The following is a 124605-nucleotide window of genomic DNA, read 5'->3' as shown; positions in this document are numbered from 1 at the left end:
TCTCTAGGAGTTAAGGGAAGACTGTTGACATGGCTCAGGGGTTACCTGAACCGCACCGTTAACAGAACCGCCTCAGTCCTTTTCAAGGGGGGTCAAAAGTAAACTTTGTGCACCCTTTGAGTTGGGTACACCCCAGGGTGGAGTGCTAAGTCCTACACTGTTCAACGTTCTGATGCACAAATTAACAATTGATATTTCCACACTACCTGACGAAGCCGTCATCTGTTATGCCGATGACATATGCATTGTTGCAAATTCCCAAACTAGACTGCAAGCTCTGTTGGATTCACTCGCTGCAAAAAGCATTGAATGTGGTCTTGTTATCTCTATAACTAAATCCAGAGTTCTCCATCCCCAAGAGAAAACTCATGTCCCTATAACTTTCAAGGTCAACAACCAGAACATTGAAACGTGTAGGCGGCACAAATACCTTAGAGTTGGTATTAACAGTGACATTGTAAACGATCTACACCGTAGGTTAAAAGAAAGACTAAAACCATTGAAAACACTTACTGGTAAGAATATTGGTATCAATATTAAATATGCTAGACTATTCTATATGATGTTTGTTAGATCTCTCGTTGATTATCATGCTTTGCATTTAATTAATTTCCCCTCCTCTGGGTTGGACAAACTTGAAGTAGTACAGAATGAAGCCATGAGGATAATTCTTGGTGCCCCAAGATGCACAAGAATCATCAACATGAGGGAAGAACTGAAGCTTCCAACCATACTAGAGAGAATCATGCAAGTCAACACAACCTTTTGCCTTAAAGTTATGAGAGATCCTACATCTCCTGCATTGCTCAGAGACAAATTATTTAGTGCCGTTAACACCCTTTTGACTGGTGCCGACATACCAACTCACTCCTTTTATGATAAATGGCTGAGAAACAATGCTTACAATCTCATTAAACTCAACATTCCTTTTAAGTGCAATCTACCTGTCTCTGATATTCCTCTTTATCTGTACCCCACCATTCAAGTACCATACACACCTGTCACCAAGAAAGATAATGAGAAGCTTGCTCTTCTCAAAGCTGTCACACTCGAAATAATTACCTCCTCCATCGAGAGTCTAAGATCTCACGAGCACTGGACGGACTGCAGAAGCATGTAGGTGTTATAGAAACATTATTTGCACAAAGACTGTCAGTGTCAGGTTAAACAACTGACTTACCTCTACACAAACATAACTAGCAGCGTTACAACTAGCTACCAGTATATTAAAAAACATTGGAGGAGGAATAATATTTTGTGATTCAAAGTCTGCTCTTCAAGCAATCGAAAACTTCTGGAAGATCGACAGTAAGAACCTCATACTACCAATTATAAATGACTTATTGCTGCACAGAGTAAAGGGTCTCAAATCTCCTTTGTATGGATACCTTCACACATAAATATAAACCATCATAATGAGACACATTTCAGCCAAATTAGCGTGTAACAAAGATGAAGTTGAATTAGATCTAGGTATCCCCATCTCTGCTGTCAAAATTGTATTGGTTCAAACACTCAGATCTGATAGGAAAGAAATTACTGACTCCCAATGACCTGAAAGTACTAGTATAAAAAGCTATGATTTGTTCAGATCAGAAACCTATATCTATGTACAGCACAAAACGTCCACCAGACTGTGCGACACAGTGGTTGTAAGGATCAGGTTGGGTTACCGTTACCTGTGGCAGGTGGCTGCAGGTGACGGATCTTCCAGTCCTGAGCACTCCAGGTGCAAACTCTGTGAGCAAGATCTGCGGCACAATCTCTCACATCACCATCACCGAATCACCGAATTATTAGACCTTTCAGACCAGTTGGCATGAGGTACCTGGAGCTTTGCAATTATTTTATTCACTCTCGTATTCTTGAAGATATCCACACAGTGTACCCATAATTTGCCAGTGCAGGGCTAAATATATGGCCCTGTATGACTAACCATCCTGCGAGATGGGGACTTTTATTACCACTGCTACCGTACTCACTCTTGTGTTGGTGATATCCACAAAATGCATCTGGAGTTTGCCAGTGTAGACTGCCTATCACATGCCTCTGTGTGACTAACCATCCTGTGTGATGGGGATTTTTTAGCATCATGTAGTTAGCTTTTTTGACACACTGTACTCGACTTCATATAGTCTAGGGTAGCTGTACATATGCAGATGTACCTCATGTATTTATAAAAAAAAAAAAATTATATAAAAAGTTTTTTATGTAGAATCAATGACGATGACGTTGATTCACGTTCATGTAACGTCGATTACTCTGATTCAACGTTCATGTAACGTCGATGACGTTGATTCATTGTTCATGTAACGCCGATAACCTTGATTCAACGTCAATCAATTTTATTCAATGTTGACTCAACATCAATAATGTTGATGCAGTGCAGATTTAATATTACTTGATCTTGTATTGCTCATTGTGAGAGAGAACCAAAGAGACCAACGGGGAGAGAACACCATGGAAAATGAGGGGGAGAAGTGTGAGGTAGGGAGTAAGGGAGAATCTGAGAGAGAGAATGGTAGGGAGACTGTGAGGTTAAGAAAGAAAGAGAATAGGAGAGAAGAATGAGATGTAGGGAGGGGGGAGGAGAATAGGAGAGAAGGAGAATGAGAGAGGGGAAGTGAGACTGTGAAGAGGTTATCTTGAGATCTTGAGGTTATCTTGAGATGATTTCGGGGCTTTAGTGTCCCCGCGGCCCGGTCATCGACCAGGCCTCCACCACCAGGAAGCAGCCCGTGACAGCTGACTAACACCCAGGTACCTATTTACTGCTAGGTAACAGGGGCATTCAGGGTGAAAGAAACTTTGCCCATTTGTTTCTGCCTCGTGTGGGAATCGAACCCGCGCCACAGAATTACGATTCCTGTGCGCTATCCACCAGGCTACGAGGCCCCTCAAGGAAGAATTCAAGAGGGGAGGAATAATTGGATGGAGGGAGAATGAGAGAGAGGGAGAGAGAGAGAAACCCGGACACTGCCGGCAACCTCCTTCAGTAAGAAATATTTAATAACATAACTAAATTTTTTATAGAATTTTTCCCGATCTTTTCATTGATACCAAAAAAGTGACTTTTGAATAGTATTTCTTTGGAAATATGACGCATCAAATCAGGTAAAAAAAACAATTCAATAAATAGTAAAATGAGAACTAGGTAATTTTCCTGTTTCCTTTGGTTTAAATAGTTCCTATAGTATGAACACTTCAGCTTAAACAGGTAAATCTAAACAAAGTATAAATCTGCAAAACAGATTCTGGGTAGCGCTTTTAGGACCTGTACTTTAACCTCCCTCCAGTGTACCTGGAGGTACATTGAAGCTCCCTTCAATGTACCTGGAGGTACACTGAAGCTCCCTTCATTGTACCTGGAGGTACATTGAAGCTCCCTCCAGTGTACCTGGAGGTACATTGAAGCTCCCACCAGTGTACCTGGAGGTACATTGAAGCTCCCTCCAGTGTACCTGGAGGTACATTGAAGCTCCCTCCAGTGTACCTGGAGGTACATTGAAGCTCCCTCCAGTGTACCTGGAGGTACAGTGAAGCTCCCTCTAGAGTACCTGGAGGTATATGAAAGTTCTCTCCACATTACTTGCCAATCAGTGACTACGGGGAAGTGAGGACTAGCTCTTCATGCCCCGTCTAGGAGCCTTGTTGTACCCGTTGCGATAAAGATTCACTATTCTAACAATCACTGTCTTTGTCGACTCTTTCCATAAAGTTGAGGATGAAGGTGGCTTCTAAAACTTCTTCTCTGAGTGCATTCCACTTCTTGACCACCCGTACAGGGTACCAGTATTTCCTTACATTTCTTAGACTTACTTGCGATTCCAGCTTCCACTTGTGTCCTCTTGTCCTCTCAGTAGGATATTCTCTTGAGTGTACCTATAATTGTAGGAACTTTTTCTCTCTCCAATCATAGGTATACTGGAGTTACAATGTACCTATAACTCTCAACTCTAGTGATTCAATTGTGAAGAGAGTTGTACAATCTGCGGAAATGACAATTGTGGTCCCAATATACGAGAAAAGAAATATGGTGGAGGCACTTAGCTATATGAGTGTCACTTACAAATATCTTCCAGCAAATTACTCAGAAAATAATAAGAACAAGATTAATTAAAGACGTAGAGAGTATTAGGCATATAAACTAGCACTAACGTGACTTTAAATAAGGAAAAATCATGCCTTACGACCTAACTTGAGCTCGATAATAAAGTAACGAAATTAAGATAAAGCTAAAAAAGGTTAAGCAGCGGGGAATACATATTTTTAGGCTGCCAAAACACCTTTGACTCAGTACTTCACAACAGACATACTAGAAAGTACTTGAAGGTTCTGACAGGGTAGAAAAGAAGATGTTCACAGTGAATAACAACAGCACAAGTTGGAAGCTTGAGAAACAGATGAAGCAGAGAGATATTGGTGTTAGCATTAGAGTAGAAGGGAAATGGAAAGAACTAAATGAGCAGATTATAGAAACAAAGTCCATTGATAATTTTGAATGTAGACATGATAGGAATTAGGTTGTTAGGTCACTTCATTGAACAACCAACTGCTGGAAAAGGGGAGTTCAAAAGCAAAAGCTTTGTACTTTAAAAGAAATAGGTCAGTATACACACTAACACACCTGGGAGACCCCACGAAGAACCCGTCCACCCGCTGCGTGGGCCAGGGAACACTTCCTGGGAAACTTGTGCAGGTGTAACTGTCGTGGGCCAGCACCCGACCCTTCATCACCGGCCACAGTCTTCTCTGAGGGGTAAGCAACGGACATAATTATGGGCAGGTGTAACTGTCGTGGGCCAGCACCCGACCCTTCATCACCGGCCACAGTCTTCTCTAAGAGTGTCAAGAATGTACATAATTAAGGTAGATAATTCCCACCAAAGATATAGTATAATATGTCTGAGTTATAGTACGTGGTCTATACGAGAGTACATGCACCAGGTATTGCTACTTTTAGACCCAAGCCAAGCCCTCCCAGAACAGAGAGTTTAGTCAGCAAATGACTACCATTTTGTGATGTGTTAAACCAGGAAGACTTACTAGGACAAGTAATACGAAGAGTCATTTAATTATTATGTTAATACTCTAAAATAATACATATAAACCATAAATAACTGTTTAACCAGACACGTTTGTTAAGCAGGAGTATAAAATCAATGTTTAAAACAAACTGGGCACTATAAATTTGCATCAGCGATGCCATCTAGGGTGGGTGTGGGGCAGACTGCATCTTTAAACTCTCCAACCCTACATCACTACAACGAAGACACTGTGGTCATACTCACTGACATATATACACACAAACAGTTACACTATTAACTACACTACATCGGGGCCTGGTAGCCTGGTGGATAGCGTGCAGGATTCGTAATTGTGTGGCGCGGGTTCGAGTCCCGCACTAGGCAGAAACAAATGGGTAAAGTTTCTTTCACCCTGAATGACCCTGTTACCTAGCAGTAATTAGGTACCTGGGAGTTAGTCAGCTGTCATGGGCTGCTTCCTGGGGTGTCTGTGTGTGTGGTGTGGGGAAAAAAAGTAGTTAGTAAACAGTTGATTGACAGTTGAGAGGCGGGCCAAAAGAGCAAAGCTCAAACCCCCGCAGACACAACTAGGTGAATACAACTAGGTGAATACTAAGCCTTAGGGTAAGTATTTTTTGGGTCCATGAGCATAGCCAGCTAGTCATCATCCATGATTACTATAAAAACACATAACAGAAAGTTAGCAGATCTGAAAGGTTATTTAACCAGACAGATCAAGAAATGTAAAGGATTTGTCTATACAAACACCAGTTGACTATATACAACTGGACACATATTGCCAAGTGTCCACAGCCAAATTTGAGCAAGTCAATAGACAAGTAAAGATTTACTTCACTGCATTATTAGATGGTAAAACAGCAGGTGCAGATATGATTATTCTTACGGACAACATGAGCCAGTATGAAGATGATACTCAGGCCAAATTAGATTTAATCACAGCCATGCTTGCACAATATAAAAATACTAACGCAACTACAGCTGCTGCGCAAAATTTAATGCCATCACAACCCCAGCTTCCCAAGCAGTCTACCCACCATTATTGGGTTAGATGAGGGAAACTGGGACGATTTCTGGCAGCTTTTTGATACATAAATTCAAAGGCATCTATAACCAAGGTAAATAAGTTCTCATATTTAAAATGCCAGCTTAAAGGGGAAATGAGAGCCGTAATTGCGAATTTAGACTCGACAGACGACATTATTGCCAAAGAAATATTGGCAATAATGTGTTCACAATACAGAAAGAACTTATTATCTCTACAAGAGATATTTGATGGCTTAAAGACAGTTGTCACCCGTCTGAGGACACAACAACAGAGTGCAGAAAAAGGGCACACAAATCTCCTCTGACAAAACATAAATGTACAAAATACTGGAAAAAGCCAGTAGTGTCTTCCTCCCCTTCACTTTCACCTGTCAAACTGTCACATAGTAATAAACAATAACCAATATATGACAGCTATATCAGAAGCAAGATATAATGGAGAATTCATTGAGTTAATTTAAGCTTACCCGTTCCAGGTGGCTTGCCATGTATTCTAACCACTTGATATAATATACTAAATATGGCCATAAATGTACATTAATAATAGTCAAACAGATATAAAACACTTCCCTATTACTAATAAAGGTGTGCTGATTATAAGAGATTTGGCATCCTGCTTTACTTTGATTAGTGGGAAATTTTTGTGTATCTTATGCGAGTGTGCTCACAGGCAAGACTTGATGTTGATAATTAATGTGTCTCCTCCTCCCTCCCCGATCAAGCAACACGTCGAGAGATTGGATCAATTTTCTGTCTTTTATCGACAATGGGAGGGAGACCTTGGTTTTATTTATGATATAATTAGATCCAGTCATGGAATATACTTTTAATCTATTTTGTTCTCCAGACTTGTGTTTTAAGATGAATTCACAAAATAATTTGCTGGTGAATTTAAATTTGGTGATGTGGTAATTACATCCTCGTTTTTCAGGGGAAAAATTCCACAATTCTATTTTTTTAATGAGTAACTAAGATAATTTGATTAATTCATGTAATACAAAATCAGCAGAAATATTTCCTGCATATTGTATTGAAAGTTAGTAAATAGTGTCGAAATTTCCGACATAGACTGAACATGCAGATATAAACCAAGAAACAGCGCATCCTTACCCAAAAAAATTGGATCAGAAGGTTGATTGTGCTGGATATGCATCAATACTTCAATAATTGTGGAGGAGTGTTAGATTCCACGAAACAACTGAGACAACAATACTGGAATCCTTAGGGATGACAGTCTTTAACAAGCATCCTGAAGAACTCTATGATAAGTCGAATGTACGATACGAGAGTTTGCCCTTACCTTGGTCCACCTCCGCTCCATAAATAGAAAGTTGCACACATACACATCCCTTCGAAACAAGTGGAGTACATTACACAGGGGCAATTTCTCTTACAGATACACAATATGGACATCCGATAGAGGCGCATATTTGTTTATTTACCTATGCAACTGCTAGGGCATTTCATTAGAAGTGACACCTGATGTGACTGCTCATTTATACAGGTTTTCCATAGATTCGACGCACTCCGATCATTCCCTAAACTGTTGATCTCAGATAACGGAGTTAACTTGGTTTGCTAACATTCTACATTGGTTGCTACAATCCATAAATCTTTATGGAAAATCTGTTTACATCCTGTAGCCTGTAATGCACTACAAAGACAATGCAAATGGAAATTCATCCAACTTAAAACGAGAATAAGTAGTTGGCCGTTGACATACATGTAAGGTAACACTATTCAACCTGTACCAATAGGTCCAGCCCACTTAAAATACAGTGGACCACTGACTCCAGTATCTTCCTTACCAGATGAGAATGTCAGAGCTCTCATACAGGGGTTGATAGTGAGTTGAGACAAGAAGTTAAACTTTCTTCCCAACATAATACATAGATGGAACAGCACCATAATAGGGCTATAGTTCCCCATATAACAAAGTAAACATACAACGTGGTGATATTGTCCTGATGGACAGTGATGGATCAAAGTCAGATTGGCTGTTAAGTAAAGTCATATTTGTCCACCCAGACAGTCAGGGTATTTTGAGGATAGTTAAAGTTCGGTCTAAAGGAAATTCGTCCTAAAAAATACTAGAGAAACTAATACACTTGGAGTCCATGGGTCGAACAGATCCTGGGCAACCACCAATATCAACACATGTCGATCCACAGACCCAAGTACGGGACATCTATCCCCTATGGACAGTAGTTCAAACATGCAAACAAAATTTGCGTTTGTACGTTCGAAACGATGGGGAGTAAACTTTGCAAAAGTTTGTCTAGTGTCTCTCCTAAATAATGGACTCCGAGCCGTCAATTACCGCCACCGATGTGGAAAATTTCTATCATAAACATAGTATAACATGTGTGTGTTATAGTACATCGTTTATGAGAGAGCACATAAACTATGCATAGCTATTTGTTGACCCAAGTCAATCCCTCCCAGAACAGAGAGTGCAAATGACCACCATTTTGTGATGTACTCACCTAGTTGTGCATGTGAGGGTTGAGCTTCGGCTCTTTGGTCCTGCCTCTCAACTGTCAACCAACCGGTAAATAGATTCCCGACCGGTCTTAAACAAGGGAGGCATCTTAAGGGTTCCTTACCAAAACATTTATAGTGATACCAGGTGCCATTTGATTATCATGATCATGGTAATACTCTAAAATAAATACCAATAAACCATAAATAACTCTTTAACCAGATACGTTTGTTAAAAAGGAGAATGAAATCAATGTTTAAATCAAACTAGGCGCCATACATCCACATCAGGGACGCCATCTGGATGGGCATGGGGTGGACCGAGTCAGTAAACTCTCCCTCACCACAACGAAGGCACACAGCAGTCTTACAAGCTGAATTTCAGCTGTTTTATATATCCGTGGACCTTTGTATGGTGACTTAGACTAAATATAGAACTATATGAATTACACACTGTTTAGGAACGATAGGTGTGTGAAATATAGAGAATAATAGTGAAACAGAAATGAGCCACACCGGACGCAACAGGACGGAGCCAACAGACGCCATTACACCACTTCAACAACAAATGAGAACCTCCTACAAAGCTCATGCCCATCAGGAGGGGCTAAGTCTTGAGCAAATAGACTGAAAGCTCCGCACCTGTAATATAACATTTTAAAAATAAGGGAGGTTGGCGATGTTATTAAAGATGTGGATAAAATTTATTTGTACCACTAATCCAATTATATTGCAGCTGTGGTTACTACCATGGCCTTACAAGCCCACCTCAGTAAGTAAATTACTTACCAGCCGATTAATTTTTTTTAAGTAGGTTAATAAATAAGTGAAATACAGTCAGAGCATTTTGAGAATAGTTAAAGTTCAGTCTAAAGGAAATTCGTCCTTGAAAATATTAGATGAACTAGTACACTTGGAGTCCGTGGGTCGGACAGATCCTGGGCAACCCCGAGTTACCTAACCTATAACCTACAAACAGTCTGTTTTATCTTGAAGTTATCTTGAAATGATTTCGGGGCTTTTTATTGTCCCCCGCGGCCCGGTCCTTGACCAGGCCTCCAATCCCAGGAAGCAGCCCGTGACAGCTGACTAACACCCAGGTACCTATTTAAGGTACGTGGGTGTTTAGGTAACAGGGGGCATAGGGTGAAAGAAACTCTGCCCATTGTTTCTCACCGGCTCCTGGGATCGAACCCAGGACCACAGGATCACAAGTCCAGTGTGCTGTCCGCTCGGCCGACCGTCTCCCCCCAAATAAATAAGGTTAATAAATAAGTGAAATATATTGCTGTTTTTTAAAGATATTAAAGTACACATTTTTCAATAGATTAATTCACATTAATAAAGAATTAAATAACCAATCTTGTCATTGTTTATAATATAATTCATATGTGACAAAATACCAGAATTAAAAGAATAGACTAAAATAACAATATTACTGATATTAGTCCATGTGTGTTATAATTCAATTAATTTTACCATTAGTAATAAAATATAATTCAATCAACAGATAAATTAAGGCAGCACACTTAATGTTGAGACTCCTTCCTTGTCTAGTCTCTCAAGGAACACTGAGTCAACTAAGGAACCAAAGACACCGTCCACACCATGGCACAAACAATAATATCAACATAGTCTTCCCAGGAGCCACTGCATGTTACTACTATTACAACTGACCGTTCAATTTGCTGTTATCATTCTTTTTGTTGAATAATAGTTAATTCTTTTAATGTAAAAACAATTATTGAAGTAAAATAAAGTCCTCAATTAGTTCGATAAATATTTTCTCGTCTGTGATTCAATTCTTGGTATTATAAAGTTGCAACATATTTAGGTAGATCTAACGGAATTATAGCAAGGTATATGTTGAACTTTTTCAAGAAGAGGATCGAGCCATGAATGACTCTCCAGATAAACTGAGATCAACTGGCGAAAGAAATTCTGTTTAAACTAAATTCAATATCATGTTTTGGGAAACTTGACGATTCTGTGTCAAAATGACATTTTGTGAGAGATGAAGAAGGCATCTCGTGGGTATGGGTGGCAGGTTTAGCTATTTCAGTATTAGGGGTATTTCTTCAACGTTAACAGACATCATTGTATTTGTGTTCCTTCAGCAGACGCCGTCAGGACATTTATACACCTCATGTACGCACTTGAATTAATGTGTCAACCTTTAGCAAAATTTAACATGGCACTCCAGAGTCTTTTGTAAACTTAATAATCTTGCTAACAGACACATTACAAAATAATAATTGTAATTGTACAAATTTCTTTGCTGCTAATTAGAATTGCATAGTATGCATTTGCTTAATGTGTTACACTTAAGAATCCACACTACATTATAAGTGAATGTATAATGTACTGACTTCTAAAATGGTTTGATCTTCTCCATAACGGGAGGTGCCAACAGCTTCCCTGAGCATGAGGTCCCTGATGGTAATGAGTTCGCGGGCGTTTATTATGTCTTGGTCCCAGCGAGCTGCCCAAGTCCCACCCAAGATAGGCACACCATGTTTTGGGTGATCCCGCATCACGTGGAAAGGCTTCCCTGACGCCAGCCAGGCGTCCACCGCCGCCTGCTCTCGCTCACTCACCTGAAGAAGCCACCTAACGTTACACACATAAGAAAATGGAATATAGGATTTGTCAGAAGACCTCTTGAGTCATGGGAATTAGTTAGATGAGGGGAAAACCACATCTAGCTGAGTGCTTGAGTGGCTGCAGATGGTGTTAACACACATTAAGGAATTACGGTATCCATATGAAATAATTTAAAGTAAATAAATAGATACTAAAACTACATATTAAGCAAGAGATTATTCTAATAATGTGGGCCGAACATTTTCAATGGTTTTATCATGATAATGAACGTGCATACGAGAGTACTTCTTGTTTAAAATGTGTCAAATGTGGTTCCCGGCCATATAATGTCATCGGTCTATGCTGATGCCCTTGTATATCCTCAATCAAACAGAGGAGTCTCTCTGGTTTCGAAAATTATATTATAAAATATGAGAAAATCAGTATGATCCATGAAGAGGATTAGAACTAATGCTCTGGGTACTCATAGGCAAGTAAGTAATTATCAAAAGAAGGCACCAAACCAAGAAGGCTATGTAGCACCATCAAATGTGCAGAATAATCAGAGGGCTCTAAATATCACCAAGGATGCCAATACGAGAACAGAAACACATAAGGAGAACAATATCAAAAGTATCCGATTCACCAAGAATTCTATCGAGGGACAAGCGACCGCGGGGGACACTCGGAAAACAAGACACATGCTCGTCCTGGAAGTCAGGACATTCAACAAGAATATGCACGACCGTAAGAGGGACAATGCAATTTGGACAATAAGGAGCAGGGACGGCACTCCATTAAGTGACCATGAGAAAAGCATGTATGGCCAATTCGCATCCTCGCCAGAGCTGTTTCCCATCGCCGGTTACAGTGGCAGGAGGATGGCCATGAGGACACACTACTCTTAAGAGTACGCAGTTTGTTCCAGTAACAGAAGACCAAAAACCCTGCCAACGGGTAAGGACGAAGGAATGAATAACTGGGTAAAAGTCGGAATAAGAAATACCTTTACAGGAGATGGGACAAGAGCGGACAGCTTCCCTAGTGGCAGCATCTGCACGTTCATTTAATGAGACACCAATATGGCTGGGAACCCAGCAAAACTCAACTGACTTAAATTTACTGGAAATAAGAAACAGCCATTGCTGAATCTCGACAACCACTCTGGAACAAACGGACTGGATTAAAAGACCCGAGAGCCACGAGAGCACTATGAGAGTCAATGACAACTACAAAGGAAGATTGACAACGAGAAATCATAAAGCATAAAGCATAAAGTTCCGCTTTGAAGATACTAGTTTCTTGAGGTTATCTTGAAATGATTTCGGGGCTTTTTAGTGTCCCCGCGGCCCGGTCCTCGACCAGACCTCCACCCCCAGGAAGCAGCCCGTGACAGCTGACTAACTCCCAGGTACCTATTTACTGCTAGGTAACAGGGGCATTCAGGGTGAAAGAAACTTTGCCCATTTGTTTCTGCCTCGTGCGGGAATCGAACCCGCGCCACAGAATTACGAGTCCTGCGCGCTAAACAGTTTCCGGAGGTAGACAGTTTCCGGAGGTAGATGACACGTATAAGTGCTGTCATGAAAAACAATAGAGTAGCCTACACCGTCCGCAGGCTTAGACCCATCGGTGAAGATGGAAACGGAGAGGGAGTGCGAAGAAAAGTGTTCAAGGAAAAGGCATTTCAGAACCGTAGAAGGAGTAAAAACTTTAGTGATGCGGGTTAAGGATGTACAAACTTTCGGAAGGGGGACTCTCCACGGGAGCAAGGAAGGAACAACACGAGGAGAAATATTAGAAATACGAACGGAAAGAGAATCCTGTAAGCGTGATAACCGGACAGAAAGAGGGAGGGGGTAAAGAGGAACAGGAACCACAGAAGGGGTAAAAGTTAAAGCATGACAGAGGCGAGGGGAAGGATATTTCACGGACTGCTCAAGATAGCGAAGACAGTAGTGATCACGACGTTCCTGGAGATATAGGAAGCCAGTGTCAACATACAAGCTGAGGACGGGAATCGAATGAAAGGCACCAGAGCTGAGGCGCAACCCAGTACGGTTTAAAGCATCAAGACTGCGAAGAGTAGAAGGAGAAGCAGACAAGTAAGCAGGGCAACAATAATCGAGTTTACACAGGACGAGAGAGGAATGTAAAGCGAGGAGAGTGCGCCTATCTGCTCTCCAAGAAGTATGTGACAAAACCTTAAGGAGGTTAAGGACCTTAGAGCATGCAACTTGCAGGTAAGAGATATGGGGCGACCAAGACAATCGAGTGTCAAAGTTTAACCCCAAATGCTTAGCGGAATCCTTGTACACAAGGGGTTAACCATAAAGCGACCAAAAGAGACGAAGAACGACACGTTTCCGAGCAAAAGATATAGCACAAGTCTGAGACGTAGAGAACCGGAAACCGTGATCGGTGGCCCAAGATGACACGGCATCAATTGCAAGTTGAAGCCGCCGTTGAAAGAAAGGCGAATCATCACCCTGACAGCAAAGGTACAGATCGTCGAAATAGAGAGCGGAGAAGACCCCAGAAGGAAGAGAGGAAAGGAGACCATCGAGGGCATCCAGAAAATGAGTAGTGCTCAGAACACTACCTTGAGGCACACCCTCGTATTGCTGAAAAGAGGCAGAGAGAATGGTACCAAGTCTCACTCGAAAGGAACGACGAGAAAGGAAGCTTTGGAAAAAGAGAGGGAGATTACCACAAAAGCCAAAAGAATGAAGTTGAGACAGAAAATGATATCGCCATGTGGTGTCGTAAGCCTTTTCCAGACCAAAAAAGGAAGGCAACAAAGGAGGTCTTCGCAGCAAAAGCAGTACGAATGTGAGGGAATGTAGATTCCCTCAGCTAGTTTTCCTAGTTTTCTAGATTAGGCTAGTCGCTCTAGGGACTCTAGTCAAGAAGTTTTCAAACTAACATACACTTGTGGGGTGTTGGATGAAAGCTCTTGTTATGGACTATCATTTAAGACTAGTCACAAGTCTGTGATTGCTCTGTAGAGAGAATTACAGAAATTTTCCTGTTTCTGTGAAATAGGATGGGAGTTGAGAGTGAAGTGGTGTGGGTAGGTACTTGACTCTCCCAACCATTAGAGGTGGTGGGGACAGTGGGGTTCACGTTGCCCCCCCCCCCCCACCATGTGAGACATTGCTCCACTGTCTTTAGGCCTCCCCCTCCTTGTGATGTCACGGGACGCCTGAGGGTGAGGGAGGCCTGTGATTGGTTTAGGCATCTCTGCTCCTAGCTGAGTTTTGCTGCGAGCAGCTGTTATTGGAAGCGGCACCATGGAGTTGTGCCGGCTTTGTGCTGATTGGTCAAGACAAGGAAGTGGGGGGGGAGGGAGATATGGGCATTTTGAGTTCCCTTAGCCCGCCAAATCGTCAGTTTGAGCTGGGCAGCTAGCTGGAGAAGACGTAGCTGGGTGGAGGTGGCAGCCTGCCACCTTGTCGGAAAATCCGACACCATTTAATAATCATACAGATAATAGCTGTATTACCAACAAGTTACCCATAGAAAACGTAACTTGTAGTGGAATTTCCGTCTAAAGAAAACGGGATATCATCACCACATACTATTATAATTCACCACCTATTATGGTGGGAATTATTCTTAAATACATTAGTCTTTGGACTTTACCATCATAAAAACATCTTATATAAATTAACTTAATTATCAATATTAAAGTAGAGTAAATGTGACCCTTCTATCACGTTCTGAAATCTGGACAAAGTAGGCCAGGCGTCAGAGGGAGGAAGGAGGGAGCCATTGTTGTGTCACCTCCGAGACGTGTGGAGCAAATTCGGCTCCTATCATTCTGGACAATGTCGGCCAGTAACGTCAATAGTATGGAGTGTTAAACAGCCATGGTTTATACGAGACCAGAGGCTCACACAGGAGCAAATTCGGCTCCTGTTAATTTTACTTGGACGTAGTGTTATGGAACCCAAAGGTGTACCATTGTCAACACGCTGTCTACAAATTCAAGTTAAGTGTCTATCCGAAACCCGTTTATCATTCATTTATGGCCATTAATGTCAGGATATAGGGTGACCCGGTTAGAGCACGTGGAAGCCTCAAACTAAAGGTAATTAAGCCAGGTCTTCAATGTTCCATGTACAGTTTCTCTGAAATACTTGTCATATATAGGATTCTGGCTTCACAGCTAGCGCACTTTTGACAGGTCAAGACGAGGAAGCAAGATTTGTGCACCAGTTACTGGGTGATATGGAAGCTACCTCAAAGAGGATAATTTGGTGTCTACACCCTAGTTATACCTGGTGGACTAGTCTGCTGTACTATAAGATAAGGAACCTCATCAATGTATGTAGCTATTACTGTAGTTTGATTGGCTGCATACATATATATTAATTTAATAAACCCCCCTAATGTGTAGAGGATCGATTTGTGAGATTGAGATTATTGCAGAAATACAGTCCACTTAACATTATACAAATTGCTATCGAAGTATATAAATTAACGTAAATATAAATTCATATAAATTAAATAAATATAAATCTCACAGGTCGGTTCCCACATTATTTGGTCATCTTCGAACCGGATGACGGATTATTTGGTCCTATGAACCCACATTTGGTCATCTTAGTACCGGATGAACCAGTTAACCAGTGGATTCATTAAATATACTAGTGCAGTGTGATTTAAACAAAGCCAGCAGTCAAGACGGCAGCGTAGCCTCGAGGGAGCTCAGGAGCCTCCCTCAGCGGAGTTCAGCTTCGTCAGCGGTTTCATGCACACCCACAGATATTTGGTGGTGTGTTATTTCGTGAAATGACAGCGCTAATATTGAAGCTAGCCAAAGTAGTGGCTGTGGTGTCGCGTGATTGTTCACGGATTTCGTGGTGTTACATTTCGCGAGAGATTATCTACGAATTTTGTGGAGTTTATTTCGCGAGGTCAATAATAATATTTAATACTTCTAGATAATATTAGAAGTTTCATAGAGGCTAATTAAGAGGCTATTAACAATAATTGTGTATATTATTTCTCCAAAATAGAGAATCATTTAATATATATTGCACTAGTGATCACAGTATAATATTTACTAATTGCCAACCCACAACAGGGTAGGATATGACTAGTTGAACTATTATCGTTCATCCTAGTCCCATTATTACCATAGTCAGTTGTACTATATTGAATAACCTAACACCATTAATGAATGGTGCAGACCCTATTTTGGGTGTAATTTTTATCAACTCGAATTGAGTTGTATATATAATAATTTACTTATGATCATTACACCTTTGAGTGATTAATTAGTGTCTCTACCATCCTAGGGTGATATAGAAGAGCTAACCTAAAGGTACTTCCAGTGACACTGGTTTATCACTCAAATCATTAGTGTGTATGATTGTATATATATAATGTGTATTAATTTTAAGTGCTAACCTCTAGAAGAGGTAGGATTATTGCCTAGTGAGTTCAGAATTTACCCTAGGCTACCATTAGTGTTTGTTCAGTATTATGAGCAGCCCAAGTACAAGCCCCACAAGGCTTCACCAACTAGCCAGGATGGATAATGCAGGGAGAATGAAAAGAACCCTTGCAGGTCTTAAAGGCCACTTAACAAGACAGATCAAGAAATGTGAAGATTTGTCACAACAATCAATAGTTGATTATGCTGACCTGGAAAGCTATTATCAAGCAGCTGCAGGTAAATTTGAGCAAATCAAATGTCAAATAGCAACATATGTGGCTGAACTTGCCAACACTAATTTATCAGAAACAGAAATAGACGACATTATGGTTGATCTTGCGAATTATGAAGATCACACTCAGGCCACGTTACAGCCTTATGTCAAATTAATTGCACAGAACAAGGCAACAGCAACAACAACAACAGTTGCATCTAATACGAGTCAAGCAGAAGCTCGACTCCCTCCAATTAATTTACCCACTTTCTCAGGAAAAGATGAGGAAGATTGGGACGAATTTTGGAACAAATTCGTTGACCTTGTAGACTCAAAACAATCTTTACCAAAGAGTAGTAAATTCTCATATTTGCAAGGTCAATTATCAGGTGAGGCTAAAACAGTAGTATCCCATCTGAGATTAACTAATGACGGCTATGATCTGGCAGTAAAACTCCTCAAGGATAATTATGCTGATCCAGAAGTAAGAACATCACATTTAGTTCATGAGCTGTTGCATTTACCCCCACCGGAGGCTTCAGCTGATTCACTCCAAGTCTTCAAGCTGGAGGTAGAATCATTGATCAATGCCCTCAGCCTGACAGCAGATACAAACGGGGCTGAGTGGGTCTTGAAAATAATTGTCCAGGAGAAAATACCTAGGGACATACTGAGACAAATAAGTGCTCATTACAATAAAAGCATCTTATCCATGAATGAAATATCTGAAGGTTTAAAGTCAGTAGTTCATCAATTACGAACACATGACAAATTAAGACCACCAAGTAAACCCTCAGAAACCAATAATAGTAAACCACAGAGTACCAAAGGTACTCCAAATCAATCTAGACAATGTAATTCAACACCAAAGTGGAACAGTGGCAGTGTGGGCGTATATGCAGTGGGACCCTCCAAGCCTATAGTTACTGTGTCACCCAAGAACGTGACACCAAAGGGTACTGGAAGCTATGGAACATGTTTGTTCTGCAATGAGACACATTCAATATACCACTGCTCTAATTTTCCTGATAGTGACGCCCGTGTTGAGCGACTCAAAGATTTGCAACATTGCACGAGGTGCCTCAGGAAACATAACATCAAGGATTGTGATACCCAATTACACACCTGTAATAGGTGTAACAAAGGTCAGCACCATGCAGCATTGTGCAGAGACACCAAAACAACGTCTCCAAACCCCAAGGTGGAAGATAGCATTCCCACCACAGTACAGTACTGCAAGGTGCAACAAACAAACAGTGTCCAATCGGCAAAGTTTAAAGGTAATACGACTTTGCCTACTGCCCAAATTACCATCCTGAATAAGAGGGCCAAGGTCCATACCCGTGGGTTGTTTGACCAAGGATCCCAAAGAACATATATCACTAAAAAGTTGGCAGATGAATTACAATTAAGGCCTGTAGCCCAGATGTCATTCAACATCTCAGGGTTTGTAACAGATGCAGGACCTCAAGTCTACCAGGTGGTACAACCATCAGTACGTTTAGGCAGGTACGTCTGTCGAGTACAAGCCATTGTGGTGGACAAAATACCAGTAGACCTACAAGTTCAAGGTCTGAGAGCAACAGCCAAATTCCTGAGAAATAGAGGAATAAAATTGGCAGATAATATTAAGTCTGATCACCTTACCGACTTCGGTCTCCTTGTAGGGACAGACTATTGCCATCGATTCATTGGTAGCCCTACTAAATATCAGGGTATAACCATGTTAAACTCTGCAGGAGGTAAATTACTCTCAGGCCCAGTATCAAGCCTGAGGAGACCTATGCCTGCAGATAAACAATACCAGTAGAAATCTAAATTTGTCAGCTGATTATATTTCTCCAGTAGCATTATACTAAGGAGATTACAGCTGACTATACTAACAGAGGTTGATGTTAGTATCATCATATAAAGCTGGAGATGAGTTCATGAGGCCTCAGTGGCAAATCAGTGAACAGTAGCCTAAAACAGCTACAAGTCACTGCGACCAATGTCACTGAACCCACTGCAGTCTCAGAACCATACTTTACTTTAATGATGAGCTATTCAATCCTCTGAATCAATTAATTAAATTAAACCCCAGTAAATCTGATGACTGATTTGATACATTTATTATTTAATCAAGATGTATTCCATGGGCCTCAGTGTTTATATATCAGTGACCAGTTACCTGAAGAAACTTCAAGTTATATCTAATGTCACTGATCTCACTGCAGTCCCTGAATCATACTTGACTGTAGTACTTGATCACATTCAGTCTTCTGGGTTAAATAATATGTAATTAGGCTTGAATATTAGCCTTTCAAGAGTTGACAGAGAAATGAAATCGCATTAGACTTCTAACCCCTGCAACTCTAGTACGGGACATCCGTCCTGTACGAACAGACACACAAATGTGTGATTACTAACTACTAACATCAAATTAATCTAATAATACGAAGGAGGAGTATCGGTGTTTGTCTGTTCTAAATAGGACTTCGACCCGTGAGCAGCCCCCTGGGGAATTATGTCGGAAAATCCGACACCATTTAATAATCATACAGATAATAGCTGTATTACCAACAAGTTACCCATAGAAAACGTAACTTGTAGTGGAATTTCCGTCTAAAGAAAACGGGATATCATCACCACATACTATTATAATTCACCACCTATTATGGTGGGAATTATTCTTAAATACATTAGTCTTTGGACTTTACCATCATAAAAACATCTTATATAAATTAACTAATTATCAATATTAAAGTAGAGTAAATGTGACCCTTCTATCACGTTCTGAAATCTGGACAAAGTAGGCCAGGCGTCAGAGGGAGGAAGGAGGGAGCCATTGTTGTGTCACCTCCGAGACGTGTGGAGCAAATTCGGTTCCTATCATTCTGGACAATGTCGGCCAGTAACGTCAATAGTATGGAGTGTTAAACAGCCATGGTTTATACGAGACCAGAGGCTCACACAGGAGCAAATTCGGCTCCTGTTAATTTTACTTGGACGTAGTGTTATGGAACCCAAAGGTGTACCATTGTCAACACGCTGTCTACAAATTCAAGTTAAGTGTCTATCCGAAACCCGTTTATCATTCATTTATGGCCATTAATGTCAGGATATAGGGTGACCCGGTTAGAGCACGTGGAAGCCTCAAACTAAAGGTAATTAAGCCAGGTCTTCAATGTTCCATGTACAGTTTCTCTGAAATACTTGTCATATATAGGATTCTGGCTTCACAGCTAGCGCACTTTTGACAGGTCAAGACGAGGAAGCAAGATTTGTGCACCAGTTACTGGGTGATATGGAAGCTACCTCAAAGAGGATAATTTGGTGTCTACACCCTAGTTATACCTGGTGGACTAGTCTGCTGTACTATAAGATAAGGAACCTCTTCAATGTTTAATAATGTGTAGTTAATACTGTAGTTTGATTGGCTGCATATATATTAATTTAATAACCCCCCCTAATGTGTAGAGGATCGATTTGTGAGATTGAGATTATTGCAGAAATACAGTCCACTTAACATTATACAAATTGCTATCGAAGTATATAAATTAACGTAAATATAAATTCATATAAATTAAATAAATATAAATCTCACAGGTCGGTTCCCACACACCTCCACCCCCGTTAATCGCTGTGTCATTCCCTTGTTATTCAGCGTGGATGGCACTCCTGCCATCCTGGGTTGTGTCAAGGCCCAATTTGCGTGAAATTGGGGCCGATGTGACAAACTAAGAGACAGTTAGAGTGTTAACCCATGAGGCAGCTGGCCTCATGGTGTATCAGATTGATCCCTCGTCCCTCGGGTTTGAGTATTCTGTCTAGAGTAAATGGACAATGGACAATTGGTGGAATAATGGGCAGGGCCTCCTAATGTAATTGTGGTGATATTACAGGCCCCTGTTATACTTTGAACTCCACCTGGCGGTGTCCGTGTGGTGACGCCGCCGGCCATTGTTACCCGAGTGTATGAGCGAGCATGCTGGTTTAATGGGAGTGTGGTGATCTCCCATCCACGTGTGTATGCGGGTGGGCGTCAGCCAGTCAGTTGGGGGCCACCCGCGCCACCCACCTTGGCCAGCCGCCAGGGGGGGGGGAGGGCCCCCTCCAGGTCACCCGCGTGGCCAAACCCCACCCCACCCCCACACCAGCTCAGCCCGGGTGGGGTGCTATGACGTCATGCGCTACCCGTGGCCACCCCCTAGGGCCACGAGGTGGCCACATGTTTGGCCACCTTCCCTGGACATTCGAGGGCCACACCTCGCACGAGGAGCGAGCTAGGTGTTTACAGCCAGAGAGGTAGTGACCAGGGAAAGGATTGTTGAAGATTTAAGGATGCCGTGAGTACAATAAATGTGGTTACAGTGAGGAAGCAGCTGTGAGACAGCTGTCTGTACTGTCGTCCAGGTGACTGGTTGGGATGTACCTGGAGATGGATGTTGTACACGGTACCACACTGTAGATGTAAATAGTTATATATAAGTGTGTAGACTGACTCGGGTATGTAACCAGTCAGTGTAGAGATTTACCATATAAATGATCCAGTTGTAGATTCTATATAATCGGTCAGACTGGATTAGTGCTATGGAGTACCAGCATGTGAAATTATAATCATTGTAGAGGTAGGCAGGCCAGTGGTGCAGGGATGTCAGTGGATACCCTGAGGTGTGTGTAGTTAGAGATACATTTACCTGGTGATATAATTTTCATTGATTATGTGAATGCCATTTCTATGTGTTCATTTGCATGTTTTATGTACTATGTTGTGTGGTGAGTCAGTAAATGTGATTGCTGACTGATTGCCTAATGATGTCATTAGCATGTGGGGTATGCTGACGGCATCATTATGTTGCAGGTTTGTGCAGTATTGTTATCAGGTATACAATATTATTGCCCTAGGAGCTGTGTTGATGGTTTAAGGGATCTCTAGGATTATTCAGGGGAATTCACAGTACTTAATGAGAGCAGGTAATTGATTTGTTAATTGCCTTGCTGAGTTAAGTGTGTGCTCACAGTAGTCCTTTGCAACGGTTGCAAGATAACGTGGGGCAGTAATATTGGTATACTCTTGTTGTTGCACAACCGTGTGTCATTATTGTGTGGGCACAGTAATTAACGAGTTGCAGTAGCCGCAACCGTATGTGGGCAGTGCATTTGTGTTGTTGCATGCCATTGTTGTGTGACCTATGTAACACTGGGGTTACTTTATTTCTTTAAGTTGTGTCAAGGACTTAATGATTCAGTGAGTTAATTAAAGGGTAATTAACGGGATAAAAGGTGCACACTTATTGTTGAGTGAGTGAGAGCTGTTATGGGAGAACAGTGTTGAGCTTGAGTGAGATACATCTCGGGAGCAATTAATTGTCCATGTGACAACTAATTGACCACTCTAGCTAATTATGTAATTAGCCTTCTCATCATGAATTCACGTAGTGGGAGAGGAACTGTCAGAGTCTGTCAGTATTTGTGTTAACGTAATTTGCTCGGGACTAATTGCCTTTTGGGGGTATAGCAATTAGTGGCTCATGATAATTAGTGGAGTAATTAACATCTGGAGTCTTGAGGACTCAGATGACTCGGTAAAGCGAGGGCATGGAGCTAGCATAAATCGTTATATTAATCATATCCTGTCTGAGGACAGTGGATTAATTGCACTCATGTTAATTAGGGTAATTAACTCCTCTCCCGTGAATTCACAGTGTTTGATGAGACCTGCTTAGGCAGTGCGGAGTGAGACGTATTTATGTATGATTAATTATCGGTCCTGGTGACAGTTAATTAATTGCTCGGAGTTAATTAGGGTAATTAACGCTCAGTAAAGTAAATTTTGACAGACTGTGGAGAAGCTACCAAGTTAGGGTAGGCTTAGTTAACGTAACTCAATGGGAATGTAATTAGTGGTCTATTTGACCTTAATTAAGAATTACTCACTGAATACTTGCAAGGAGTGAAGTGTGATGTAATATAAGAGAGTTTTGAGTTATTGTTAACAAGATGACTTGTGTTAAGAGAGACACGAGTTAATGATTAACGTAGAGTACCATCATGTTGTTGTCTACGAGAGACAATTGGTTGTAATTAACGTAATTAATCACATAATCAGTTTGGTAATTGATTAAGGCAATTTTTTTTGGTTATCGTCTGGTGACGAGAGTAGAGTAACTTAGGGATTACTGGAGCTGTGTCCTAGGATCCCACCTTGTCTGACTTTGTTTACTGTTTACAGTGCAACTTGTAGGGAGTTGCAAAGAGTGTTCACACTGGGTTGTGATAGGGGGAGTCACTGTTGCACTACCCGCCTAGTTACGGGGGTCACTCCTGTTTGGAAGGAGGACCCTTAAGCTTGTGATTAGAGTAGCTGTCAGGAAAGCCGTGACACTATTGATTGCATGCTTGTGTCTTCAGTGGGCATCATTGTTCACTTAGTTCACTTGTCAGCCCGAAGTGTCAGCAGGATGGAGCCTGCTGTCATTTCTCGAGGGGCTGTTGAATAGCTGTGTTGCAATTGCCACTGGATGGACAATAACGTAACCACTCGCTGTGGTGTAACTTAGTCTGTGATATTGTTTTGATTTGCAATATTGCGTCATCAGTGGGCACACCTGTGTTCAGGTTAGTTCAGTATGCAGCCGCACAGCAAGGGTTGCTATTTAGCTGTTTGTTATCGTGCCACTGGATGGACATTAACGTAACGTAAACTCGGTAATGTAGTAGTTAGTCTCTTGTTATTAATAAATTGTTATGTTATAGAAAACGGTATTTGATCTCAACCCTTCAACCATTCTTTTCCACCCATGTTCTGCTTTATACGATTAAATGTTGATGTGATCTTGATATGACGGCTATTCTTGGGAATTCGAATTCCAATTCATAGCACCACATCAAATATAAATATTTGATTGTGAGAACCCGTCTGTTACCCTTTATTAGTTTTAACGTCCTGTTTAACTAGGAGGAGCCAGCGGCCTATTGTGGACAGGTCTGGTTTGGCGGTTTGCTCCCGCTTTTCCTTTTTCTATTGGACTCATGCTTAACTGCCTTGCGCAGCCTTTAAACTTGTAGTCCACCTCCTAAAAGAGGTAGGCGTAGAAAAAAATCTCACAACGAATATAGACCTCCAAGTTCACCAGGACATCTGATGTGCTGCAGCACTTGCAAAAACTATATTAAGAAATGGAGAGGTGATGGTGTTCTAAGAACCACATCAGTAGAAACGTTATCCCTACAGACAAAAATCAGAAGATACAACTGACGATTTACTATAAAACCAGAAAAACGGCCAGCCTACTCATGAGAAACTCTCCAGACACAAAGCAGATCACTTTAAAAGAGACCAACGTCGTCTATGCATTAAAATGCCCTCTTGGGGACTGTAAGCCTCAAAAAACCCAGTATATAGGCAAGACAACAACATCTCTTTCCAGGCGTTTAACGATGCATAAGCAACAGGGCTCCATTAAGGAACATATAATCTCTTCCCACAAACAAACCATCACCAGAGAAATCTTAGCAAACAACACAGAAATCATCGATAGATACAGCGATAGCAGGCGGCTTGACGTCTGCGAGGCACTACACATCAAGAAGTCAACACCAGCAATCAACAGCCAATTAATGCACAACTATATTCTACCCACTTCAAGACTCCGCTCCAATATAGAAGCATCAAGAAATATGGACCAATAGGCTTTCTACAATTACTTCCATTCAATACCCATTGTTTCGTGTTCTGTATATATATATATATATATATATATATATATATATATATATATATATATATATATATATATATATATATATATATATATATATATATATATATATATATATATATATTAGTATATTTTGGTAGCAGTCTTTCCTGTAGACATATATTATTAAATATGACCGAAAAAAGTAAGACTAATAATTCTAACACGAATTTTCTCAATCTTTCGTACATTACGCTTCACTGTTGGAGGTAAATCAAAAATCACTTCTCCAAAATTCATTTTTATTTCTAGTCTGACGCGACACGGGCGCGTTTCGTAAAACTTATTACATTTTCAAAGACTTCACAAATACACAACTGATTAGAACTTGCGTTTCTCTGATTTTATATCTACATTTGAGTGAGGTGGGAAGGGTGATGTGGCATTAACACAAGACAGAACAATAGGGGATATTAATAGGGTATTAAAAGTATCAACACAAGACAGAACAGAAACAATGGGTATTGAATAGAAGTGTTTGTAGAAAGCCTATTGGTCCATATTTCTTGATGCTTCTATATTGGAGCGGAGTCTTGAGGTGGGTAGAATATAGTTGTGCAATAATTGGCTGTTGATTGCTGGTGTTGACTTCTTGATGTGTAGTGCCTCGCAAACGTCAAGCCGCCTTCTATCGCTGTATCTATCGATGATTTCTGTGTTGTTTACTAGGATTTCTCTGGCGATGGTTTGGTTATGGGAAGAGATTATATGTTCCTTAATGGAGCCCTGTTGCTTATGCATCGTTAAACGCCTAGAAAGAGATGTTGTTGTCTTGCCTATATACTGGGTTTTTTGGAGCTTACAGTCCCCAAGTGGGCATTTGAAGGCATAGACGACGTTAGTCTCTTTTAAAGCGTTCTGTTTTGTGTCTGGAGAGTTTCTCATGAGTAGGCTGGCCGTTTTTCTGATTTTATAGTAAATCGTCAGTTGTATCCTCTGATTTTTGTCTGTAGGGATAACGTTTCTATTAACAATATCTTTCAGGACCCTTTCCTCCGTTTTATGAGCTGTGGAAAAGAAGTTCCTGTAAAATAGTCTAATAGGGGGTATAGGTGTTGTGTTAGTTGTCTCTTCGGAGGTTGCATGGCTTTTCACTTTCCTTCTTATGATGTCTTCGATGAAACCATTGGAGAAGCCGTTATTGACTAGGACCTGCCTTACCCTACAGAGTTCTTCGTCGACTTGCTTCCATTCTGAGCTGTGGCTGAGAGCACGGTCGACGTATGCGTTAACAACACTCCTCTTGTACCTGTCAGGGCAGTCGCTGTTGGCATTTAGGCACATTCCTATGTTTGTTTCCTTAGTGTAGACAGCAGTGTGGAAACCTCCGCCCTTTTCCATGACTGTTACATCTAGAAAAGGCAGCTTCCCATCCTTTTCCGTCTCGTAAGTGAAACGCAGCACGGAACTCTGCTCAAATGCCTCCTTCAGCTCCTGCAGATGTCTGACATCAGGTACCTGTGTAAAAATGTCGTCAACATACCTGCAGTATATGGCCGGTTTCAAGTTCATGTCGACTAAGACTTTTTGCTCGATGGTACCCATGTAGAAGTTTGCAAACAGGACACCTAGGGGAGAACCCATGGCGACCCCATCTACTTGCTTATACATGTGCCCATCCGGGCTCAAGAAGGGTGCCTCTTTAGTACAAGCTTGGAGTAGTTTCCTCAGAATACTTTCTGGCATGTCAAGAGGAGTACAGGCTGGATCACGATACACTCTGTCGGCTATCATTCCGATTGTCTCGTCCACAGGTACGTTGGTAAACAGCGATTCTACGTCCAACGAGGCTCTTATCCCTGTGGCCCGTGCGCCCCGCAGTAAGTCCACAAATTCCTTTGGAGACTTCAGGCTGAAGGCGCAAGGAACATAAGGAGTCAGCAGGCCGTTGAGTCGCTTCGCCAGTCTGTACGTGGGTGTGGGTATCTGGCTAATGATTGGCCGAAGTGGGTTTCCAGGCTTGTGCGTCTTGACATTTCCATACGCATATCCAGGTTTATATTCCCCAATGATCTTTGGCAGGTGGAGTCCGGATTTCTTGGCGTTCACAGTTTCGATCAGTTTGTTGACCTTTGCTTTTAATTCGGCTGTTGTGTCCTTCGTTACCCTTTGGAACTTAGTTTGGTCAGAGAGTATGATGTTCATTTTCGCCAGATATTCGTCTTTTTTAAGAATGACATATATTGGCGACTTGTCACCTCTCCTGACAACTATCTCCTTGTTCTCACGAAGGCTTTTAGTTGCCGCTTTAAGCTCGGGGGACAGTATGGTGCTTCTGTAGTTGCCTCGATTCTTTCCTCCTACTGCAATAAGTTCTGCTTGTAAGGTATCTTTGGTAGTGACCTTCTTTTGTGTCTCGAGGTCGAATATGTCGTCCAACAGAATTTCCAACTCTACTTTCCGGGCCATTTCACTCGGTCTGGACATAACATGACAGTTTATGCCAAGATTTAGGAGAGTGACTTGGTCCTCAGTGAGGTTAATTCCTGCAAGGTTCAGGAAGCCATCTCTTGGTCGTGGAATTGCCATAGGTCCTCCATATAATGTTAGTTTCTTGATAATCCTTGTTTCAGTGCTGAGGTGATGTTGGTCTGTGAGGATGTCGAGGTGTTGTTCAATGCGGGTACGGATACTATGGTCGATGTTGCTATTTCTCCACTCGTTTGTAGCATGAAGTAGTTGCGTTTTGTTGTCTTTGATTTCATTCTCTGCCTTGTATATCTGATCACGAATCAGATCCTGGCGATATTTTATCGTGAAGGCTTGATTCCTTGCTGCTGGGTCGTGCACTTTAACATTAGTATATTTTGGTAGCAGTCTTTCCTGTAGACATATATTATTAAATATGACCGAAAAAGTAAGATTAATAATTCTAACACGAATTTTCTCAATCTTTCGTACATTACGCTTCACTGTTGGAGGTAAATCAAAAATCACTTCTCCAAAATTCATTTTTATTTCTAGTCTGACACGCGACATGGGCGCGTTTCGTAAAACTTATTACATTTTCAAAGACTTCACAAATACACAACTGATTAGAACTTGCGTTTCTCTGATTTTATATCTACATTTGAGTGAGGTGGGAAGGGTGATGTGGCATTAACACAAGACAGAACAATAGGGGATATTAATAGGGTATTAAAAGTATCAACACAAGACAGAACAGAAACAATGGGTATTGAATAGAAGTGTTTGTAGAAAGCCTATTGGTCCATATTTCTTGATGCTTGATGCTTCACAACTATATTCTACCCACCTCAAGACTCCGCTCCAATATAGAAGCATCAAGAAATATGGACCAATAGGCTTTCTACAAACACTTCTATTCAATACCCATTGTTTCTGTTCTGTCTTGTGTTGATACTTTTAATACCCTATTAATATCCCCTATTGTTCTGTCTTGTGTTAATGCCACATCACCCTTCCCACCTCACTCAAATGTAGATATAAAATCAGAGAAACGCAAGTTCTAATCAGTTGTGTATTTGTGAAGTCTTTGAAAATGTAATAAGTTTTACGAAACGCGCCCGTGTCGCGTCAGACTAGAAATAAAAATGAATTTTGGAGAAGTGATTTTTGATTTACCTCCAACAGTGAAGCGTAATGTACGAAAGATTGAGAAAATTCGTGTTAGAATTATTAATCTTACTTTTTCGGTCATATTTAATAATATATGTCTACAGGAAAGACTGCTACCAAAATATACTAATGTTAAAGTGCACGACCCAGCAGCAAGGAATCAAGCCTTCACGATAAAATATCGCCAGGATCTGATTCGTGATCAGATATACAAGGCAGAGAATGAAATCAAAGACAACAAAACGCAACTACTTCATGCTACAAACGAGTGGAGAAATAGCAACATCGACCATAGTATCCGTACCCGCATTGAACAACACCTCGACGTCCTCACAGACCAACATCACCTCAGCACTGAAACAAGGATTATCAAGAAACTAACAACATTATATGGAGGACCTATGGCAATTCCACGACCAAGAGATGGCTTCCTGAACCTTGCAGGAATTAACCTCACTGAGGACCAAGTCACTCTCCTAAATCTTGGCATAAACTGTCATGTTATGTCCAGACCGAGTGAAATGGCCCGGAAAGTAGAGTTGGAAATTCTGTTGGACGACATATTCGACCTCGAGACACAAAAGAAGGTCACTACCAAAGATACCTTACAAGCAGAACTTATTGCAGAAGGAGGAAAGAATCGAGGCAACTACAGAAGCACCATACTGTCCCCCGAGCTTAAAGCGGCAGCTAAAAGCCTTCGTGAGAACAAGGAGATAGTTGTCAGGAGAGGTGACAAGTCGCCAATATATGTCATTCTTAAAAAAGACGAATATCTGGCGAAAATGAACATCATACTCTCTGACCAAACTAAGTTCCAAAGGGTAACGAAGGACACTACAGCCGAATTAAAAGCAAAGGTCAACAAACTGATCGAAACTGTGAACGCCAAGAAATCCGGACTCCACCTGCCAAAGATCATTGGGGAATATAAACCTGGATATGCGTATGGAAATGTCAAGACGCACAAGCCTGGAAACCCACTTCGGCCAATCATTAGCCAGATACCCACACCCACGTACAGACTGGCGAAGCGACTCAACGGCCTGCTGACTCCTTATGTTCCTTGCGCCTTCAGCCTGAAGTCTCCAAAGGAATTTGTGGACTTACTGCGGGGCGCACGGGCCACAGGGATAAGAGCCTCGTTGGACGTAGAATCGCTGTTTACCAACGTACCTGTGGACGAGACAATCGGAATGATAGCCGACAGAGTGTATCGTGATCCAGCCTGTACTCCTCTTGACATGCCAGAAAGTATTCTGAGGAAACTACTCCAAGCTTGTACTAAAGAGGCACCCTTCTTGAGCCCGGATGGGCACATGTATAAGCAAGTAGATGGGGTCGCCATGGGTTCTCCCCTAGGTGTCCTGTTTGCAAACTTCTACATGGGTACCATCGAGCAAAAAGTCTTAGTCGACATGAACTTGAAACCGGCCATATACTGCAGGTATGTTGACGACATTTTTACACAGGTACCTGATGTCAGACATCTGCAGGAGCTGAAGGAGGCATTTGAGCAGAGTTCCGTGCTGCGTTTCACTTACGAGACGGAAAAGGATGGGAAGCTGCCTTTTCTAGATGTAACAGTCATGGAAAAGGGCGGAGGTTTCCACACTGCAGTCTACACTAAGGAAACAAACATAGGAATGTGCCTAAATGCCAACAGCGACTGCCCTGACAGGTACAAGAGGAGTGTTGTTAACGCATACGTCGACCGTGCTCTCAGCCACAGCTCAGAATGGAAGCAAGTCGACGAAGAACTCTGTAGGGTAAGGCAGGTCCTAGTCAATAACGGCTTCTCCAATGGTTTCATCGAAGACATCATAAGAAGGAAAGTGAAAAGCCATGCAACCTCCGAAGAGACAACTAACACAACACCTATACCCCCTATTAGACTATTTTACAGGAACTTCTTTTCCACAGCTCATAAAACGGAGGAAAGGGTCCTGAAAGATATTGTTAATAGAAACGTTATCCCTACAGACAAAAATCAGAGGATACAACTGACGATTTACTATAAAACCAGAAAAACGGCCAGCCTACTCATGAGAAACTCTCCAGACACAAAACAGAACGCTTTAAAAGAGACTAACGTCGTCTATGCCTTCAAATGCCCACTTGGGGACTGTAAGCTCCAAGAAACCCAGTATATAGGCAAGACAACAACATCTCTTTCTAGGCGTTTAACGATGCATAAGCAACAGGGCTCCATTAAGGAACATATAATCTCTTCCCATAACCAAACCATCGCCAGAGAAATCCTAGTAAACAACACAGAAATCATCGATAGATACAGCGATAGCAGGCGGCTTGACGTTTGCGAGGCACTACACATCAAGAAGTCAACACCAGCAATCAACAGCCAATTATTGCACAACTATATTCTACCCACCTCAAGACTCCGCTCCAATATAGAAGCATCAAGAAATATGGACCAATAGGCTTTCTACAAACACTTCTATTCAATACCCATTGTTTCTGTTCTGTCTTGTGTTGATACTTTTAATACCCTATTAATATCCCCTATTGTTCTGTGTTGTGTTAATGCCACATCACCCTTCCCACCTCACTCAAATGTAGATATAAAATCAGAGAAACGCAAGTTCTAATCAGTTGTGTATTTGTGAAGTCTTTGAAAATGTAATAAGTTTTACGAAACGCGCCCGTGTCGCGTCAGACTAGAAATAAAAATGAATTTTGGAGAAGTGATTTTTGATTTACCTCCAACAGTGAAGCGTAATGTACGAAAGATTGAGAAAATTCGTGTTAGAATTATTAATCTTACTTTTTCGGTCATATTTAATAATATATATATATATATATATATATATATATATATATATATATATATATATATATATATATATATATATATATATATATATATATATATATGTCGTACCTAGTAGCCAGAACGCACTTCTCAGCCTACTATGCAAGGCCCGATTTGCCTAATAAGCCAAGTTTTCATGAATTAATTGTTTTTCGACTACCTAACCTACCTAACCTAACCTAACCTAACGTTTTCGGCTACCTAACCTAACCTAACCTATAAAGATAGGTTAGGTAGAGTTGGTTAGGTTCGGTCATATATCTACGTTAATTTTAACTCCAATAAAAAAATTGACCTCAAACATTATGAAATGGGTAGCTTTATCATTTCATAAGAAAAAAATTGGAGAAAATATATTAATTCAGGAAAACTTGGCTTATTAGGCAAATCGGGCCTTGCATAGTAGGCTGAGAAGTGCATTCTGGCTACTAGGTACGACATATATATATATATATATATATGTCGTACCTAGTAGCCAGAACTCACTTTTTGGCCTACTATTCAAGGCCCGATTTGCCTAATAAGCCAAGTTTTCCTGAATTAATATATTTTTTCTAATTTTTTTCTTATGAAATGATAAAGCTACCCATTTCATTATGTATGAGGTCAATTTTTTTTTATTGGAGTTAAAATTAACGTAGATATATGACCGAACCTAACCAACCCTTCCTAACCTAACCTAACCTATCTCTATAGGATAGGTTTGGTTAGGTAGCCGAAAAAGTTAGGTTAGGTTAGGTTAGGTAGGTTAGGTAGTCAAAAAAACATTAATTCATGAAAACTTGGCTTATTAGGCAAATCGGGCCTTGCATAGTAGGCTGAGAAGTGTGTTCTGGCTACTAGGTACGACATATATATATATATATATATGTCGTACCTAGTAGCCAGAACGCACTTCTCAGCCTACTATGCAAGGCCAAATTTGCCTAATAAGCCAAGTTTTCCTGATATAATATATTTTCTCTAATTTTTTTCTTATGAAATGATAAAGATACCCATTTCATTATGTATGAGGTCAATTTTTTTTATTGAAGTTAAAATTAACGTAGATATATGACCGAACCTAACCAACCCTACCTAACCTAACCTAACCTATCTTCATAGGTTAGGTTAGGTTAGGTAGCCGAAAAAGTTAGGTTAGGTTAGGTTAGGTAGGTTAGGTACTCGAAAAACAATTAATTCATGAAAACTTAGCTTATTAGGCAAATCGGGCCTTGAATAGTAGGCTGAGAAGTGCGTTCTGGCTACTAGGTACGACATATATATATATATATATATATATATATATATATATATATATATATATATATATATATATATATATATATATATATATATAATATATATATATATATATAATATATATATATATATATATATATATATATATATATAATATATATATAATATATATAATATATATATATATAGGGTTAATCCCTGATGAAATCAAACCATTCTTCTTTGGTGCATCCCTATGTGCCCTCAAAAAGAAGGGGGGAGGAATCAGACCCATTGCCGTTGGTAATACCCTTCGCCGCCTAGTTGCAAGGGCTGCTGTCAGAAGTATCCGAACGGAAGCAGCCACCATGCTGCAACCCAACCAGCTGGGGTTTGGAGTCCCCCAAGGCTGTGAAGCAGCGGCTCATGCTGCACGAGCCTACATTAGCTCTCTTACTGAAGACCAGGCAGTAGTAAAATTAGATTTTAAAAACGCTTTCAACTCGGTCAAAAGGGAAGCAATCCTCACTGCAGTCCAGGAACATTGCCCAAGCATTCTCCCGTTTGTGTCAGCAGGCTACAGCAAAGACTCAACCCTCCTGTTTGGCAAACATGAAGTCACCTCAGCAGAGGGAATTCAACAGGGTGACCCACTTGCACCGTTCCTCTTTTGCATAGCGGTTCGAGAAATTACAACCAGACTGTCCAGCGAGCTCAACATCTGGTTCCTGGATGATGGCACTCTGGCAGGCACACAAGATTCCCTGCTAGAAGACTTACAGCTGGTGAAGACACGGGGGGAGTCCATGGGTCTCGTTCTTAGCCCCTCCAAGTGCGAAATTATTGCATCTAGTGAAGTAATCATTAGAGCAGTGAAATCAGTTCTACCAGGAGCCTCAGTCGTTAAACCTACCGACAGCACACTACTCGGAGCACCTCTGGGCCACAATGCCATTGCTGCAGTCCTTGACGAAAAGTTTGGAGACCTAAAGAGGATGGAAGAGAGAATTGGGGACTTGGACTCCCACGATGCCCTCTACCTTCTCACAAAGTGCCTTACCTTGCCCAGGCTAACATACTTCTTAAGGTGTGCACCAACTTTTGGCAACCCACTTCTAAATCAATATGATGAGCTCCTCAGGTCAATATTCAGGAAGGCGCTCAACCTAGATTTAGATGACAGTCAGTGGGACCAAGCAACACTACCAGTGAGATTTGGAGGGATAGGCATAAGAAAGGCAACTGAGGTAGCACTTCCAGCATTCTTATCCTCATGTACAGCAGCCAACGAATTGGTAGGGCAGATCCTACCAGAGCGTATGAGAGAGACAGCGGGAACTCATGATCAAACGTTCATCGAAGCAGCCAGACAATGGGACACCATTGCACACCCTCAACCCCGACCACAAGTCCCAAAAGACCACAAGCAGGCCCACTGGGATAGCCCCATAATGGAAAAGACTGTCACAGCAATGATTGACAACGCTGATGCTGAAAACAAAGCCCGCCTCCTAGCGGTAACAGCACCCCACGCCGGGGATTTTTTATTTGCTGTGCCCAATGCAGCCCTGGGAACTCCTCTCAGTCATGACGCTCTCCACATTGGAGTTGCCCTTCGCCTTGCCGCCCCCATCCTCACCGAACATAGGTGCATCTGCAGAACTGCGATGGCAGACCAATATGGTCGTCATGGTCTGGTATGTCGTAAATCACAGGGTAAAATTGCAAGACATGAAGAAGTCAACGACATCATCAAGAGGAGCCTCGCCACAGCCCGCTGCCCGGCACAAAGAGAACCACACTTATCTAGACCTAACGACCCTCAGAAGCGCCCTGATGGGGTCACCTTGCTACCTTGGAAGGATGGTAAGCAAGTGGTATGGGACTACACGTGCGCTGCCACACTGGCCAGTACCTACCTTCACTACAGCACACGTGAAAGCGGTGGTGCTGCTTCTTTCAGGGAATCGCAGAAAATTATTAAATACAGAGGTCTAGCACACTGCTACAGCTTTGTTCCGATCGGCTCGGAGACCCTCGGTTCGTGGGGAAAATGTGCATTGAAGTTCCTGAAGGAATTGGGGGACAAATTGATCAGCGCTACAAAAGACCAGAGAGCAAAAAGTTTCTTGTTCCAGCGCCTCAGTGTTGCGATTCAGAGGGGAAATGCCTGTTGCGTCTTGGGCACTAGTCCAACTTCAGAGGAATTCGAAGAAGTGTTTGACTTGCAACAATGATCGAACCCGTCTGTGACATTCATCAATGTTTCCCATTGTTGTGTTTTTCAAGAGATCCATAACCTTTAAGCACCTTTTTGCATTATTATTTTTGTATCAACCCATGTATATCTTGTAACCATCAAATTATATATATATATATATATATATATATATATATATATATATATATATATATATATATATATATATATATATATTTATGGAAGGGAGTACCACCTCTAGCTGGAAGAAGGGGGACCCATAGCCTCGGAGGAAACCACGCATAACGCATTAGAGGGAATGTTTAGATCCCCTCCAATACAGTTTCTGTGTGCTTTTCTCCTACCACCCCCTTCCTTTTTTATTTTTTGTGCTTTATTATGCATTTGATGGTTACAAGATATACATGGGTTGATAAAAAAATAATAATGCAAAAAGGTGCTTAAAGGTTATGGATCTCTTGAAAAACACAACAATGGGAAACATTGATGAATGTCACAGACAGGTGACATAGACATGCTATACGGGTTTTATATATTTTATATAGACGGGTTTTATAGACATGCTATATTTATATATATATATATATATATATATATATATATATATATATATATATATATATATATATATATATATATATATATATATATAGCATGTCTATAAAAACCCGCTCGGATAGGAATGGAGCGTTGTGTGAAATTTTCAAAGCAAATGGTAAAAAACTTTCGGAGATTAGCGATATTGAGCAAACTAACATTTATATTTTTATTTGTATAGATGACAGTGTCAGACCTCGAAAGATAAATTGAAACAGGAATGTCCTTACGTTCTTTCGTATTTAATAATACATCTTCAGAAGGTATTCACCATAGATTATACTGATTCAACCTTTATAATATTGATTCAATGCTATTTGAGCATGTTTTACCCACTGTCTTAGGCCTTAGATAATGCACATTTTTCTCTAACTGCAAATACAAAATATTCACATTTATAAACATCCTCAAAAATAAATTTCATGGAGTCATTGTGAAATATTTGGTGTAATTTCCCCGAGGGTTTTTTGTGATCATAATATTATATTTTCTGAGGACCCCATAAAGTTGTTTCAGATCTTCCTAACAATCCATTTTTTGTTAGGATGGGAAGAGGTGGTGAAACAGAGGAGGAAGGAAAAAGGAGAGGGAAAAGAGGGGAGGAAGAGAGGGGAAGGAACCAAGTGGGGAGACCAAGGGGATGTGGACAAGGCGGCTAAGTCTGAGTCTTGTAAATGAGTGGAACGGACAAAATGAGTAAATTTTTGAAACAGTTCAATACACGGAAAATCCACAAGAGCTGTGTTGAGGATTCAAACCTATGCGCTGGGTATTCCTAGACTCACATTTTAGATGACTAGGCCACGACATGGTAAACAAAATTGCCACCTGGGGTTCTGATTAACCTAAGAGGATTCCCGAGGATTCCACTGAAGCCGAATCAGGAGTTTTCACAATTCCAAAGAGCCATGCACTCTGGCTCTGTCGTCTAGTAATTCTGCCTCTGACGTCTCTCCTCCAGTACAAAGAGAAATCACAGTAACGTCATTTATCATTGAATGTGTAGTTCAATACTTTCATAAAAATTAGTAAAAAGTGTTACAAAACTGAACTACTGATTGTCGAAAGTTGGGATATAGCAGCAGATATTGGATCCAGTAAGCACATCTAGGTGTATATAACTAGATGAGTATAACCACATGAAAATAACTAATGAGAAAAACTAGATGAATATACTAGATGAGTAAAACTAGGCAAATATAACTAGATAAGTATAGCTAGATTAGTACACTGAAATACACAAATACATAAAACATAGAAAACCTCACGAATAAAGATAATAAATGTTGTGAGAACGAATGTATACAAAGAGGCAGAGATTCATGAGAGATGATCAGGCACCTGTGAGTCAGTGTCCCGGACCATGAGGTGTGTCAGCTGGGGGTCCCCCAGGGGTGACGTGCGCCACATCATGGGGTGGAGGCCGGATATGTTGCCCAAGGGTTGTGGCAGGTTGGTGACGTCACAGATGTACAGGTGGGGGTGACGTCTCAGGAGAGGGCAGAAGTCAGCAGCAAGGGTGGGCTGTGGGATGGTGTAGACTCTCACTACCCACTCGGGATACAAACGGGCGATCTGTAGAGGACAAATCTGATCTGTAAACCCACTAAATATGTGGTAGAGACTATAAGTACTTGTATGTTGATCAGACCTTCCTCACAAGGGAGAGCATGTAACATTGTCATTCAGCTCGCCCTGACAGGCAGCTGACGCGTTGATGCCTTATATTAACCTTCTAAACCTTATGTCCGTAGTTAAGGCAGCCAGTGTGGAGACTATGGCGTCAAAGTTATGCTTGTTTTTGACTACAGGTATAAGATCAATTGTTGACTATGTCTTCTACAATTGCCAAAGGTCAGCTTTGAATATGAAAATTAGTTTAGCAAGAGTCGTTAACATACAACTGGCATTATGGTGTCTACAGACACGAAGGGTTGTCAACATACAACTGGCAATATGTTGTCTGCTGCATGAAGAGTCGTTATCATTCAACTGACAGTCTGCTGGTACAAAGAGTCATTAACATACAACAGGCAATATGGAGTCTGATGGCACGAAGAGTCGTTAACATACATCTGACAATATGGTGTCTGCTGGCACAAAGAGTCGTTAATATACACCTGACAATATGGTGTCTGCTAGCACAGAGTCGTTTACATACACCTAGCAATATGGTGTCTGCTGGCAGGAAGAGTCTTTAATATACAGTTGACAATATGGTGTCTGCTGGCACAATTCCCCGCCCCCTCCTCCTTCCCTCAGCCCTTTACAACTCAGACAGTTCATGGACATCACAAGAGGAGGAACTGCTGGACGAAGACTGCTAATTTCAATTAAGTAGTCTTTGATTGTCCACATTAGGCCAAGTTTAATGTGTCAGTCCTAACACATTATGTTAGGCAGTGAAACACATTTGTAGTGGAATAGGTTGTGACACCTTAAGGGAACAAACATTAGTTGTTGCATTCGATATTGGGATATTAAATTGTTATTTCTAGGTTTAAAGGGACGCTTGTTACCAGTGGGTATTACTAGTGATTGTCTCCTTCCAAGTCATTGTTGGATATTAATTGTAATGGTGTCCATTGTTTTGTTCCTCTAGGCTGGAACATGTAAGATTTAAGGGGCACATTGTAATTCAATTGTCTAGCTCATTTTATAGTTATTCTCTGCAACTGTTCTCTGAATACACCTGTTGATAGTTACCTTTGTTTTTCAATTATCCCCAGTTTTTTATTACGTCTTATATTAAAGAAGTTTCATACGCCTGGGGTGATATGGGGGGACAACAGGCCATTATAGTGGAAGATTTTGTTTAATATTATTTTTTACCAAAGACTTGGCCATACATTTACATTGCTAACCCCTATACACACATTTTCCTCTCTCCTCCATGGACAGAGTTAGAGATCTGATAAACCAACCCGCTCTCGCACAAGACAGTACATATATGACTTATTGCTTATAGTCACTATTTGGCTGATTAATAAGTACATATGTGGTATATGCCAAGTTATATTTTGTTTTTAAGGTAAAAACTCTTCCTATAATTTTGCTAAACTCCAGTTTTAATATTAGGAATTTCTTTTTCAGTTTTATTAAACAATTGAGATTTTATACAATATTTGACAATATCCTGAGTTACTTTACAATTTATTTAAATATTTTGGTTTTGTTTTATTATCTTTAAAAAACTGTAATATCAATATAGGTATAGGTTAAGTACTAATTGTAATTAGGAAGCAATAAGTTGCTTATCTTAACATACTAAGAAGGTTAGGCTAGGTCGGTGCTGCTCAGCTTTTCAAGGTAAGCTCAAATATTCACAATAAATTATTATGTCACATATGCACTTATTAATAAGCCATTATTGACTATAAGCAAGTGCGAGAACGGGTTGGATAAACATATAGTGCAGAGAGTTATTGAACAATCGTTCACAGATGTTTATTATCGTGCTTTTATAAAGTTATTCTAACCAAGAAACAGGCATTGTACAGTTGCGGTCTAAAGTCTCTATCATGGGTAGGGGGTTGTTAAACATTGCAACACTGCTTTTCGAGGTACCAAGTTGTTTCAAGAATTATCACATTTTGTTTATAAATTATCGACAAAGTAATATTTGAATTATATTGTCGAGAAAAACTTTTCTTTAACGATAATAGTCTCAATGAATGCTATTTGATATTAGAATTATTTTTCACGAAGAATTGCAGAATATGATCAAATATAAGCAAGGAAATGTGTAGTAGTCCATTTATAATAGTAAACACCCAGACATATAGTGAAGGAAAGCTTAATTTGCTTGAATCATAGATTATGATTGAATCTTCAAACAGATTGCAATATGTTGTTATTATATTATTTAAATATCATCACCAATTATATAAGTGCAGTTTATTTAATTATGCGCATCATAGTAGTTACATAAAAATACGATTTTGTACTGTGAATGTCATTATTAGTGTTCAACATTAAGTTGTTTTTTGGCTAATAAAAGTGCAAATGGTATCTGAATCTTTGCTGGCTATACAGTGTGGGAGTGAGCATGAGAGAGGGAGAGCAGTAGAAGCAAACAGTTATATGATTTGACATTAATGGAAAAATGAATTTCAAAATGTGTGATACTCTTTTTAATAGCTGCATATATGTCATTTATTATTGGGCAAATTACTGTTTTATTTCTTAAATAACATTTCTAAACCAAATCTAGTAATTACCTAACCGTATTTATAGAAGTGTTGTTGCAGGATGAGAGCTACGCTTGTGGTGTCCCGTTTTCCCAGTACACTGTCATATAACATTTTGAAACAAATGATGGTGTAGGCCTCAACCACCTTCTGACTTTATGGACACGGTGACAGAAGAGATTTTTCCTTACATGAAAAATACTGAATTTTTTTTAAACAAATCTCGAGTTATTTGGCCTGAGCGTCGTGAAAATTTCATCCCAATATGTTAAGAAATGGATTTTATAAGATTTTTTTTAATAAATGTGTGTGCGACGGGCGGCAACTGGTGCTGATAATAACGATAACACCTACTGTTTACTAGCACTCAGGAATAAAGAGATGCAAGCACCTGTCTGATACAGAAAGAAGAAAAGTAGTAGTAAGGAGGATATAAAAATTGGATATGCAGCTGGTGCCACCTGGAGGGCCAGATTTCACTAGTAATAATAGTATGTTATTATGACGTATTTTATTATATCTCATATAAATATATTCCCCAATGTCAATTTTTCTTACGTCCCTTTGTACGAAAAGCGGACAACTCTTTTTTTTCTTTGTTTCTATGCGAATTTTGTTGTGACTTCTACGTCTTAGAAAATATATATCCTCCACTAAGCATCAGAAGTTGGAGCGAAATGTTTCAACACGTTAATCAGCCTCAGGTGGCAGAATTTGTGACTTATTTTTTTGTTCCGATTTATTTACAGATTTCAAATTCTATTCCCTTTGTCTATTTAGATTGAATTGATGAATGAGGACCAGATGAGGGCCTTATCACTTATATATGGGCAACAAAGTAAATGTAATTTATATGTTTGTTAAAGAACATAAGAATGAAGGTAACTGCAGCAGGCCTATTGGCCTATACGAGGCAGCTCCTATTTATATCCACCCAATCTTATTCATATATATGTCTAGCCTACTGTTAGACAGTTAAGGGGCCGAGTGTCTGTTTTACAGTTATCCCTAACGTATCCCTATATTTAGTTTTTTTGGGGGGGTTATATTTTGTTGACTTCATATCTACACATATTGACCTACAACTCTCACCAGTGGTATATATTGAGCAATGGTCGAGAAGGGGTGCGTTGGAGCGCTGCAGAATGTTGTGAGCTTGCGAACCAGTGACAGTGATGGAGGACGAAGAAGTAGATTCCAGACTCTTCAGGTATCAATGGCCAGGAGGAACAAACGGAAAACTGTGCGCAGAGAGTTAAGTGATACTGACTGTGATGAACGACCAAAGATGTGTAGTGATCATCGGCGGACAGAACCTCTACAAATAAGCACTCCAACTACACAGACCAAATCCGCACTTCCAGTCTTCAAGGTGCAGTATGCTGAAGGTATGTCCTCGTATGCCGCAGTACTGGACCTTGGAAAAGAGTACCACCAGCTCCAGATCACTGCAAAGCCAAACCTCAGAGGCAAATATATTCTGAGGCCCAAAGACGAGACAGCTCTAACGATTCTTAAAAATTACAGGAAATACGACGAACTCAAACCAAAGGACAAAATAAGGAAAATCATTGTCCTCCACTATCCCTTGCACATGGCCGAAACTCATTTAGAAAAGCTGAATTATATGGCGCCAGCAGAAAGATGCGAGGTAAAATCCACGAAGCAGGAAACCCGAAAGCCTTTCTTACAGTAAAACGACGGATTCCAGAGAAGCTTGATCTTGGCATTTGGGTCGTGTTCCAATACAAGCCTTACACCCCAGAGCCCCTCCGATGCTTCAAATGTCAAAGATTTGAACATCACAAGGACGGCTGTCAACGCCCAGCGAGGTGTAGAGTCTACAGCCAGCCCCACAACACGAAAATATGACTTGATAAACACAAGGCAAACCAACCTGTCCTAGTTAAGTGCCCAAATTGCTCCAAGATACATCACGCCTGGAACTTGAGATGCCCCGAAAGGCTTAAAAAGATCCAAACGAACCTCCCCACGCCAACAGCAGAGCAGAGGCCCCAACCAAAACATACACCAGCTCCCCTGCCCTCAAAAACAGCGTGGAGCTTACCAAGACAAAACAAGGTGGAGGAGGCATATGGCCGTCTACCATCGTCCATGGTGGAGTGTGTGAAGGCCTCCGTCCAGCACGGAGGGATGATTGGGCGCCACAAGAAAATAGTTCAACGTAATCGCCCGGCCATTTCATCCAGTAAGCACACTGGGAATAATGATGGCAAGAGTGTTCGAGTTTCTACTGATAAGGGCCAAAGAGTAATCAGGTCTCAAAGGAGCACAGTAGTAAGTATTGACCCCGCACAACTCGACACCCTTTGGCCTTGGTCGCGGAATTGGTCGAAAGCTGGCTGTTGAAGCACGGTATAAAGCAAACCACAGAGACTCGAAAGACAATTGAGCACGAGCTGAAGAAAGTCGAAAAAACAATAGCCCCACCTTCAAGAAAGCAGGGCAGGAAACACTCTCCTAAAAACAGGTAGAATCCAATACTTCTGAAAGCGACCTTGATGAGTCATTTTCAAGTACACCAAGATCCTCAACTCCAATTTCAACTTCTATGGTGAGCTAACTGACTCCATGGATACCACGGTAATATCAGCAAGTTCCAACGACCTAGAGGACTAAAGATCCTGCAATGGAATGCGCAAGGGCTGCGCACAAAATTGCAACACTTGCAATGCATACCAGCAACCAAAGGCATAGACATCCTGATATTACAGGAGAACTTGATTCGAGTCTGATTAGAACCTAAAATCTTAGGCTATCGAGACTTCTTCCTTCCATGGGTCAATGGACAATCCAGCGGATGTGCCATCTATGTGAAATGTGACCTGATCTCCAAGATCATAACCAGCCCACCTGATTGTGGGTCAGAGACAGAGGTGATGGGAGTATCCATTGAGCCAAGACACGACAAACTTGAAGGGTTTGAAAAGGGTTTATAGGTCTCCACGTGCTGAAATAGATCTCTTGGTCTTATTTGGACACACGACGACCTCAAACACAATAATTTGTGGTGGTTTAAATGCCCATCATCGTTTGGCACTGGGTTCGAACACAACAAATGAGGCCAGCACTCACATTGCACATCTACTAGACCAGCAACCAGAAACCCAAATCCTAAACAAGAATGAACCCACCCACATCCATGGAGGTAGATTAGACCTGACCTTCGTTTCAGCCTCCCAAAGAGATGCAGCAACATGGTCAGTTGAGCTCAAACTCACAAGCGACCACTATGGGGTCTAAATTGATTTAAAGTTGGATCTACTCACCCCACCTCCACCTCCATCATAAGCTTGGAACTTTGCTTTAGCAAAATGGGACCGATTTCAAAACCTCATTTCAAGGGGCTTGGAAACTATGATGTTCCTGAAGACATTAATCAGGCAGAACAAGATTCTGTCAAAGCGATTCAAAGTTCAGCCAACCACTCAATTCCACTGAAAAAACAGTCCACCAGACACTACAAGGATCACTGGTACTATTGCGAACGTGTCAAAGAACTGAATCATAGATTCAACAGAACAAGGAAGCTATACAAAAAGCACCCAAATGACCGCAACAGGACCTTACTTTGAGGTCAAGGAACATGTGCATCAATAGACTAGGATAATAAAAGAACAAAAGTGCCAGGAATGGTATTCACATCTGAATGAACACACCTCTCTTGGAGAAATCTGGCAGCAAATCCACCACGCGAAAGGAAATAAAACACCTGAAGCCCCACACCCTAAGGATCTGCATCAGGAAGCCGAAGTACTGGCAACCAGGTTTGCAGAAAGAGCAGCCAGTAATCAGCTTCCACCAGATGTATTAGCAGTGCAGACAGGATTAGAGGAAAAAAGAAGGCACAGAATCCGTACAGCACGTGCAGAAGTCTCTGACACTAATACCCATTTCACACATAATGAGCTGAATCGGGCTAAGAAAAACTCCAAAGATACATCCCCTGGTGACGAAAGAATAACTTATACAGTGATTAGAAACCTCGGCTCAGAGGGAAACACTGCATACCTTAGGTTAATTAATTTAGCCTAGACTTCTCAAACAAGACCTACAGCTTGGAATAGGGCAGACATAGTGCCGATCCCAAAACCCAAAGACCCAGCACATCCAAGGCTGATCTCTCTTCAAAGCTGTGCAGTCAAGACAGCTGACAGAATGACACTCAGCAGACTAATGCCTAAATGCAAATGCCTAAACTGCACCAGGATGTATGCCTATAGAACAGGGGTTGGCACAGTGGAATGTATTACAACTCTATTAGCCCACTTGAATGACAGACCAGGAATGCTGATATTCTTGGACCTCGGGAAAGCCTTTGAACTGGCTAGCGCCCCAGCTATTCTCTGCTGCCTCATTGACAAAGACGTCATAGGTAACCTGCTCTCCTGGATCAAAAACTGTCTCATAAACAGAGAAGCAAGAGTAACACTTCATGGCACAGTCTCTGAATACAAAATACATGAAAATGGTACACCGCAAAAACGTATTCTCAGCCCCCTTCTCTTCAACTGTTAAGGGAATGAATAATGAAGCTTCATTATTCATAAAAACGGGTTTCAAGTTAAAAGACTCGAAACCAATTAGCCCTCTCTACAAGAAAGAAAATCACAAAGAACAGCTACGATTATCAGAAAAATAATTGTTTCCCCTGATCCAGTCCCGGTACGACAGGCCTTGGTGGTTGGACTTAGCCAAAACAACGGAAACTCTTGGGCTGCCAGAGCGGAAAAAATCCTAAACAGACAACAATTAAAATGTATGATCCTTGATAGAGGAGGTGATCAACCACACCCAAAATACTCTTGTTCCCCACTGTGGGTGGAGCCTACCTTCAAAATAGTAATAGAAGGTCTTCCAATGAAAAAGGTTGCCTATGATAAAACAATCCTAAGGCACATCATACAGAAGCAAATGAGCAGCATTGCGGTAGCAGGAGCCACCCACATCTTCACAAACGGATCGGTGGACACAATTCGTCTGTCTGCACACAGAATATGAGTGCTGGCACTTCTCTTTGCATGGACAGGGAACAGGCATATTGGAGACTGGGAAGAAAAGTATCATCAACCCAAACTGAGCTCTTTACCATACAACAGGAAATCGCATATATGATTGCACAAAACACTCAGAATGCATCATCTTGAGGTTACCTTGAGATGATTTTGGGGCCTAGCGTCGCCGCGGCCCAGTCCTCGACCAGGCTTCCTATTTATTACACAACCCCAGGAAGCAGCCCGTAGCAGCTGTCTAACTCCCAAGTATCTATTTACTGCTAGGTAACAGGGGCATCAGGGTGAAAGAAAAATTTGGCCCATTTGTCTCCGCCTCCACCGGGGATCGAACCCGGAACCTCAGGACTACGAATCCGAAGATCTCTCCATCCATCTGTCAGGCGCCCTTGGACGCCTGACAGCTGGATGGACAGCGCTGGATGGACAGGATGGACAGCGCTGGATGGACAGGATGGACAGCGCTGGATGGACAGCTATCATACACACTGACTCAAAAGCTGCACTTCAAATATTAGGACAAAAACAGTGGAAAGACAACGTGGAAATAATTACCACCATTTTGTATCTTGGAATAATCGCTAAAGGCAAAAGACTCACCTCTTGTCTCTGACGTTTTAGGCCTCAGAATTTCATGCCCTCTCCTGACATGTCCCACACCCACCACACCCCACACAGGCCTTACACCCACACATGCCCCACACCTGCATCCACTCCGCACCCCACGTCACCCCCCCCCCCCACATACATGTCACACCCACAACCCACACCTTCTTAGACCCCACATCAACACCCACACATACACATATGCCCCACAAACCCACACTTGTCTGGGTTCTGGGGTCATGAGAGACACGTGTCAGTGGACGTCCTCAAACTAACATCATTTGTCTCAAGACATTGAGTGTTACAGAGACAGGAAACATAGTATCTTGTCACAGGAGTGTACACAAACGCAGTGTTCAGGAGTATAGTGATCTTCTATAGCATTAGATCAGTTAAGGAGAAAAGATAAGGTTGAGTGGCAACATCAGTGCAATACCCTGGGACAGTTATGATAGGTCTGACGAATTGGCAAGTATAATGTTTATGAAGCAGAAATATAACTAACATAGTGATCGATTCCCCAAAGTGTGTGTACCGAGTAGAAACGTATACTATGTTTCTCCCTTGCTGATGTTGACGTTCAGTGAGAAGGATAGGAACGAATAGTATATCAGGAACGTAGAGACAGCATTGCCGACTAGCACCAGAAAAGGACAGGCAACCCAAACCCGTCATATGGACATCACCTATACCTCACCTAGCATGTGCTTCCTTGGAGTGAGCTAGTGGTTGGTACTCCATATAGATCATCAATAAGGTGTACAGAGTGACTTAAAATAATTAATTTAAAATTTATCTGAGATATTTAGACCTACAATTACGGGGATTGAGCATAGCTCAATCCCCGTAAACACAACTAGGTGAATGCACACACAAACACACACACACACACACACACACACATACACACACACACACACACACACACACACACACACACACACACACACACACACCCTATCTCTTTCTCCCCCACCCCGCTCTGCCCTTCTGACGAATCCTATCACGGCACAACTAGGAATAGGGTCAAGCATGACAGCCAGAAGCAACAGGGGAACAGAGAAAAGTTCAGGTGACGAAATGAAGGAAATGTTCGCCCAGTTTCTGGAGGACATCAAGAGTGAGATGCAGGAAATGATGCAGGAAATGATGAATAGAAATAAGCAACCTAAAAAGAGAGCTGACAGCAGCAAAGGAGGAGATTAGAGCCCTCAAAGAGAACAATATCGATGCTGAGACTCAGATAACCACCCAGGGTGAAGGTAGTAATAGTACTTTGGAAGAGAATGCCACATTAAAAGCAACATTTGCAGAAATGTTAAAAAAACAACTCTGAAGTAATGTCTGCAGTGATGGAGGTAGCCATGAAAGCAGCCACCTCACAGGAGGCGGCATGCTCCACTAGCCAGCTGCTGGAAAGGAAAAGAGCAGTGGTAGCTGTAGGTATTAAACAGCAGGAAGGCTCTAATAGGAAAGAGTGGAATGCTAAGGACAAAGTGGCAGTGAATGAAATACTGAAGGCACTAGACATGGAAGGGGCTGAGCATAGCATTGAGAAGGTTTTCAGGTTAGGCTGGTACCAAAAAGACCGAGACCGTGTGTTAAAGATAGTGTTTGCAAACGAGAACACAAAGGACATGATTCTAACAAAGAAAAGCACCTGCAACATGTGGGAGAATTCAAAAAAGTATTCCTCCAGAGGGACATGATGAGGGAGGAGAGGGCCATGGCGGCAGAAGCAAGGAAGAAGCGCAGGGCGAGAGGGGAAAACCAGGAAACCACTGCTCCCAACACATCACCCCCAGAGGCGAGGGGGGAACCCACAACCAGCTACCCAGTAACACCAGCTGGGAGGGCAACCCCACCACCCTCCTCTGCATATAAAACCCCCCTTTCCTTCCTGTCCTCCCGCCCCGTTCACCCCATACCCTCCCTGTCCTTCCCCCTTCACTTGACCCCCTACCTCTCATCCCAGTATCCTCTGCAACCCTGGTATCCACCTCACAAATCCTCACACCCATGGCACAGCTTCCTCCACCAGCAGAACATTCACCAAGGAGGAGATTTGAGAAGGGACAGAAGAAAGTGAGCCTCAAGGCAATGTACACTAACATAGATGGTATTACAAATAAAGCAAATGAACTTGGAGAATGGGTACTAGAGGAAAACCCAGACACAATAGCTCTCACAGAAACAAAGCTGATGAAAACAATAACAAATGCAGTGTTCCCACAGGACTATTATGTTATGAGATATATTATGTTATACACTAACATAGAGGGTATTACAAATAAAGCAAATGAACTTGGAGAATGGGTACTAGAGGAAAACCCAGACATAATAGCTCTCACAGAAACAAAGCTGACGAAAACAATAACAAATGCAGTGTTCCCACAGGACTATTATGTTATGAGGAAAGATAGAGAAGGAAGAGGTGATGGTGGTGTAGCTCTGCTGGTAAGAAAAGGCTGGGATTTTGAGGAGTTGGTTGTTCAGGGATGTGAAGGTTTCAGTGACTACATAATAGGAACAATAACCACTGGAGGGCAAAAAATTATAGTCATAGTCATATATAATCCGCCACCAAATGACAGAAGACCCAGACAGGAATATGATAGAAACAATATGGCCACCATTAACATAATAGAGAGAGCAGCTTCTGTTGCTAGCAGGAATGGATCTGGACTACTAATCATGGAAGACTTTAACCATGGGGAGATAGATTGGGAGAACAGAGACCCGCATGGAGGACCAGAAACATGGAGAGCTAAGCTGCTGGACGTGGCAAGAAGAAACTTTCTAAGCCAGCACATCAAGGATCCAACAAGAATGAGAGGAGAGGATGAACCAGCAATGCTTGATCTGATATTTACCCTAAATGAGTGTGATATAAGGGAAGTCAAGATGGAAGCACCCTTGGGAATGAGTGATCACAATGTATTGAACTTTGAGTACCTGGTAGAGCTAGGAATTATCCCCTCCCAAAAAAAAAGAACTAGGAAACAAAAGGCTGGCATACCGAAAAATAAATTATGAGGAGATGAGAAGCTTCCTAAAGGAAATACCTTGGGACACAGACCTCAGAGCTAAGTCTGTGCAAGGTATGATTGACTATGTCACCCAAAAGTGTCAGGAGGCAGTAAGCAGATACATCCCGGCCTAAAAGGAAAAATCCGAGAAGCAACAGAAGAATCCATGGTATAATAGGGCATGTATGGAAGCAAAGAAACTGAACAAAAGGGCGTGGAGGAACTTCCGGAATAACAAAACACCAGAAAGCAGAGAGAGATACCAGAGAACCAGGAATGAGTATGTCAGGGCGAGAAGAGAAGCAGAGAAAAGTTATGAAAATGATATAGCAAACAAAGCCAAGACCGAACCAAAGCTACTCCACAGTCACATCAGAAGGAAAACAACAGTGAAAGAACAGGTAGTGAAAGTTAGAACAGGCGAGGACAGGTATACAGAGAATGAAAAAGAGGTGTGTGATGAACTCAACAAGAGGTTCCAAGAGGTCTTCACAACAGAACAAGGTGAGGTCACTGTGCTAGGAGAAATGGAAGTAAATCAGGCGGCCTTGGAAGAGTTTGAAATTACGAGAGAGGAGGTCGAGAGACACCTGCTGGACCTGGATGGATGTTAGAAAGGCTGTTGGTCCAGACGGGATCTCGCCATGGGTACTGAAAGTGTGTGCAGAGGCACTTTGCTTGCCACTCTCCATAGTGTATAGTAAGTCACTGGAGACGGGAGACCTACCAGAAATATGGAAGATGGCGAATGTGGTCCCAATATACAAAAAGGGCGACAGGCAAGAGGCATTGAACTACAGGCCAGTATCCTTGACTTGTACACCATGCAAGGTGATGGAGAAGATCGTGAGAAAAAACCTGGTAACACATCTGGAGAGAAGGGACTTCGTGACAAATCGCCAACATGGGTTCAGGGAGGGTAAATCTTGCCTGACAGGCTTAATAGAATTCTATGACCAGGTAACACAGATTAAGCAAGAAAGAGAGGGCTGGGCGGACTGCATTTTCTTGGACTGTCGGAAAGCCTTTGACACAGTACCGCATAAGAGGCTGGTACATAAGCTGGAGAGACAGGCAGGTGTAGCTGGTAAGGTGCTCCAGTGGATAAGGGAGTATCTAAGCAATAGGAAGCAGAGAGTTACGGTGAGGGGTGAGACCTACGATTGGCGTGAAGTCACCAGTGGAGTCCCACAGGGCTCTGTACTCAGTCCTATCTTGTTTCTGATATACGTAAATGATCTCCCGGAGGGTATAGATTCATTTCTCTCAATGTTTGCGGACGATGCCAAAATTATGAGAAGGATTAAGACAAAAGAGGACTGTTTGAGGCTTCAAGAAGACCTAGACAAACTGAAGGAATGGTCGAACAAGTGGTTGTTAGTGTTTAACCCAACCAAATGTAATATAATGAAGATAGGTGTAGGGAGCAGGAGGCCAAATACAAGGTATCATCTGGGAGAGGAAATTCTTCAAGAGTCAGAGAAAGAAAAAGACTTGGGAGTTGATATCACGCCAGACCTGTCTCCTGCAGCACATATCAAGAGGATAACATCAGCGGCATATACCAGGCTGGCCAACATACGAAAGGCATTCAGAAATTTGTGTAAAAAATCATTCAGAACTTTGTATACAACATATGTCAGGCCAATCCTGGAGTTTGCAGCCCCAGCATGGAGTCCATATCTAGTCAAGGATAAGACTAAACTGGAAAAGGTTCAAAGATTTGCCACCAGACTAGTACCCGAGCTGATAGGTATGAGCTACGAGGAGAGACTACGGGAATTAAACCTCACTTCACTGGAAGTCAGAAGAGTTAGGGGGGACATGATCACCACATTCAAGATTCTCAAGGGAATTGATAGGGTAGATAAAGACAGGGTATTTAACACAAGGGGAACACGCACAAGGGGACACAGGTGGAAACTGAGCGCCCAAATGAGCCACAGAGATATTAGAAAGAACTTTTTTAGTGTCAGAGTGGTTGACAAATGGAATGCATTAGGAAGTGATGTGGTGGAGGCTGACTCCATACACAGTTTCAAGTGTAGATATGATAGAGTCCAATAGGCTCAGGAATCTGTACACCTGTTGATTGACGGTTGAGAGGCGCGACCAAAGAGCCAGAGCTCAACCCCCACAAGCACAACTAGGTGAGTACAACTAGGTGAGTACACACACACACACACACACACACACACACACACACACACACACACACACACACACACACACACACACACACACACACACACACACACACACACACATACACACACACACACACACACACACACACACACACACACACACACACACATTGGAATATCCAAACTTTGGAATAATTGGAATAGGGAACTAACATGGGAAGACCCTAAAATAGAACGGGAAATGAGAGACAAGATGACTCAATTAAGGAGGCAATTGCTCACATGTGGCGGGAAATCAGTGAAGAACTGAGGGTAACGAGGGAGACAGAAACCAACATGCAGGATGAGCTGAAGGCAGCAAGGGAGATAAAAAGCCTGAAAGAGAATCCTACTCAAAACCGGATTCGAACCATCCCACAGGAAGCTGATAATGTATCTGTAGAGGGGACTTCTACACTACAACCCTTAATTGCATATTTGTTTAGAAAGAGCCCTGAAGCTATGTAAAGTTGCCATGAAAGTGGCTTCTTCTCGGGAAGCAGCTAGATGTACTAGCCGTCTGATAGAGAGAAAAAGAGCAGTAGGCTTAGTAGGTCTTAAGGAACAAGCCGGGGGGGAGGGGCAGTCCAATGGGGTGGAGAGACAAGGACAAAAATGCAGTTAAAGAGATCGTTGAAGGGATACAGATGGAGAGGGCTCAACGGAATATTAAGGTTTTCAGGCTTGGACAGTACAACAAGGACAGAGACCGATTTATAAAGGTGAGTACACACCTTGTACTCACCTTCACAAGCGAGAACACAAAAGAGGAACTGTTAGCAAGGAAGAACAGACTAGTATATATACCGAAATTCAAAAAGGTATTCCTGCAAAGGAATATGACAAAGGAAGAGAGAATGAGGGCTGCAGCCATACGGACAGAGTGCAGGGTGAGAGAAAGGAATCAGGGAACAACAACCTTGAACCCTACAATTCCAGAGGGGAATGGGCAACCCTACACAAGCAGTTCAACAGCCCCAGTAAGAGGAGCACCACCCCCACCTTCCACCCAATTGTAGAATATCCCATATTGACTGACTTTCGCCCTCCTGGGCTAAGCTATGCTGAACTGTGTAATTACTAAATGAGTACTGGAACACTTGATGATATATTGGACTTGTACCCAAGACTGACCATGTAATGTATCAATTATACAATGTATGTATGTGATGTGATGTATCTATATAACCTATAAACAGTTTCCGTGGTGTAGTGGTAAGACACTCGCCTGGCGTTCCGCGAGCGCTATGTCATGGGTTCGTATCCTGGCCGGGGAGGATTTACTGGGCGCAATTCCTTAACTGTAGCCTCTGTTTAACGCAACAGTAAAATGTGTACTTGGATGAAAAAACGATTCTTCGCGGCAGGGGATCGTATTCCAGGGACCATAGGATTAAGGACTTGCCCGAAACGCTGCGCGTACTAGTGGTTGTACAAGAATGTAACAACTCTTGTATATATCTGAAAAAAAAAAAAAAAAAAAAAAAAAATGAACTTGTAAAAGCACCTTAATCACCTTCAGTGATTAAGTGCTTAATTGCACACTAGTTTCTCTATCAGCTATCTCACCCAGTCAGAGTAAAAGAAACAAATGTATGTGAATGCATGTCTGTGTATATATATATATGTATATGAACATATATGTGTGTGTGTATGTATATGTATGCGTATAAAGTATATATGGAAGATGATCAGAATTACATTTCACCTTTGTAAATGCACATTGATGACACTATATAAAAGACACATCGAACACTTTATGTAGGGCATACGTTAATCTATGTATCTATGTATTTACGTATGTAGGTTAGCTTAGCATTTTAAAAGGACCGAATCACCTTCTGTGGTTGAGTGTTCAATAAACCCTTGAACTGTATGTTTAACACATCTCTAACCCTGTCCATGGAAGACAGAAGAAAACGTATATATGGTGGTTAGCATTGTAAATGTGTGGCCACGTCTGTGGTAGAAAATAATAATACTAAAAACAAAAATAGAAGACCTACCTGCCCCAACCTCTGCCAGCCCCCCACTAAGTGCCCACCCAGGCCACCCTCCCTCCACTTTCCCCTCTCCCCATGACCTCCCTTTTTCCCAAGCCCTCCCTTCTCTCCTACAAGACCTCCCTTCTTCCCAAGCTCTCCCCTCTCGCCCACAAGCCCTACCTTATTCCCCACTCCCAAGCCCTCCCTTCCCCCCCCAACCCCAAGCCCTCCCTTCTCTCCCACCCCCTATAGCCCTTCCTTTCCCTCCATCCCCCTAAGCTCTCCCTTCTCCCCCCATCCTTCCCAACCCCTCCCTCCTTTCCCACTCCCCAATCCCCCCTTTTCTCCTGCTCCCCAAGCTCTCCCTTCTCCCACAACCCCCTCAAACCCCCCTCCCCCACTACCCCTCCAAACCCCCTCTCCCTCCCAAGCACTTCCCTACTTCACCACACCAAGCCCTCCCTTCTCCACCACCCTTTCCATACCAGACCCTCCCAGCCCCCTCAGACCTCAGATACCCCAGGTTCCACCTTCCTAGGCCCTCTTATCCTGGACCCTCCCTGTTTCCCTACTTGAATGGAATCAATAGAAACTGAGGATTGCCAGAAGAGAGTCGGCTTCCAGGTGATGTACTCAAACATAGTTGGGATTATGTTATGGTATCAACACCATTGTTGGAGTGTGAAGTGGCGATTTTGACACCATCTATGGTGTCAAAATATATATTGGTGAAGGTGTAATTGAAGGAGATAATATATTGATGAAGGTGTAATTGAGTACTGTTTGTTCCCCTTTAAGCTTTGCACAATTACCTGCCACTGCCAGTTCTCTAGACCTTACCACTGAGTTGGGGTAGGATTACAGAAGAAGAGGTTATATGGCACATTAACAGAAAGAACCCGATTACTGGCACAAGCTGGTTGTAACAGATTAAAAGCAAAGCAAGTGTACTAAGGGAAAGAGCACAAAAAGGGAACCTGGATGTAATTGGACTCATGGAAACAAAACTCTCAGGAATCATATCGAGTGTGGTGATTCCCCCAGGACTACACTATAATATGGAAAGAGCGGGAAGAAAGGGGGTAGGTAGATTGGCTGTACTAATGAGAAATGAATCGAGCTTCAATGAGATGGTTATCCTGGGCTGTGAGGGGTTCAGAGACTACATTACAAGCACCATGACAATGGGAGGACCAAAAGTAGTAGTAGCAGCAGTGATATACAACCCTCCAACAAAAAACATAAGACCCAGGCAAGAGTACGACAACAACATGGCGGTTAACACTATAATTGAAAGGGCACCCTCTGCTGCCTGTAAAAACAGATCCCATCTGTTCATTATGAGGGGCCTCAATCATGGAAGGATAGACTGGGAGCACAAGGAACGCAGGGAGGTGAGAAAACATGGAGAGCTAAACTATTGGAGGCGGCAACAAAAAACTTTCTAAGCCAGAATATCAGGGGGACTAACAAGAATGAGAGGCAATGATGAACCAGCAAGACTCGACCTAGTCTTCACTCAGAGCGACTCCAACACAAAGAAAGTCGGTACAGAAGACCCAGTAGGAATGAACGATCACATTGTACTGACGTTTGAGTATCTGGTCGAAGAAGGGTTATTGTACTCAAGGAAGGGACCTGGAAACAAAAAACTGGCATTCCAACAAGGAATCTATGAGGAGATAAGAACATTCCTAATAGACATAACTTTGGAAACAGAGCTCAGAGGAAAGACGGCCCAATACATGATGGACTACATCACACAGAGGTTTAAGGAGGCAGCAGACAAGTCTGTCCCAGTCTAAAAAGAAAACAATGAAATGCTGATGAGAAACCCATGGTTTAATCAAAGATGTAAGCTAGCAAAGCAACAAAGCACAATGATGTGGAGAAACCATAGAAATAACAGGACACTTGAGAGCAAAGAAAGATACCAAAGTGCTAGGAAAAAATATGTCAGGGTGAGAAGAGAGGCAGAAGGGCATTACGAAAATAACGTAGCAAGCAAGACAAAGACTCAACCTAAATTCCTGCACAGTCATATATGGAGAAAAACAAAAAGGAACAGGTAATGAAACTGAGAATGGGGGCAGATAGATTCACTACAAATGACAAGGAAGTGTGCGAGGAACTCAATAAGAAATTCAAGGAGTTCTTCACATTAGAGCAAGGAGAAGTTCCAGAGAGAAGTGAGGGAATATATATTCAGGCACCACTAGAGGAGTTCTGGAGTACCAGTGGGGAGGTAAGGAAGCTTCTGTTAGAGTTGGATGTGACAAAGGCTATAGGCCCGAATGTAATCTCTCCATGGATACTAAAGGAGGGAGCAGAAACACTGTATCTGCCACTCTCCATAATGTTCAACAAATCACTGGTAATAGGTGAACTCCTAAAAATTTGAAAGTCTGCTAATGTAGTCCCAATATATAGGAAGGGAGATAGGCAGAAAACACTGAACTACAGTCAAGTGTCCCTAACTTGCATACCATGCAAGTTGGTGGAGAATATTGTGAGAAAAAAGCTAGTGGAACATCTGGAGCGAAAGAACTGTGTAACAACAAATCAGAATGGGTCCAGGGATGGCAAGTCATGCCTCATAGGACTAATTGAGTTCTACGACCAGGCAACAAAAATCAGGGAAGAAAGAGAGGGGTGAGAAGACTGCATATTTTTGGATTGCCAGACAGCCTTTGACACAGTACCACACAAGAGACTAGTGCACAAGTTGGAGATGCAAGCAGGAGTGAAATGAAAGGAACTCTATTAGTAAATGGAGTACCTAAGCAACAGCGTGTCAATGTGAGGGGCGAGGTCTCAGATTGGCGAGGTGTCACCTGTGGAGTCCCACATTGTTCAGTCCTTGAACTAAACCGTGTGGGTTCAAATCATACTGTTTCTGATATATGTAAACCTACTATATCATATAAACATATGATGCATACTATATCATATTGTTTCTAATATATGTAAGTGATCTTCCAGAGGGTATAGACTCGTTCCTCACATTGTTTGCTAATGAAGCGAAAAATTATGAGGAGGATTAAGACAGGAAGATAGTATAAGGTTACAAGATGATCTGGACAAACTGAATGAATGGTCCAACAAATGGCTACTAAAGACCAACCCGAGTAAGTGTAAGGTAATGAAACTAGGCTGTGGAAATAGTAGGCCAGACACAGGATACCGTACGGTAGATGAAGTTCTTCGTGAAACGGACAGAGAGCAAGATCTAGGGGTTGATATCACGCCAATCCTGTCTCCTGAACACCACATAAGAAGAATAACATCTGCGGGGTATACGAGGCTGGCTAACATCAGAAAAGCCTTCAGGAACTTGTGTAAGGAGTTCTTCAGAACCTTGTATACCACATATGTAAGACCAATACTAGAGTATAAAGCCCCAGCATTGAGTCTGTACCTTGTCAATCACAGGACTAAGCTGGAAAAAGATCAAAGGTATGCCACTAGGCTAGTCCCAGAACAAAGAGGCATGAGTTTCGAGGAAAGGCAGCGTGAAATGCACCTCACGTCGCTGGAAGCAGGAGAGCTCAGGGAGCTCTCGACATCGGCGGCATATGCGAGGCTGGCTAACATCAGAACTGCATTCAGAAACCTGTTTATGGAATCCTTCAGAACCTTGTATATTACATTTGTAAGACCACTCCTGGAGTATGCGGCCAAGTATGGAGCCCGTACCTTGTCAAGCATAAGACGAAGCTGGAAAAAGTTCAGAGGTATGCCACTAGGCTAGTCCCAGAACTAAATGACATGAAAGGCTGAGGGAACTGCACCTTACGTCGCTGGAAGACAGAAGAGCCTGGGGGAGACACAATCACCACATACAACATTTTCAAGAGAACTGACAGGGTAGACAAGGATGGATTATTTAACACTGATGGTACATGCACAAGGGGACATAGGTGGTGTGAGATTTTTTTCTACGCCTACCTCCCTTAGGAGGTGGACTATAAGTTTAAAGGCTGCTCACGGCAGTTAAGCACGGGTCCAATAGAAAAAGGAAAAGCGGGAGCAAACCGCCAGGCCTCCACCACTAGGGGCGAAAACCTGTCCACAATAGGCCGGTGGTTCCTCATAGTTAAACAGGACGTTAAAACTAATAAAGGGTAACCGACGGGTTCTCACAATCAAATATTTATATTTGATGTGGCGCTATGAATTGGAATTCGAATTCCCAAGAACAGCCGTCATATCAAGATCACATCAACATTTAATCGTAATATGCAGAAATATGGTGGAATAACATGGTTGAAGGGTTGACATCAAAGACCGTTTTCTATAACATAACAATTTATTACTAACAAGAGACTAACTACTACATTACCGAGTTTACGTTACGTTAATGTCCATCCAGTGGCACGATAACAAACAGCTAAATAGCATCCCTTGCTGTGAGGCTGCATACTGAACTAACCTGAACACAGGTGTGCCCACTGATGATGCAATATTGCAAATCAAAGAAAAATATCACAGACTAAGTTACACCACAGCGAATGGTTACGTTATTGAACATCAAATGGCATTTGCAACACACCTATTCAACAGCCCCTCGAGAAGTGACAGCAGGCTCCATCTTGCTGACACTTCGGGCTGACAACATGAACTAACTGAACAAATGAAGGATATCCACTGAAGACACAAGCATGCAATCAATAGTGTCTCGGTTTCCCTGACAGCTACTATAATCACAAACTTAGGGGTCCTCCCGCCACCCAGGAGAGACCCACGTAACTAGGTGGGTAGTCCAGCAGTGACTCCCCCTATCACAACCCAGTGTGAACACTCTTTGCAACTCCCTACAAGAAGTTGCACTGTAAATTGTAACAAAGACAGGCAAGGCGGGATTCTGGGACACAGCTCCACAAATCTCTAGATTACTCTACTCTCGTCACCAGACGACAACCAAAAGAAATTGCCTTAAGAGATTAATTACGTTAATTGACTGATCGCAGCAGTCAGCAACAAAGTGCTACGGTAATCACAAACAATTGGCTCACACTAGACAACAACATGATGATACTCTACGTTAATCATTAACACTTGTCTCTCTTGTTAACAATAACTCAAACTTATATTACATCACACTTGACTCCTAGCAAGTATTCAGTGAGTAATCCTCAATTAAGGTCAAACGGACCACTAATTACATCCCCAGTGAGTTACGTTAACTAAGCCTACCCTAACTTGGTAGCTTCTCAACAGTCTGTGTCAAAAAATTACTAGTGAGTGTTAATTTCCCTAATTAACTCCGAGCAATTAATTAACTATCACCAGGATCGATAATTAATCATCCACAATTACGTCTCACTCCGCACTGCCTAAGCAGATCTCATCAAACACTGTGAATTCACGGGAAAGGAGTTAATTACCCCGAATTAACTAATTAAGTGCCATTAATCCAATGTCCTCAGACAGGATATGATTAATACAACGATTTATGCTAGCTCCATGACCTCGCTTTACCGAGTCATCTGAGCCCTCCTGATGTTAATTACTCTACTAATTAACATGAGCCACTAATTGCTATACCCCAGAAAGGTAATTAGTCTCGAGCAAATTACGTTAACACAAATAATGACAGATTCTGACAGATCCTCTCCCACTACGTGAATTCATGATGAGAAGGCTAATTACATAATTAGCTAGAGTGGTCAATTAGTTGTCACACGGACAATTAATTGCTCCCGAGACGTATCTCACTCAAGCTCAACGCTGTTTTCTCTCATAACAGCCCTCACTCACTCCACAATAAGTGTGCACCCCTTATCCAGTTAATTCCCCAATTATTAACTCACTGAATCCTTAAGTCCTCAACACAACTTAAAGAAATAAAGTAACCCCAGTGTTACATAGGTCACACAACAATGGCATGCAACAACACAAAGGCACTGCCCACATACGGTTGCGGCTACTGCAACTCGTTAATTACTGTGCCCACACAATAATGACACACGGTTGTGCAACAACAAGAGTATACCAATATTACTGCCCCCCTTTTCTTGCAACCGTTGCAAGGGACTACTGTGAACACACACTTACCTCAGCAAGGCAATTAACCAATCAACTGCCTGCATTCATTAAGTACTGTGAATTCCCCTGAATAATCCTAGAGGTCCCTTAAACCCTCAACACAGTTCCTAGGGCAGCAATATCGTATAAACTGATAACAACACTGCACAAACCTGCAACATAATGATGCCATCAGCATACCCCACATGCTAATGACATCATTAGGCAATCAGTCAGCAATCACATCTACTGACTTACCACACAGCACAGTACATAAAGCATGCAAATGAACACATAGAAATGGCATTCACATAATCAATGAAAATTATATCATCAGGTAAATGTAACTAACTACACAGACCTCAGGGTACCCACTGACATCCCTGCAACCTGGCCTGCCTACCTTTAATGATACAATTTATATGCGGTACTCTATGGCATTAATCAAGTCTGAACGATTATATATAGAATCGACAGGCTGGATCACTTATATGGTAAATCTCTACACTGACCGGTACATACTCGAGTCAGTCTACACACTAATATACATCATGATACTACAGTGTGGTCCCGTGTACAACATCTATCTCCAGGTACCACCCTACCAGTCACCTGGACGTGCTACAGACAGCTGTCACTCAGCTGCTTCCCTAGCCTGGCAGGGCTATGGGACAACACAGCTTTACCGTGAATTTCCACTAATACTGAGACACTGTTACACTGACTATTGTACTCACGTTTTCCTCTCCTTATTTCACTCATTTCCCAGGTCACTACCACTCTAGCTGTCAACACTTAGCTTGCTCCTCATGTGTCGACAAGATGTGGCCCTAGGCTGTCCCGGGAAAGTGGCCAAGTGGCCCAAGGGGGTGGCCAAGGCATGTGGCCACCGCGTGGCCCACAGCGCCGCTCCCGAGCTGAGAGGGGGGGGGGGGGTAGCCGGCGCGTGGGCAGGCGGGTTGGCTGAGCCGGGCCGGGCTGAGTGGCCGGGCCGAGCGGCCGGGCGGCCTGGGGGTGGCCCCCGGGCATACACACATGGATGGGGAATCACCAACAACTCCAGCAAACCAGAGCCTGCCTTGCTCTACACTGGGGTGACAATGGCCGGCGGCGTCATCACCGGGCGGACCAACAGGGTGGAATTCAAAGTCCCACAGGGGCCTGTAATCTCACCACAATTACACTGCCCTGATTCCACCAATAGACACTAGACAGGATATTCAAACCACCTGTTACACCATGAGGCTCTGCCAGCTGCCTCATGGGTGCCCACTGTCTCTGAGGCTATTTTACTGGTCCTTCCGTACCTCGTCGGCCCTCAAATTTCACGAAAATTGGGCCTAGACACAACCCGGGATGGCAGGAGTACCATCCCTGCTAGACAACATGGTAACGTCCGCGATTAATGGGGGTGGAGGGGGAAAACTCTCCCCTCCACCCAGCCACGTCCTCGTCCACCTGCTACCCTGCTCAAACTGACGATTTCGCGGGCTAAGGAAACTCAAAATGCCCATACCTCCTCCCCTACTTTGTCTTGACCAATCAGCACGAAGCCGGCACTGTTCCCTCGTGCCGCTTCCAATCACAGCCGTTCGCGCCAAAACACAGCTCAGACCAGACATGCCTACCCCAATCACAGGCCTCACTCACCCTCAAGCGTCCTGTGACGTCACAAGGAGGGGGAGGCCTAAAGACAAGGCGCAATGTTTCACATGGTGGGGGGGGGGGGGGCAACGTTCACCCCACTCTCCCCCCACATCTAACGGTTTTAGTCAAGTATCCTCTCATACCACTTCACTCTCACCTCCTCATCCTATTTCACAGAAACAGGAAAATCTCTGTAATTCTCTCTACAGAGCAATCACAGACTTCTAACTACTCACAAATGATAGTCCATAGCAAGAGCTTTCATTCAACACCCCACAAGTATATGTTAGTTTGAAAGCTTCAGTTTCTAGAGTCCCTAGAGTGACTAGCCTAATCTAGAAACTAGGAAAACTAGCTGAGGGAATCCAGATTCCCTCACAGGTGGAAGGGAACACAGTACCTAAATGAGCCACAGAGACATTAGAAACAACTTTTTCGATGTCAGAGTAGTTAGAAAAGGGAATGCACTAGGAAGTTGCGTGGTGAAACTCCATGCGCAGTTTCAAATGTAGATATGATGGAGCTTGAGAAGCTCAGGAATCTGCACACCAATAGATTGAAGGTTGAGAGACGGGACCAAAGAGCCAAAGCTCATCCCCCGCAAGCAAATCTAGGTGAATACATTTAGGTGAGTACAAACCCTCACTACACGCACCCACCCACATGCTCCCATACCCTACCTACACCCACCCACTCACACCCATACGCTACCTACACCCACCCACTCACACCCATACCCTACCTACACCCACCCACTCATACCCATACGCTACCTACACCCACCCACTCACACCCATACCCTACCTACACCCACCCACTCACACCCATACCCTACCTACACCCACCCACTCACACCCATACGCTACCTACACCCACCCACACGCTCCCATACCCTACCTACACCCACCCACTCACACCCATACCCTACCTACACCCACCCACTCACACCCATACCCTACCTACACCCACCCACTCACACCCATACGCTACCTACACCCACCCACACGCTCCCATACCCTACCTACACCCACCCACTCACACCCATACGCTACCTACACCCACCCACACCTTCACTACACCCTTCACTACATGGAGCCGGTCGGCCGAACGGACAGCACACTGGACTTGTGATCCTGTGGTCCCGGGTTCGATCCCGGGCGCCGGCGAGAAACAATGGGCAAAGTTTCTTTCACCCTATGCCCCTGTTACCTAGCAGTAAAGTAGGTACCTGGGTGTTAGTCAGCTGTCACGGGCTGCTTCCTGGGGGTGGAGGCTTGGTCAAGGACCGGGCCGCGGGGGCACTAAAGCCCCGAAATCATCTCAAGATAACAACCCACCCACCCACCCTCACTACACCAACCCACATATCTACACCCTCACTACACCCACCCACACACATCCACACCCTTTGCTTCACCCACCCTCACTACACCCACCAACCAATACCCTCACTACACCCATCAACCAAAAGAACACCCTCTCTACAGCCACCCACACACACTCTCTCACTACACCCACACACACTCACACCCTCACTACACCCACCCACACCCTCACTACACCCACCCACACTCACCCACCTCCTCACTACACCCACCAACACCCTCATTACACCAACCCTTACCCTCACTGAGGGTGGACAAAGACAAACTCTTTAGCACAGGTGGAATACGAACAAGGACACGCAGGTGGAAACTTAGTACTCAGATGAGCCATGGCGACATTAGAAAGAATTTTTTCAGTGTCAGAGTAGTTAACAAATGGAATACATTAAGTAATGATGTGGTGGAGGCAGACTCCATATATAGTTTCAAATGTAGAAATGATAGAGCCCAGTAGGCTCAGGAATCTGTACACCAGTTGATTGACAGTTGAGAGGCGGGACCAAAGAGCCAGCGCTCAACCCATGCAAGCACAACAACTAGGTGAGTACCAATTAACACACAACCACCAACAGACACACACACATTAAGTAATGGCACTTAAATTCGACACGTATTGAAACCTCATTTATAAGTTTACAATAAAGGTTAGCAATTTGGTTGAATGAAATTAACGTATTTTATTTGTTAAAAAAAACGACTTTATAAATAGTTACAGTGTCACCTTCCAGTGACCAATTAATAACGTCAGAAAACGTTTTGTGTTTGCTGGGTAATCTGCTTGATATTGCAACTATATTGATAGGAAAGTGTTTGTTTTTAAACATCAACTCAACAACAGTGAACCTACCTTGACTTGACCTAACGTTAAATGTAACATTTTCTTTGGAAATTGTTGTTTTTGCATCAACGCCAACTGCCCTGGACCTGACCTCTGATACAGGATCTTGGTTCAATATTACATTTTATTCTTAGCCATTTTTTGGGGTGGGGTGGGGTGGGGGGGGGGGATTTTGGTCTTACATCAATATAACCAACCTGACCCAACTGATCACCTGTTACCTGGGCTTAATAGTTATGTGCTAGTATTGGGCATTTTCTCTACATAAATTCAACCATGCCAATCTTAACCTAGCTTCATATACAGGATCTGAACTCCATTTTTAACATAACCAAACTTTCTTTAACCTAACCCTAACTGGGGTTAGGGTTAGGTTATAATTGTTTTATAATTATTTTATATTTGTTTTTACAAACTCAAAAAAAAAAACGTTTTCAAAACATAATAGAAAACAGGGTTAAAAACAAATTGTTGTTTTCAGTAGAACCAGAGCCAATATTAACGCAGTATAGCCAGTATTTGGGTAAAGTGATTTAAAGTTGAATAGTGTTCCCATGGGAGTTAGTGTACAAAAGACAGACACAGACATAATGTGTAGTGAGGTTGTGGTGACTAGCAATCCGTGCCACAGACCAGTATTGAGACACTCTCTAAGATGAGACCAATAATTCTTCATCAGAGACCTTGAGGAGTAACATAAATCACTTAAGGCTCTAAGGAGATAATTTGAAGAGAAAAAGAGTAGTCCAGATGCCCCGCTATACTGAGGTGAAACTATTAAGTCACTATCAATTATACTTTTCATATATTGTGTTTGAGTTTTTGACAATGTTTCTAATGTTTGGTGGTGATGATTAATTAGTTCCCATTTAATCTATGACTCTCATAATCACATATGCTTTCTTGCGATATTGATTATTCATGTAGGTACCAAGTGTGTCAGATTAGAGAATGCAATAAGTTTTGAAAGTTAGCAGACTTATATGATTATATCCATATATATTATGTGTGGATAAATTGCTTCGTTAATTTTTATTGTTATAGTTATATGATTTATATGTTATAGCGAGGGTTTTTCCTGGGAATTATTCTAGATAATTGTCTTGTAAGCCAATATTTGTGAATTCTTAGAAAGCTCAGTGCTTAAAACTAAACCCAGGAGAGAGATCCTGGCTAGACTTGAGGGTTAAAATATATACATTATTGGGTTACTCTGAAAGAACAAACTCCTTATTACCTTGAAATAACCAGAGGGTTATCACTCACTTTTACATGCATTTTCTTGAGGAAATCAGAGAAAATGCAGCATCGTAACATAAAAAAATAAATATTATTACAGTATTCGTACAGTTTATCATATATGTTATTTACCTTCAATAACATTTCTGCTAATGTTCCATATATAATTACAATTAACCAAACTTAGTCCGTGTGCATTCTACTTCACTCTAGAGGTTCAGCGACTTCGCTTCCAAGCTTAATGTTACTGGGGAACTCTGATATTGAACAGCATAACGTGTCTGTGACATCATTCACGTTTTCAAGGATTTAAAATGTCCTCAGCGTAGAGTGCGGTGAACTCTGCCAAGCGGTCGTCCTCACCAGTATCAGGATGCAGCATGTTCTTAGGACAAATCCATTACGAAGAGAAAACAAACCACCTGCATAGTTATCCAGATATATGTGATGGTTCAAAGGCATATTACGGTTCCGGTAATAAACTACATGAAAACTGGCAAATTTCCTTTTATCGTTAACAGAGATTATTCCCAAGTTATAATGTTAATGTATTAAAATCGATGGTTTAAAATATAAAAAAAGAGTATGCTGAAAACGTTTTCTTTGAAGAATTTGGATTTCTGTTAACGAAATTCGAGGGCAGATTGAAATAGTTTTTGAATTCCAAATGTCATATTATCGTCAATATTACATTGTATTAACGTAACCAAACGTAATGAAACCTAACCTAACCTAACCTAATCTAACCAAACTAAATCTTAACCTAATTAAACCTTAACCTTAAGTAAATTGAACCTAACCTAAGCATGGATAAAAAGTAAGTAATAACAAATTATGTAGTCATTCCCAATCCATTCCCTCGAGGTGATATCCTCTGTACGGACAGATTGCTGGATGTGACCAACACTGTGTGGATGACAGGTAAATATGCCTTACCGTTACTAGGAGGTCATCAAGTCCCAGCCAATATTCGGAGTTGTTACCAAACACGGAATGGGACACCACCCGCTGCTTGTGTCCTGCCGCCCACGCCCGCCGCCCACACGTGCCGCCCACGCCCTCCAAGGACACCTTCGAGACTTCCTTCTCAGGAACACAGACCTTCCCATCACATCTGCAGCGTCCACCATCCCACCATGGGGGATGTTCCTCCTGTCAATAACCATACTACAATTACTATCATTGTTTACCATCCTGCCTTGGGAGATGTTAGTCTACTTATTAACCATACAACTGCTGCCGTCAGTTATTACAATGTAACAAAAATATGCCTCTGCCATAGTCTCACACCTGCTTCAGCCCCAGTCACATATACTCCTCATCAGTGCCGTGTTTTCCTAAGCTAGATAATCATTGCCGTCTTGCAGAACAAAATGATATCACACTGTCAGACTTATGATGAAAAAAAAATTAACTTGTGTTACTCGCATTTTCCCTAAACCACGTAAGTAAGGTTCAGATTAATGTAATATGTTCGAAATTGGAAACAAAACATAGGCCTTGTAAGCAGGGGATGGAAGAGCGGGGCGAGGGTGCACAAAACTTGAGCAGGGAACTGGAGACGAGGCAGAGAGGGGAAGTACAAAGCGGTGGCCAATCCACCGCAAAGTTGAATTTCGGTTTATTTCTTGAAGGCTGAGTGAAGCGTTCTTGGTAGTGCATACAGGGATTCGGCACTCGAGCCGCTGACTATTGGTGAGTGGAGTTAGTTTGTGGTAGTCGATGGTGTCACATTATTCATGGGTCTTCATTCGTCGGTCTTCTGATTGCAGGTATCTTCTTTCCTCTGACTACTTTATCCAGTCTTGAGTCGTTGGTTTTCTTGGCACTCTTGCTTTTTGTAGACATGGAGGTGCTGTGGTTCGAGGTAGTAGCTGTGGAGAAGGTAGTAGGAAGTCTTCAGGGCAGTAGAAACTTTTGTTGAGGAGAGGGTGGTGTCCCAACAGAGTCTTCTTCATCTGACGATTCAGCCGAGTCGATAGCAGCACCAGTATTCATAGAAGGTTGAGTAGCATGGGGCCGTGGAGAAGGCTGTGGAGTGGGAGCTGTAGCAGTAGCAGGAGTAGGAGGTTAAGTGGGTGCACTCCGATCCGTGGAACGTCAGTAGTAGGTGGAGGCACGGGAGCAGGCTGTTCAGCTACAGGGACGGCGCGTGGTACCGAAGCAGGTGTCGTCGATGTGAAGGCGTAGGCTCTGGGGCAGCAAGCACTGTCTCAGGAATACAGATGGTTGCTAAGCCATTAGCAGTATACAGTGATTTGAATATTGCAACGAAAAATGATTGTCCGACCCAGCAATCCTCTCAGCGAGGCGGAGAATAGCTGGTACAATACCAGCATTTGAAGAAGGCCGAGGCTGGGGTGCTGAATGGGCGCTGGGCCTTAATGAGAAGGCTGGAAAGTCTGGGAGGTGGAACCACCGTCTGGTAGAGCAGCAAAAGCTTCTGATTGGGTAGAAGGCGCTGAAGAGTTAGAGCTGGTTGCTGGTGGAGGAGGAAGGTTGCCTCGAGTCAACAATTTTCTGTATTACTTCCTGTCTGCGTGGGCAACAGGTGATGATGGGAAATAAGAACGTGATCACAATTGCAGAGTAGATAATGTTCGAAATCAGCCTAACAAACGGTGTAGCGGTGGTTTACAGAGCAGTTACTGCACTTGGTGACGCATTCCAGGCATTTATTGGCGGAGTGTGTATACTGTTAACAATTGAAACGCTGTTTAAGATTGTAATAGCATTCATTCTGAACATAGGCTGGAGGAATTTTGACACCAAAACACTTGAGCCCCTGTGAGGTAGCAGGGTCCGCTGCAGCTACCGATGTGAAGGTCAGTTTCATGGTCAAGTGGGGTCTGTCTCTATAATTGATGATTGTTATGGTGGTTGGTATCATAGAAGGTGTTAGGATTAGGGTATGTTGTAAGATTAGGGTATGAGAGCCGATGCTCATTTGTGTATAAGGAATATAATGTTTATACTCATGGCACCTATAACTAGTGACTACATTGTTTGTTGTAAATAAACGCCATGTGGATCACACGTTCGTTTCTCTTACCGCCGAATATAACAGTGGCGACGAGGATTAACAGAAGCTGATGAGCTCGGGAACAAGACGAGGTGAGAAGCATCAGAGAGCATGTCGTGTGGACGGGCAGAATAACTTAGACAACAGTGAGTTGTGCTCAACCCAATAAGCATGGCTGCTTCCTCGATGGTGTCACTAGTGAAAATGGAACAGTTTGGTGCTACTAAGATCTCGTTGGATCTGAGGCTGAACCTCCTAGAAGAAATCTTCGAGAATCATGGGATTAAGGTGGACACAAACAAGAGAGCAGTGCTCTTAGTTTTACTGGGTACAACAGTATAGTGTACTGGGTAACGTGTACGCGCAAGAGCTATCCCATACGAAGATCTATGAAAACCTGATTATCCTGCTTAAACGTCATAATATAGTGAAACCTTCATATCACAGGAGTTTGATGGATTTCGAATAAAGAATCAGGATGGATTCAGTCATCAAAAATCAGGATGAATCCTTATAGGATTTACATGCAGATTTGAAGGCTAACAACTTCAACTTTGGAACACAGTTTGACTGCCAGGTGAGGGACTGGTTGTTCATGGTAGTAGAAAATTATATATTTTTCCTTAACCTTGTGGCGGAAAACTTGGATTTACAATCGATGACTTCATGGACGGTCTTAGAGAAGATTTTGAACTTGGAAGGAGCTTTCGGTGGTAAGATATGTACTACCAATGACATTATAGTCTTACATCAAGCACAGATGTATGTACGAGTCACACACCTGCCTTAATCAGTCATATATACTCCTCATTCAAAATAAACCACAGTTGCATGTAAGAACAAAACTTGCCTCAGTCACAGTCACAAATTCTCCACATTCATAGTCAAGCACAAATAAATGTAAGAGTCACATACCTTCTTCAGGCACAGTCACATATTCTACACATTCATAGTCAAGCACAGATATATGTAAGAGCCACACACCTGCCTCAGTCACAGGCACATATACTTATCATTCATAGTCAAGCATAGATGTATGTAGGAGTCACACACATGCCTCAGTCCCAGTCATAGACACTCAGCATCCACAATCATACACATATGTATGTAAAAGCTACACACCGGCCCCAGACACAGTCACATATACTCATCATTCATAGTCAAACACAGATGTATGTAAGAGCCACACACCTGCTCCAGACACAGCAGCATATACTCATATATAGCATATACACAGCATATACTCAACATTCATAGTCAAGCACAGATGCCTGTAAGAGCCACACACCTGACTCAGACACAGTCACATATACTCATCATTCATAGTCAAGCACAAATGCCTATAAGAGCCCCACACCTGCCTCAGTAAGTCATGGACCAGTCCTGACACTCCTGCCTCACATATATTAACTCTCTCAAATGTAGTGAGTTCATCATTGTCTCACTCATTGTTACCTCATTTACTTGTTTCTCATAACGAGTCACAATGAACATGATGTGAGAGACAAGTCACACTCACACGCAAGGAACATGAGCTACATTCACACACAAGCAACTTACGTCACATTCACATACAAGGAACATGAGTTACATTCAAACACAAGGAACATGAGTCACATTCAAACACAAGGAACATGAGTCACATTCAAACACAAGGAACATGAGTCACATTCAAACACAAGGAACATGAGTCACATTCAAACACAAGGAACATGAGTCACATTCAGACACAAGGAACATAACGTGAGAGACGAGTCACACTCACACACAAGGAACATGATGTGAGTGACGAGTCACACTCACATACAAGGAATATGAGTCACACACACACTCAAGTAACATGAGTTACACTCACACACAAGGAACACGAGACACTCACACAAGGAGCATGATTCACACTCACACACAAGAAACGTGAGTCACACACACACACACACACAAGGTACATGATATTTGAGGCGAGTTACCCTCACACCTGACTTATGGCCTGACAGCTGAGTGGACAGCGCTCGGGATTCGTAGTCCTAAGGTTCCGGGTTCCATTCCCGGTGGAGGCGGAAAAAATGGGCAGTTTCTTTCACCCGGATGACCCTGTTATCTAGCAGTAAATAGGTACCTGGGAGTTAGACAGCTGCTACGGGCTGCTTCCAGGGGGTGTGTAACAAAAAGGAGGCCTGGTCGAGGTCCGAGCTGCGGGGACACTGAGCCCCGAAATCATCTCATGATAACCTCAAGATAACCACACACAAGGAACCTGAGTCACACTGCCGCAAAATGAACATAAGTTGTACTCACACACATGGAACATGATATGATAGTTGAGTCAATCTTACACACAAGGAACATGATGTGAAAGACGAGTCACACTAAAAAACAAGGAACATAATGTGTGAGACGATTCACACTCATACACAAGTAACAAAAGTCAAACTCACGCACAAGGAACATGAGTCACACTCACGCACAAGGAACATGAGTCACACTCACTCACAAGGAACATGAGTCACACTCACACATAAGGAACAAGATGTAAGAGACGAGTTACACTCACACAAGGAACATGAGTCACACTCACACTAAAGGATCATGAATTAGACTCACACACACATGGAACTTGAATCACATTAACACACAAAGAACATGACTCACACTCACACACATAAGAAACATGACACACACACACACACAAACACACACACACACACACACACACACACACACACACACACACACACACACAGACACACACACACACAGACACACACACACACACACACACACACACACACACACACACACACACACACACACACACACACACACACACACACACACACACACACACACACACTTACACACACACACACACACACACACACACACACACACACACACACACACACACACACACACACACACACACACACACACACACACACACACACACACACACCTATGTTGAGAGGCGGGACCAAAGAGCCAGAGCTCAACCCCCGCAAGCACAACTAGGTGAGTACAACTAGGTGAGTACACACACACACACAAACATGAGAAGTTTCCTAAGGGAAATACCTTGGGACACAGACCTCAGAGATAAGTCTGTACAGGGTATGATGGACTATGTCACCCAAAAGTGTCAGGAGGCAGTAAACAGGTTCATCCCGGCCCAAAGGGAAAAATCCAAGAATCAACAGAAGAATCCATGGTATAATAGGGCATGTATGGAAGCGAAGAAACTGAACAAAAGGGCGTGGAGGAACTTCCTGAATAACAGAACACCAGAAAGCAGAGAGAGATACCAGAGAACCAGGAATGAGTACGTCAGGGTGAGAAGAGAAGCAGAGAAAAGTTTTGTAAATGATATAGCAAACAAAGCCAAGACCGAGCCAAAGCTACTCCACAGAAGCCCACAGAAGGAAAACAACAGTGAAAGAACAGCTATTGAAACTTAGAAGAGGCAAGGACAGGTATACAGAGAATGACAAGGAGGTGTGTGAAGAACTCAACAAGAGGTTCCAGGAGGTCTTCACAACAGAACAAGGTGAGGTCACTGTGCTAGGAGAAAGGGAGGTAAACCAGGCGGCCTTGGAAGAGTTCGAAATTACGAGAGAGGAGGTCAAGAGAAACCTGCTGGATCAGGATGTTATAAAGGCTGTTGGTCCAGACGGGATCTCACCATAAGTACTGAAAGAGTGTTCAGAGGCACTTTGCTTGCCACTCTCCATAGTGTATAGTAAGTCACTGGAGACGGGAGACCTACCAGAGACATGGAAGACGGCGAATGTGGTCCCAGTATACAAAAAGGGCGACAGGCAAGAGGCACTGAACTACAGGCAAGTGTCCTTGACTTGTATACCATGCAAGGTGATGGAGAAGATCGTGAGAAAAAACCTGGTAGCACATCTGGAGAGAAGGGACTTTGTGACAAATCGCCAACACAGGTTCAGGGAGGGTAAATCTTGCCTGACTGGCTTAATAGAATTCTACGTGGTGACAAAGATTAAACAAGAAAGAGAGGGCTGGGCGGACTGCATTTTCATGGACTCTCGGAAAGCCTTTGACACAGTACCGCATAAGAGGCTGTTACATAAGCTGGAGAGACAGGCTGGTGTAGCTGGTAAGGTGCTCCAGTGGATAAGGGAGTACCTAAACAATAGGAAGCAGAGAGTTACGGTGAGGGGTGAGACCTCCAATTGGCGTGAAGTCACCAATGGAGTCCCACAGGGCTGTGTACTTGGTCCTATCTTGTTTCTGATATATGTTAATGATGTCCCGGAGGGTATAGATTTATTTCTCTCAATATTTGCGGACGATGCCGAAATTATGAGGATTAAGGACTGTTTGAGGCTTCAAGAAGACCTAGACAAGCTGAAGGAATGGTCGAACAAATGGTTGTTAGAGTTTAACCCAGCCAAATGTAATGTAATGAAGATAGGTGTAGGGAGCAGGAGGCCAGATACAAGGTATCATCTGGGAGAGGAAATTCTTCAGGAGTCAGAGGAAGAAAAACACTTGGGGGGGGGGTGATATCACGCCAGACCTGTCTCCTGCAGCACATATCAAGAGGATAACATCAGCGGCATATGCCAGGCTGGCCAACATACGAACAGCATTCAGAAACTTGTGTAAAAAATCATTCAGAACTTTGTATACCACATATGTCAGGCCAATCCTGGAGTATGCAGCCCCAGCATGGAGTACATATCTAGTCAAGGACAAGACTAAACTGAAAAAGGTTCAAAGGTTTGCCACTAGACTAGTAACCGAGTTGAGAGGTATGAGCTATGAGGAGAGACTACGGGAATTAAACTTCATTTCGTTGGAAGACAGAAGAGTTAGGGGGGACATGATCACAACATTCAAGATTCTGAAGGGAATTGATAGGGTAGATAAAGACAGGCTATTTAGCACAAGGGGCACACGCACAAGGGGACACAGGTGGAAACTGAGTGCCCAAATGAGCCACAGAGATATTAGAAAGAACTTTTTTAGTGTCAGAGTGGTTGACAAATGGAATGCATTAGGAAGTGATGTGGTGGAGGCTGACTCCATACACAGTTTCAAGTGTAGATATGATAGAGCCCAATAGGCTCAGGAATCTGTACACCTGTTGATTGACGGTTAAGAGGCGGGACCAAAGAGCCAGAGATCAACCCCTGCAAACACAACTAGGTGAGTACACACACACACACACACGCACACACACACACACACACACACACACACACACACACCACACACACCTCCTATGCACCTCCAGCCCACATTTAACCCCCTCACCTTGTGACCCCCTAACACCTTCCCCCATCTCCCTCTTCCCCTCTTCTACCCCAAAACCCCCACCTACCCCCAATTCCCCCCTTACTAATACACCCTCTCTTCCACTCCCAGCACCCATGCTCCATTCTTCTCTCAGCCCTCTGCCCTCAATATCCCTCTCCCCCCCAACCTCTCAACCTTTATCTGACTCTCAGTCTCACTCTATTTCTCAACCCCCCTATGCTTTTCAGACCCCTAACTTTCAGACCCATTATGCTCTTCCTACCCCCCCCCCCCTAGATGCCCAGACCCCATTCGCCTACCAGGCACTCCCAGGCACCCCCTTAGCACACCCCCATTCACCCCCACAGGCCCCACTCGCCCCCCAGACACCCCCCAGTTCCCCCCAGACCCCCGGTGAAAGGGAGAACTCTGACACCCGAGTTTCCAAGAAGAGTCTCAAGATTTGGTACACCAATGCTGATGGGGTAGCCAATAAAGCAGAAGAGATAAAAGAAAGACTTAGTGAGGCAGACCCAGACATAGTGGCAATAGTGGAAACTAAAATAAATGGCATGATCTCGGATGCAATCTTTCCAGAGGGGTACCAGGTGATAAGAAAAGAAAGGACACAGAGACAGGGAGAAGGAGTGGCACTCCTAATAAAGCGGAAATAGATGTTTGATGAGCTGGAAAATCCGGGTACCAATGAAAGCACGAGCTTCATACATGGAACTCTGGCAGTGGATGGGAAGAAGATTGTAATCTTGATACTCTACAATCCCCCACCAAACAGTAGAAGGCCCAGGTAGGAATATGAGGTCAGCAACAGGGCATGTATAGATGAACTGCAGAGGGCAGCAACTATAGCGCATAGAATGAGAGCGAAGCTGCTGGTCATGGGGGACCTAAATCACGGAGAGATAGATTGGGAAACGAGGAATCCCCATGGCGGGGAGGAGACCTGGGGAGCGAAGCTGGTAGACGTTATTGACAGGAATTTCCTAACGCAGCATGTGAAGGAAGATACTAGGGAAAGAGGAGGGGATACACCCAGCCTATTAGATCTCATTTTCACCCAGAATGTAGAAGACATCGAGCAGTTGGAACATGAAATACCACTAGGAGCCAGTGACCATTGTGTCCTAGTCTTTGACTACATGATGGAGCTTAAAATTGTGACCAAAGGACAAGAGGTCCGGGAAAGGAGACTTGATTACAGAAAAGGGGACTACAGAAGGATAAGGGACTACCTGGGAGAAGTGCAGTGGGAGGAAGAACTTAGAGGAAAAACAGTGCAAGGTATGATGAACCAAGTCATATGCAAATGCAAGGAGGCTGAAGAGAGATTTATTCCAACAATAAAGAAAAAAAGCAGGAGGGAATATAATAACCCATGGTTTAATAGACAGTGTCAGGAAGCAAAGGTGAGAAGCAGGAGGGAGTGGAGGAAGTACAGAAGACAAAGGACAGAGGACAACAGGATTAGATGTAACAGAGCTAGGAACGATTACAAACACATAAGACGAGTGTCAGAAAGAAATTATGAGAATGATATTGCAATCAGAATGAAAAAGCAACCTAAATTACTAAATAGCCAAATAAGAAGGAAGATGTAGGTAAATGACCAAGTGACAAGACTGAGGAAAACAGAAGGGGCATATACAGAAAGTGACAAGGAAATCTGCGAGGTACTGAATGCAAGTTTCCATGGAGTGTTCACAACCGAGCCTGAGCGACTCCCATTGTTAGAAGAGATTACCCTAGAAGAAAGACTAAGATATAGAGGTGACAGCAGAGGAGGTAATGAGACAGTTGACAACTCTGGATGCAATTAAAGCGGTTGGACCAGACAAAGTATCACCGTGGATATTAAAAGAGGCAGCGCAGGCTCTCAGCATGCCTATGGCAATGATCTTTATTGAGTCACTTATGTTGGGAGAATTGCCCAGTCACAGGAAGGAGGCAAATGTCGTACCGATTTTCAAGAAAGGTGATAGGGAGGAGGCACTTAACTACAGACCCGTATCACTGACAAGCATCCCCTGCAAAATACTTGAAAGAATAATTAGGATAAGACTAGTTGAGCAATTGGAGAGCATTGGGTTTGTAAACAAGCACCAACATGGGTTCTGGACAGGGAAATCATGCCTAACAAACCTTTTAGAATTCTATGGTAAAGTAACAAGGATAAGGCAGGACAGAGAAGGCTGGGCAGACTGCATATTTCTGGACTGCCAAAAGGCCTTTGATACAGTACCGCACATGAGACTGCTATACAAACTTGAGAAGCAGGCAGGAGTAAGCGGAAAGGCCCTAGCATGGGTTAGGAACTACCTGACAGGAAGAAGCCAAAGGGTAATGGTAAGGGGCGAGAATTCAGACTGGCGAACAGTAACGAGCGGAGTGTCTCAGGGATCGGTGCTGGGACCAATCCTCTTTCTAATTTACGTAAATGCGGAGGATGATGAGGACTTAAACAGTTTGCAGAGATGGTCAGAGAAATGGCTACTGGAGTTTAACACGAGTAAATGTAAAGTTATGGAAATGGGATCAGGTGATAGGCGACCAAAGGGACAGTACACAATGAAAAGGAACTGGCTACCTGTAACGATTCGAGAAAGAGACCTGGGAGTGTACGTAAAACCTAATCTAACTCCTGAGGCACATATAAATAGGATAACGACAGCGGCGTACCCTACACTGGCGAAAATTAGAACTTCATTGAGAAATCTAAGTGAGGAGGCTTTACACTGCCTACGTGAGATCAGTCTTAGAGTATGCCGCGCCATCATGGAGTCCCCCACCTGAAGAAACACATAAGGAAACTGGAGAAGGTTCAGAGGTTTGCGACGAGGCTTGTCCCAGAGTTACGAGGAATGGGATATGAAGAACGTCTAAAGGAACTGAACCTTATGACACTAGAGAAAAGGAGTGAGAGAGGAGATATGATAGGGACATATAAAGCACTCAGGGGAATTGACAAAGTGGAAATAGATGAAATGGTCACACGTAATAATAACAGAACGAGGGGACATGGGTGGAAACTGGAAACTCTGATGAGTCACAGAGAAGTTAGGAAGTTTTCTTTTAGTGTGAGAGTAGTGGAAAAATGGAATGCACATGGGGGAACATGTTGTGGAAGCAAACTCTGTTCATAATTTTAAAATTAGGTATGATAGGGAAATGGGCCAGGAGTCATTGCTGTAAACAACCGATGGGTGAAAAGGCGGGATCCATGAGTCAATGCTCGATCCTGCAAGCACAAATAGGTGAGTATAGGTGAGTAGACACATGAAGATAGTGTTTACGAACGTGACCACATTGGAGGAAATTCAAGCAAAGAAGAGCCAACTGTTACATGTAAGTGTATACAATGTCCCTCTGAAGGCGAACAAAAAAGAGGAACATGTCAAGGGACGAGAGAATCACAGCAGTAGACGTAAGGAAGAAGCGCAGGGAGAAAGGAGAGAAGCAAGGGACCACAGTCCACAACAAAATATTCTTAGATGAGAGTGGGGAACCCCTCACCAGCACCCCAACAACCCCAGAGAGGAGTGAATTACCCCTATTCTCCTCAGTAAGGAGAGGCTTCCTTACTGGACTATTCAAACAGAATATTTCAGAAACAGAAATATGTAAGTTACTCAAGATTAGTAAAAGTCTTCAGTTTAGCTATGTTATGTTCCTTCTAATGATAGATAATGAAAAATAAGACATAGCTAGGTTAGGTTATGTATCAACATAAATGCACAACTAAGCTAAGTTAAGTTATCAACAATTACAGATAGGTTAGGGTATGTATCAGCACTCACATACAGCTAAGTTAGGTTACATTATCAACACACACAGATAGGTTAGGCTAAGTTATCAACATTTTCAACTAGGTAAGGTTAAGTATCAACACACACACAGTTAAGTTAGGTTACAATACACACTCTTCAAACACACACACACGCACACACACACACACGAATCTCACTGGGGTAACTAAAAACGGGTGTGCCAAGTAGGGCCGTCGAAAAAAGCAAAACGGCCCCTACTTGGGGCCGTTTTGTCCCCTACTTGGGACTTTGTTTCTTCGCACTATCGCTAGTGATATGACTATGCTATGTAGCACCCTGCTAGCTACACACTGCGAGAGGCCAAATACTATGATCTAGCCTCTATATTCTTTCAATGTCTCGAGAAATTGGCGAATTTCCACGAACCTCACTTAATCGTGTGTGTCCCCTACCGTCTCCCGACCTACTCCTCAAACGGGTGCGCCAAGTAGGGGCCGTCAAATCTCACTGGGGTAACTAAAAACGGGTGCGCCAAGTCGGGGCCGTCGAAAAAAGCAGAACGGCCCCTACTTGGGGCCTTTTCCACTACTAGTAGTGGAAAAGTAGCAACCACCGCCCCCCACTCCCCAGTACCCCGCATCCCCCTTACACATACTCTCCCCTCTCTCTCCTCTCTCTCTCTCTCCTCTCTCTCTCCCACTCTTTCCTCTCTCTCCCACTCTCTCCTCTCTCTCTCTCTCTCTCTCTCTCTCTCTCTCTCTCTCTCTCTCTCTCTCTCTCTCTCTCTCTCTCTCTCTCTCTCTCTCTCTCTCTCTCTCTCTCTCTCTCTTTATCTCTCTCTCTCTCTTTCTCTTTATCTCTCTCTTTCTCTCTCTCTCTCCCTCCCTCGCTCTTTATCTCTCTTTCTTCCTGCCTCCCTCTCTCTCTCTATCTCTCTCTTTATCTCCCTCTCTGTCTCTCTCTCCCTCTCTCCCTATCTCTCTCTCCCCCACCCCGCTCTGCCCTTCTAACGAATCCTATCACAGCACAACTAGGAACAGGGTCAAGCATGACAGCCAGAAGCAACAGGGGAACAGGGAAAAGTTCAGGTGACGAAATGAAGGAAATGTTCGACCAGTTTCTGGAGGACATCAAGAGTGAGATGCAGGAAATGAAGAATGAAATATGCAACCTAAAAAGAGAGCTGACAGCAGCAAAGGAGGAGATTAGAGCCCTCAAAGAGAACAGTATCGATGCTGAGACTCAGATAACCACCCAGGGAGAAGGTGGTAATAGTACTTTACTTTTGAAGAGAATGCCACATTAAAAGCAACATTTGCAGAAATGCTAAAAAAAACTCTGAAGTAATGTCTGCAGTGATGGAGGTAGCCATGAAAGCAGCCACCTCACAGGAAGCGGCACGCTCCACTAGCCAGTTGCTGGAAAGGAAAAGAGCAGTGGTAGTTGTAGGTATTATAGAGCAGGAAGGCTCTAATAGGAAAGAGTGGAATGATAAGGACAAAGCAGCAGTGAATGAAATACTGAAGGCACTAGACATGGAAGGGGCTTAGCATAGCATTGAGAAGGTTTTCAGGTTAGGCTGGTACAAAAAAGACCGAGACCGTGTGTTAATGATAGTGTTTGCAAACGAGAACACAAAGGACACGATTCTAACAAAGAAAAGCACCTGCAACATGTGAGAGAATTAAAAAAAGTATTCCTCCAGAGGACATAACGAGGGAGGAGAGGGCCATGGCGGAGAAACAAGGAAGAAGCGCAGGGCGAGAGGGGAAATCCAGGAAAACACAGCTCCCAACACATCACCCCCAGAGGCGAGGGGGGGGGGGGGGGGACCCACAACCAGGTACCCAGTAACATCAGTGGGTAAGGCAACCCCACCACCCTCCTCTGCATAGAAAACCCTCCTTTCCTTCCTGTCCTCCTGCCCCGTTCACCCTATACCCTCCCTGTCTTTTTCCCTTCACTTGACCCCCCACCCCTCATCCCAGGATCCTCTGCAACCCTGGTATCCACCTCACACCCATGGCTCAGCCTCCTCCACCAGCAGAACATTCACCAAGGAGGAGATTTGAGAAGGGACAGAAGAAAGTGAGCCTCAATGCAATGTACACTAACATAGACGGTATTACAAATAAAGCAAATGAACTTGGAGAATGGATACTAGAGGAAAACCCAGACATAATAGCTCTCACAGAAACAAAGCTGACGAAAACAATAACAAATGCAGTTTTCCAACAGGACTATTATGTTATGAGGAAAGAGAGAAAAGGAAGAGGTGGTGGTGGTGTAGCTCTGCTGGTAAGAAAAGGCTGGGATTTTGAGGAGTTGGTTGTTCAGGGATGTGAAGGTTTCAGTGACTACATAATAGGAACAATAACAACAATAACAACTGGAGGGCAAAAAATTATAGTCGTAGTCATATATAATCCACCACCAAATGACAAAAGACCCAGACAGGAATATGATATGGCCACCATTAACATAACAGAGAGAGCAGCTTCTGTTGCTAGCAGGAATGGATCTGGACTACTAATCATGGGAGACTTGAACCATGGGAAGATAGATTGGGAGAACAGAGACCCACATGGAGGACCAGAAACATGGAGAGCTAAGCTGCTGGACGTGGCAACAAGAAACTTTCTAAACCAGCACCTCAACGATCCAACAAGAATGAGAGGAGAGGATGAACCAGCAATGCTTGATCTGATATTTACCCTAAATGAGTGGGATATAAGGGAAGTCAAGATGGAAGCACCCTTGGGAATGAGTGATCACAGTGTATTGAACTTTGAGTACCTGGTAGAGCTAGGATTTATCCCCCCCCCCCAAAAAAAAATAACTAGGAAAAGTTCTGCCTTTGAACTGCCTCCTGACACCCAAAAGTGTCAGGAGGCAGTAAACAGATACATCCCGGCCCAAAAGGAAAAATCCGAGAAGCAAAAGAAGAATCCCTGGTATAATAGGGCATGTATGGAAGCAAAGAAACTGAACAAAAGGGCGTGGAGGAACTTCCGGAATAACAGAACACCCGAAAGCAGAGAAAGATACCAGAGAACCAGGAATGAGTATGTCAGGGTGAGAAGAGAAGCAGAGAAAAGTTATGAAAATGATATAGCAAACAAAGCCAAGACCGAACCAAAGCTACTCCACAGTCACATCAGAAGGAAAACAACAGTGAATGAACAGGTAGTGAAACTTAGAACAGGCGAGGACAGGTATACAGAGAATGACAAAGAGGTGTGTGTGATGAACTCAACAAGAGGTTCCAAGACGTTTTCACAACAGAACAAGGTGAGGTCACTGTGCTAGGCGAAAGGGAAGTAAACCAGGCGGCCTTGGAAGAGTTTGATGTTACGAGAGAGGAGGTCAAGAGACACCTGCTGGACCTGGACGTTAGAAGGGCTGTTGGTCCAGACGGGATCTCGCCATGGGTAGTGAAAGAGTGTGCAGAGGCACTTTGCTTGCCACTCTCCATAGTGTATAGAAGGTACTGGAGACGGGAGACCTACCAGAAATATGGAAGACGGCGAATGAGGTCCCAATATATAAGAAGGGCGACAGACAAGAGGCACTGAACTACAGGCCAGTGTCCTTTACTTGTATACCATGCAAAGTGACGGAGAAGATCGTGAGAAAAAACCTGGTAGCACTTCTGTAGAGAAGGGACTTCGTGACAAATCGCCAACATGGGTTCAGGGAGGGTAAATCTTGCCAGACTGGCTTAATTGAAATCTACGACCAGGTGACAAAGATTAAGCAAGAAAGAGAGGGCTGGGCGGACTGCATTTTCTTGGATTGTCGGAAAGCCTTTGACACAGTACCGCATAAGAGGCTGGTACATAAGCTGGAGAGACAGGCAGGTGTAGCTGGTAAGGTGCTCCAGTGGATAAGGGAGTACCTAAGCAATAGGAAGCAGAGAGTTACGGTGAGGGGTGAGACCTCCGATTGGCGTGAAGTCACCAGTGGAGTCCCACAGGGCTCTGTACTCGGTCCTATCTTGTTTCTGATATATGTAAATGATCTCCTGGAGGGTATAGATTCGTTTTTCTCTATGTTTGCGGACGATGCCAAAATTATGAGAATTATTTAGACAAAGAAGGACTGCTTGAGGCTTCAAGAAGACCTAGTCAAACTGAAGGAATGGTCAAACAAGTGATGCACCTTACGACATTGGAACACAGAAGAGTAAGGGGAGACATGATCACTACCTACAAAATCCACAGGGATATTGACAGGCTAGATAAGGATAAACTATTTAACACTTGTGGTACGTGAACAAGGGGACACAGGTGTAAACTGAGTACTCAAATGAGCCACAGGGACGTTAGAAAGAACTTTTTCAGTGTCAGACAAGTTAACATTTGGAATGCACTATGCAGTGATGTGCTGGAGGCTGACTCCATGCATAGTTTTAAATGTAGATATGATAGAGCCCAATAGGCTCAGGAATCTGTACACAAGTTGATTGACGGTTGAGAGGTGGGACCAAAGAGCCAAAGCTCAACCCCACAAGCACAATTACATGACTACAATTAGGTGAGTACACACACACACACACACACACACACACACACACACACACACACACACACACACACACACACACACACACACAGAAAGTAGAGTGAGATACCAGAGAACCAGAAACGAGTATGTCTGTGTGAGAAGAGCAGCTGAGAAAAGGTATGAAAATGACATAGTTAATAAAGCCAAGACCGAACCAAAGCTACTACACAGTCACATCAGGAGGAAGACAACAGTGAAGGAACAGGTGATGAAATTTAGGGTGGGCGAGGACAGGTACACAGAGAATGACAAAGAGGTGTGTGAAGAACTCAACAAAAGGTTCCAGGAGGTCTTTACAATAGAACAGGGAGATGTCGCGGCGCTAGAAGAGGTGGCAGCAAACCAGGTGACCTTGGATAGGTTCGAAATTACAAGAGATGAGGTCAAGAAGCACCTATTGGAGATGGATGTGAGAAAAGCTGTTGGGCCGGATGAAATCTCGCCATGGGTATTGAAAGAGTGTGCAGGAGCACTTTGCCTACCACTCTCCATAGTGTATAGTAGGTCACTGGAAACGGGGGACCTACCAGAAATATGGAAGACTGCTAATGTAGTACCAATATACAAAAAGGGTGACAGACAAGAGGCACTGAACTACAGGCCAGTGTCCTTAACTTGTATACCATGCAAGGTGATGGAGAAGATTGTGAGAAAAAACCTAGTAACACATCTGGAGAGAAGAGACTTCGTGACAACCCATCAACATGGGTTCAGGGAGGGTAAATCTTGCCTTACAGGATTGATAGAATTCTACGATCAGGTGACAAAGATTAAACAAGAAAGAGAAGGGTGGGCGGACTGCATTTTTTTGGACTGTCAGAAAGCCTTTGACACAGTCCCCCATAAAAGGTTGATGCATAAGCTGGAGAAAAAGGCAGGAGTAACTGGTAGGGCGCTCCAGTGGATAAGGGAGTACCTAAACAATAGGAAGCAGAGAGTTACAGTGAGGGGTGAGACCTCAGACTGGCGTGAAGTCACCAGTGGAGTCCCACAGGGCTCTGTACTTGGACCTATCCTGTTTCTGATATACGTAAATGATCTCCCAGAGGGTATAGACTCATTCCTCTCAATGTTTGCTGACGACGCCAAAATTATGAGAAGGATTAAGACAGAGTAGGACAGCTTGAGGCTTCAAGAAGACCTGGACAAGCTGAAGGAATGGTCGAACAAATGGCTGTTAGAGTTTAATCCAAGCAAATGTAATGTAATGAAGATAAGGGTAGGAAGCAGGAGACCAGATACAAGGTATCACTTGGGAGATGAAATACTTCAAGAGTCAGAGAGAGAGAAAGACCTGGGGTTGATATCACGCCAGACCTGTCCCCTGGAGCTCATATCAAGAGGATAACAGCAGCAGCATATGCCAGGTTGGCTAACGTAAGAACGGCCTTTAGAAACTTGTGTAAGGAATCTTTCAGAACATTATATACCACATATGTCAGACCAATCCTGGAGTATGCGGCACCAGCATGGAGTCCATATCTAGTCAAGCATAAGACTAAAATGGAAAAGGTTCAAAGGTTTGCCACCAGACTAGTACCCGAGCTGAGAGGTATGAGCTACGAGGAGAGACTACGGGAATTAAACCTCACTTCGTTGGAAGACAGAAGAGTTAGGGGGGACATGATCACCACATTCAAGATCCTCAAGGGAATCGAGAGGGTTGATAAAGACAGGCTGTTTAACACAAGGGGCACATGCACTATGGAACGCAGGTGGAAAGTGAGTGCCCAAATGAGCCACAGAGACATTAGAAAGAACTTTTTTTTAGTGTCAGAGTGGTTGACAAATGGAATGCATTAGGAAGTGATGTGGTGGAGGCTGACACCATACATAGTTTCAAGTGTAGATATGATAGAGCCCAATAGGCTCAGGAACCTGTACACCTGTTGAATAACAGTTGAGAGGCGGGACCAAAGAGCCAGAGCTCAACCCCCGCAAGCACAACTAGGTGAGTACAACTAGGTGAGTACACACACACAGTCTTGTGTGTGTGTGTCTTGGGTCAGCCTTGATCGGGAGCAGACGTTTAGGATCAGCAGTCCGCGTATACCGAGGGAATAATAGGGTCAAGTGAGCGGGTGTACTGTGCAGTGAGAATTAGGTCAGTGTAAATCGAACAGTGGCATTGCAATGCAACACATTGATCACATCTCGTGGTGAAATATCTTAGTGAATTTAGAGAAGATAGCTAGTGAAGATCGACTTCTTGAGGCAACATCAGTTGCAACAGCCGAACCCACGTGGAGACCTGAAGACCACAGGATTACCGACGACACGCCGTGTATTCACCTAGAGTGCTTGCGGGGGGCTGGCTGGTAAGTGTCTCTCATAAGTCTCCAACAGTGTGCATGGTTTATGTAATATCATATCGTAGAAGCTAATGCATTCCATTCAATAATACAAACGTAAGTGGTAGACAGGTAACAGGGGCAGCAACTGTCAGCTCACTGGGAACCCAGATAAGCCGCTAATCCCCCTGCCATAATCTGAAGACAACACCTCACCCACCTCCTCTTAACCCCCATCTCACTCTCCCAAAACACTCCCCCGCCCCACTCCCACTCTCCACTACCACTGACTATACGTACACACGCACACACACACACACACCACCCTCCCTCCCTCTCGTTCTCTCTATTCTCTCTCTCTGTCTCTCTCTCTCTATCTTAATCTCTCTCTTAATAAGGGGGCAAAATGGCAGGAGGATGCAACAGGGACACAGGGAATAGTCAAAGTGACCAAACGAAGGAAATGTTAACCCAAGTTCTGGAGGAATTCAGGAGGGAGATACATGAAATGAGGATTACAATTAACAACCTGCAAAGTGAGCTTACATCAGCAAGGGAGATCAAATCCCTCACAGAAAAAAATAAAGAGACACCGAGCATCAGATTACCATCCAAAGGGAAGGTGGGATTGTAGCATTGGAAGGAAATGCCTTTGTACCTGAAACATTTGTGGAAAGACTGAGAAAGAGCTCAGAAGCAATGGACACAGTGAGGGAGGTAGCCATGCAAGCAGTTACCTCACAGGAAGCAGTAAGGTGCACCACTCATCTGCTGGAGAGAAAAATGTCAGTGGTAGTTGTAGGTATCAAAGAGCAGGAAGGGTCCAATAGGCAGGAATGGAATAGCAAGAATGGAGAGGCAGTACATGGGCTACTGAAGGGGTTACAGATAGAAGGGGTTGAACAAAACATTGAGAAGGTTTTCAGGTTGGGTGGTACAACAAGGGCAGAAACCGACTGGTAAAGGTGGTGTTTACAAACGAGGCCACCAAAGAGGTTATTTTAGAAAGGAAGAGTCGTCTGCAGTATGTGGAGGGATACAAAAAAGTATTCCTGCAGAGGGACAAAATGAAGGAGGAAAGAGCCAGGCCAGCAGAGGCAAGGAGGAAGTGCTGGGAGAGAGGAGCAAACCAGGAAATCGCAGCCCCCAACACAACAGTCCCAGAGACAAGAGGGGAACCCACAACCAGCATACCAGCAACACCAGAGGGGAGGGCAACACCACCACCCCCCTCTGCATAGAAACCTTCCCCTCCCCTCACCCTACCTGCCCCCACTCAAATGCTCACCCAACCCTCCCTTCCTCCCCCCCCATCCCATTCTGACCCTCTCACCCCTCCCCCATTCCCACCATGTCCCCCCTCCCACCTTTCCACCCCCCCCCCAATCCATCCTCCCCCCTCACCCCGTATCCTCCATGTCCCCCCCTATCTCCTTAACCCATACCCTACCTGTCTCTCCGTCCCTTGAACCCCCAACCCCCCACCCCAAAATCCTCTGAGACCCTGCAAACCACCTCACAGATCTTTTCACCCAGGGAACAGCTTTCAACACCAGCAGAATGCTCCCCAAGAAAGGGACAAGAAAATAAACAGAAGAAAGAGAACTTCAAGGCAATGTACACTAACATAGATGGGGTTATAAATAAAACAAGTGTACTCAGAAAATGGGCACTAGAAGAAAACCCAGACATGATAGCACTCATAGAAACAAAGCTAACGAAAACTATAACAAACGCAGTGTTTCCACAGGACTACTATGTAGTGAGGAAAGAGAGAGAAGGGAGAGGAGGAGCTGGTGTAGCTCTGCTACTAAGAGAAGGTTGGAGTTTCGAAGAGATGGTAATTCAGAACTGTGAAGGTTTCAGTGACTACATTTCAGGCACCATAGCAACTGGAGGACAGAAAATTATAATAGTAGTCATATATAACCCCCCACCAAATGACAGAAGACCCAGACAGGAATATGATAGAAACAACTTAGCCACCATCAATATAATAGAGAGAGCAGCTTCTGTGGCTAGCAGGACCGGATCCAGACTACTAATCATGAAAGACTTCAACCATGGGAAGATAGATTGGGGGAATAGAGACCCACATGGAGGAACAGACACATGGAGAGCTAAGCGCTGGATGTGGCAAAAAGAAACTTTCTAACTCAACATGTAAAGGGACCGACACGAATGAGAGGAGAGGATGAACCAGCCTTGCTTGATCTAATATTTACTGTAAATGAGTCGGATATAAGGGAAGTTAAGTTCGAAGCACCCTTGGGAATGAGTGATCATATTGTATTGAGCTCTGAGTACCTGGTTGAGCTAGGAATTATCACCCAAAAAAAAGAACTGGGAAACAAAGGGCTGGTGTACCGAAAGGGAAACTATGAGGAGATGAATAAATTCCTGAATATACATTGGGACACAGAACTCAGAACCAAGTCCGTAAAAGACATGATGGACTATGTCACCCAAAAGTGTCAGGAGGCTGTAAGCAGGTTTGCCCCAGCCCGACAGGAAAAAACAGAGAAGCAAAAGAAGAATCCGTGGTTTAATAGGGAATGTATGAAAGCAAAGGAGCTGAACAAAAGTGCTTGGAGGAACTTCCGTAATAACAGAACACCAGAAAGTAGAGAGAGATACCAGAGAGACCAGGAACGAGTATGTTAGTGTGAGAAGAGCAGCTGAGAAAAGGTATGAAAATGATATAGCTAATAAAGCCAAGACCGAAACAAAGCTACTACACAGTCACATCAGGAGGAAGACAACAGTGAAGGAACAGGTGATCAAACCTAGGACGGGCGAGGACAGGTACACAGAGAATGACAAAGAGGTGTGTGAAGAACTCAACAAAAGGTTGCAGGAGGTCTTTACAATAGAACAGGGAGAAGTCACGGCGCTAGGAGAGGTGGCAGCAAACCAGGCGACCTTGGAATGGTTCGAAATTACAAGAGATGAGGTCAAGAAGCACCTATTGGAGCTGGATGTGAGAAAAACTGTTCGGCCGGATTGAATCTCACCGTGGGTATTGAAAGAGTGTGCAGGAGCACTTTGCTTGCCACTCTCCATACTGTATAGTAGGTCACTGGAAACGGGAGACCTACAAGAAATATGGAAGATGGCTAATGTAGTCCCAATATACAAAAAGGGTGACAGACAAGAGGCACTGAATTACAGGCCAGTGTCCTTAACTTGTATACCATGCAAGGTGATGGAGAAGATTGTGAGAAAAAACCTAGTAACACATCTGGAGAGAAGAGACTTTGTGACAACCCATCAACATGGGTTCAGGGAGGGTAAATCTTGCCTTACAGGCTTAATAGAATTCTACGATCAGGTGACAAAGATTAAGCAAGAAAGAGAAGGATGGGCGGACTGCATTTTTTTTGGACTGTCGGAAAGCCTCTTTCTGTCGAAAGAAAGGGAGTCGGTCGGCCGAGCGAGGGAGTCGGTCGGCCGAGCGGACAGCACGCCGGACTTGTGATCCTGTGGTCCTGAGTTCGATCCCAGGCGCCGGCGAGAAACACTGGGCAGAGTTTCTTTCACCCTATGCCCCTGTTACCTAGCAGTAAAATAGGTACCTGGGTGTTAGTCAGCTGTCACGGGCTGCTTCCTGGGGGTGGAGGCCTGGTCGAGGACCGGGCCGCGGGGACACTAAAAATCCCCGAAATCATCTCAAGATAACCTCAAGAAGCCTTTGACACAGTACCCAATAAAAGGTTGATGCATGAGCTGGAGAAACAGACAGGAGTAACTGGTAGGGGGCTCCAGTGGATAAGGGAGTACCTAAGCAATAGGAAGCAGAGAGTTACAGGGAGGGGTGAGACCTCAGATTGGTGTGAAGTCACCAGTGGAGTCCCACAGGGCTCTGTACTCGGACCTATCCTGTTTTTGATATACGTAAATGATCTCCCAGAGGGTATAGATTCATTCCTCTCAATGTTTGCTGATGACTCCAAAATTATGAGATGGATTAAGACAGAGGAGGACAGCTTGAGGCTTTAAGAAGACCTGGACAAGCTGTAGGAATGGTGGAACAAATGGTTGTTAGAGTTTAACCCAAGAAAATGTAATGTAATGAAGATAGAGTAGGATGCAGGAGGCCAGATACAAGGTATCATTTGGGAGATGAAATACTTCAAGAGTCAGAGAGAGAGAAAGACCTGGGGGTTGATATCACGCCAGAACTGTCCCCTGAAGCTCATATCAAGAGGATAACATTAGCAGCATATGCCAGGTTGGCTAACATAAGAACGGCCTTTAGAAACTTGTGTAAAGAATCTTTCAGAACATTATATACCACATATGTCAGACCAATCCTGGAGTATGTGGCTCCAGCATGGAGTCCATATCTAGTCAAGCATAAGACTAAACTGGATAAAGTTCAAAGGTTTGCCACCAGACTAGTACCCGAGCTGTGAGGTATGAGCTACGAGGAGAGACTACGGGAATTAAATCTCACTTCGTTGGAAGACAGGAGAGTTGGGGGGACATGATCACCACATTCAAGATTCTCAAGAGAATCGACAGGGTAGATAAAGAAAGGCTATTTAACACAAGGGGCACATACACTATGGGACACAGGTGGAAAGTGAGTGCCCAAATGAGCCACAGAGATATTAGAAAGAACTTTTTTTTAGTGTCAGAGTAGTCGACAAAAGGAATGCATTAGGAAGTGATGTGGTTGAGGCTGACTCCATACACAGTTTCAAGTGTAGATATGATAGAACCCAATAGGCTCAGGAACCTGTACACCTGTTGATTGACGATTGAGAGGCGGGACCAAGGAGCCAGAGCTCAACCCCCGCAAATACAACTATGTGAGTACAACTAGGTGAGTACACACACACACACACACACACATTGAGTCGGCTGGCAGAGCGAACAGCACGCTGTACATGTGATCCAGTGGTCCCGGGTTCGATCCCGGGCGCCGGTGAGAAACGATGGCCAGAATTTCTTTCATCCTATGCCCCTGTTACCTAGCAGTGAAAAAGTTCCTGGGAGTTAGTCATCAGTCACGGGCTGCTTTCTGGTGTACTCACCTAGTTGTACTCACCTAGTTGTGTTTGCGGGGGTTGAGCTCTGGCTCTTTGGTCCCGCCTCTCAACCGTCAATCAACAGGTGTATAGATTCCTGAGCCTATCGGGCTCTGTCATATCTACACTTGAAACTGTGTATGGAGTGAGCCTCCACCACATCACCCCCTAATGCATTCCATTTGTCAACCACTCTGACACTAAAAAAGTTCTTTCTAATATCTCTGTGGCTCATTTGGGCACTCAGTTTCCACCTGTGTCCCCTTGTGCGTGTTCCCCTTGTGTTAAATAGACTGTCTTTATCTACCCTATCAATCCCCTTCAGAATCTTGAATGTGGTGATCATGTCCCCCCTAACTCTTCTGTCTTCCAGCGAAGTGAGGTTTAATTCCCGTAGTCTCTCCTCGTAGCTCATACCTCTCAGCTCGGGTACTAGTCTGGTGGCTAACCTTTGAACCTTTTCCAGTTTAGTCTTATCCTTGACTAGATATGGACTCCATGCTGGGGCTGCATACTCCAGGATTGGCCTGACATATGTGGTATACAAAGTTCTGAATGATTCTTTACACAAGTTTCTGAATGCCGTTCGTATGTTGGCCAGCCTGGCATATGCCGCTGATGTTATCCGCTTGATATGTGCTGCAGGAGACAGGTCTGGCGTGATATCAACCCCCAAGTCTTTTTCCTTCTCTGACTCCTGAAGAATTTCCTCTCCCAGATGATACCTTGTATCTGGCCTCCTGCTCCCTACTCCTATCTTCATTACATTACATTTGGTTGGGTTAAACTCTAACAACCATTTGTTCGACCATTCCTTCAGCTTGTCTAGGTCTTCTTGAAGCCTCAAACAGTCCTCTTCTGTTTTAATCCTTCTCATAATTTTAGCATCGTCCGCAAACATTGAGAGAAATGAATCGATACCCTCCGGGAGATCATTTACATATATCAGAAACAAGATAGGACCGAGTACAGAGCCCTGTGGAACTCCACTGGTGACTTCACGCCAATCGGAGGTCTCACCCCTCACCGTAACTCTCTGCTTCCTATTGCTTAGATACTCCCTTATCCACTGGAGCACCTTACCAGCTACACCTGCCTGTCTCTCCAGCTTATGTACCAGCCTCTTATGCGGTACTGTGTCAAAGGCTTTCCGACAATCCAAGAAAATGCAGTCCGCCCAGCCCTCTCTTTCTTGCTTAATCTGTGTCACCTGATCGTAGAATTCTATCAAGCCTGTAAGGCAAGATTTGCCCTCCCTGAATCCATGTTGGCGATTTGTCACGAAGTCCCTTCTCTCCAGATGTGTTACCAGTTTTTTTCTCACGATCTTCTCCATCACCTTGCATGGTATACAAGTCAAGGACACTGGCCTGTAGTTCAGTGCCTCTTGTCTGTCGCCCTTTTTGTATATTGGGACCACATTCGCCGTCTTCCATATTTCTGGTAGGTCTCCCGTCTCTAGTGACTTACTATACACTATGGAGAGTGGCAAGCAAAGTGCCTCTGCACACTCTTTCAGTACCCATGGTGAGATCCCATCTGGACCAACCGCCTTTCTAACATCCAGATCCAGCAGGTGTCTCTTGACCTCCTCTCTCGTAATTTCGAACTCCTCCAAGGCCGCCTGGTTTACCTCCCTTTCTCCTAGCACAGTGACCTCACCCTGTTCTATTGTGAAGACCTCCTGGAACCTCTTGTTGAGTTCCTCACACACCTCTCTGTCATTCTCTGTATACCTGTCTTCGTCTGTTCTAAGTTTCAATACCTGTTCTTTCACTGTTGTTTTCCTTCTGATGTGACTGTGGAGTAGCTTTGGTTCGGTCTTGGCTTTGTTTGCTATATCATTTTCAAAATTTTTCTCTGCTTCTCTTCTCACCCTGACGTACTCATTCCTAGTTCTCTGGTATCTTTCCCTGCTTTCTGGTGTTCTGTTATTCCGGAAGTTCCTCCACGCCTTTTTGTTCAGTTTCTTCGCTTCCATACATAAGCCCTATTATACCATGGATTCTTCTGTTGCTTCTCGGATTTTTCCCTTTGGGCCGGGATGAACCTGTTTACTGCCTCCTGACACTTTTGGGTAACATAGTCCATCATACCCTGTACAGACTTGTCTCTGAGGTCTGTGTCCCAAGGTATTTCACTTAGGAAACTTCTCATCTGTTCATAATTCCCCTTTCGGTATGCCAGCCTTTTGATTCCTAGTTCTTTTTGGGGGGAGATAAGTCCTAGCTCTACCAGGTACTCAAACTTCAATACACTGTGGTCACTCATTCCCAAGGGCGCTACCATCTTAACTTCCCTTATATCCCATTCATTTAGGGTAAATATCAAATCAAGCATTGCTGGTTCATCTTCTCCTCTCATTCTTGTTGGCTCTTTGGTATGCTGGCTTAGAAAGTTTCTTGTTGCCACGTCCAGCAGCTTAGCTCTCCATGTTTCTGGTCCTCCATGCGGGTCTCTGTTCTTCCAATCTATCTTCCCATGGTTGAAGTCTCCCATAATTAGTAGTCCAGATCCATTCCTGCTAGCAAGAGAAGCTGCTCTTTCTATTATGTTAATGGTGGCCATGTTGTTTCTATCATATTCCTGTCTAGGTCTTCTGTCATTTGGTGGTGGATTATATATGACTGCGACTATAATTTTTTCCCCTCCATTTGTTACAGTACCTGCTATGTAGTCACTGAAACCTTCACAGCCCTGAATATCCATCTCCTCAAAATCCCAGCCTTTTCTTACCAGCAGAGCTACACCACCTCCACCTCTTCCTTCCCTCTCTTTCCGCATAACATAATAGTCCTGTGGAAACACTGCATTTGTTATTGTTTTCGTGATCTTTGTTTCTGTGAGGGCTATTATGTCTGGGTTTTCCTCTAGTACCAGTTCTCCAAGCTCATTTGCTTTATTTGTAATTCCATCTATGTTAGTGTACATCGCTTTGAGGCTCACTTTCTTCTGTCCCTTCTCAAATCGCCTCCTTGGTGAGTGTTCTGCTGGTGGGGGAGGCTGTTCCATGGGTGTGAGGACCTGTGAGGTGGGTAACAGGATCTCAGAGGATACTGGAATGTGTGTGTGTGTGTGTGTGTGTGTGTGTGTGTGTGTGTGTGTGTGTGTGTGTGTGTGTGTGTGTGTGTGTGTGTGTGTGTGTGTGTGTGTGTGTGTGTGTGTGTGTGTGTGTGTGTGTGTGTGTGTGTGTGTGTGTGTGTGTGTGTGTGTGTGTGTGTGTGTGTGTGTGTGTGTGTGTGTGTGTGTGTGTGTGTGTGTGTGTGTGTGTGTGTGTGTGTGTGTGTGGTGTGTGTGTGTGTGTGTGTGTGTGTGTGTGTGTGTGTGTGTGTGTGTGTGTGTGTGTGTGTGTGTGTGTGTGTGTGTGTGTGTGTGTGTGTGTGTGTGTGTGTGTGTGTGTGTGTGTGTGTGTGTGTGTGTGTGTGTGTGTGTGTGTGTGTGTGTGTGTGTGTGTGTGTGTGTGTGTGTGTGTGTGTGTGTGTGTGTGTGTGTGTGTGTGTGTGTGTGTGTGTGTGTGTGTGTGTGTGTGTGTGTGTGTGTGTGTGTGTGTGTGTGTGTGTGTGTGTGTGTGTGTGTGTGTGTGTGTGTGTGTGTGTGTGTGTGTGTGTGTGTGTGTGTGTGTGTGTGTGTGTGTGTGTGTGTGTGTGTGTGTGTGTGTGTGTGTGTGTGTGTGTGTGTGTGTGTGTGTGTGTGTGTGTGTGTGTGTGTGTGTGTGTGTGTGTGTGTGTGTGTGTGTGTGTGTGTGTGTGTGTGTGTGTGTGGTGTGTGTGTGTGTGTGTGTGTGTGTGTGTGTGTGTGTGTGTGTGTGTGTGTGTGTGTGTGTGTGTGTGTGTGTGTGTGTGTGTGTGTGTGTGTGTGTGTGTGTGTGTGTGTGTGTGTGTGTGTGTGTGTGTGTGTGTGTGTGTGTGTGTGTGTGTGTGTGTGTGTGTGTGTGTGTGTGTGTGTGTGTGTGTGTGTGTGTGTGTGTGTGTGTGTGTGTGTGTGTGTGTGTGTGTGTGTGTGTGTGTGTGTGTGTGTGTGTGTGTGTGTGTGTGTGTGTGTGTGTGTGTGTGTGTGTGTGTGTGTGTGTGTGTGTGTGTGTGTGTGTGTGTGTGTGTGTGTGTGTGTGTGTGTGTGTGTGTGTGTGTGTGTGTGTGTGTGTGTGTGTGTGTGTGTGTGTGTGTGTGTGTGTGTGTGTGTGTGTGTGTGTGTGTGTGTGTGTGTGTGTGTGTGTGTGTGTGTGTGTGTGTGTGTGTGTGTGTGTGTGTGTGTGTGTGTGTGTGTGTGTGTGTGTGTGTGTGTGTGTGTGTGTGTGTGTGTGTGTGTGTGTGTGTGTGTGTGTGTGTGTGTGTGTGTGTGTGTGTGTGTGTGTGTGTGTGTGTGTGTGTGTGTGTGTGTGTGTGTGTGTGTGTGTGTGTGTGTGTGTGTGTGTGTGTGTGTGTGTGTGTGTGTGTGTGTGTGTGTGTGTGTGTGTGTGTGTGTGTGTGTGTGTGTGTGTGTGTGTGTGTGTGTGTGTGTGTGTGTGTGTGTGTGTGTGTGTGTGTGTGTGTGTGTGTGTGTGTGTGTGTGTGTGTGTGTGTGTGTGTGTGTGTGTGTGTGTGTGTGTGTGTGTGTGTGTGTGTGTGTGTGTGTGTGTGTGTGTGTGTGTGTGTGTGTGTGTGTGTGTGTGTGTGTGTGTGTGTGTGTGTGTGTGTGTGTGTGTGTGTGTGTGTGTGTGTGTGTGTGTGTGTGTGTGTGTGTGTGTGTGTGTGTGTGTGTGTGTGTGTGTGTGTGTGTGTGTGTGTGTGTGTGTGTGTGTGTGTGTGTGTGTGTGTGTGTGTGTGTGTGTGTGTGTGTGTGTGTGTGTGTGTGTGTGTGTGTGTGTGTGTGTGTGTGTGTGTGTGTGTGTGTGTGTGTTTGGTGTGAAAAAAGTAGTAGTAGAAACAGTTGAGAGGCGGGCCGAAAGAACAGAGCTCAACCCCCAAAGCACAACTAGGTGAATACACACGCTCGTGCACACACACATGTACATAATACTGAATGGGAGAAGAAGTCCTTCACGACACGAACAGAGAGAAAGATCTAGGAGCTGATATCATGCCAAACCTGTCTCCTGAAGCCCAAATCAAAAGAAAATCGTTTTCGTCGTGTGTGAGGCTGGCAAATATCAGAACTGCCTTCAGAAACCTGTGTAAGGAATCCTTCAGAACCTTGTATGTGTCGTGTGTAAGGTCTATCCTGGAGTATGCAGCCCCAGCTGGGTGTCCATACCTTGTATAGCACAAGACAAAGCTTGAAAAAGTTCAAAGGTATGCCACTATGCTAGTTCCAGCATTAATAGGCATGATTTATGAGGAAAGGCTGCGTGAACTGCACCTCACGTCGTTGGAAGACAGAAGAGCTCAGGGAGACATGATCACCACATACAAAGTACAAGGATGGGGTTATTTAACATGAGTGGTACACTCACAAGGGGACACAGGTGGAAGCTGAGTACCCAAATGAGCCACAGAGACATTAGAACAAACTATATCAGTGACAGAGTAGTTAGAAAATGAAATGCACTAGGAAGTGATGTGGTGGAGACTGACTCCATACAGAGTTTCAAATATAGATATGATAGAGCTCGAGAATCTCAGGAATCTATACACCAGTACATTGATGGTTGAGAGGCGGGACCAAAGAGGAAAAGCTAAACTCCTGCAAGCTCAACTAGGTGAGCACAACTAGATAAGTACACACACACACAGCTATGTTAGGTTAAGTATCAACACACACACAACTACATTTGGTCAGGTATCAACACCCACATCTAAGTTACGGTAGGTATTGCACAGCTAAGTTAGGTTAGGCATCAACACACTGTGACGGTAACGCGTTGGTGTTCGGCTGTTCAAAGCTAGGGGTATGGCCTCGTCACATAGAATAAAAAAAAATAGAAAATCTGGAACTTCGTCTGTGGTAAGGTAAGGAGAAGACACACAAAACACAAGTAAATTTTAACAATGAAATTTTAATTACGTTAAATAAACAAAACATGAAAAAAATGGACATACAAATTCGTATAATAAAATCAATCAATCAAAATAATAAGAATATTTAAATGACACAAGGAAAAGTTACGTTAAGACAAGTGAGCAATAACAAGCTGTGCAATAATAATAATATGAGAGGTGCAGGAATATTGGCTTTAAGCTATCACCTCTCTTAGTACACGTAAGCCAGAGCTCAGTCTACCAGGAAGAAGTGTTAACCGTATAAAAGCACTGAATATTCTGAGGACTGAGGTCGTGGCGGCCTCAGACATCAAGTAGTATGGTGGGTGGAGTGCAGTTGCAGCCAGACCGGCGGCCAATCAGCGAGGAGCCGGCAGCAAGACAGGTAGTTTGGCGGTTGGAGGCTGAGCAGGTGTTCCTGGCTGCATACGTTTTGCGCTCTGGCAAGCCTTGCTGGTGTTGTTGTCGTTGTTGGACATTTCTTCCATAGTAGTTTTATATAGATGTAACGACGTATTTTTGGAGGGAAGAGCAGGCTCAATCTCTTGAAGGAGATTATCGTCACAACTCTCCCCCGAAGCCTGCGGTTCTGGAAGAAGTACGTCGTTATGTGGTGGAGTAATAGATGGAGTCGCTTCTACTTCATAAACTCTGGAGAGATCATGGGCTAAGATGTTGTCGGAATCTTGGTATAGCGTGTCTCCAGGTGGATTTTCTGCAGTTAGCAAGCCCATAGTAGAAGACGTTGAGATGAGAAGTGGGCGTGCTGCAGGAGGTGTAGGATGGTGTGGTCCGTGTTGATGGTGGACCGAGCACTTTTCAGGTGTGGAGTGAAGTGCTGGAGCTTCAGGATGATGAAGAGTAGCTCCTTGCCAATTGTTCCGTAGTTCCTTGTAGCAGTAGTCGCTGACAGGTGTATTCTCCTCGCCTCGTTGCTGCATCACGACACCACCAACGTCGGTACCACTGGCGTCGACATGGAGGATGAAGGGCTTATCTGACGAGGTGAGAGTGGAATTAGAATATGGCAAAGGAGCACTATTATTTTCCTGAAAGTATTTGGGAAGATCATTAAGGATTTCGGAATTAGAAAGTGCTGACTCCTTGTCAGTGCTTTCGGGAGGAGAAGCTGGGAAGGTCTCACTCTGGATGTAGGGTTCTGTGAAGGTAGAACAGTTAATCAGAACAGTGGGAGGAGTACCATTATATTGCTTCAGGAGGTTGACGTGGCACAGCTGGGTCGTCCGCCGCCTATCTGGAGTCTCTATGACGTAGTTGTTGTTATTTCTGCACTCTTTGACGCGGTAGGATCCTGAAAACCTGTTTTGTAAAGGTGAACCTGGGATAGGGAAGTATGCTAGGACGAAGTCTCCCGGCTTGAATTTTCTTACTTTGCTGGTCTGGTCATAATGAGTCTTCATCCTCTCCTGGGCTTTCAATAGATTATCATGGGCAAAGCGGTGGACTCTCTCTAGAATGTGTTGAAGGTTTTGAAGAAACTGGGGCACATTCTGATGCTCACTGAAGGTGGCATCTCTGAGAGAGTCTTTGAAAGCCTTAAGGGGAGTACGGCACTTACGGCCGTAGAGCATCTCATAAGGAGATACTCCTAGGGACTCATTGGGGAGACTTCTGTAAATACACATTATAAGGTCAATCTGCTTATCCCAATCCTTAGAGGTTTCACTACAAAACTTTTTCAAGAGTGCTTTGATTGTCTGATGACTACGTTCAAGAGAACCCTGTGAAGCAGGATGATAGGGGCTGGACAATACCTGTTTGATGTTGAACTCCTCCAGTGTCCTTTTGAAGAGATCACTGGTGAAGTTGGTGCCACAGTCGCTCTGTACCTCCCTGGGAAATCCGTATTGAGTGAAGATCTTCAATAGATGTTTTACAACCGTAGCAGCCGTGATGTTCTTCACTGGAACTGCTATGGGAAATCTGGTGGTAGGACACAGGATGGTTAGGATGTAGGCGTTACCTGAACTGGTCCGAGGTAAAGGACCAACACAGTCTATTATGAGTCTGTGGAAAGGTTCCGCAGGCACCTGTATGGGAATCAGTGGCGCTCGGGTAATGGAGATGTTCGGTTTGCCTGCCATCTGACATGTATGACACTGTTTTACGTACTGTTTGACGCTATTTACCATACCTGGCCAGTAGTAGTCTTGACGAATTCCATGGTAAGTCTTGTTGAAGCCGTAGTGGGAGAATGCTCCGTGGGCCAGGTGTAGAATAGTGGGCCGCAGGCTGGTAGGAATCACAAGTTGTTCGATGTTGGCCCAATCGTCCTCCTCCTTCAGTTTACTGGGTCTATATCTGCGGTAGAGCAAGTCGTTCTCTAGGAAGAACCCAGGAATACTGTCGGGTTGAGTCTCAGCCTGGAAAAACAATGGTGTTAAAGTAAGATCTTCCCTCTGCAACTTACGGAACTCCAACTTGGTCAGATTCGGGGGTAGTTTCTGAGGGTCTTGAGGGACAGCGGTAGCAGTAGAGTCAGCTGGCTGTGGACGTGCGGCTTGTGCACGGGTGGTCACGAGAACCGGAGGAGAAACTTCATCACTCTCTTGAACCTCTGCTGGAAAATACTCTAGAATAGGGTTACTTGGCACAGAGTTACACACCTGGGGTTTGTCCATGACGATCAGGTTGGTCGGTTGCAGGTCTTCTGCCAAGTCGTTGCCTAGGAGAAGTTGCACTCCAGGCATGGGAAAAGGCTTTTCCCTGACGGCGACTTGGACTTCTCCTTTCACGTAGGGACAATCCAGGTGGACTCTGGTGAGAGGGTATGGAGTGGTAGCAGTGAGGTCAGTGATGAAGACAGTTTCTCCGGTGTAGACGATATTGGGCACAGCCGACTTCAAGATGATCGATTGAAGAGCCGCTGTGTCCCTCAAGATCTTCAATTTGAAACGTCCCTCCGGATTTGAACCGTTGGCAGAGACAGTTCCAGTATACAGGTGGTTACTGAAAAGAGAAAGATCATTAACATTAACACCAACATTCATCACAGGCTTACCGGACTTAGGAGGAGTTGGTTTGGGTTTCTGTGGGTCAGTGGTTCCCTTGTATTGAGACTTACCACACTTGTCTATGGTATGTCCATAGAGTCTACAATACTTGCAGTACAATTGCGAACCAGCTTGATCGGGGCTCACTTTCTCGTAACTGTACCACGACTTCTTACTGGAGGATGGTTCGGGTGTCAGCCGGTGGATGAGGCTGTAAGTGTCAGCCGACTTAGCACACTTCAGGTAGTCGGTTTCTTCTTTATCTGCTAAGTAGAGGCGGACAGGAGGCGGCACACGTCTCAAGAATTCTTCAACTAGCATCAGGTTGATGAGTTCTGTAAAAGTAGAGACATGTGCTGCTTCCAGCCATTTCATGAAATATCTCCGTTTTGTGTTAGCAAACTCGAGGAAGGTAGTGGTACTTGCCTTCAGGTGGTCACGGAATTTCCTTCTATAACTTTCTGTGGAAAGTAGGTAGGCGTCCAACACTGCTTGTTTCAGAGTCTGGTAGTCATTCTCAGACGCCAGAGTACTGAGTGTGACTGCAGCTCTACCTGTAAGATGGACTCTGAGAAGTGTGGCCCATTGGTCGACAGGCCAACTGAGTTGATTAGCAAGGGTTTCAAAGGTGGTAAAAAACACATCAACTTCTGCTTCTACAAAGGATGGCATTAACTTACTTGCATGTGATATATTAAAACTGACGGGAAGATTGGCAGTAGCTTGCTGGCGTTGAGTGAAGTGTGAAGTTTCCAAAGCGATTTCGCGTTGACGACACTCTAGAGCCAGAGTCGCTTGTTGCTTGTCATGTTCGCGTTGCATCTCCAACTCGCGTTGTTTGGTTTCAAGCTGTACTCGTTCACGTTCACGGAGTAATGCGATCTCACGTTCGTGTTCTTCTCTCCTCAAAGCAGCCTCACGTTCGTGTTCTTCCCTTCGTATGGTAGCAGCTCGTTCTTGTTGTTCGAGGGCTTCCCTTTGCTGTTCGCGGGCTTCCCTTTGCTGCTCACGTTCAATCTTGGCCAGCTCTAGTTTGAGTTTCATCGTCGCCAAGTCATTTTTATCTGCAATATAGTAAGTTTCATGAGTTTCAGAGTCTATCTTACCTTGCTCTAAATAGTAATCCAGCAACAGGTTGTGTAGGTCATTTTTGTTGGCTTGGTAGGGAACTTCTAGTTGATACTCATGTGCAAGAGTTTGTAATTCAGTCCTCTTGGCACGACTTAAAGTCCCTATTTCACCTGCTGGATTTGCACGGAAAGCTTGGAGACGAAACATGGTGAAATTAGCAAATAAATATACACGAATATTCAGTTATAGTGAATGTCAGAAACAGGACAACGTGGCAACTGGTACCTATCCTGTGGGATCTTTAACAATTAAAGTTAAGTACAAGATGTTAAATGATTAATTTAAATCAAAGGCGCAGGAAATCTTGTACCCGGTACTCATGTAAGAGGATAAGGGCAAGAAAATCCTACTAACAAATGAAACAGAGTTTCGAAAACAAATGAAACAGTTAATTGCCTCAAAAGTAAAATTGGTAGTCCAAGGATGTAGGCATACCTTGCCGAGTCTCTATAGGACATAAAGCAAGTTTTTCCTACTGAATTTAATATGATACTTACAGAATTAGCGAACTTTTGTGCTCTGAAAAAGTAAGCTAATTCCCTACCGTTGTATGTATCATCATCTCTGACTGACGTGTAGAGGTGCGAGGTGTCAACTGGTGACGAGAACTGCTGCTGAGGTCCCAATTCAGCAACTAAAGTTCGAGCTAGACGAACTATGGCCCTCTTTGTCCTCCTACAGTCAGATTGCAGAAGATTGGGTACTCTTGACCCGGGGCAGACCACAGTACCAGGGTACCAATATGATGATCTGTCAAAATGAGAAATATCCAAGGGACAAAGATGGTAAACACGAGTAATAACACGGAGGGAGAGATGACCAATTAAGAGTATGACTGCGGCCTACAGTCATCACGTAATCCAAAGTTGTCTCACCTTCACCATATGTTACTCTCGTAATGCACAATACACCGCACCATATAAAAAATGAAATTGAATATGAAAAATAGTAAAAGCTACGATAACAAAGTTAAATACGCTTACCATAAATTACCACTTGGCACCAGTACCTGAGTGAAACTCCCGGACAGGCCCCCATATAATATGTGATGGTAACGCGTTGGTGTTCGGCTGTTCAAAGCTAGGGGTATGGCCTCGTCACATAGAATAAAAAAAAATAGAAAATCTGGAACTTCGTCTGTGGTAAGGTAAGGAGAAGACACACAAAACACAAGTAAATTTTAACAATGAAATTTTAATTACGTTAAATAAACAAAACATGAAAAAAATGGACATACAAATTCGTATAATAAAATCAATCAATCAAAATAATAAGAATATTTAAATGACACAAGGAAAAGTTACGTTAAGACAAGTGAGCAATAACAAGCTGTGCAATAATAATAATATGAGAGGTGCAGGAATATTGGCTTTAAGCTATCACCTCTCTTAGTACACGTAAGCCAGAGCTCAGTCTACCAGGAAGAAGTGTTAACTGTATAAAAGCACTGAATATTCTGAGGACTGAGGTCGTGGCGGCCTCAGACATCAAGTAGTATGGTGGGTGGAGTGCAGTTGCAGCCAGACCGGCGGCCAATCAGCGAGGAGCCGGCAGCAAGACAGGTAGTTTGGCGGTTTGAGGCTGAGCAGGTGTTCCTGGCTGCATACGTTTTGCGCTCTGGCAAGCCTTGCTGGTGTTGTTGTCGTTGTTGGACATTTCTTCCATAGTAGTTTTATATAGATGTAACGACGTATTTTTGGAGGGAAGAGCAGGCTCAATCTCTTGAAGGAGATTATAGTCACAACACACACACAGCTAAGTTAGGTTAGGTATCAACACAAATACAGGTAAGTTAGGTTATGTATCAACACTGTGATGGTAAAGTGATGGAGTGTTGATGTTCGGCAGTCCTCCAATGGCAGGGGGCAATGCCTTGTCACACTTACAGAAAAAAAAAGAGACTGCTTGCCTGTTTGTCTGTGGTAAGGTAATGGGAAGACACACAAAACACAAAATACAAACAATGAAATTTTAATTACTTTAGAAAACAAGATATGAACAAAGACAATCCCTTGGCTTACGTAAAATTCAAAACAAGTCAACAAACAAAACAACATGAATAATTAATGAATGTAAAATTTACTCTAAAACAAAATGAAGTGCAAGACAATAAAAATATTAATCAGGTGCTGAGAATACTGGCTAAAGCTGCCACCTCCCTTAGTACACGACAGCCAGGGCTTAGTCTACCAGAGAGAGATGTCAACTTCTAAGAGCACAGAGATATTCTGAGGAATACGTCGTGAGCTGGCCCAGACGTCGACTTAGGTAGAAGGCGTGAGTGCAGGTGCAGGTGCGGTCGGCGATACACCAGCCAATCAGGAGCAGGCAGGCGGAGAATGGGTAGTTTGCTCGTTGACGGCGGGAGGGTAGCCGGCGTGTCAGGTGGTGCAAGGTACGCTTTGCTTCCTGGGCAAAACGTTTGGCGATACTGGTGGACGTATCTTCAATATAGTATCTTGTTCTTGTAGAATGACGTGAATGATATAGGGAAGAGCAGGTTCAGTCTCTCTTGAAAGAGATTATCATCACAACACACACACACACAGCTAAGTTAGAATAGGTTGTGTGTGGGAGGGTCGTGGGTTAGCGCATTCCGCTCAAAAAACTAGATATACTCGGACATATTAATTTAAGATTACAGTGATGGAAAACGAATCACAGTTATCACAAAGTGTATAACCACACTCAGGAAAGAAAAAATAGAGTGACCGACTATAACTTTGTGTTATAGAAAATAACCACCAACACCAGACCACATTGGAGCATGGTGCCACGAGGCCAATGTTTACAGATATATATCTTGGTGTACTTGAACTATAGTTAGCAGTGATACAGTAAATAGTGAAGGGTAACACAACAGACATAAAAGTCGGAAAGTGTAGGAAAATTGTCATGTGGAAAATTGGTAAGATTTCAGTGAAATAAAGGAGCATCACATTCCTAGTCTCTGTATACAGCGACCAAAAGGCTTGACCTGGGTAGTCACTCGATGAAAATACAGTAGCGAATATATAATGTAATACGGAGATGTGCATCTGGTAACTAATAATATTGTAAATCACAAAATATTGCTAGATGGAAATTAAGCAAAAAATGTCTTATGATAATAGTCAATAGGACAATATTATTATAAGATCAAGTAACTGGGAACTCGTCACATCCATCTAGCGACCCAACCCGTCCGCGACTTAAGTCCATTACATCCAGTGGTCGACCCCACAGACGCATTCATAAATTTTAACATGTTGTTTATTCAAAACGGGAATTTTCTAAAATATAAATGAATATTATATTATATTAGCATATTGGTTAGGGCAAAGATTAGGTTAGGTTAGGTGTTTAGGTTCTGTTAGCGATTATTTGTATTTGTAGTACGTAGGTGAAGCATTTACAACATTGAAGTTCGAACAAAATTCGTCATTGAAGCACTTGTTCAAGAAGTGTCCGAACGAAACCAGTTGAGAGTCGTGTGTAAACCGTTATTCATTTATAAACAGGGGATGGGCGCATGGAATCACTTTTGGATCTTTGTTTGGAGGACGGGCTGTGACCTGGGGCCAAATTCACGAAGCTTTTACATAAGGACGGACGTGTACATCTTTCTTCAATCTTTGGTTACATTTATTGAACAGTCAACAAGCATGAAAATCTTCCCAATCAACAGTTGTTATTGTTATAAACAGCCTCATTAACTGTTTAATAATTGTAAACAAAGCCACCAATGATTGAGACAAGATATTCAGGTTCGTAAGTGCTTGTGTAACTACTTCGTGATTCGGATCCCTGGGACAGGACGGCCGTCAAATACATCCCAGTGTGACTGTCTACAAGGGCTACTGCCTACCAGTGTGACTGTCTACCAAGGTGGACTACCTTTCTGTACCATTCGATAAGAATCTGTACAAAAGGTCTGATTACATAATTATATACATAGTTACAAATAATAAAAAAGTACAGACAGCAAGGAATAAAAACGATAAATCACAAATAGGGGAACGAACAACCTCCACGCAACAAACCCAACATAGAAGTGTGTGGCAACTGCATTAGAACACTTCGGTAGAGTGTTGTAGGGATTGTATGTAACATTTGTATCACAAGGTTTCACCTGAGTTGTACAGAAATACCTACACACTATGCAAACAGACAAGGTCCTTACTGGATCTGTCACAATGATAGACTGATATGGGAAAACATCACCAAACTAATGAAAGACATTTCTGAAGCACATAGGCTACCATTCACACAAAAGCTACTAGAAATATATGTAGATTGTGCAGCCTGTCCTCCAAACAAAGACACAAAAGTGATTTCATGCTCCCGCCAAACCACCTGTTTATGAAAGATAACGGATTACATACGATTCACAACTGATGACGTTCGAATATTTCCGGAACAAGTGCTTCGCAGACGAATTTTGTTCATACCACTATGCTATAAATGCTTCATCCACATACTTTAAATACAAATAATCCCCAACAGAACCTAAACACCTAACCTAACCTAACCTAACCAATGCCTATATATGCACAATATGCTAACATATTATGATATTAATTTATATTTGAGAAAATTCACGTTTTGAATGAACAGCATGTTAAAATTTATGAATGTGACCATGGGGTCGACCGCTGGAGGTAATGGACTTGAGTCGAGGACGGGTTGGATTGTATAAAAACAACAATGAACACAGAACACAATCTAGGGACTGATAGTTTAGAGAGCAAAATTAGCAATGTGGAAGGACATTGTGTCGAGGTACGCAAAAACGATGGCAATATTGAAGAGCCAATTGGTAATATGAATAATGAGAGCAAGAATGAGAAAGACGAGAGCAAAAAGGAGAAAGATGAGAGCAATACCGAGAAAGAATACGGAAAGGAAAAAGTTAGGGCAATAAACAGACTACCCCAAAACAGAACTGATTTGGGGTAGTCTGTAGTCGTCTGTAGTGGGTAGTTTTGGCGTTAGCCTCTTGGCCAGAGGTGGCCATGGTACGCACAAGTATAAACAAGTATAAATAACCAAAATCACAGAAGAAAATTGTTGCAGATATTATGCAAAAAAGTGCAGATATGAGACCAGAGGCACAGAATTCACATTCATGCATCCCTGAAAATGCCAAAACATGTTAGGGATGGGTAGATGTCGTTATTGAACAGAGTGCAAATATTTCCACCCTAAGCTATGCAATCTCTCAATTAATCAGAGAAAATATTATGATCATCAGTGCCCTGATTTCCTTGTGAGAAGTACACAGCGCTAGAGAAAAGAGGAGATCCAGTATAATAATCCTGGAAATTTCTTAGAAGCAGGCAGAAACAGAGAAAGGGACAGGTACACAGAAACTTTGCAGGAGTACAGATGGGGAGGGGAAATGCCTAAAATTGGTCTACAATTCGTCATCAGGCAAACACATACTTCACTCCCCAACTACACATAACTCCCCAGTGCCACTACCAAAACTGGACGAACCATTGCCCGAACAGCACTCCCTGGATCTGGGTGGAGAGGGGGAGAATAACCAAAATCGTCCAGAAGTGACATGCAATATGGTAAAATCATTCATATTTGCAAACATACAAGGCATAAAGTCAAAATCAAGAAATAAAGATCAGTTCATAAATGACCTCCTCAAAGAGTCAAACTCAATATTTAGGGTATTCATAGAAACTCATACGAAAGATTACATGCATAGCATGATTTGGATTCCAAATTATTATTTATATAGATGTGATAGAGAAACTTAGTTAAATGGAGGAGTAAGTCTGTATATTAAAGATGATCTGGTATGCACAGAGCTACTATACTCAGTCAATGAGGTGGTAGAGGTACTTGGAATTAAGGTAGACAAAATATATCTAATTATTATTCTAAATATATAAACCGCCAGATACAAAGGTTGAGGAATTCCCAGATCAGACAAATTAAAAAAAACTCCTTGGTAACCTAGCAAACCCAGTTCCAGATATTATCTTCATTGAATACTTCAATCTACCAAGTCTAAGATGGAGAATGGCAAACAAAAATATCATAGTATTGAACCAACCGGGAAATAATCAACCACAGGTCACAGTACTTTTGAGGGTCTGTGACAAATTTTCGCTCAGTCAACAGCTTACAGAACCAACTAGGAACGAAAACACACTAGACCTGTTATACACAAACAATAATGAATATCAGAGACATTACAATTTCAGTTACTATATACTCAGTCCATAAACTCATTGAAGTGCAAACTAACATTAATAATGGCAGTAGGTTCAAGAGAACCAACATGCAAAGAGGGGTATTCAATCAATTAAATTCCAACAATAAGAGAATCGACTGGAAAATATATATATAGACCTTGCAAACATTCAAGGGGAGACGGTCTTAAGTGACAAAACACCCTCACAAGGAATAGCTCAACTGACAGCTGAAGCATACAAGATCTGCTTGTGGCATGTGCCTGTGGGGAAGATGAGAAAGAGGACCACTCTAGAATGACAACGCAGATAACTGAACTGGAGAAGGAAAATAAATAACAGAAATACTTAAACAGACACGACTATCACAAGAAAGAAGAATAAATATTAACTGGGAGATCGAAGAAATAGAACAAACGTTGAAGTGATCATCAGAGTCTCAGTAAATGGAATTGGAACAGAAAGAAACACAAGAGTTAAAGAAAAATCCAAAATATTTTTTCACATAGGCAAAATCAAATTAAAAGACCTCTGCCAGAAAGTGACTTTTAATTACATCTGAAGATGCATGCACAGAGCACAACAAGGAAATTAGTGAAATTCTAAGAAGCCAGTATGAGGCTATATTTAGCATATCAATAAACAACATGAAAGTTGAAGATCCAGACAGCTCCTTTATGAATGGCATCCAAGCTGCAGATAATATAACGGATATCAACACGAACTCGGAAGACTTTGCAAGAGAAATTGACATCATGCCCATGCACTCAGCCCCTGGTCCTGACTCATGGAATTCAATATTCATAAAGAAATGTAAAGCACCAGTAGCGCGAGTGCTCAGTGTAATATGGAGAAAGATCCTGGATACCAGAGAGTACCCAGAAGAACTTAAATCTGCAAATATAGCTTCTCTGCAGAAGGCAAAAGCTTTGGCAAAAGCTTTTGCCTTCTAAAGCTTTGAAGTAAAGCTTTGACAAAAAATTATAGTCCAGTTCCACTAACCTCGCAAATAATAAAAGTTGTTGATAGAAGATTTCTAGTTTTATGGAAAATAATGAACTACACAACCTAGGACAACATGGATTTAGAGCGGGAAGATCCTGTCTGTCACAATTACTCAACCACTATGACAAAATCACAGAAGCCTGAGAAGAAAAGCCAAATGCTGATGTTGTACACATAGACTTTGCAAAGGCATTCAACAAATGTGACCATGGAGTGATAGACAATAAAAATTAGATCTATAGGATTAACAGGTAAACTGGGCGCACTGGATTTTCAACTTTATGCCAAACAGAATGCACAGAGTGACGGTCAATTAAATAAGATCAAGCCCAAGTGCAGTGAAAATCTCTGTACCCCATGGCACAGTCCTTGCACTGCTGCTATTTCTCATTCTTATCTCGGATATAGACAAAAATACTAGTCACAGCTTCGTGTCATCCTTTGTATATGATACAAAAATCAACATGAAAATTTCCTCTGTAGAAAAATCTGAAAAACTGCTGGCGGATATTAATAAGATCTTCGATTGGGCAACTGAAAACAACATGATGTTTAATGGTGACAAGATCCAGGTACTTAGGTATGGTGAAAACGAAGAAGTTAAACAAAACACAGGGTACAGGACACAATCAGACCTACTCATAGAAGGGAAGTGTGGGAACCGACCTGTGAGATTTATATTTATTTAATTTATATGAATATATATAGAATTTATATTTACATTAATTTATATACTTCGATAGCAGTTTGTATAATGATAAGTGGACTGTATTTCTGCAATAATCTCATAATCTCACAAATCGATCCTCTACACATTAGGGGGGGTTTATATTAATTGAATTTATATATATGCAGCCACTCAAACTACAGTATTAGACTACATACATTGAAGAGGTTCCTTATCTTATAGTACAGCAGGCCTTAGTCCACCAGGTATAACCAGGATGTAGACACCACATTTTCCCTCTTTGAGGTAGCTTCCATCACCCTGGTAACTGATGCACAAAGCATGCTTCCTCGTCTTGACCTGTCAAAAGGGTGCTAGCTGTAAAGCCAGAATCCTATAAATGACAGCTATATCAGAGAAAACACTGTACATGGAACAATGAAGACCTGGCTTAATTACCTTTAGTATGAGGCGATCTTATGCTCTAACCGGGTCACCCTATCCAATGACATTAATGGCCACTAATGATAGATAAATGGGTTTCGGTAGAACATTTAACTTGAATTTGTTGACAGCGTGTTGATGATGGTACACCTTTGGTTTCCATAACACTTCGTCCAAGTAAAATTAATAGGAGCCGAATTGCTCCCGTGAGCCTCTGGTCTAGTATAAACAATGGCTGCCCACTCCCTCACCCTGACGCCTGGCTTACATTGTCCAGATGACAGAAAGTGATAGAAGGGTCACATTTACTCTACTTTAATATTGATAATTAAGTTAATTTATATGAGATGTTTTATGATGGTAAAGTCCAAAGACTAATGTATTTAAGAATAATTCCCACCATAATAGGTGGTGAATTTAAAATAGTATGTGGTAATGATATTCCGTTTTCTATAGACGGTAATTCCACTACAAGTTACGTTTTCTATGGGTTAACTTGTTTATACAATACAGCAGCAATATTATCTGCCTGATATTATTAAATGGTGTCGGATTTTCCGACATAATTCCCCAGGGGCTGCTCACGGGTCGAAGTCCTATTCAGAACAGACGAACACCGATACTCCTCTTTCGAATTATTATGAGATTTGATGTTAGTAGTTAGTAATCACACATTTGTGCATCTGTTCGTACAGGACGGATGTCCCGTACTAGAGTTGCAGGGGTTAGAAGTCTAATGCGATTTCATTTCCCTGTTATCTCTTGAAAGGCTAATATTCAAGCCTAATTACATATTATTTAACCCAGAAGACTGAATGTGATCAAGTACTACAGTCAAGTATGATTCAGGGACTGCAGTGAGATCAGTGACATTAGATATAACTTGAAGTTTGTTCAGGTAACTGGTCACTGATATATAAACACTGAGGCCCATGGAATACATCTTGATTAAATAATAAATGTATCAAATCAGTCATCAGATTTATAGGGGTTTAATTTAGTTAATTGATTCAGAAGATTGAATAGCTCATCATTAAAGTAAAGTATGGTTCTGAGACTGCAGTGGGTTCAGTAACATTGGTCGCAGTGACTTGTAGCTGTTTAAGCTACTGTTTACTGATTTGCCACTGAGGCCTCATGAACTCATCTTCAGCTTTAAATGATGATACTAACATCAACCTCTGTTGGTATAGTCAGCTGTAATCTCCTTAGTATAATGGTATTGGAGAAATATAATCAGCTGACAAATTTAGATTTCTACTGGTATTGTTTATCTGCTGGCATAGGTCTCCTCAAGCTTGATACTGGGCCTGAGAGTAATTTACCTCCTGCAAACTTTAACATGGTTATGCCCTGATATTTAGTAGGGCTACCGATGAATCGATGGCAATAGTCTGTCCCAACAAGGAGACCGAAGTCGGTGAGGTGATCAGATTTAATATTATCTGCCAATTTTATTCCTCTATTTCTCAGGAATTTGGCTGTTGCACTCAGACCTTGAACTTGTAGGTCTACTGGTATTTTGTCCACCACAATGGCTTGTACTCGACAGACGTACCTGCCTAAACGTACTGATGGTTGTACCACCTGGTAGACTTGAGGTCCTGCATCTGTCACAAACCCTGAGATGTTGAATGACGTCTGGGCTACAGGCTTTAATTGTAGTTCATCTGCCAACCTTTTAGTGACAAATGTTCTCTGGGATCCTTGGTCAAACAACCCACGGGTATGGACCTTGACCCTCTTATTCAGGATGGTAATTTGGGCAGTAGGCAAAGTCGTATTACCTTTAGACTTCGCCGATTGGACACTCTTTGTTGGTTGCACCTTGCAGTACTGTACTGAGGTGGGAATGCTATCTTCCACCTTGGGTCTTGGAGACGTTGTTTTGGTGTCTCTGCACAATGCTGCATGGTGCTGACCTTTGTTACACCTATTACAGGTGTGTAATTGGGCCTCACAGTCCTTGATGTTATGTTTCCTGAGGCACCTCGTGCAATGTTGCAAATCTTTGAGTCGCTCAACACGGGCGTCACTATCAGGAAAATTAGGGCAGTGGTACATTGAATGTTTCTCATTGCAGAACAAACATGTTCCATAGCTTCCAGTACCCTTTGGTGTCACGTTCTTGGGTGACACAGTAACTATAGGCTTGGAGGGTCCCACTGCATATACACCCACACTGCCACTGTTCCACTTTGGTGTTGAATTATATTGTCTAGATTGATTTGGAGTACCTTTGGTACTCTGTGGTTTACTATTATTGGTTTCTAAGGGTTTACTTGGTGGTTTTAATTTGTCATGTGTTCGTAATTGATGAACTACTGACTTTAAACCCTCAGATATTTCACTCATGGATAAGATGCTTTTATTGTAATGAGCACTCATTTGTCTCAATATGTCCCTAGGTATTTTCTCCTGGACAATTATTTTCAAGACCCACTCAGCCCCGTTTGTATCTGCTGTCAGGCTGAGGGCATTGATCAATGATTCTACCTCCAGCTTGAAGACTTGGAGTGAATCAGCTGAAGCCTCCGGTGGGGGTAAATGCAACAGCTCATGAACTAAATGTGATGTTCTTACTTCTGGATCAGCATAATTATCCTTGAGGAGTTTTACTGCCAGATCATAGCCGTCATTAGTTAATCTCAGATGGGATACTACTGTTTTAGCCTCACCTGATAATTGGCCTTGCAAATAAGAGAATTTACTACTCTTTGGTAAAGATTGTTTTGAGTCTACAAGATCAACGAATTTGTTCCAAAATTCGTCCCAATCTTCCTCATCTTTTCCTGAGAAAGTGGGTAAATTAATTGGAGGGAGTCGAGCTTCTGCTTGACTCGTATTAGATGCAACTGTTGTTGTTGTTGCTGTTGCCTTGCTCTGGGCAATTAATTTGACGTAAGGCTGTAACGTGGCCTGAGTGTAATCTTCATAATTCGCAAGATCAACCATAATGTCGTCTATTTCTGTTTCTGATAAATTGGTGTTGGCAAGTTCAGCCACATATGTTGCTATTTGGCATTTGATTTGCTCAAATTTACCTGCAGCTGCTTGATAATAGCTTTCCAGGTCTGCATAATCAACTTGAGATTGTTGTGACAAATCTTCACATTTCTTGATCTGTCTTGTTAAGTGGCCTTTAAGACCTGCAAGGGTTCTTCTCATTCTCCCTGCATTATCCATACTGGCTAGTTGGTGAAGCCTTGTGGGGCTTGTACTTGGGTTGCTCATAATACTGAACAAGTACTGATGGTAGCCTAGGGTAAATGCTGCACTCACTAGGCGATAATCCTACCTCTACTAGAGGTTAGCACTTAAAATTAATACACATTATATATATACAATCATACACACTAATGATTTGAGTGATAAACCAGTGTCAATGGAAGTACCTTTAGGTTAGCTCTTCTATATCACCCTAGGATGGTAGAGACACTAATTAATCACTCATAGGTGTAATGATCATAAGTAAATTATTATATATACACAACTCAACTCGAGTTGATAAAAATTACACCCAAAATAGGGTCTGGACCATTCATTAATGGTGTTAGGTTGTTGAATATAATACAACTGACTATGATAATAATGGGACTAGGATGAACGATAATAGTTCAACTAGTCAATGATAATATCCTACCCTGTTGTGGGTTGGCAATTAGTAAATATTATACTGTGATCACTAGTGCAATATATATTAAATAATTCTCTATTTTGGAGAAATAATATAATCAATTATTGATAATAGCCTCTTAATTAGCCTCTATAAAACTTCTAATATTATCAAGAAGTATTAAATATTATTAGTGACCTCGCGAAATAAAGTCCACAAAATTCGTAGATAATCTCTCGCGAAATTTAACACCACGAAATCCGTGAACAATCTCACGAAGACCACAGCCACTACTTTGGCTGGCTTCAATATTAGCGCTGTCATTTCACAGAATAACACGCCACCAAATCTGTGGGTGTGCATGAAACCGCTGACGAGGCTGATCTGAACTGAGCGGGGCTCGTGAACTTCGCTTGAGGCAACGCCGCCGTCTTTGACTGTTGGCCTTTGTTTAAATCACATTGCACTAGTATATTTAATGAATCCACTGGCTAACTGGTTCATCCGGTACTAAGATGACCAAATGTGGGTTCAAAGGATCAAATAATCCGTCATCCGGTTCGAAGATGACCAAATTATGTGGGAACCGACCTGTGAGATTTATATTTATTTAATTTATATGAATATATATAGAATTTATATTTACATTAATTTATATACTTCAATAGCAATTTGTATAATGATAAGTGGACTGTATTTCTGCAATAATCTCATAATCTCACAAATCGATCCTCTACACATTAGGGGGGGTTTATATTAATTGAATTTATATATATGCAGCCAATCAAACTACAGTATTAGACTACATACATTGAAGAGGTTCCTTATCTTATAGTACAGCAGGCCTTAGTCCACCAGGTATAACCAGGATGTAGACACCACATTTTCCCTCTTTGAGGTAGCTTCCATCACCCTAGTAACTGATGCACAAAGCATGCTTCCTCGTCTTGACCTGTCAAAAGGGCGCTAGCTGTAAAGCCAGAATCCTATATATGACAGCTATATCAGAGAAAACACTGTACATAGAACAATGAAGACCTGGCTTAATTAACTTTAGTATGAGGCGATCTTATGCTCTAACCGGGTCACCCTATCCAATGACATTAATGGCCACTAATGATAGATAAATGGGTTTCGGTAGAACACTTAACTTGAATTTGTTGACAGCGTGTTGATGATGGTACACCTTTGGTTTCCATAACACTTCGTCCAAGTAAAATTAACAGGAGCCGAATTGCTCCCGTGAGCCTCTGGTCTAGTATAAACAATGGCTGCCCACTCCCTCTCCCTGACGCCTGGCTTACATTGTCCAGATGACAGAAAGTGATAGAAGGGTCACATTTATGTACTTTAATATTGATAATTAAGTTAATTTATATGAGATGTTTTATGATGGTAAAGTCCAAAGACTAATGTATTTAAGAATAATTCCCACCATAATAGGTGGTGAATTTAAAATAGTATGTGGTAATGATATTCCGTTTTCTATAGACGGTAATTCCACTACAAGTTACGTTTTCTATGGGTTAACTTGTTTATACAATACAGCAGCAATATTATCTGCCTGATATTATTAAATGGTGTCGGATTTTCCGACAGAAAGCAACATGTAAAAGATCTGGGAGTTTTGATGTCTGACGACCTGACATTTAGTGAACAGAACTGAGCTTATATAGTGGCGGCCCGGAAAATGATAGGATGGATTATGAGAACGGTCAAATCCAGATACCCCTACACCAATGCTAATAATGGTGCTTAATTCATTCGTGCTTTCCTGTCTTGAGTATTTCTTGGTACTCACTTCCCCTGTCAGAGCAGGAGAGATATCTGAATTTGGGGAAGTACAGAAAACATATATGGCACGCAGAGAAACGATAGAACATCTAAATTATTTGGAACGTCTCCAAGGTCTCAAAATGTACTTATTGAAAAAGAGACGAGAGAGGTATCAAATAATATGTACAATACATGGAAGATATTTGAAGGTCAGGAACCAAATTTGCACAGAAGAATAACAACATACTGGAACGAAATATACAGAAGGAAATGCAGAATAGAACGAGTGAAGTGTAGAGGTTCCATAGGCACAATCAGAGAGCACTGTCGTAACATAAGAGGTCCACAGCTGTTCAACACCCTCCCAGCAAGCATTAGAAATGTTGCTGGAACAAAGGTGAGTGAATTAAAGAGGCAATTAGATAAGTTCTTGAATGAAGTGCCATACCAACCAGGCTGTAGTGGATATGTGGACCTGTGAGCCGCTCCAAGCAACACCCTGTTGGAGCAAGTTATTCAATTCGAGACTGGCCTCAGGGTGGGCACAGGGATTAGAAGAATTCCCAGAACCCTCTTCAGGTATGCTCCAGGTCGGTATCAACACACACACACACACACACATACACACACACACACACACACACACACACACACACACACACACACACACACACACACACACACACACACACACACACACACACACACACACACACACACACACACACACACTCAGACACACACACACACACCGCTAAGTAAGGTTAGGTATCAACACACACAGCTAAGTTAAGTTAGGTATCAACACACACAGCTAAGTTAGGTTAGCTATCAACCCACACTCAGCTGTGTTAAGTTAGGTATCAACACTCACACACAGTTAAAGTTAGAATGGTATCAAAACCACAGTGCAAGGAGCCAGCAACGAACTGAAACACCCAGCTGGTCGCATCGCTAGAGGCGTGGGAAAGTTACGACGTTCTGACAGTTGGAGGTGTCAGCTGATCGTGTTGCCGGAGGGAGGTTTGTGCCCGCCTCCTGACGGGTGGACCCAGACAGCTGACCGTGTTGCCAGAAGCCGTGCAGCGAGGAGTGTTGCCGCCAGTGGACGATTCCAAACATAGACATTTCTTTGCGCATTTATATGTGTATATATGCTTTTTCTTCAGTAAACTTTTAAACTAACTGATGAGTTTAAGTGAGCCTCCATTCTCTAGGGCTATATTTATATGAGATCATTTTATGACAACTTGCACTACATGTGATATTGCATCCTTAGCCAAGATAATTAATGAGACCACTGACGTGTTGCTGGGACACGAGTATAAACACCCAGCTGGCGACCTCAGAACAGACTAGATAAAGCAGGAGAAAATGTCCCAGTGTCAGGACGGGCAGGTTTAGGTGAGTTATAGGAAGCTTGAACCTCCCCACTCGCTAGGGGTGTATAAGGCCAGCCCTTAGTTGACTGGGGGAGCCCAAGGGCGAGCAGTGGCGCCCTGTACTGAGGGGCGACCCATGGGACGACCCCAGCCACAGGTAGGAGTGGGGTGAACCCTGACAGTATCAACACTGACACAGCTAAGTTAGGTTAGGTATCAACAGACACACACACACACACACACGCGATTTGAGAAGGGACAGAAGAAAGTGAGCCTCAAAGCGATGTACACTAACATAGATGGAATTACAAATAAAACTAATGAGCTTGGAGAACTAGTACTAGAGGAAAACCCAGACATAATAGCCCTCACAGAAACAAAGATCACGAAAACGATAACAAACGCAGTGTTCCCACAGGACTATTATGTTATGAGGAAAGAGAGGGAAGGAAGAGGTGGGGGTGGTGTAGCTCTGCTGGTAAGAAAAGGCTGGGATTTTGAGGAGATGGATATTCAGGGCTGTGAAGGTTTCAGTGACTACATAGCAGGTACCGTAACAAATGGAGGGAAAAAAATTATAGTCGTAGTCATATATAATCCACCGCCAAATGACAGAAGACCTAGACAGGAATATGATAGAAACAGCATGGCCACCATTAACATAATAGAAAGAGCAGCTTCTGTTGCTAGCAGGAATGGATCTGGACTACTAATTATGGGAGACTTCAACCATGGGAAGATAGATTGGAAGAACAGAGACCCGCATGGAGGACTAGAAACATGGAGAGCTAAGCTGCTGGACGTAGCAACAAGAAACTTTCTAAGCCAGCACATCAAAGAACCAACAAGAATGAGAGGAGAAGATGAACCAGCAATGCTTGATTTGATATTTACCCTAAATGAGTGGGATGTAAGAGAAGTTAAGATGGAAGCGCCCTTGGGAATGAGTGACCACAGTGCATTGAACTTTGAGTACCTGGTAGAGCTAGGACTTATCTCCTCTAAAAAAGAAATAGGAATCAAAAGGCTGCCATACCGAAAGGGAAATTATGAACAGATGAGAAGTTTCCTAAGTGAAATACCTTGGGACACAGACCTCAGAGATAAGTCTGTACAGGGTATGATGGACTATGTTACCCAAAAGTGTCAGGAGGCAGTAAATAGGTTCATCCCGGCCCAAAGGGAAAAATCCGAGAAGCAACAGAAGAATCCATGGTATAATAGGGCATATATGGAAGCGAAGAAACTGAACAAAAGGGCGTGGAGGAACTTCCGGAATAACAGAACACCAGAAAGCAGAGAGAGATACCAGAGAACCAGGAATGAGTACGTCAGGGTGAGAAGAGAAGCAGAGAAAAGCTTTGAAAATGATATAGCAAACAAAGCCAAGACCGAACCAAAGCTACTCCACAGTCACATCAGAAGGAAAACAACAGTGAAAGAACAGGAAATGAAACTTCGAACAGGCGGTGAAAGGTATACAGAGAATGACAGAGAGGTGTGTGAAGAACTCAACAAGAGGTTCCAGGAGGTCTTCACAATAGAACAAGGTGAGGTCACTGTGCTAGGAGAAATGGAGGTAAACCAGGCGGCCTTGGAAGAGTTTGAAATTACGAGAGAGGAGGTCAAGAGACACCTGCTGGATCTGGATGTTAGAAAGGCTGTTGGTCCAGATGGGATCTCACCATGGATACTGAAAGAGTGTGCAGAGGCACTTTGCTTGCCACTCTCCATAGTGTATAGTAAGTCACTGGAGACGGGAGACCTACCAGAAATATGGAAGACGGCGAATGTGGTCCCAATATACAAAAAGGGCGACAGGCAAGAGGCACTGAACTACAGGCCAGTGTCCTTGACTTGTATACCATGCAAGGTGATGGAGAAGATCGTGAGAAAAAACCTGGTAACACATCTGGAGAGAAGGGACTTCGTGACAAATCGGCAACATGGGTTCAGGGAGGGTAAATCTTGCCTGACTGGCTTGATAGAATTCTATGATCAGGTCACAAAGATTAAGCAAGAAAGAGAGGGTTGGGCGGACTGCACTTTCTTGGATTGTCGGAAATCCTTTGGCACAGTACCGCATAAGAGGCTGGTACATAAGCTGGAGAGACAGGCAGGTGTAGCTGGTAAGGTGCTCCAGTGGATAAGGGAGTATCTAAGCAATAGGAAGCAGAGAGTTACGGTGAGGGGTGAGACCTCCGATTGGCGCGAAGTCACCAGTGGATTCCCACAGGGCTCTGTACTCGGTCCTATCTTGTTTCTGATATATGTAAATGATCTCCCAGTGGGTATCGAATCATTTCTCTCAATGTTTGCGGACGATGCTAAAATTATGAGAAGGAATAAAACAGAAGAGGACTGTTTGAGGCTTCAAGAAGACCTAGACAAGCTGAAGGAATGGTCAAACAAATGGTTGTTAGAGTTTAACCCAACCAAATGTAATGTAATGAAGATAGGTGTAGGGAGCAGGAGGCCAGATACAAGGTATCATCTGGGAGAGGAAATTCTTCAGGAGTCAGAGAAGGAAAAAGACTTGGGGGTTGATATCACGCCAGACCTGTCTCCTGCAGCACATATTAAGCGGATAACATCAGCGGCATATGCCACGCTGGCCAACATACGAACAGCATTCAGAAACTTGTGTACAGAATCATTCAGAACTTTGTATACCACATATGTCAGGCCAATCCTGGAGTATGCAGCCCCAGCATGGAGTCCATATCTAGTCAAGGATAAGACTAAACTGGAAAAGGTTCAAAGGTTTGCCACCAGACTAGTACCCGAGCTGAGAGGTATGAGCTACGAGGAGAGACTACGGAAATTAAACCTCACTTCGCTGGAAGACAGAAGAGTTAGGGGGGACATGATCACCACATTCAAGATCCTGAAGGGAATTGATAGGGTAGATAAAGACAATCTATTTAACACAAGGGGAACACGCACAAGGGGACACAGGTGGAAACTGAGTGCCCAAATGAGCCACAGAGATATTAGAAAGAACTTTTTTAGTGTCAGAGTGGTTGACAAATGGAATGCATTAGGAAGTGATGTGGTGGAGGCTGACTCCATACACAGTTTCAAGTGTAGATATGATAGAGCCCGATAGGCTCAGGAATCTGTACACCTGTTGATTGACGGTTGAGAGGCGGGACCAAAGAGCCAGAGCTCAACCCCCGCAAACACAACTAGGTGAGTACAACTAGGTGAGTACACACACACACACAGCTAAGTTAGGTTAGGTATCAACACTCACACAGATGTTAGGTTTGGTATCGAAACTCTCACAGCAAAGTTAGGTTAGGTATCAACACACACACAGCTAAGTTTGGTTAGGTATCAACACTCACAGAGGTATGTTAGGTTAGGTATGAACACACACACACAGCTAAGTTAGGTTAGGTATCACCACACACACAGCTAAGTAAGGTTAGGTATCAACACTCACACAGCTAAGTTAGGTTAGGTATCAACACACACAAATAAGTTAGGTTAGGTTTCAACACTCACACAGCTAAGTTAGTTTAGGTATCAACAATCACACAAGTGCATAAAACAAATCAAATCAAATCAGTCAACAACATTAATACTGAAACACCTCAAAACTCTCTGTTTCAATATATCAGGACCAATCATCATCATAAAGTAGACTTGGCACTTTATACAGTGCTAGAGCAACACAAATGTTCCCTGCTCGCCTGAAACAAAGCAACAACGCCCTAGGAACACAATTCTCTCGGGAGACGATGGGCACCGAGCACTTAAGAGACCACGAGACTTACGTTTGTAGTTATGCTACTTGACACGTCTGGTGTTGATGGGTGGCGAGGTAGTGGTTGGTGTAGGGGAGGTAGTGTTTGGTGTAGGGGAGGTAGTGGTTGGTGTAGGGGAGGTAGTGTTTGGTGTAGGGGAGGTAGTGGTTGGTGTAGGAGAGGGCTGGAGTGTGCGATGTAGCAGTAGGCGGCCAGCAGGAGACCCGCGCCCACACACGCTACTCTCCTGTGTTTCCTCTTCACAACACTATATTGAAGCATCTTCTTTCTAGTGACCTCCTCTGTTGTAAATATAATGAAAATAAATACATTGTATATTAGAGTAATAATGCAGTGTGGTATACGACTAATTTTACCTTGGAAAATATTTCATATATAGAACGATATACCTACCAAATTCCTGACTGAGGCAACTTCTGGCTGAGAAATTCCTTAAAAACAGACCTGCCCTGGATATTATTATATAATAATCACTGTCGCCCACTAATGACGAAGTATGGAGTCAAAAATTTAGTAGCTAAATGTCCACTAAAGACAAAGTATGGCGTCAAAATTTAAAGACTTTGCCCTGCATTCGCACTTGGCTGTGGGAGGGGCGCGCTGTGGTTTTGGACCTTATATGCATTAAATATAAAGCTGAAAAGAGTATACACATTTTATTGTGTTTGATTAGCGCTCACGGGGGTAACACGATGTCACTTTCTTTGTTTGCTGTGTGGTATGCCGGGCTTTTGGAGTTTATATGCATTTATTCCTGTAGGGAATTCAATTCCGAACACATTGATACCAAAATGAAAGACCTAGGAGAGAACTGATTGGACCAAAGTGAAAAGAGTGTACCCATTTCACTGCTCTTGAGCAGTCCTGAGTAACATGCTCTCACTTTCTCATTTTTTGTGTGGGTGGTACGCCGGGCTTTTGGACTTTATATGTTTTTAATCCTGTAGAGAATTCTATTGGGGGCACATTGATATCAAATTCAAAAACCTAGGACGAGAATTGAGATGACAAAGTTGAAAAGAATACACTTCTCAGTATTACCGCGCTCTCTAATGGAAGGCCAGGCACCCCTTGGGGTGGTGTGGTGTGGCACTCTCTTCAGGGTTACGCGGCCTGCTTTCATCACGTCGGCGGGTGGAGCACGCTGCGGTTTTGGACATTATATGCATATACCTCTGATGGGAATTTCATTGCGAACACATTGAAACCAAAATGAAAAAAACTTAGGACGAGAATTGAGGTGATAAAGTTGAAAAGAGTATACACTTTTCAAAATTACCGTGCGCTCCCGTAGAGAGTCCAAAACCACCCTGGATAGTGGGGGCGCTCGTGCGTGGAGAGCGCGAAATGGAGTAATCATGCAGTGTGGTATATGTCTAAATTTACCTTGGAAAACAATTTCATATATAGAACGATATATTTACCAAATCCCTAAATGAGGCAACTTTTGGCTGAGAAATTCTTTAACAACAGACCTGCCCTAGAGGTCATTATATAACCTTACTACTCTCTTCTATATTCCACTTCTGATTAAATTGCTTTAGCTGCTGAGGTTATTGTTACTGGATATTATGAAAATGTGCTTGCTTGTGACCCAGAATATGGTCATCATTAGGGGCTAATTGGTTATAGATTATTTATCGTTCATATATACTAATACCTGAACTATATTTGTTCTCTAATACAAGGGCCACAGTGTTGGAGAAAACAAAGAGATGTTGCGCTCACCTTGCACAACAAATATCTATGTTCTCGCATATTGCAAACAACAGAAACGTAAATGTATTATCTTGTATTAAATCAAAAGTTAGAGTTTGTACTAAAGCAATAAAGATGTGTAACTTATTTTCAAAGCGGACATTTATATAATATGTGGAAAAAGTAATGAGTTCGTCCGAGATGTGATGTAATGGTTCCTTTAGTATGGAAACAATTTCAATTTACTTACTGATGCATAATATTTGGGTTGATTACCCAGCAAACACAACACGTTTCTCTAACATTTTTATTTGCCTATAGAAAGGTAACACTGTAACTATTTGTATAAAGTCGTCTTTTTAACATTGAAAATGTGTCAATATCAAACAAATCTTACACACTTTTTGGCAAATGTACAAATGACGGTTTCGATGTTTAACGCAGTGAGAGAGTGCTATTTCAAATCCCTAACTCATTGCTTGATGTTAAAGTGGTGGCGCTTGAAAGAAGCAACTCTGTTATTTGGTATCCAAAGAATATCGAGTTAGGTAACAAAACCATCAGTACATCAACAGGAGTACATTGATGTCAAGAGGATGCAGGACTCTGTTACCAGGAGTGGAGTACTCCCTATGAGGGGGAAAAAATGTTGGTGTGAGATGGTTGTGGTGGGTGAAGACAGGCTCCCCTATCAGGGAATAGGAATTCCCAACTAGCTTACACATGATAGAAGAAAGCACACCGCCATTTTGCTTACAGTGGGTGCAAGAGCTGCCCTAGTGTGCACACATTCTAACTTTTTTAATATTTGGAGCTATGCGTTTGTTGCTTGGTGTCTATGGAGAACAGACACCCTAAGCTATTCAATAAAGTTACGGTGGCCACCGTAACCATGCCGTGAAAGGAATTACAACATTACCATAGTTTTAAGCTTAAACTCTTTGTAGACAAGTGCAAGGAGCAGGAGTGACTTGAGTATGATACCAGAATTACTCATGAGGATGGGGACTATACAGCCCCAGGGTGAATTCACAATGGAAGATCTGAGAAACCAAGCTGAAGCTTTGTATCTCCAAGGAGATAAGAGGGTTAATTGTGTAGATGACATGTGGAATGCTCAGCAAAGTAGACAAAGCCAAGAACAGATTGCCACATTGCTATCCTAGGCAGGGCAAGGTGTTCAAACCCACCCTATGCCTCCTCACATAGCAGAACAAGGGGTGAAGAATAGTAGTGTAGATGAGGACTAGAACTGCGCGCGCCATCTGCCCAGGTGGCACTCTTGAGTGTCAGCGGGGCAGGTGGCGCGCAGGTATCTAGTCCCAAAGGGTTTGGGGGGATTTTCCCGGAAGTTTGGCGCGTGTCGGACGCGTGTGAGCGTCCGGTGTTAAGGTATGTGGTCAGGAAAGATGGGAGGTCATGTTGTTGGGGATGTAGGAGAGTATGTGGGTTATGTGGTAGAGTAAGAAATACGAGGATAAGAGTGGGATATGAGGAAAGAGTAAATGAATATGTATGTGTGTTTGCTGTAGACTTAATCCTGTGTGTAGATAATAGTTTTGATGATAGTAAGTAAGCTATGTAAAGGCTGAGTGTATGTGAGAGGGGTCCCAACATAGTCTGTTATGTTGTTTGGGGTGGGGGGAGGGGTGAGGGAGGGAGGGAGGGATGGAAGGGTGAGGGGAGGTCCCCCTCGGTGTGAGACTGCTCAGGGGTCATTTGTGGTTTTGACAACCATTACCTTCCCCTACAGGAAGCCGTAAGTGGGAGAGGATGGTAGGAGAGAGCAGAGTCCAGGAGGAGTGATGTGGTCCATTTGCCTTAATGGCTTTTCTATGTCTTCAGACAAGACTTGGAGATGTTCACCCCAGCATGGCTCTACCTCCACTGCGATTCGTTAAGGAGGGGGCTAGGGTCTTACTTCCACCAGCAGGGGGCTCACCTGTCATCGTCAATCACCCCCACCCCTCCCATACCATCAGGGGGCCCCCTCTCCATCCCCTCCATTACCTTCTAGAGTGGGGCACCCCTCTTCCCCTTACCTTCTAGAGTGGTACGGACCAGGATCACATACCATCACATCGACCTGAGAAGTGTCACCACATGGCACATCACTTAGTAAACTCAGTCAAAGTCAGTAGGTTAGCGTTTACTAAAAGAGGGAAACATTTCACATCGTCACGGAGACGCGATCTCTACCTTCAAATTGTTCTTGTTAACTGTGATCATTGAAATGTATGCATGTTTACTCAATCTCCATCATCTCTTCTTCCTACAGCCATTACTGTTGTGCAGAGCTTGTATCACACAACGGCGTTATCATAGCAAGACAATGTCACAGAATGTACAAGACTCCTGAATGAATGAAACGGCAATCCGTCTCGTTAAGGTCTAACCTTCGCGGCGGTTTGAGACGTTGTGAGATGGACGAGGTAATGGGATGGCCTTACCCTCTCCCCATCCACCCCCACCAAACCCCTACCCCCTCCCACCCCCATCCAAGCCCAAACCATCAAGTATCACTTCACCCTTCCCAGACCAGATGTTCTGTGCAAAGCCTTTAGTATTTTTTCTGATCATATGTATAACCTTGGATCGCAACGTGACCAACATGGTATCATCATTCTTTGCTCAAATAGCATTTTTTTAAGAATATCCAGTCATAAGCTGGTCTTCAATCTTATTATTATAACAAATCATAATTTGTTGTAAACACAACTGCATGGGATATACTTAGCAGTCAGTCAGTCAGTCAGTCAGTCAGTGGTTTCTCTCTGTATATATATCTCTCTCTATATCTCTCTCTCTATATCTCTCTATATCTCTCTCTATATATATCTCTCTATATCTCTCTCTCTATATCTCTCTCTCTATATCTCTCTCTCTATATATATCTCTCTATATCTCTCTCTCTCTATCTCTCTCTATATCTATCTCTATATCTGTCTCTCTATATTTATCTCTCTATATCTATCTCTATATCTGTCTCTCTATATCTATCTCTCTATATCTCTCTCTATCTCTCTCTCTCTCTCTCTCTCTCTCTCTCTCTCTCTCTCTCTCTCTCTCTCTCTCTCTCTCTCTCTCTCTCTCTCTCTCTCTCTCTCTCTCTCTCTCTCTCTCTCTCTCTCTCTCTCCCTCTCTCTCTCTCTCTCTCTCTCTCTCTCTCTCTCTCTCTCTCTCTCCTTCTCTCTCTCTCTCTCTCTCTCTCCAGATCATTTAATAGTTGGGGAAAGTAACATCAATTCCTTTCTCCTGCTGCCGTTGTTCACGTATCTTTTTCCATTTCACTTAGACTGACAGCGCACCAGAGGATGGACGACTAATGTCAATTTTCGAGCCCCTATCACTCTCACCCTTACAACCTTGTAAGGTAACACGACCAACATGATGACATCGTTCTTTGCCCAAATATAATTAATGTAACGTGATCAATATAGTAACTTCGTTCTTTGCCCAAATAACATTTTAAGAGTAACGAGCAACTTTCTGTCCGATGACTGAATAATGAAATGTAAACCATGTTTAGCCATTACATCCAAACACAATAAAATATTACCACAAGCTTGTTTAGTTCTTGTATCACATAACGTAACGTATTGTTTATTTAACAACTGGTAGACATAACATAATATAGCTTCATATTCACTGTGGTAAAACAGACACACACACACACACACACACACACACACACACACACACACACACACACACACACACACACATCACGGTCAGTCCTCGCTATAGCTCAAACGTGCCGTTCATTCTCTCTCCCTTAGGTGAGCAATGTTCCACACATACAAATTCCAAGCAAAGTAAATATATATAAGACAATGTGGAAAAACATAGTCTTGATACTAATATTAAATACTGAGTTGTTAACTGTTACTGAGTTGTAAACTGGATGGTTGAGCCACCCAATACATGGTTTGTGATAGTAATATTTTATTTTTTACGATGGAGAAACTTTAAACTAAAAAAATGAGGTCGCATGGAGGGGTAACAATGTTCAGTAAACAGTTACTGAGTTGTAAACTGAATGGTAGAGCCACCCAATACCTGGTTTATGGTAATAGTATTTCACGATGGAAAAACCTTATCCTAAACTAAAAATGAGCTCACATGAAGTGATTTTCACTTACTGAGTTGTTAACTGAATGTCTGAGCTATCCAATACATAGTTGGTGATAGTAGTATTAATTCAAGATGGAAAACTTTAAACTAAACTAAAATGAGCGCACATGAAGTGATTCTCACGTTCATTAAACACTTACTACGTTGTTAACTGAATGTCTGAGACATCCAATACATGGTTGATGATAGCAGTATTAATGACATTGATAATAAGAGGTCTTGAACTAGATACTGGCAGGGGGACAACAAAGCTGTGATATTGAAAAGAAACTGAACTGAATTTGAAAATTGATTAATATATGTAATGTGAAGCCAATCTACTGGAAAACAGTAAGCAAACTTTATTTGAAAAAGAATAAGAGAAGATTGAAAAGCTGGGGGGCAAGAAAAATGTTAAAAATAAGAAGTAATGATCTTCATAAACATAACATAAGATATCCATGACCGTAATTAATACAGTGTGAACTCTCTTAAACTATGCTCACCGTGAAATCTCGTCACTATGCATAACTTGTCACTCTGCGAAACAAATTATTGACTATAGTGCGACAGTGAGAATAAAAATGACCACTTATGTTTTGGAGTGCTATTTTAGTCAAGAAATACTGTAAAGGATGATTATTGACTAAAGGGAATTTCGCGGACTGCTGGTGTTTGATGTGTTGAACTGCTTAAAGGAAGCATATTTGTTAGAAAAAATTCCTGTGAAATAACGCTTGTTATATGTTTTGACTATCTAGCTAATAGCATATTGCCTGGCTAATAATGAAATGAAATGTCACATTTTGTCTGACTCACTTAGCACAAGTGAAGAGAAAACATTGAAAAACTGGCAAAGGTTGAAAACTCTGTGAAATCATATCTGTTATGATAAGTTTTGACTAGCTGCAAGCTATGTTTGCCTTCTCTCTCTAATCTACACACGCGATATGAAATGTGAAAAAAATCTTACATTATGCTATGTTAACAGTGCTTGAATAAAATTATTAAGAGTGCTAGGGTACTGTTGCGCGCAGTCATCTCGCTAAGGTGTGTCGGCGACAGAATTGTCAAAAATTATGTACCTTGCATACATCAAATCTTTAGTGGTTTATGCGGCACCTCTGCTTGTTTTGATGACTGAAAGGAGTTTGATGATACGAATAGTAATTGCTGACATTGAGCATATTCTCAAAACATAGTTTCTGCAAAAAAAAAAAAATAACATTAAATTAGATGCGAGCTGTGATTTGAAAACAGAAGATGTGTGATTTGTGGCTTATTGTGTGGACTCTGGAGATATGATCTCCACATATAAGTTTCTCAAGAAAAGCGGTAATATTTTTCTTTGTGTTTGGATGTAATGGCTAAACATGGATGTCATTTTCAATAATGTTATTTGGTCATCCGACAAAGTTGATTTTCCACGTTACGTTACATTGTGTTACAGAGGGCTAAAACTGGTAGACCGTAATATTCATATGGTAGGAGATGTAATGGAGATGGACTAAGTCATACTTTCATTTAAAAATGACATTTTGGACTGCAAAAGTTGATTTGCGTTATGTTACGTTACGTTACATTGTGTTACAGAGGGCTAAAACGGGTAGAGGCCAATATTTATATGGTAAGAGATGTAATGGAGATGGGCTAAGTCATACTTTCATTTAAAAATGACATTTTGGACTGCAAAAAGTTGATTCGCGTTACGTTACGTTACATTGTGTTACAGAGGGCTAAAACTGGTAGACGCCAATATTTATATGGTAAGAGATGTAATGGAGATGGACTAAGTCATACTTTCATTTAAAAATGACATTTTGGACTGCAAAAAGTTGATTTGCGTTACGTTACGTTACATTGTGTTACAGAGGGCTAAAACTGGTAGACACCAATATTTATATGGTAAGAGATGTTATGGAGATGGACTAAGCCTCACTTTTCGTTTCAAAATGACATTTTGGACTGCAAAAAGTTTATTTGCGTTACGGTACGTTACGTTACATTGTGTTACAGAGGGCTAAAACTTGCAGACCGTAATATTTATACGCTATGAGATGTAATGGAGATATTGTGTTTGGCTAAATGAGTTCACATTTCAGTAATGATATTCGGACAACAGCCAGAAAGTTGATCTCCACGTTACTTAATGATGATATAATGCGATGCAATCGTGTGCTAATATTTTATTTGTGTTAGAATGTAAGGGCTATAGGAGATTGTCTAGACTTGCATACATTTTCAAATGCTATTTATGTAGGCAATAGAAAGACTGTTTTCCCATTACACTACATTGACTGTGTTACAAGAACTGAAAATAGACATAGCCCAGAGCTATTTCACTATCGACTCATCCGGTCTTATTCTCATCGATTGGTGTTTACATTTGGATGATGTAGGTCTTAAGAGACAGCCTTGAACTCGGGATAATGAACAAGTTAATTTAATAATAGTATCAAGACTATGTTTTTCCACATTGTCTTATATATGTTTACTTTGCTTGGAATTTGTATGTGTGGAACATTGCTCACCTAAGGGAGAGAGAATGAACGGCACGTTTGAGCTATAGCGAGGACTGACCGTGATGTGTGTGTGTGTGTGTGTGTGTGTGTGTGTGTGTGTGTGTGTGTGTGTGTGTGTGTCTGTTTTACCACAGTGAATATGAAGCTATATTATGTTATGTCTACCAGTTGTTAAATAAACAATACGTT

At 42.8% G+C, this 124605-nt stretch overlaps 1 protein-coding gene across 1 annotated transcript; it reads right to left on the bottom strand.

Moving 5' to 3' along the window:
* Positions 1–3681: 3681 nt before the first annotated feature.
* LOC123749622 (uncharacterized) lies at positions 3682–66793 on the bottom strand. Its single transcript, XM_069327008.1, has 7 exons — positions 66721–66793; positions 65119–65219; positions 64111–64326; positions 36351–36584; positions 10939–11170; positions 4628–4839; positions 3682–3882 (listed from the first exon to the last, which is right to left on the bottom strand). The coding sequence occupies exons 1-7, from the start codon at positions 66791–66793 to the stop codon at positions 3682–3684; spliced, it is 1269 nt and encodes a 422-aa protein (XP_069183109.1).
* Positions 66794–124605: the final 57812 nt, after the last annotated feature.

Source organism: Procambarus clarkii, chromosome 2, assembly GCF_040958095.1.
Source record: "Procambarus clarkii isolate CNS0578487 chromosome 2, FALCON_Pclarkii_2.0, whole genome shotgun sequence".
NCBI lineage: Eukaryota > Metazoa > Arthropoda > Malacostraca > Decapoda > Cambaridae > Procambarus > Procambarus clarkii.
Note: the sequence above shows the minus strand (reverse complement) of the source record. Positions and strands in the feature narration are given on the sequence as shown.

Excerpts from the sequence above, each read along its gene's own strand:
- LOC123749622 (XM_069327008.1), bottom strand. The coding sequence starts at position 66,793 with ATGAACAACCAGTCCCTCACCTGGCAGTCAAACTGTGTTCCAAAGTTG. Across the intron at positions 36,585-64,110 it reads TTGATGACCTCCTAGTAACG|ATCGCCCGTTTGTATCCCGA; the intron begins GTAAGGCATATT and ends TGTCCTCTACAG. Across the intron at positions 4,840-10,938 it reads TCAAACCATTTTAGAAGTCA|AGAAGACTGTGGCCGGTGAT; the intron begins GTACATTATACA and ends TGACACTCTTAG.